The following is a 117,801-nucleotide window of genomic DNA, read 5'->3' as shown; positions in this document are numbered from 1 at the left end:
TTTTATTATTGCATTCTTCACATATTTCATTTTTTGAAGGACAATATATAATTCTGATTGTAACAGTTTATTTTTCGTCACGACAATAATTTTAAGGACTGAAGGAGAACACTCCCAAATAAAAAGACAATAATGAATATATATTTTAAAGACTTAACCCGATGTCACATGAAGTCATCGCTTGGAACCGATTTTATATAATAATAATAAAAACAGATATAGTATCCCTGAGTCAAGGTGAAAAGATTACTGACCTAATCCGCGTATTTAGCCAATCGGAACAGGATAAGTTATCATGTGGTATAATAAAACATGTGCTACTAATGAAGAATTGCGAATAGGTCTGGAATATTTACAGTCACCGGGACGATATGCATCTTCAGAATAGTATTAAACGTCGTAATTACAGCTCATATTTCTTCATGTCAAGACATGGTTTTTATCAAGCCCGTCTTGGTGGAACATTGCAATTGCATTGACGTTAGCGTGCTATACGTATATATCCGACAGTCTGAAGCCTATGGGATTGGTTTCACAGGTGCAGGTGGCCATGGAATCATGTTGCTGTATGTGTGATTTGAATTTTTAACGTAGCTTTAACAAGTCATATCGCTACGATATCTGCAGTGTGGCAGTTTAGAGTGATGTATAGCACTGGGGCATCGTGCCGCAGACATGTAGCGTGATGCCCATGCCCCCAACCAGTCACATTATCCTGACACTAGACCGACCAGTCCTAACACTAATCTCCCTTAATGCTGAGCACCTAGCGAGGCATCTGTTAGTACCATTTTCATAGGTCTTTGGTATGACTCGGCCGGGGTTTGAACCCAGGAACTCCCGCATCCGAGACGGACGTTCTAACCATTAGGCCACCGGAGCGGTCTAATGTTGCTTGGTACGTGGACAGATACTGATGTGTACCAAACTGATTAATGAAAAGCTCGTGGGCATTGCTAGTGTCTTGCAGCATGTTGGTTTAGCAAAGAAACCTGAGTCAAATATCATCTCTGCTCAGTAATTACATGCCTTAAAAAGTTTTGCCGAGTTCCGTAAAACCAAATTTTGCTAGAAATTAATCTCTGATAAAAAAAAATAACCATCTGCATTAAGAGTTGTCCACTTCATAGAAGTTACTGCTTCACAGAAATTTGTGTGTGTGTGTGTTTTTATACATATTTATAGCTATCACATACACATATATCAAACAAGTGAACATGTCCATACGCCAGTTCATATATATATATGTATATATATATATATATATATATATATATATATATATATATATATATATATATATATATATATATATATATATAGAGAGAGAGAGAGAGAGAGAGAGAGAGAGAGAGAGAGAGAGAGAGAGAAATTTGTCTGTTTTGAGATTGTTAGTGCCGGAGAATTATCAATAAGATGGCAAATGTATAAACAAGGCTTCACGCAATAAGATTGAACAGAATTACCAATCGCACTGTATTGAAACAATATTGCAGGTGCTGGCTGAAGAAAGAGAAACGTTCGTCTTGAAACCTTTCAGTGGCAACCATGGCAGTGAACTATCTGGTGGATAGCGAACACGATTTATGGGATATTAAAGATCTCACACAATGTCTTCTTACACCTTTGCTTAGAAAGTGCTGCTCCAATGCAAACCAGATACATATACTCAACTTCCGGATTTTGATAACATTTGTGGTCATATCGGTGGAGATTCTCTTGGCCTCGACTTTCATCAAGGGCACCATCTGGGGATGGGGTCCACAGCTAGAGTTTTTGTTTGGCGTGTTGGGAGGTTCGGTCGGTATACTTCTTGGTACTGTGGATTTGTTGTCTTGCTGCGAATCACTGGCCCAAACAGCCCTTGTCATCACAAAGCTGCTATACAAGATAGCGGACGGAGCTTTCGCCGCCTTTCTGATTTGGACATTGAAGCCTCAGAAACTTAGGAGACCTACAGAACATACAGGGGAAAGTATTGGTGTTTTTGTGTTGATGGTTATTGCAGCTGGAGATGTACTGTTGGACTTAATATATCTCATTATTTATTTATGTTTGGCCCGCTCTTGTCGAGACTGAGTTCATGCTATTTGATTTATTCGCACGTTCAGAGTAAGCAGAGACCAGCATGGCGATTTCATAGCATTTACAAGAAAGGAAATCTTTCGTGTGCATTGATGCGGATATATATGTAATCTTGTGTTTTATTCCTGTCATCACTTTCCTCTGATCAACACTTGCAAAGACAACTTCAACGGGTCGGACGAATTAACCAATTGGACCAAATGAGACCGAATCAGAGGCATGGAAATAAGTTTTTATGGAAAATCAAAAACGACAGAAATATTTTATTTTATGCTTTACTTCTTTTGAGCCGATATGTCTACAAAGCTTTGGATGAACTAGAACCCGAATGGGATTGTTCAGTAAACGAAAGGTTTAGGTAATTCGTGGCTGTATACAGTAAAATCGTTATATATATATATATATATATATATATATATATATATATATATATATATATATATATATATATATATATATATATATACACACACGTATATACTCGCTTATAAGACGAGTGGAAATGCAAAGTGCACAGACCCAGATCTATTGTCGCATAATGTACCAGCATATCTGGATAGGTACAGTTTGTTAGGAGTAATCTCAAGAACAAACATCCTAGACCCTGATCTGCAGGTGCATTATGCTACGGCGGATCAGGATCTATGTTACTTGCATTTGTACTCGACTTATAAGTGAATATGGACGGTACATGCATTGAAATTATAAACTGAGTTAATCATGGACTTTGTAGTTATATCTCCCCTCACAATACCCCCCCCCCACCCTTCAGTTCTACCGTCCTTTTGAATGTTCATGCAAGTCTCTTCTAATACTTTTTGTATATGAATGTGTATTTATATATTTATGTAAAACGATTTAGCAACAACAAACTTATAGGAAAAGATTTTGAAGAGAAAACTGTATGTATGTATGTATGTATGTATGTATGTATGTATGTATGTATGTATGTCCATTTTATTATCTTCAACCTGTTCATTTATTCGGCCGTCTTGGCATCTATCTAGCTGGCAAGCCCATATGTGAATCAAAAGTATTTTGAATACTAAATATGTGTATGTCATGTAAATGCGGAAATCTCACAATGCATATCTTTGAGATGCTCAAAAAGCATCTGAATTATTGTCTCTGTACAAAACGTAACGTTTGACTTGCTGATTACCATCGTTTAGTAATTTTTAATTAAACATGTACAAGTACAGAGTTTAAACTATTTAAGTAGCATTTTCAATGACATTATTTCTAGAGACGAGTGCCTCCTCTTTGCTTATCTTTAATATGTGATGTAAATTGATATCCTATTAAATTATTGGAATATTTCAATGTTGAAATGTAATAAATTATATATATGAGCAGCAAATAGTTATCTTCGAACATTTCTTACAGTATCTGAGTATTTATTATCACACGTTATTTTAATGCACAACAATAATAATCGGGTGCCAGAGAATAATATATGTTACAGATGTCAACCACGCAAACAATTATGAACTGGCCTATATAACTGTTTATATTGATTTGATAGAACTTCCACGATGGTCGATACAAAAAGTATGGCAAGTTTCACCTTTGTGTTGATGGTAGTGGACACTCTCTGGTAGAAACCACAGAAATGAGTCTTGAAATGTGAATCCTCACAAACTGAGTTGTTTGTCAATTTTCTACGGTTTGAACAAAACTTGTAAGAGATGATTTCACGATATCAAACGATAGTTTCAAACGATTGAAACTACACAGTTTTAGTTGACATTAAAAGGAAAATGAACATTGATTTTCATTCAAATCTCTCTAATGACTACTTGAATCTGAAAACATGTTTATGCGAGAGTAGGAGTGCCACATTAAACCCAGTGGAAGCCCTTAGGCAGTCGAAATCTTACCCCCCCCCCGCAAATTATCTCCTAATATATTTTATCAATATTATTTTGATCCATTATTGTAGGGCCCCTCGGCCGGTGCCTACTCTGCCTATCTGGTAATCCGGCACTGGAGAGTAGAGATTAGAAACACGTTATTTTTACTTTATACGGTCTTCTTCTGTAGAAATATATTTATGAAATGTCATATTTCTAATCATTACACGTGTAAATGACTCAGCTTCCCTGGAATAAAGTTCCACAGATATAATCACCATGAGAGAGTATATCCAGGTCAAATCAATTATCGTTCTTTGATATTCAAGACTATCCATACCAAAGGTAGATTTGGTCATACACATCCTGCTGTGTTGCAGTTCGAAGTTCATTCTACCTGAGCTAGAACGACACTTCTGTATAATATGGCAGAAGAAACTAAAGCAGGTTTCTTGATCTAATCTGGGCGCTCGAACCCCAAAGACTGGGAGGACTAATCACATAAACGCACAGAAGAGAATAAAAATTGCCTCCTGTTGAATGGTGCTGAAGCTTTTTAAGATATGCTTATCATTTAACGGTGTATCCCGTTATTTCGTTACGATTTGCACGTGCAAAATCTAAATATCCCAAATGTAAGACAGATTCTTCTGCTTGCGACTCACTCAAGGTCATATATGACACACTGATTCCATTTTTGAAAAGATGAACACATGTATATAGAAGAAAATGAAAATACAATATTCTATATTTTACTACTCTCGTTAAAAATATACAAAAATATACATTCATTTTCAGACCTCCTATCAATACATTTGTATATTAATTTTTCATAAAAGCGCTGCAGATGATTATATAGCAATAGATGCAAATGACGGCGCTTTTTCGGGTATTACGAAACTTTATTTGGTCGATACAAGAAATCACAATTGACACCGATTCTGGGGTTTCGTTTTACATTTGTGCTTCTCTACTTGCTCTTAAAGTAAAAGAACAAGTTCATGAACACATAAATATGTCATTCTGATTGCATAGCTGTTGTGCTGAAAACTCTTTGGTCAAATTATTCAGCCACTAAATGTCTTTACAAAATGGTGGATTGCTGATCTTGACATCGAAACTTCGTTGATATTACATGCTCGCTTCGCATTTCTCAGTATTTATAGTCGCGCGGACGACGTGTGCAGAGAATAAGGTATAAAGATCAGTTAATAGTTTCCATAAATAAAGAATGCTCATAAATGTCAAATAAACACTATCAGTTGTACAAAGATAAGAGGGATCATACAATACGTGCAGAACTATGGTAACACAAGACAAGATTATTAAATTGAAGAAGAAACTTGAGGTTTTAAATTCTGGACAGTTCTGGCGAACTTCTGAACTGAATGCAAAATAAAAAAGAAGCCCCACAAAAATAATAAAGAAGCCCCACAAAAAAAGCAAGCAAGAAATTGAAAAACTTGTAGCGATCATAAATTAGCCTGTTGCTACGGCAACTCTATTTCGATGGTACATGATTATGCATTAAAAAAACCCAACCAAAAAACAATTATATCTAGTTTGATCGGTTTGCCTTGGTGTTTTACGAAAAAGCAAACCAAATAGATTATTCAGTGCCCAATGACACCCCACGGTGACCAACCCGGGCAGAGAAAATGGTAAGATTTGAACCATCACCCTTTTAGCTGCAAAGTCGGCACACTAACCCACCACGGTTCCTCGTTTGATTTACTCTGTGTAACGTTGTCCTCTTAGTAAGATGGGTGTTTAATTGGAATTCGCTGGCGTTATCTAGAGGATGACCTCCCTCGATATTACAGTCTGGTGAGAGTGGAAGGATAGAATTTCAACAGAGAACTGAGCAAGAATATTGGAAAGAAATAATATAATACGAGCCCCCTTAGGCAAGATTAAAACAAAATCAAAACAAATTAATAGCGGCAATTCCAATTCAATCTAAATTTTGTCAACATAATTTAATAGCAGTGTCTATTTTGGATTTTTTCATTATAATAACGAGTGGTGAAAAGAGCGCAATGCCAATTGCATCACCTTCCTCCCTTGACCGTGTATCAACGTCTTCCTATTTCCTCGAGCCTTCCTATTCTCTATGCTTCACCCCTTCCTGGACTTCCTAGTCTTTTCTTCTGAACTCGTCACTTCTTTTTTCAGACTTCCGTCTTCGGACTACCCCGTCTCTCCCCAGAAAGCTGTTCTTTAAAGGACAAAAATACCCCATAATCTCTGTATGTGACACTTTCTACGTTTACATAAAATTCCCTCACTTACGTTACTCAGAAGCATGCTAGCTATCAACACTGCATAAATTCAGAACTAATCCGATAGGACATCACACTCCCTTCCCAGCAACAGGCCATAATTAACATATTGGCGGTATATCTAACGTTATCGTATCTCTTTACCTACGTTACCACATGCTCGGTTAATATTGCATAAGCACAGGTCTGGTAGTTTAGTGGTTAGAGCGTTCGCCTCGGATGCGGGAGGTCGCGGGTACGAACACCGGCCGAGTCATATCAAAGACTTATAAAGATGGTACTAACAGATGCCTCGCTAGGCGCTCATCATTAAGAGGTTAGTGTTAGGACTGGTCGGCCTGGCGTCAGGATAATGTGACTGGGTGAGACATCATGCTACATGTCTGTGGCATGATGACCCAGTGCTAGACATCACTATAAACTGTCACATTGCAGACATCTTTGCGATATGACTGAAAAATTGTTCAAGCTACGTTAAAAATCTAAATCACACACACGCTATTGCATAAAGTTCACAAAATTCTAGCTCACAGCAATCCCTAACTTACAAGATTATTTAAACATTACAAAATCTGGTACAAATATGCGATTATCGTTATTTCACGATAATCAAAATCGTCCTAATAGACCAAGAAAATTATTTAATATAACCCTATGAAATTCTACACATATGAAAACTTTGATAGCATGCGATCGTCAATTCTGTAAATGAACTAGTAACTGTAAAATTAAGGAAATAAAGTGCATAACGACTCCAGCATTAACAGATTTCCGTGAAATTGAATAAACGACACATAATATGAACCCTAATCATATCAATACACTTGCATAAAACAAACATCCACAAAATAGACAATTGCGATTTTTTTTTTAACCTTAATACTGTTCTCTTTCAGAAATTGTGCGTCCTAGCACTAAACCCTGTCATTTCTTACAAGACAGCCACCTGGTCTTATTTTCTTGTTCAACGAGGAAAGCACTATTCTTTGTATGCGCCCTTAGAGCCACTTGTTATCGACCAGCAGATACACGGCAACAAAATATCTACGTTGATATACAGGATCAGCAGAGAAACAAAATCTTGTATTAAATGATATTGTTTTAGTTCATGTCAGTGCAGTTGAGCATGCGCTATCTATTGACAAAACTTCATGGACGGTGTTATACACAATTAAGATTTATTCATCACAAGATTTAACCATATCTGAAACGCGAGTTTGGATCGTCGATGATCGTATCGAATGGTCAAGTTTAGTTTATCTCGCAGTATCTCGAGTCAGAAGAATATCTCAGCTGCGTAGAATTGTCACAGACTTCACAGAAAATAATAATCAAACTCAGTAAACTAACGATGATATAGTAAGAAAATAATTAGTTATAAACAGTGACAAAAACAAATAAATGCGACTTTGATCTTGACGCTGAATTTATCATGACACTGAAGCAAGGACGGAATAATCATTGTGCTAGCTCTAACACAGTAATGTTGTGGTAATATTCAAAAAATAATCCAAGAGAATTTACCGTAGACAGAATTAACAGTAGTCATGGTTATACACCGAAAAATGTTATGCTGACCGGTCTTGATTGTAATCGACGTAGGGCTTTCAGCACCCCTGATGCTTTACAAAAATGAATGCGGGGGTAATTGTGTGTCTTCAGGAATTACTTGTAATTCTTCACGTACAAATCCACGTTTAGGAGCAGTTGAATCTAATCTGTAGATTGCAGGTCTACCCGTGGATCTTGCCACGCTAGAAATTTTATGTGTCGTAATACTCCAAGTAGGATCAGTCACTCTTTTTTTTTACCAACTTCAAGTTCACCGGGTTCATATAAATATCTTACAGTCACATTACCTTGCACTGGTTGTTTTGAAAATTCATGTCGTGGTAATGGTATGTCTTTTTTGTGTGATCGCGCTGATGGGTTTCATAGAAGTTGTGCGAGATTTCAGTACTTAATGCAGCTATCACACTTGGTAATCTTGCAACCCATTCATGAAATCTTTTGTCTTTGTGAATTATTTTCTTTGCATATTGATATCCAAATAGCCGCTCAGCAAGTGTTCGATTAAATCGTTCAACAATTGCCTGCTCACGATGAATTATAGTATGCCCTCGTTGAATTTCGACGTTGTTTTTTCATTAACGACGATTCTGCAAAGAAGAAACTCTTTGTCAGGATCAACCTGTAATAGTTGTGGCCATTATAGACCACCTTGTGGTCCATATCCTCGCTGATAAATTCGTTCAAGCGCAGATGAAACTTCAGCTGCTGTTTTAATTGATAACGTCTCTGCCTCTTTATATCTGCTTGCAACATCAACGATAGTTAACGCATAGTTGTATGTTAACTGACTTCTACCAATTTTGATAGTATCATGTGGTAAAAATAAAATATCTGCTTGACGAACTTCATTAGGAACGTTGACATCAAAATGTGCATGCTGAATTTTTTTAGGTGGTGGTAGATAATTTCCCATACTGCATGTCATGCTAACCACTTTACAGCAAGAGAATGTGTAACATTTGCTGCATCAGCGAGTTCACTAGTCACTGCTCTACCTTTCCAATATCCTCTTGGGTTATAATAAATCGATTCCATTATTTCAATAATCGGTTGATTAATTACCAGCTCCGAATAATAATTTACTTTATCACAGATTTTATTAAAAATTTAGCTAATGATTCTTTGAAAGAAATTTTTTTTTATAGAACTTAACAAGTGAATCAATTTCACATCTGCAACATATCTTTGTTGCAGTTCATTACTTTTCTAAGCTACATCATGAATATGATATGCTTTATCAATAGCGTTTAGTGGATATTCACCAGGTTTTAGTTGATCTTGTTTATCAAGTCGAATATCAAGTGAAGTTCCAGGATGACAGTAATTATATCCAGGAAGGTGTTTTTCTCTTGTGTATTTGGCCCATGGAGTTCCTGGTAATTTTCCTAATGAAGCAGCGAAATCACCACCTGTCTTCATACAAGACAAAATAAATATATATTTTTTTGTACCACATTTTATACATTTACATGTAAGTGCATGTTTACTGTTTTTTGTTATTATCATTGTTAATCCACTTGTGAAAATGGATGTTCTGCATCGAACACAATATAGATTCATATTATAAGTATATGGATGTAATTGATTTCTCAGCGACATGAAAGCAAGAACCAGTCAAACATCATCCAGATCTACCAAATTCTATCAGCGCAATTATCATAGGTCCACCTGGGTCTGGTAAGATGCAATTATTACTTAATCTGATAATGAGATGGATCAAATGGAATAAGTTGTATCTAGGCATCTAGGAGATCCTTCAGTTGATGGTCAGCAAAGCTACTAAGTGCTTAAAGATTTTAATGAATATGCAAAATTGTTAGACAAGGATGGCATGATATTATTAATTTTATCACTGATATTGATTAAGCCCCATCTGTAGATGACCTCGATGGATTTATTCATAATTTAGTAGTTTATGATGATGTGATGCTGGACAATCAAGTCCAGCTAGAATATTTTCCAGAAGTAGGCATAAAAACACAGATGTGATTTATGTTACTCAGTGATATACACAAATACCTAAAGTGATTAGAGATAACTGTAATATTTTAGTTGTATTTAATGGAGCTGATACACATACCTTGCAAAATATTCATCTGACTAGGTGTAGTGGGGACATGGACATGATTGAGTTCAAAAACTTCTTTTTAAAAGCACTATTAACCCCACACAGATTTATAACATTAATTTGCATGATCCTCAATCATGATATTGTATAAGGCTTGATAAAATCTTTAGATGAGAGACTGATATAATTATAGCAGCAGAGGGGGTGCGACCTCAATGAAACATCACGGTGGGTAAACAAACGCGCATACTTTTTTAAAAAACACTAACAACAATGATAAAGTAACAAAATAAACTAACCCAATTAGAGAAACTTTTGATCAGTTAGTGGCTTCGGTTTGATGTTATTGACCTTATAGTTTTCATTTCCGTAGGAAGCTTTATTTTTCAAAAATGACGTTTCAGCAAAAGATCTATTCACCCCCTCTGCTGCTTTTGGCAGCCTATACATCAAAAGTATTGAAACATCACTCTTAATACTTATGAAGTGGATGCTTTAATATCAATTGGAGTAAAAAATAATCTGTAGGAAAGACCAATAGACTGACTGTAGAGGTAAAGTCATTGAAATGTCACTTATAATAAGTATGAAGTGGATGTAATGACAATTATGTATAGAAAACTGACCAGTATGCATCTGGCAGCAGCAGAAAATATACAGCAATTCGAGTTTTGTATTGCACACACAAAACCTCTACATAAATTAAAACAACAGCAATGTGGAGGATGCACTAGTGACTAGTGCCTGTAATTATAAAAGGTTCTCATTGTGAGTGCGATAGAACTGGAAAAGTATAGACTGAGTATACTTTCCTTTAAAGAGAAGACTTTTCCAACTTGCTGTAAGGTATTAGCAGAAGTAGTTAGGAAGTATTCACTTGATTTGGTTCCAAATATTTGATGAAATGGAGATTGCATTGTTCAACTGCTATCTATACAGGCAGGTAACATTTAGCACTGTATTCTTCAAACCAAGCCATACTCTGTATTCTTCAAACCAAGCCATACCCTGTATTCTTCAAACCAAGCCATACCCTGTATTCTTCAAATCAAGCCATACTCTGTATTCTTCAAACCAAGCCATACCCTGCATTCTTCAAACCAAGCCACACTCTGTATTCTTCAAAAAAAGCCATACCCTGCAATCTTCAAACCAACAATGCATGCGTTCTTCAAACCAAGTTATACTCTGTATTCTTCAAAACCAAATCATACTCTGCATTCTTTAAACCAAGCCATACCCTGCATTCTTCAAACCAAGCCATACTCTATTCTTCAAAAAAAGCCATACCCTGCATTCTTCAAACCAAGCTATACTCTGTATTCTTCAAACCAAGCCATACTCTATATTCAACATACCAAGCCATACTCTCTATCAAAAAACCAAGCCATACTCTATATTCTTCAAATCAGGGCATACCCTGTATTCTTCAAACCAAGCCATACCCTGGATTCTTCAAACCAAGCCATACCCTGTATTACTCAAACCAAGCCATACTCTGTATTCTTCAAATGAAGTAATTCCCTATAGTCCTCAAATCAAGCCATTCCCTATGTTTTTCAAATCACACCCTAATCTGTGATCTTCAAACCTAGCTCTATTCCATGTTGTTCAAGCCAAACAACATCTTGCATTTTTAAAAAGATCATGCCCTATATGTAGTTTTAATGTAGTAGTGTTTTAATGCACATCAGCACAAATTGGCTATGTAGTGCCTCCAAAAGATTCAGTTTTTGAAAAACTTAAAATTTAATTGCACAGAAATTGAGTAAGATAAAGCCTTCCAAATAAATGTAAAACTAAGTACAACCAGATTAAATATAAAATGTATAAAAGTTAAAGTTCTGTAAAATGTATATAAAGTCTTATGTATATTTATATTGTGTGCTTAACATTTGTCATTCTGTAAACAACATATTATACAGCAAACTTTTGCCCATGATTGTGGGTTATACTTCATGATAATAATCATTTGTAAACAACATATTTGGCCTCGAGTTAAGGATACTGGTTTTTTGCTTGGAAAAACCATAAACACCATGAATCTTGATAATGTATTTTGTTAAAATTTAAGGAAACAGACCTGGCCTTCTTTAGAAATCTGATGAGAAAATGACCCACATCCTGGTCCTCTTATTTTGTCTAAGGTTTTTATATAAAGGATGTGATAAACTGAATTATTCATATTTGAGCATGTCCAGAGGAATCAGTCTTTTAGTTGTGTTCAGTTATACTTATAAATATCTACATTATTCATTGGAATTAAAAAAATCTCATCAACTTTTGTACTAAAACATTATTTTGGGATTATTGTGAATTCACTCAAGGACATTCTAGAGTATATCATTGTGCTGCATCAAGACTGTCGGCACATCTGCTCATCCAAGACTACTGGCACATCAGCACAATCAATACTGGAATTCACTCTGAACACCCTACACTTTTGTAATTGTGATAGAACTTTTAGTACTATTTAGGATTTGGTTGGTTGGTTGTTGGTTGGTTGTTGTGGGGTTTAACGCCATTTTTTCAGCACACGATAGGCCATATATGGTGGCCAGTATTAATGGTGGAGGAAGAACCCGGGAAAACCCTGGAAAGAACCACCGACCCACGAGAAGCTACTGGCATGCTTTCTCACATATCTACATTGGCTGAATCTGAGACTCGAACCGGTGCAGACAGAGGTGAGATGGCAGTGATCCATAATGGCGAACGCTTTAGACCACTCGGCCACTCGGGGCCCCTAGGATTTGGTACAAAATAATTTAACTTCTTTTCTAATTTTCACTTTTGTATTTTAGAGAATAAAGTTTTTGTTGAAGTTTATTAAACTTATTGGTTTTGCTCTTTTCTGTTACTTAGTTTAAGACCATAAAGTCAAAACAAATGTAATATATAAAGGTGTCACTTATAAAATCCTTAAAACGTTATTAAACTTTGTTGCACAATAACTGCATTCCTTCATTTAAAACATGATTAAATTTTGTTGTATAAAAACTGCATTCCTTTAAAAAGTCAAAGATTTTCTCTGGTGGCACAGCTGATATAATAAATAACAGCAATTATAACAATCTGACAAAAACATTTCACTATGGAGAGTAATAGTAATGACTCCAGAGTGGCTGCATGTTCTTTCCTGATACCTGATTAGCCACAATTAAGAATGTGAAACTAATTGATATTGAAGCAGTGATACTAAGAAAACAAAGGAATTTCGTAAAAGTTTTATTAAAAAACTCTCTATTTCAGCCCTCCTCCTCCTGCTGTAACTGGGCTATTAATCGTTTCCTCTCCTCTGCTTGGCGCAGCCTCATCAGCACCATACTCTCATAGTCTCGAACTTCTGATGGCAGAGGTGGAACTGATGTAGCTGACACCTGCAAAATAAATCTTAATACAGTTAAACAAAAATATCAAACCTTTTTGTGAATGGTAACGCTTATAGTATGGCTAAAGGATGGAAAACATGAGTATGCAATGGACTATAAATACATCACAAACACACATTATCCAAATGTGCCCTCCTGACTTTCATTAAAGGTAATTAATGTAACAGGAGTGAAGTAGTTTGCATGCCAAACATGTGACTGAAAGTGTACAGGTTTGTTGTTGTTGTTGTAGGGTTTAACTCCATTTTTCACACAAGATAGGCTATACAAGGCAGCCAGTATAACTGGTGGAGGAAGAACCCTGGAAAACCCCAGGAAGAACCACTGACCTATGAGAAGCTACTGGTAGGCTTTCTCATGTACCCATGTTAGCCGAGTTTGAGACTCAAACCCATGCACAGAGAGGCGAGATGGCAGTGATCCGGAATGTTGAGCGCTTTATACCACTCATCCACTCGGGGCCCCTGTACAGGTTTGAACTGTACCACTGAATCTTCCAAGGACAGCTACCATAGTGTATCCTTGGGCAAGGCACTTTACTCCAATTATATTGGCAATTAAAAGCCTACTTGTGCCAAAAACCACCAAAACCAAAACTAAATACAAAATATAAAAAAACTAATATGCCTAACTGTATGAATTTAGCATAATATAATCAAAAGCAGTATTAAAAACAATTTCATGTGCATGTACCGACTTTTGTGTTATAGCGGGGTCACACTGTACCAACTTTTGTGTTATAGTGGGGTCACACTGCACCAACTCTTGTGTTATAGCGGGGTCACACTGTACCAACTTTTGTGTTATAGTGGGGTCACACTGTACCAACTTTTGTGTTATAGCGGGGTCACACTGTACCAACTTTTGTGTTATAGCGGGGTCACACTGTACCAACTTTTGTGTTCATCCACATTACAAATGTTACATACTATGTGCTTAAACAATGTAACTGGATGAAGTAAAATCCAACAAGCATTAAATTTTCCAAAAATATAAATTTATTTCCCTAAAATATAAAATTAAATAAACTCAAAGAAATAAAAATAACTTACAGTATGTATGAATTCATATATTTCCTAAATGTACTATCAATTTTACAGTATGCCAGTAATGATCAAAAGGTATTCCAAAATGAAGGTTCTAATGTGCTTATGTGCTGCGCTAGCACACTGAAGAAATACTGTTCTAATATCAAAAAGTTTTACTTCAAAGTAATCCATTGAAAGTTGAATGTCACTAGAGTCCTTGAATGTTTCATGTAATCCAACAAAATTAATTCAATATCCAAGTCCTTGAATAATTTTACAATAGTCCAGCAAAATGGTTTTCCACTTTGCAATTTCAACAAACAAATTATAAATAAATAAAATTTCCTTTCAAACTCTGACAAAACTGAATATAGCTGAAGAATAATAATTCAATACTTTAATTCTCCACCTAATGCATATCAAACAAGTCTGAATCACTAGAAAAGATTCCCAAACATTTAAATGAATTTAACTTGAAATATCTTAACAGTTTAGTCTAACTTTTTACGATTATTTTGCCAATCTAAACTACGACATGAATGACAGGACACGCCCTAGATCATGCTATGCTGATGTGACTTACTTTCAACTAATGCATGGTGTACTTTAACCGAATTAGTTGTTGACATGAACTTGGTAAATGACCTTGATTTATGAATGGGGAAAGATAATACACATAGTCTTCTTATAGCATAGCCCAGCCACATAATTAATTAAAAAATAAATGTCATTAACCCAAATGACTTAAATAAACTATATTATAAAATAATATATGATATAGATATCCATAACAAAAACTTCAGGACTTTCTTCATACTTAAAAAATATTTTTAAATCAGCCTTTTGGGGTATTATCAAATTTTGACAGAGAAGTATGTGTAATTACATATTGTTTTACTTTTACTATTACATCCTACATGTCTTAGGATTCTAGCAGTGTGCAACCTTCAAGAATTTGGTAAATGTGGAGTATTTGCATGACTTAATTTTCTCAAATGAATATCTTTTCTCCTTTGTAACAGTCTCTTTTTCAGTTTCATTTTTGGAAAACATCTTCTTTTCCCATTACATTTAAAACAATTATGCTAATAATATTTGTATGACCGACAGTAAGTTATAATAAGATAAGTGATGGTGATATAAAACTAGCAGTGACCAAAAATTCCTGTTGATACTTTTCTAATGTAATCATGACAAAGGGGCATGGCATCCATACATTTGAAAGAGAGCACCTACTCAGCAGTCATATATCTTAGTATTATCTGCTTATCATGAAATGAATAAGGGTAACTCGATTTAAGTCACAAATAAAGTACATACGACTGTCAATAAAGTATAACAAAAATAGTTTTAGCTTCAATGAGGGTCTTCTAGTGATACGAAGAAAGAAGCTAAAGAAGAGACAGATAGGAACTAGGTACAAGACAGCTGGGGATTTTGTTGTGGAGGGAGTAGTCTCTATTTCTCCTGCACTTGAATACTGACTAGGCTTCTAAAAAAGTTCATAACTTCTTGATTTGGTCATTCAAAAGTATAAATATACCTGAGGTACTCCCTCAGATTGGCTGCCCTGTGATGGGGCAGAGTAATCTTCCTTTTCCTGCATTCTATCATTGGGGTGTTGTCCCTGTAGCCAGGTTATTGTAAAGGGAATATCAGGGAGGCCTTTCTCATTCATGTAGGCTAGGTTCTGAATGTAAAAGAAATAAAACAAAATGTCAATAATGTAATGCAATAAATTCTATAAATATATGTTGGAAATATCTCACTTTTAACTTTTTATTGATAAACAACCAAGGCCACTGCATATTTTTGTTGAGTCTGCCTATTGTTTACCTATAACCTGTAATGCTGAGCTCTATCTGAAGAATTTAACACTGATCTTAATCCATGATGGATGGGCCCATGGACATCAAAAGTCATCATTACCTTCTGCAGGAAATTTGACAAAAAGACATAACTTCTGGAATATTTTCACAGAAAAATTGTCAGTAAGAATTTACTTTATTCGTACATTTACTTTTCCCATATTTTATGCATTAGAAACAAAACAATACCAACTTCATTAAATATGCTATTATCTTTTTACATGGCCCTGATGGCCACAAGTAGTGGTGTTTTAATTTTTGTATTTTTTGACTTTTTACCTATAACAAAGTGAGGTATATTTCAAGTACAAATGACCTTGACCTTCTGGCTATGACCAAAGCTCCTGTTATTTAATATTTTATGCAATTATGCTGTGAAACTTAAAGATATTTAAATAAACAGCATTTTTCCTTAAAAGGACATGGATACCTGTTAAAAGTTTATTTCAATGTGAACTGAAGTAGACGAAAATTTCCATGATGATAAACATGATGGTCATTGTATTGTCAGATACAGCAAGGAATTCAGTTGAGCAGGTAGTTAAAGCCAAACTCAAGGCCCATTTACAAAACTTCAATTTGAAACTAAGTTTTTTCTCAATACTGCCAGAAAAGACCATATTATATCGTAGTTTTTAAATCTTCTCCAAGTAGTTAAGACAAAATACTCGGAAACCTGTCTTGAAAGACCAGTGCTATGAGACCACCTCTCTTGAAAGACCAGATTCTCAGTGCAGATGTGCTTTTTAAAAATCAAATCTTGTAATAAATATAAATGTGAAAGGCGTTTTAAAAAATGATCTGAAACTAAAAGATTCTAAAAGAAGTATACAGCTCTTTATATTACTGTTTCCTTTTTCTTTTTTCTGATATGTACATTTTATCTTAGATACAATATTGCCCCTTTAATGGGAATGCAGATTCAATTATTTTACTTACATTTACTTATAACAGCTTCCAATTTCATTTGATTTTTTTCCATTTAATCAAATCAGGCCTCTGCTGTGGGCTCAAATCTCCTGGCCCAAAGTACTAAATGCACATAATGAGAATCTTGTAGTCCTTTTGACCAATGTCTAGCCAAATCCCTTTTGACCAATGTCTGGCCAAATCCCTTTTGACCAATGTCTGGCCAAATCCCTTTTGACCAATGTCTGGCCAAATCCCTTTTGACTAATGTCTGGTCAAATCCCTATCTATAACTATAGATTAGCTTTACTGTCTTCTGGAGGAGCCAGGCAGACTTTAAATGAGCCAAATTTTGGCTAAGTATTCTCAGTGTGGCTTGTTAACAAGTAATGTGTACTTAGCCAAATTTAACTATTTATTTCACAACTGCTCTTTGCAAACATTAGTTTTACCTCTTACGAGGAAACTGAATTTTTGCTATGCTTAGCCAAAATTGGGCTAGTGTCTGCAGTACCCTTTAGTGTATGCTGGTAGGTATGCACATCTATGCATTTGTATATATATATACATGAATGTGTATATGAGTATGTATCAATATGTGATTGAGTCTTCTTAGTACACAAGCATATACTGGTCCTCCTATTTAGTATTGCAGAAATGCTAATATTTTTTAATATATATCGATATGCTATCTCAAAATTATTAATGCAAACTATTTCTTTTTCTATTCTCTAGTTTTTTTAAACTTCTTTATTACCTTATTTCCTTCTATCTTCTTGTTTTATGGTTGAAATATTTACCAGGTTCTATTACATGCATGTAATATTTATCTTTAGGTCAGTAAAATTTATTTTAAAAAAACCACTGAAGCACAAACATAATTACAGTATCATACATATTTCCCTAATTGGCGGGGAAGGTAACATACAGATTGTGTTAACTATACAAGTTGTTGTTGTTGCTGTAGGGTTTAATGCCATTTTTTAGCACAAGATAGGCTATACATGGCGGCCAGTATCAATGATGGAGGAAAACCCTGGAAAGAACCACCGACCCACAAGAAGCTACTGGCAAGCTTTCTCACATATCCACATTAGCTGAACCTGAGACTCGATCCCACGCAGACTGAGGTGAGATGGCAATGATTTGTAACGATGAGCGCTTTAGACCACTCAGCCACTTGGGGCCCCAAACTATACAAGTTTATTATCAACCCAGCTGTTTTCAAGGCTGCAATTGCTGTACACTAGTCATGCTAAATTTCACTGGACCAAATATGGATGTATCAGCATTTTGCATTTCTTGTAGCTTAAGACAAATCCAGGTTACTTTATAGTTCTAATGAGTAATTTTGTATCATCTCAGTAGCAGATGTTAGATGTGGTGCACTTGCAGTTAACACAAAGCTCAAAACTGTAAATAATGGGCATAAAGTTCAGACCTTTATCAGACCCATTTTAAGTTTACATATGTTCCATTATTTCTATCTCAAAATTATTCAAATATATATTTCAAAAGTCCTTTTAAATATATACCTGTATACTGTTCAGTCAAGATAGAATTAATTTATTTAACTGAATATTCAGCTAATTTAAAAAGGTTAATTTGTAAATATTAATTAAATTTAATATCCACAAGCAAATGTGACAGCTTCATCTGTACAATTAATTTTTCCGTTCTTCTGATTATATGAAGATTAAATGAAGATTAGATCTGATGATTATATGAAGATTATATCTGATGATTATATGAAGATTATATCTGATGATTATATGAAGATTATATCTGATGATTATATGAAGATTATATCTGATGATTATATGAAGATTAGATCTGATGATTATATGAAGATTATATCTGATGATTATATGAAGATTAGATCTGATGATTATATGAAGATTAGATCTGATGATTATAAGAAGATTAGATCTGATGATTATATGAAGATTAGATCTGATGATTATATGAAGATTATATGTGATGATTATATGAAGATTAGATCTGATGATTAAATGAAGATTAGATCTGATGATTATATGAAGATTATATCTGATGATTATATGAAGATTAGATCTGATGCTTATATGAAGATTATGTTAGTGAAACTGCACATATATTTGTCTTATTCCATGGTCATATGAAATATAATCTTGCTCTAATATCTTTGTCATACACATAAAGTTGCAAAACATAACAAGAGATTCTCCAACGAACAAAATGCATTCTGAAATTGCTAAAATCATGCAGGAACACTAAGTTATTCTGGGTAATTTAGTCAGAGCTGAGTACAAATGGCCCGTAACACTGCATCAAAGCCATCATGTTACAGTGATGTGTGATTAATCAGACTCTCCCAAGTGGATTACACTGTGAAATTTTAATTAAAAACCTTATATTATCAAGGTGACCCTTGTCTGATGCCAGTCAAACTGTTTGCATCGGTACATGAAAGGAACATTGACATCAAAAAGGATACTTGAATTTATTTTAGCTGCAAAACTGAAGACTTGTACCATCTTCCCATATCAGTATATATCATCTCATTAGTCTTATCAATTTCTTTTGATCATAGTACTTATATATATGTATATTAATATTAAAACCAGCTAACGGTTTTAATAGTTTACACCTAAATAAATGTATTGAAACAACAACAGATCTATCCAGCTGATTTATTTAAAATTATGCTTTTGGCATTTAGGTAAATTGCATGAAGTTTTGAAATAGTAAAAGTTCTATTATTAGCTAGTCTTGGCAATTGAAAGATTTAAATGACTTGGTGTTTATTAATTATTCATCACTAATCAAGATATACAATTTTGTCCATTATATTTATGTGTTCATTCATATATATATATATATTGCCTGTTTGTGTGTTTGATTTTGTATTAGTTTGTTATGCCCGTAATATCCAGTTTCATGAAAATTGCAATATGAATGCATGCTTAAGTGACAGTTTTCTTTAGCTGTGGAGTTGTTACTAAAGTGAGCCTTATTTCATCTTTGTTCGTGAAAATTAGTGAGTAGTATATAGAGTAGTATTGGTAGGTGGATATATCTCAGTGAAAATAGTTCAGCCTCACCAAGAGCTAGTAGGTGCAACCAAGAGCTAGTCGGTGCCACCAAGAGCTAGTCGGTGCCACCAAGAGGTAGTCAGTGCCACCAAGAGCTAGTCGGTGCCACCAAGAGCTAGTCAGTGCCACCAAGAGCTAGTCAGTGCCACCAAGAGCTAGTCAGTGCCAAGAGCTAGTCAGTGCCACCAAGAGCTAGTCAGTGCCACCAAGAGCTAGTCGGTGCCTCCAAGAGCTAGTCAGTGCCACCAAGAGCTAGTCAGTGCCACCAAGAGCTAGTCAGTGCCACCAAGAGCTAGTGAGTGCCACCAAGAACTAGTCGGTGCCACCAAGAGCTAGTCAGTGCCAAGAGCTAGTCAGTGCCACCAAGAGCTAGTCGGTGCCACCAAGAGCTAGTCAGTGCCACCAAGAGCTAGTCAGTGCTACCAAGAGCTAGTCAGTGCCACCAAGAGCTAGTTGGTGCCACCAAGAGCTAGTCGATGCCTCTAAGTTTCATGCTTGAGAGATCTATATTTTCAGCTAACTGTTCATTACACCCTCAGCATCTCCGACCCTACTGCACTAACATGTGTATATCAAGGAGGAAAATTCTATCATGTGAAACCTATTTCCATGAAACACATTTTGCATTCGTTGGTAATGGTTGTGCTTTAGTTATCTGTTTTTGTTACACCTGTGCATATGTCTCAGAGTGAGTAACTCACTCAACAGCACCAAAATTATATCGTTGTGTCTCTTGTTGTTTGAACTCCCCATCTGTTATGCACAACATATCATGAGTCTATTCACTTACAGTACATGAAAATTAGAAAATGGACACATTTCAAAGTGAGTACTTTCTTACAGATCCAGATATAAGCTATCAGTTGAACAATAATGTCTTTGTGGTGATTAAACCTGTATAATGGTGATTAGCAAACTAAAGCAGTTTTAAAGTTTTGACATTTCATACATATACTTAAACAAGCCACTTTGTTTACGAAAAGATGTGGACTGACACACGTCCTGGAGAAATAATGAGACAGTTCATGATTATTGTATTGTTTGCTTCATTGTATAAACAGGCTGAATCTACCATTTCAAGGGTTAAAATTTGGCATGTTTCTAATCTTTGCTGAATTAAATATTTTTCACTTGCTCTTCAACACTAACATTTTCTCTTGTAATCTGAGCAAAAAATGACAATGACAATACTGATAGATTTGAGGTTCAAATTCAAAAAGCATTTCTTAAGGAAGATTTAGAAATTATCATATTAGGTGATTTTAACATTGACTATATGAAAACTCCACCATTAACATGGATAAGTAGCTTTGAAACTTACAACTTTACTCAATTAATTAACACTCCAACTAGAGTAACGGATAAAAGTGCTACTATCATTGATCATGTCTATACTAATAAACCTGAAAACGTAAGTGAAATTAAGGTACCAGTGTATGCACTGAGTGACCACTACCCAGTCTGTATAACTAGACATGTTCCGAAATCATCTAAAAATGGCCAACACATTGAAATTCAATACAGGGACTTCAAACAGTTTGATGAGGAAATGTTCTTAAATGATTTAGTTTGCAAACCTTTCCAATCAGTCTGCACTATAGCTGATGTCAACACTGCCTTGGACAAATGGTATCAGATGTTCAATGCAGCCTTAGACAAGCATGCCTCAATTAAAACAAAAAGGGTTAAACACCAAATTACACCCAAGTGGATTATCCCTGAGATCAATGAGGCTAGGCACCTAAGAGATAATTTCCACAAGAAAAAAGACATGAAAAGCTATAGAAAGTGGAGAAATAAAACTAAGCACCTGATAGATAAGGCAAAAGAGAACTACTATAAACAGGCTATTAATGAAAGCAAGAGTACCAAAACATTGTGGAAGCATCTAAAAGAGCTGAACCCACGCAAGAACAGTTGTCTTCCCCCTAGACTTAAGCAAAATGATGATATAGCAACATCTGTACAAGACATCGTGGAAATGTTCAACAATTTCTTCATAAGCATCTCCAGTAAGAGTATTCAGAACCAGACTAATATCCCAATTGAACTTGATGCTCTTCTATTATTTATAAGAGCTAAAATTCCTGATGATAATTATTTTTCAATAGCTAATGTTAGTGAAGCTGATGTTTTTGATATGCTAATTAAGGTTAATATTAATAAATCCTCTGGATTGGATGGTATTGGTCCACGAATTCTTAAAATTGCTGCACCAGTAATAACAAAGTCACTAACGCATATCATAAATTTAAGTATAATGAGTGGTAATTTTCCAGAAACATTGAAATGTGCAAAGGTTACACCTATCTTTAAGAAAGGAGAAAAGGAGGATCCAGGAAATTACAGACCAATATCAATTCTACCTGTATTGTCAAAACTATTTGAAAAGCATGTAGCCATTCAGGTCTATAAATTTTTCGAAACATACTCTCTATTTCATAAAGCTCAATCAGGATTTAGAAAGTACCACTCGTGCCAAACAGAACTTACCAAATTAATTGATCTTTGGCTGAAGGAAATGGATAATGGACATATGACTGGGATTGTTTTCCTTGACTTCAAGAAAGCCTTTGATCTTGTTGATCATGAAATTCTGCTGCAAAAGTTGAACTGTTACATGTTTGACAATCCTTCTTTAAACTGGTTTAGATCATACCTAAACCAAAGGTCTCAACAAGTAAGCATTGGCAATATTAGCTCTCAAACTCGCACTATTCATTCAGGAGTCCCTCAAGGCTCAGTTTTGGGCCCTCTCCTCTTCCTTATCTATATCAATGATCACCATTAAATAATGAATCCACAAACACAGATTTGTTTGCAGATGATGCAACCTTGTATACATCGAGTTCTGATACTGAAGTTATCTAAATGAAATTAAACTCAGACCTTATCAGAGTCCAAAACTGGGCACAACAAAATAGGATGGTAATTAATGAAGGTAAAACAAAATGTATGATTTTGGGGACATCACAAAAGCTACACAAGTCAGGGAACCCAAAACTGTCTCTTGCAATAAATAATCATCCATTAGAAAATGAAAAGCTTGTAGGTGTGTCTGTAGATAATAATTTATTATGGAATGACCATATTGATAAGCTTTGTAAAACACTGTCATCCAAAATTGCCCTTCTCAGCAGAATCAAGAAATATTTACCTATGGAAACTCGCAATCTATACTACAAGTCATATATTCTTCCAACAATGGATTATTGTTCTAATGTATGGGGAAACTGTGCCAAATCTGAGCTTGACAGGATTTATAAACTTCAGAAACGAGCAGCAATTGTAATTTTAGATGCATCTGTTGATCATCCCTCAAAAGCATTATTTACAGAACTCAAATGGTTCACAATATATGACAGGATAGATTTTCACAAGGCAGTTCTTTTATATAAATGTCTACATGGAACTGCACCAGAGTATCTTCAAGACTTATTCAGGCCTTTTTCAGCACAATACCAGTTGAGATCAATATCACATGGAAACCTTCTAATACCAAAACCAAGAACAGAGCAATTTAAAAAGAGTTTTCAATATTCTGGTACAGTTCTGTGGAATAAGCTTCCACTACATGTAAAATCTGCTGAAAATATTAGAGTATTTAAGAAAAGATATCATGAGCATGTATGTGTTTCTAACAGATAATGGAATTTAGTATTTTAATACTAAACATGTTAAAATAAACAGTAATTATTGCCATCTTCATATAATGTGCATTGTTATACTCTCCTTAAGAGGGCCTCAAGGGAGAATAGTCCTTGACTAATGAGTCACCCTCTATAAATAAAGCATTATTATTATTATTATTAATATTATTGAGAGATAACATGATTCAATGAAAATACGTTTTTCTCTTTATCTTGTTTGTTTTGACAAAGCAATTTCCTTTGCTGTTTCCCAGCAGCAATGGGTTGTTTGTCAAGAAAATGTGCTGCACAATTAAGACTGCAGATCTTTTTCAGTGTGACTCAGAGTCAAGATTTCATCCCATATATTGCTCCATATTTCCATAAACACATGCAACATTTAAAATTATTTTTCACATTCTGACTTCAAAAACTGAACTCTGATCATGTGAAAAGTGTGTGGTTTCTCTGCTTTATACAGATTTCATTATACCGCATGGAAATGTTTTATTGTCAAAATTGTGCTCACTTTTAATGCCATTATAGTTACACTGTAAATGCAAGGAAACCCATAAAATCTCTGTATATTTTAAAATTAATGGTACTGCATTCCGCACACCTTTAAAAATATTTTTCTTCACCAACATGTACTATGACAGTCCTTTCATGAGATTACTTGTGTAATTATCAATACTAGGTGTTTAGTGTTTACATCTGGATTCACAAACGTCTCATGAACGAAGATGCATTTTTCTTCATACTAAGTCAAACCCATATTCCTCTAATAAGTAATTAAAAGAAAAGACTATTTAGACTTTAAATGGTTAAAACTGTCCCTTGGCATGGGAGTGAGCAGTCAACAGGAATGACCAGTGGTTAAAACTGTCCCTTAGCATTAGAGTGAGCAGTCAACAGGAATGACCAGTGGTTAAAACTGTCCCTTGGCATCGGAGTAAGCAGTCAACAGGAATGACCAGTGGTTAAAACTGTCCCTTGGCATCAGAGTGAGCAGTCAACAGGAATGACCATTGGTTAAAACTGTCCCTTAGCATCAGAGTAAGCAGTCAACAGGAATGACCAGTGGTTAAAACTGTCCCTTGGCATTGGAGTGAGCAGTCAACAGGAATGACCAGTGGTTAAAACTGTCCCTTGGCATCGGAGTGAGCAGTCAACAGGAATGACCAGTGGTTAAAACTGTCCCTTGGCATCAGAGTGAGCAGTCAACAGGAATGACCAGAATATTTCAATCTTTTATAAGTACAAATATGGATTAAATACAGAACTGACCTTTGCATGTTTTCTTTCCAAAAGACCAATGAGAATGTATTGTTTTATATCAAACCAGACCACCAATCATAGCTTTGCTGAGCACATCTTTATCAGTGTCCATGTTGGCTACCACTACTAAAGAAATTCATCTCTCCAAAAATATTATAATATTAATCAAATTGACAAATCACACAAATATTTTAAACATTTTAGAATTTCAGAATTCAATCAATATAAGTTTTATTTTTTAAATTCAGTAGTTATTGATGGCTATACCATATAAGGGACCAATTATTTTAACTTAGCTATCATTCCAATCAAACACAGGTGACACAACTCTTCTAACACTTTTTTACTCATTTTGTCTAGTCCTAGGGAACCATTCATGTTTTACTAAGAAAATCAGACTCTCTGGCTCTTTTCTAATGTAAACTGCAGTATATAAAACTTCATACTCCAGCTAAAACATTGTTTAACTTATGGTAGTTTATAATGGTTACATAGAACAAATACCAGCATGTAATTAAAATCTTTTTCTTTAGTGAGTTCAGTAACAGGTACATTTTATTGTCCTGTGCCTCTGTATGAAATGAATGAAGGAATGGCCAGCATAGTATTTGGGGCTTTCAAAAAGCACAAGTACATTTACTGCCCCTTTCTTTTTGCACTCTATAACTTTAAAACTCTGAGAAAAGTTAATGAAGTCAAGTGCTTAAAGTCATCATTCAATATTTAAAAATTTCTGCAATGCTTTCCTTTCTGCCAAATTACTTTCAAGCAATCTAAGATAAATGAAAGTATCTTAATATAACTATATGCCTCCACATGCAGGCATGTTGCATACCATATTTTAGTATGCAGTCTCCAGGAGTAACATCAGTGGTCAAGATTTGAAGCTTTCTTTCATCTTTGTACTGGCATTGTAACTGACAAGCCATTTGAGAAAATTGGATGGAACTGAACATAAATTGTATAATTATCAGTGGGTATATCATATACCAAATGCAGGACTGAACATAAACTGTATAATTATCAGCAGGTATATCATATACCAAATGCAGGACTGAACATAAATTATATAATTATCAGTGGGTATATCATATACCAAATGCAGGACTGAACATAAATTATATAATTATCAGTGGGTATATCATATACCAAATGTATAATTATCAGAGGGTATATCATATACCAAATGTATACCAAATGTATAATTAGCAGAGGGTATATCATATACCAAATGTATAATTAGCAGAGGGTATATCATATACCAAATGTATAATTTGCAGAGGGTATATGATATACCAAATGCAGGACTGAATATAAATTGTATAATTATCAGAGGGTATCTCAAATACCAAATTCAGGACTGAACATAAATTATATAATTATCAGTGGGTATATCATATACCAAATGCAGGACTGAATATAAATTGTATAATTATCAGAGGGTATATCATATACCAAATGTATAATTTGCAGAGGGTATATCATATACCAAATATATAATTAGCAGAGGGTATATCATATACCAAATGCAGGACTGAATATAAATTGTATAATTATCAGAGGGTATCTCAAATACCAAATTCAGGACTGAACATAAATTATATAATTATCAGTGGGTATATCATATACCAAATGCAGGACTGAACATAAATTGTATAATTATCAGAGGGTATATCATATACCAAATTTATAATTATCAGAGGGTCTATCATACACCAAATGCAGGACTCAAATCTGGTGGCAAAGATAATATGTAAATGTGTATTAAATATAAATTAAAAGTTGTCTGAACAACAAAGGATGAACCTTGGAAGACTTATTTTGTATTAAATATACTTCTGTCTGCATACCACAGTCAAAACTGTATGAGGGTCACTTTGTCTTTAACTCATCCTTTTCCCCATTTTGTCCTATTACTTAATGCCTTTGAGATAAATCCATGAAACTGTTATCAAAATGTCATATCTATTACCTTGAAAATCATTTTACAAAGTTGGATCAAATGTCATCATTACTTTTATTCTATTTTCTAACTAGAGAGCTGTTTTTATGAGGGAAAAATCTAAGTCATAAAAAGATTGTCAAAGAAAATGCTATCACAATTAGAATCACATTTTTATGGTCAAGGTCTGTTGTCTTTTTCTGCAATACGATTTTAAAAATATCAATGCAAATATTGATTTCTTCTCTTGTAGCTATAAAACAATCAGCACCAAATATAGAGCATCATTCAAAAGATTTACTATACAATAAAACTGCATTAATACTATACATGATTTGTAAATATTTACCGATATGTTTCAGATGTACACAACAAGCAACAGGTGCATGTTTAAGAGAACACTCAGACAGAAGAAAATACACGGTCGTAATACTCAAGGATGAGAGAGTTGCTTAAATTGGTCAGGTTACAAAGTTGAGGTAGCATTTGAAGAATACAAAATGAAGGAATATAAGCCATCAAAAAGATCATTTTGACTCATGAGAATATCATTTCATACCTGTGGAAGCTTCATCAATAAAAAATACCGCTAACAGTAAAGAGACAGATAAAAGAAAGACCACTATTTTAAAAGTAAATATTGTAATATAAACAAGTAAATAATGTAATATAAACATGTAAATATTGTAATATAAACAAGGAAATGTTGTAATATAAACAAGGAAATGTTGTAATATAAACAAGGAAATGTTGTAAACAAGGAAATGTTGTAATATAAACAAGGAAATGTTGCATACTTATGTAATTATGGGCATTTTTCTTCATATGATGCACAATATTTTTAGTTTGTGTGTATAAATAGTATGCAAATATTATAAGAATCTTGATACTGCACAAACACGTATTAATTATAGTTTGTTTCGTCACCAAAATAACTGCTAGTTTTTGTGTAAATAAAATTTCCACCTCATCACATAATGTTTTTCATATACATGTTATGTTCATCATAGGGGTGAAACAATACACATGTGCCATGTATCAATATGATTCACGATCCACAGCCTGCAATACGATACATATCGATACACATATGAACTTGATGGTGTTTCCATCTTTGGAAGATAGGTGGTGCCCTTTCATGTATGGTGCCCTTTCATGTTGACAGTCTTGGTTGTATTTCCAGTATGCATACTACAGATCACCATATGTTATCATATATTTATGTTCAATTCTCACTGATGAGAAGATAACAACAATACTTTCAAACAGACTACCTGTTGGTTGCAGTGAGTTTTATCCAACGCTTTAGGCCATTTAATTGTGGATCCTTTTAACTCCCTTTGTTTGGTACAACATGAGTGATTTGAAAACATATTACCAATTTCGTGTCTCAGTTACACTTTGAAGACATTGCAATGTTATCTTCAAAACAGAAATAATGCAATTTCCTTGTGCACAGAAAATCTCATCTAGAACAAATCTAAGCATGAGAATAAGGTTGAATACCAACAAAATTTATCACATTTTATTTTCTGCAGATGCAAAAGAGTGCTGCAGCCACAGGTACTTGCATTTGTTAGTGAAGAAGGACAACTATTGACTACACCCAGTCCTATTCTACAATTTCTTTTAACTTACACAAGGTGATAAACTTGAGCAATTTGAAATCTGCCCCATCTCTCATACACTAGTAGCACAGATTTCAAATCGACCAAAGGAGTCAAGATACAATTCAAAGTAGAAATTTTGTGTGAAATTGGTGTAAAGTACTTCATTATGTAGTGAAACACGTTTGGATTGTATAGTATATACTGGGTTAAGATAATTAGCATGAAGTGGGGGAGGGCAGATTACAAACCATGTCACTCTGTGTTAACTTGTAGACGGCAAGTGGGTATTCTCAAATAATCTTTTTTGATTTTACTAATAAACATGAGTGCATGTGACTGCAAATGCTGTTTGAGATGGAGTATAATTTTACAGAATAACAAGGCAACTATTAATAATTATTCATGACAGCTGAAGACTAAAATAACATGCATACAGTAAGCATCATTTTGTATTGATTCTCTGTCTCTTATATTGATATGTGTATCATTTCAGCAAAAGTATTGATGCATCGATATTTCGATTATTTGTTTCACCCCTAGTTCATCAGTTTAATTTTTATATACAATCTTCACCCTTTCAGTTATGGGTTAGGTGTTAAATATTTAGTGAATTTAAACATTGTTTTTAAACTTTTGCTTTTGTATCCATCTTCCAGTTGGTCCAACTCTCTGTTGAACATTTTGTATGAAATTTTGGTTTCCGTAAGAGCTATAAGAAAAAGAACTTCAGTTTAAGAGATCATGTACAGATTGCAACCAATACCCAAAATTTACCCTTAGAGGCCACAGGTATTATGCAAATTTGTGACCAAGCATACAGTTAGCCAAAACTGATTTTACTGCCCATGAGACATACATGTATGATATAAAAATGGACATTAAAATGGCTACCCTTATTTGGTTCAAGATACATATAGCCAAGCTTAGGTTTCTAAGGGTCATACCTAATTTGGGTTTCTAAGGGTCATACCTGTAGGTTACAATAAAGGGCATTGCAGGCACAAGCCAAATCTTGGCTCAACATACATGTACATTGTAGAAAGAGACAGTGAGCTGGATGGCCAAATTTTGGCTAATCATGCAGTTTATTTGATTTGAGTGTCTAACAGACATACTAACAGACATACAAAATGTTAATGAGCCACACTGAGAATACTTAGCCAAAATAGGGCTTACTTAGAGTCTGCCTGGTTCCTCCAGCTGACAGCAAAACTATTCTATAGTTATAGATAAGGATTTGGCCAGACAATGGACAGTAGGACTACAGAGATTCTCATTATGTGCATTTAGTTGTTGTTGTTGTAGGGTTTAATGCCATTTTTCAGCACATGATAGGCTATACATGGCAGCCAGTATTAATGGTGGAGGAAGAACCCGGGTAAACCCCGGAAAGAACCACCGACCCACAAGAAGCTACTGGCAAGCTTTCTCATATACCCACATTAGCTGAATCCGAGACTTGAACCCACGAAGACAGAGGTGAGATGGCAGTGATCCGTAACAGAGAGTGCTTTAGACCACTCGGCCACTCGGGGCACACCCCTGCACTTAGTAATTTGCACCAGGAGATTTTATCCCACAGCAGAGGCCTGATTTGATTAAATGGAAAAGCTCAAATGAAATCGTAGGCTGTTGTATATTAAATGATATCTGACCAGGAAAGAGAAATAGATGAAGGGTGTTTTATTGATTTCACAATGTACTAATTAATCAGTCATCATTTTCCTCTAGATGCTGGAAGAGATCTTCAATATCATTTTCTTTTCCTTTCCTTATGTTCAAGTTGTAAAAGTAATACAAGTACTCAGCCTGGCAAAATAGTACTGATCCTTTCAATCACTGCCCCATATCACTAAGACGTTTTTATATGTAAAACCATGGAATTAATGATAAATGAAATTTCTCTGATATCTTGAGTCCTAAAACTACTATCAGAGCTACAACATACCATCTAGTCAGGCTTGAAGCATTCATAAAAGAAGCTTGTATAAATAAAAAACATATATCTGATATATAAATGCATAGAGGAAATTATTTCTAGAATCAAAGAATATCATTCTGTGGTTCAAACTTCTTTGACTTTTGAGGGAGAAGTGATTTCCCCCTAAACTTCTGACCAAACCTTAGTGCTGCATTTGTGACAAGCCGTTTCTTGCCACAGTAGACCTGGATAATGAGCCCATGAATGGTACCTGGCTCAAGATGCACCAGACAGCCAGTCAGCCTTAAGGCCCAGACCTGCAACCAACCTGCTACAAGTCAAACACTCTGCCAACTGAGCTATCCCACAAAGATATGTGCTTACTGCTGCAAAAGGTGATGAAAACTCCACAATGGCCGTACCAGTCTTCTTGACGGACATCAGGAGATTCAAGACTTTACCATACTGTAAAAAAAAAGTTTCTTTTCATTATATAACTCTAGCAACACTGATGGACAGCATTACAAATCACCATAGTTTTCCATCAGAAACCCAACTTGCTTCTTCCAGAAATTTGACCCATAGGTTGTAACCAGAAATCTATTACATGTATTATATTTATACAAGTTATGTTGAACTCTGTGAAATTAAATTCGGCTAAAAACTAGATGGGAGTTCATTGGACATAGATTACCTGCTACCTCAGTTGTATGACCCAGCAGTCAATCTGCATCCTAACACAACTAACACAAACATAACCCAATTTACTGACATAGTTCAAACTTAATTTTCAGAAACTGTTGGTCTTTGGGCCAGTAATAATGGAAATAAACTGCACATGTCTTCAAAAAGTTAATGTTGCCAGTTTCATATTGCAGGCAGGTTGCAATTTCAAACACGTCATTAAGACATATAATTAATGTCACAATGTTGCAATAGCTAAAGAAACACAATATAAAAATCAATAATGAATTTGTTCAATGATTGGTAATTTTCTGATATTGTTTTGTCTTATTGATAATGATATATCAACTGAAAAAGTAATTAACAAACAAATACTAAATTAAAAGTGCAAAAAAAAAGACAGGCCTCTCTTTTCTTTTTGGTAGAATTACTAATATAAACTTTATTGATCAGTATATTAAAAAAGACTGGGAAGACATTAATACAAAACTTTAACATTTTTCACTTCATTACAATAAGCTGATTAGACTGGGAAGGCATCAAGACTGGTAAGAAATGAATACCAAAAGCATTAAAATGATTCAGTTGAATGTGTAAAACTTCAACATTGTTGATGATGCCACCAATTCCATGATAAAAGTGACTACTGTGTCTCATTACGCTTTAAATGTTCTGAAAAAATTTGTTTTATTTTACGGCAAACTGAGGTCTTCACACTATTATTTAAATCAAAATTACAGACAGGATGAAAGGAGGGAAAGAGACAATGGATGAACAAACAAATGGACAAATGGAAAATAGATTATTCAATAATTAGTAACACAGAATGCACTTTCAATCAGAAATGAATACTCTGACTTCATATACTGGCAATAAGACATCAGACAAACTGTTGGAATCTTAAAGCACTCTAAAAAACAGACATATACTGGCAATAAGACATCAGACAAGCTGTTGGAATCTTAAAGCACTCTAAACTGACTTCATATACTGGCAATAAGACATCAGACAAGCGGTTGGAATCTTAAAGCACTCTAAACTGACTTCACATACTGGCAATAAGACATCAGACAAGCGGTTGGAATCTTAAAGCACTCTAAACTGACTTCACATACTGGCAATAAGACATCCGACAAGCTGTTGGAATCTTAAAGCACTCTAAACTGACTTCATATACTGGCAATAAGACATCCGACAAGCGGTTGGAATCTTAAAGCACTCTAAACTGACTTCATATACTGGCAATAAGACATCAGACAAGCTGTTGGAATCTTAAAGCACTCTAAGCTGACTTCATATACTGGCAATAAGACATCCGACAAGCGGTTGGAATCTTAAAGCACTCTAAACTGACTTCATATACTGGCAATAAGACATCAGACAAGCTGTTGGAATCTTAAAGCACTCTAAACTGACTTCATATACTGGCAATAAGACATCAGACAAGCGGTTGGAATCTTAAAGCACTCTAAACTGACTTCACATACTGGCAATAAGACATCCGACAAGCTGTTGGAATCTTAAAGCACTCTAAACTGACTTCATATACTGGCAATAAGACATCAGACAAACTGTTGGAATCTTAAAGCACTCTAAACTGACTTCATATACTGGCAATAAGACATCAGACAAGCTGTTGGAATCTTAAAGCACTCTAAACTGACTTCATATACTGGCAATAAGACATCCGACAAGCTGTTGGAATCTTAAAGCACTCTAAACTGACTTCATATACTGGCAATAAGACATCTGACAAGCTGTTGGAATCTTAAAGCACTCTAAACTGACTTCATATACTGGCAATAAGACATCCGACAAGCGGTTGGAATCTTAAAGCACTCTAAACTGACTTCATATACTGGCAATAAGACATCAGACAAACTGTTGGAATCTTAAAGCACTCTAAACTGACTTCATATACTGGCAAAAAGACATCAGACAAGCGGTTGGAATCTTAAAGCACTCTAAACTGACTTCATATACTGGCAATAAGACATCAGACAAGCTGTTGGAATCTTAAAGCACTCTAAACTGACTTCATATACTGGTAATAAGACATCCGACAAGCTGTTGGAATCTTAAAGCACTCTAAACTGACTTCATATACTGGCAATAAGACATCAGACAAGCGGTTGGAATCTTAAAGCACTCTAAACTGACTTCATATACTGGCAATAAGACATCAGACAAGCTGTTGGAATCTTAAAGCACTCTAAACTGACTTCATATACTGGTAATAAGACATCAGACAAGCTGTTGGAATCTTAAAGCACTCTAAACTGACTTCATATACTGGCAATAAGACATCCGACAAGCTGTTGGAATCTTAAAGCACTCTAAACTGACTTCATATACTGGTAATAAGACATCAGACAAGCTGTTGGAATCTTAAAGCACTCTAAACTGACTTCATATACTGGCAATAAGACATCCGACAAGCTGTTGGAATCTTAAAGCACTCTAAACTGACTTCATATACTGGCAATAAGACATCCGACAAGCTGTTGGAATCTTAAAGCACTCTAAACTGACTTCATATACTGGTAATAAGACATCAGACAAGCTGTTGGAATCTTAAAGCACTCTAAACTGACTTCATATACTGGCAATAAGACATCAGACAAGCTGTTGGAATCTTAAAGCACTCTAAACTGACTTCATATACTGGTAATAAGACATCAGACAAGCTGTTGGAATCTTAAAGCACTCTAAACTGACTTCACATACTGGCAATAAGACATCCGACAAGCTGTTGGAATCTTAAAGCACTCTAAACTGACTTCATATACTGGCAATAAGACATCAGACAAGCGGTTGGAATCTTAAAGCACTCTAAACTGACTTCATATACTGGCAATAAGACATCAGACAAGCTGTTGGAATCTTAAAGCACTCTAAACTGACTTCATATACTGGTAATAAGACATCAGACAAGCTGTTGGAATCTTAAAGCACTCTAAACTGACTTCATATACTGGCAATAAGACATCAGACAAACTGTTGGAATCTTAAAGCACTCTAAACTGACTTCATATACTGGCAATAAGACATCAGACAAACTGTTGGAATCTTAAAGCACTCTAAACTGACTTCACATACTGGCAATAAGACATCAGACAAGCTGTTGGAATCTTAAAGCACTCTAAACTGACTTCATATACTGGCAATAAGACATCAGACAAGCTGTTGGAATCTTAAAGCACTCTAAACTGACTTCATATACTGGCAATAAGACATCAGACAAACTGTTGGAATCTTAAAGCACTCTAAACTGACTTCATATACTGGCAATAAGACATCAGACAAGCTGTTGGAATCTTAAAGCACTCTAAACTGACTTCATATACTGGCAAAAAGACATCAGACAAGCGGTTGGAATCTTAAAGCACTCTAAACTGACTTCATATACTGGCAATAAGACATCCGACAAGCTGTTGGAATCTTAAAGCACTCTAAACTGACTTCATATACTGGCAATAAGACATTAGACAAGCTGTTGGAATCTTAAAGCACTCTAAACTGACTTCATATACTGGCAATAAGACATCAGACAAACTGTTGGAATCTTAAAGCACTCTAAACTGACTTCATATACTGGCAATAAGACATCCGACAAACTGTTGGAATCTTAAAGCACTCTAAACTGACTTCATATACTGGCAAAAAGACATCAGACAAGCTGTTGGAATCTTAAAGCACTCTAAACTGACTTCATATACTGGCAATAAGACATCAGACAAACTGTTGGAATCTTAAAGCACTCTAAACTGACTTTATATACTGGCAATAAGACATCAGACAAGCTGTTGGAATCTTAAAGCACTCTAAACTGACTTCATATACTGGCAATAAGACATTAGACAAGCTGTTGGAATCTTAAAGCATTCTAAAAAACAGAGACAGAATGTGATGGCTTAATCCATCAGAACATAGCAAACTTCAAAGTCATATAATAAAATGTTCAAGATGCTTATGAGGATTTAACAGCAAAATAAGAACTCATAATAACAAAGACTAAGAAAGTGACTTAAAAGCAAAACTTAACCAGCAACAGATAGAAAAAACAAACAAGGATAACGCCATATTCTCCTTTCACACGCGTGACAGGACATGAATATTTAATAAATGTTACTACAATCAAAATCATGATACCTCAGGTTTAGAAACCCTGCTGTTCATCTGTTGATATTCAAATACCAGATATCTAACCTATATAACCAAAAATCAACAATGTTTCGTCTCCTCAGATATCCAGATCCCACCCTCAGAGACACATTATGTTATGGTGACCTGCCTCTCATGTCACATTGTCCTCTCATTTCTGTTACATTATGTCCCACTCCAGAGATGTCCTTATCATGCTTTCAAAGTCACATCACATTATGGTTACCTGCCTGTCATGTCACATTGCCCTGCATTTCCATGAGTACTCAGACAGCATTTTCTTTGAAATATTACTTACTAGGTTTGTAATAGTTCATATGGGTAATTTCATTTTGTTCTGCATAATAAAACAATTGTTGTCCTTATTCTGATGTTAAATGGGAACTGTCCATGCACAGCACATATAGTATTACCCAAGGGTTGTATGATATATGCCTTAGAAAATGGTATACCAAAGATCTATTTGAATCCAGCAACTGATGTATGTAAGATAGACTACTTCAATTTTAAAATATAATCTTAACGGTGACACTGACCATGTTAGGGCTATTCCATTTAAACATACAAGGTACCCAGGGAAGGTACTTTTTAAAAAATATAAGGGTACTCAGATTACCCAGAGAGTTCATATGAAAACAAAACAAAATTCTGCATGCATCTTTGTGTTATTATTCTATATTAAAAGTGCCTTTTCTGGGTCCCATGTATATTTTACTGGAAAAGCCCTTCATACTACAGGTAAGAAATGGATCCTTAGGGCATATAGTTATTTTATAACAAAAATTTCAGTTGAATACAGGAAATAATATACAAGATATGACATTCAAAACAATCTTTCACAGGATCTTAATGCTAAAGTCTTAAGCCTTTTACATTATTCAGGCAAAACACATTTTTTTAAGAAACTTTAAAGCATGATTTTTTTTATAGTACCTTGTTGAAAATGTGCTTAAGCTGGTCTTCTGTATAGTCATCACACTCTTTCTTCCTTCTCCATTTTACCTAAATTATGAGGATATTATTGTCAATGTAAACATTATTCACATATGAACATAAAATTTGTTAACTGAATTAATCCTAGAAATGTTCAGAGCAAAGTTTACAAAATTGGGACTGTTCTTAAGTGTAGACAGATATTCATCAAATAATGAAGTTTTTAAATTCTAAATGCTGACTCATTATTTTTTGGGGAGCAAGGGTGGTCTAATAAATTTTATTTGATTCTAAAAACGTTTTCACAAACAAGTGTAATGTATAGAGCTATTTGGTAAAAACAAAAAAGACTCCCAAAATTATAGTTGTGTCTGATGAGAGACATTCACATTGAAGCAGACCTTTATACAGACCTGCCAACCCTTATGATTTTATCACATGAGGTACCTAAATGAACCTTAAATTATGGACCTGTGGAACAATAAAAAAAAAAAGACTATGAAACAATGATTGTTGTGGCTGAATCCAGATACTGTCTGTCCAGGTTGATTTGGACCTGAGACTGCATATCAAGAGTCAGCAAAATGGGCCAGGGAACCATACTAACTTTACAAAGTCAGGGAACCATACTAACTTTACAAAGTCAGGGAACCATACTAACTTTACAAAATGGGTCAGGGAACCATACTAACTTTACAAAGTCAGGGAACCATACTAACTTTACAAAATGGGTCAGGGAACCATACTAACTTTACAGAGTCAGGGAATCATACTAACTTTACAGAGTACTTCAGATGCTTTAATCTATGTATGTTGTTCATGTTCAAATGCTTGTGTGATCAAGCTTTTGCATTTAGGTTGTACAGCCATACAGAAATGCTATGCAACAAACACAAATATCCTCAAATTAAAGGGAGGATCAGCCTCATGTATAAACAATCAGAGCAGAAGTATAAAGCAGGATATTTAGATAACTCACAATGCTTGCTAAAAATAGCAGGAAGGCAACAATTATATTTATTGGACATTGTGTTGTGTCAATGTGGGTGTTGCCCATGGTGGTAAAGAGATTGCCATCAGGTAAATTTGAAAAATCACAGACACCCCTTCCAAACCAATAAAGACTACACATAGTTGAGATCTAGCATGAATTCACTGACCGTCACAGGTTTGGAACTGCAGTACTGTTTCTGACTGGAATCATTATGACTAATGCATGCTTTGAGCCCTGTAGTGATTATATCAATGCCTTTGCAACATCAGACCACAACTATTCAAATGCATGTCAACAACAGCAGTACATGATATTTCATTACACGTTACTGATAATTTGTCTAGCTCATGGAAAAACATAAATTGCCTTCCTCAGTCCTTAATTTTGGGTTGGCAAGGCTATGTATATGTTGTTATAATTAGCACAGCAACAGTTGGCACGTCTATGTATATATGACTATAATTAGCATGATAAAGGTAGCATGGTAAGGGTTGGCTAGTCTTCTATATAAAACTGCAATTGGCATGGTAAGGGTTGGCCAGTCTTTCTATATAAAACTGCAATTGGCATGGTAAGGGTTGGCCAGTCTTTCTATGTAACACTGCAATTGGAATGGTAAGGGTTGGCCAGTCTTTCTATATAAAACTGCAATTGGTATGGTAAGGGTTGACCAGTTTTTCTATATAAAACTGCAATTGGCATGGTAAGGGTTGACCAGTCTTTCTATATAAAACTGCAATTGGCCTGATAAGGGTTGGCCAGTCTTTTTATATAAAACTGGAATTGGCATGATAACGGATGATCATTCTTTCTATATAAAACTGCAATTGGCATGAAAAGGGTTGGCATTAAACCACTGTTATTTATTTCTCAGGATAATCATTCTTGCATTTTAAAAATCCCTTTCAGAAACAAATTTACAAGTTACAAAATGTCTGAATAAAAAAAATACAGAGACAAACTGTATCACAAAATCTGGAATCTAATAACAACAGCATTACCACTGGAAATGAAAAACTCTGTTCCCTTATCTGCTAAAAGTTTCACTGCTACTGGAACGTAATCACTACATGGCTACTGGAAAGTAATCACTACATGGCTACTGGAAAGTAATAACTATTTTCCTCTATCTACTAACAATGACATTGCTACTGGAAAGTATTAGTTAATTTTCTCGTTCTGCCAACAGTGGTACTGTTACTGAAAAGTAATCAATATTTCTATTTATCTGTTAAGATACTTGAACTATAGCAAAACCCCTTCATAATTACCTTTAACTTTGGTGTAACATCTTCTGTGTCATCATTCTGAACTCTGTGTGTATCTACTATGTTTTCCTGCTTCAGCTGCTCTTTTAAAAGCTGTTGTTCCTGTTCCAACAATTTGGACCCTTCCTTCCTCAACCTCTCTATCTATTAACATTTATTAAAACAAAAATTATTGAATTCTTGAATTATTGGTGTCTTTCAAGGCAAAATCTTAACATCACTTACATTAAAGACCCTGGTTTTACCAGTATATTGACAGTCTATTTTACACATGATCCCCTGGAGGTTTTTGTTGTTTTCGCCTGAAAATCAAGTAGGAAACACATTTTGAAAGCTATTTCTGAATACATCCAAAAACAACTACTTCCAGGTGATCTTCCAATAACATACTGCATAGTTGTGTTAGAAACATCATTTTTCATTGGCTTTTTGGCTCGTGCATATGAGCAGATGGGTACAAGTTGGAGTTCTTTTTTTTCTTTTCTTTTTTTGCTTAACTGATGCATTATTTTCGTATCGAGACCACTCTTTATTCCAAATGCCCATCTTAGTCTACTTTTTGCAAAGGTTCATCTGTCTGTTTGCAGTTCATACCAGTCTGCCTTAGATCTGAGACCAAAAAGTCTACAATCCGGACACAAAATCGGATTCAATCTCGCATAATGACTTTACATAAATGCAGTGTCTGTCACAACACTATCAACTTCTGATAATATCGAGCAGTCTTGTTGGTCTAAATGCCAAAAGACAACGTTGTAATACACCATATTATGGTGAAATTAATTATGTTATTAAATTCCTGTGTATATTAACAGCTAAATTTATTAGATTGACTGTAACACATTCTGTCACAGTAGTGTGATCTCAGCTTGAGGAGTGTGGTGGGAGATAGCAGCTGCTTTATAAAGAATAGCAATATAATAATTATAAGGCATTTAAATTCAAAAGCAATCATGTAATAATTTACTAAAATTTCCTCATAATAATTTGATTCAGTTTAGGGACTTTGAAGTGCCAAAGTTAATATCGGTTATGTAAAAATGTATAATTGATGGTTTTAGAATACATGGCAGAAATTCTTTTCTACTTAGATGTTCATACTTTGCCACTCTGACAGCTATCTGCCAGTGCACTATCTGCACTCACATTTACAGACTCCTATTCATGTCCTATTCATGTCACATGACCTTAGTTAGCCAATCAATGTCTGTCTTACTCAGGACTAGCCATGGCGGTAACCAAGTCAACTGTTCAAATGGCATGGGAAAATCCCTCTAAACACAAAATTTAGACAGATTTAAGTTGTCCTCTCAATGTCTGTGGTGTGTGTTTTTAATTTAATCTTATTTGTTTATTCATACCTATGATTATGTAGAACTGAACAAAATGGACAAGTGAATTTTGATTTGAATCAAGCAAGAGAGCAAAGTACTGATGATGCAATGAGTCATAATACAATTAGATATAGTCCCTATCAAATGCATAATGTTTTGCACACAAAAGTAAAACAAGTTCTACATTGCCAAGAACTTACAACAATGAACAGTAACATTAGTTCTAACTAACTGTTCAACAAAAGTTGGGCGAGAAAAATGTGATTCTTCGGATGGGCATATTGATTCAATCACTATCCTGTATCTCCGCTGTTTTGATAACAAACTCCACCAGATGGTTCAAATCACTAATTTATGGACTATCATAACATTTCTGGCTTTGATATTACAAATTTCAGAAAGGTAAGATAATTCATTACCTAAACTATTCATGAGAAATTCTAGCATGCCACATACATGGAATGAATGGGGCAAAATAACCGCTAATATGTGAACTTCTTTTCACTTGATGTTGATGTCCCAGGGGTTGTAGAACTGTTGATGTCTTAAGATGAATTCCTTGACAAATTCATTAATACTCATGACAACAGCGTGACATCACAAAGACCAGAGCAAGGTTTTATATTCGCATTTAGTATGAAACACAGAGTACACATTTATAAGAGATGCAGACGTTGATCTAAACAATGGTGGGTGGGTGGTATACATTCAGGAATGGAAGAAGTAATCCACATGTGGTAGATGTTTTCAGCAATAGATAAAAATGGCATGATTAAATATGCCAGTCTTGCAGGTCAAATTTCATCTCACATCTCAACATTTAACATCAAATACTCTTGACACATTAAATGGACATTGTTTGTGCATGCCAAACTCCATTCACAATAGGTGGCGCTCTACAGTTTCGTATTTTGCATAGGGTTAGGATTTTAAAGAAAAATAATTTCCCTGGCTTTCCTCACTGGTTATACTGGCTATTTAAAAAAGACCTTGTATATCTTAGGTATAATTCAAAGAACCCTTAATTCCTTTTATTTTGGTGTATGTTCATTGGTGTACTATGGGTTATAGAGTATACAGCTTCGTCTTACTTCAGATGTGCACCTTTCAAAAAAGTGCTAGCTTTACTTGGTCATTTTCACTTCCTGAACTTCAGAAGTAAATTGTATAAAAAAGAGCCAATTACTTTTTTTACATTTTATGTATTTGATAATTCATTCATTGCACTTTCAGAAGCTGGTATTGTCTAGTCTGGCAAAATTCATTTTCCCTATTTTAATAGCTGCTATGTATAGTGTACTTTAGACTAATTCAGGCTGACTTTTTAACACAAGGGAGCAGTCATTTTAGTTAGCAGCGTGCTTAAATCATGTAAAATTTCCAAAAGTACAATATCCAAAGAAATATCATCCACATTATATTAATGTAGCATAGAGGTATGCCAACATTCTCTCCATTGTGCATGTTTTAAATGTGAACTACTTCACGATACATACGTCACTCTCTCAAAAGTACATATTAACTGGTGAGCGCCCCCATACCATTAAGGTATTACAACATAGTTTCTCTGACATTATCATTATTATTATAGGAAAATAATGTAGTTTTTAACAGTGCCTAGTATTCTGGTTTGCTGAGTTAGATATTACAACATATATATATATATATATATATATATATATATATATATATATATATATATATATATATATATATATATATATATATATATATATATATATATATATATATATATATATATATATATTATCTCTCATCCTGCTCATCTGACTCTGTCTTAGGTTTTTATATTAGGCTTGTTTAACACTGGAATATTCAGTCCTATCTTTAACTTCAGTGGTGTTCAGATTTAATTTGAAAGAATTCTTTCATATAAATTATACATTTGAATTACAAAGAGCTCACTGACTTCTTGACTAAATTACTAACTTGGAATTGTTGTGAATTCATTTAGAGACATTTTGGATTATATTACTGTGATACATCAAGACTGTTAGCACATCAACACTATTCCAGTCTATTGGCAAATCAGTATATTCATGATTGGAATAATTCAGAATGCTCTATATTTCTAGACTTGTGATAAAACTTTAAGACTATTTGTGATTTATTTCATAATACTTGAAGTTCTTTTTAAATTTTCACTTTGTATTCAAGGAGTAAAAAAATGTTGAATTTTACTATACCTCTTGGTTTTTACTCATTTGTGTTATTTAGTTGAAGAGCACAGAGTCATAACATTAGTACCAGCTACTTTAAAGCATGTAAGTGTGCGCTATGCATTGTTAGGACCAGTCTTAGACCTATAACTGTGTGCTTTGCATTGTTAGGACCAGTCTTAGACCTGTAACTGTGCGCTATGCATTGTTAGGACCAGTCTTAGACCTGTAACTGTGTGCTATGCATTGCCTGTACCAGCTCATGTAAGGCCTGTCATTGTGTACTGTACATTGGTAGTACCAGTTTGAGGCCTGTAATTGTGTGATATGCATTGCTATCAAAAACTTCAATGCACTTGAAAACAGTGCAATCAGTCTGTAAAGGACATTAAAAGGGCAACAAAATGTGTCCTGGATATAACAGTAAGAATGATCATAAATGTTGAGATAACAGACACTGTGTTGTTGGGCAGGAATGTCATATATAGATAAATATGATCATCAATGTTAGAGAAGGGACACTAGATGTTGTCTTGTTAGGCAGGTTCTGTAATTAAAGATAAAATGATAATACATTTAAGGGAATGGACAGTATATATTGTCTTGCTGAACAGGTTTCCTGTATAAAGAGGCACAATTTATCATAAATGCAAGAGATGTGACTACAGATGTTGTCAAGCTGAGCAGATTAACTTAATATGGAATATCTGTCTGGTTTAATAAGTACCATATTTTGTTTGTGGTTATGCTACACAAACAGCTGATAATTCAAGGTAAATATGGACACAAGATAATGTCAAGTCATAGCCCAGAAACCATGTACATGTGAAGTGTTTAAGATCGATTCAAGGCACAATGTGAAGAGACTATGTATCTAAAGAATTCTGACGTAAGGACATATGAGAAACCATGTTAACTTAAAGAGATCGATTACATTAGAAACTTTCTGTTAATTATACAAGTGTAAAATGCATCTCAGCAAAGATTCAGCATTGAGAGGATAAAAACATCTACATATTCAGTCCAACAAAGTAACCTATATTTGTCATGTCTGATGGCAAACATAAATCTTGATGCCTTCCTTGTAGCTCTGGAGGTATTAATGACAAAATGAACAGGAACGATATGCAACATTGAGAAAATTGTTTTAGTATTTACATATAAGAAACACGTGATCTGTATGTTATACATATATCTGTTACCTATATGATGCATGTTATCTGTATGTTATACATGTATCTGTTACCTATATAATGCATGTGATCTGTATGTTATACATGCATCTGTTACCTATATAATGCAGGTGATCTGTATGTTATACATGTATCTGTTACCTATATGATGCATGTGATCTGTATGTTACCTTCGCATCATGGTTCAATATCCATCAAAATTACTCTTTTGCATGCAATAAAATTTGTATGCTTCTGATTACAGGTAAATTCAAACTGTGTGTTTATTTTCATGGATACAAGTACTGGAATTGTTGATGTTTGACTGTACCCATGGCAACAAATCACACACCAATATTTACATTTGATAAAAGTCAGGACAAAAGTTGGTTAAATTTTCCATATCATCTAGGACTAGAACTTTGCTACAGTGAAATTATCAAGTGTGTAAAGAAAACATTCTTCATAAATTTATACAATGCTTGAAAAGCTAAATCATTTTCTATTTTGTGTCCTATGTCGAAACTGAAAAATGATGCACAAAAAGTCTCTTTAAAAGAACTCACTTTCAAAATATTTCTTTCAAAATGTGATTGATTTAAAAATAAAAATAGTCATAAATTATTTTATGAAGTTCCAGTTTTTGCAGGCACATATAGCAATGAAATTTGACCATGAAACATAAACATTAGTCCCCATTCTCATATTCTCTAATATAATAACAAGGGAGGTAAATCATGACAATTCTTCCATGAAGCTGTAAATTTAGTAAGTTATTTGACTTGACACTAACTGACCAGAATTGTCGATATTAAGTTATTTGACTTGACACTAACTGACCAGAATTGTTGATATTAAGTTATTTGACTTGACACTAACTGACCAGAATTGTTGATATTAAGTTATTTGACTTGACACTGACTGACCAGAATTGTCGATATTAAGTTATTTGACTTGACACTAACTGACCAGAATTGTCGATATAAAATAAAATGTTCATTTCTTTCTTCATTTAACCAACAATTATTCACTATTCAGACTAAGCAACAAATGTAATCTGAATAAATTTTATGCTTTTTGATCTTCGAAGTATGAATTTTCCATGAAGTTAAGGTATCTTACAATCAGGCTATTATAAAATATTATTACTCGAAGCTGGTTTAATAAAGTTATTATTATCCTGATTTATATGTCTAACTCACCAGAAAAAAATGTTGGTTTAGTACTCATTAGTAGCCATTGTATACAGTTCATCCATAAATACAGCCAGCCAAAGGCAGTAAGTACTTTTTTGTAACTGTTATTTATGATTATTAATTTACACATCTGCCTAATACTACTCCATTTTATTTATCTGTCGAAGCTGCCCATACCTCAGCTTCAAGATTCTTGGCTGCAGCAAACTCCCTTGAGATCTTGTCCTGTGCATTCCTCTCTCTTGCTTCTAGGTCTGTGACAATACAAACAATTAGATTATATCACTTAAGGCAATTATACATGTTGCAGTTACTTAATAGCCATCATTACTATCATTATCATATTATTATTATTATTATTATCATTATTATTATCACCAGTAATAATAATAATAATAATAATGAGGACTTTGTATAGCGCCTAATCTTAAGAAGCTCTAAGTGCTTTACAACTTTAGACAACACCTATAAGATAAGAAACATAATAATATTATTACAAAAACAAACAACATGAAATTAGAAAAACATTAAAAAAATAAAATAAAAAACATGCTGAGAATATTTCAGGTAGGAAACATTATTAGGTATTTAAGTTTGTTCTTGCTGTTGAAATAAGTGAGTTTTGAGAGCCCTCTTGAATGTGATCACTGTGTCTTTGTGTCTAAGTTCAGTGGGCAATTCATTCCACATTGCTGGGCCCTGGTATGCAAAAGAACGCTGTCCATATGACTTTGTTTTCATACTTGGAATAATGAGTATACGATTGTCAGAAGAGGAGCGTAAGTATCTTGCTGGTGTGTACACATGGGTGAGGTCAGATAGGTATGTTGGACTAGAGTCCGACAGTGAAACGTAGCACAGAGAACAAATTTTGTGTTTGATTCTGGATCGAATGGATAGCCAGTGTAGGGTACAGAGCAGCAGGGAGGTGGGCTCAGGCAACTACTGACATGATTTCCTATTCAAAGAATTCAATGTATAAATTTATCATTCTGGTAGACATTACATGTATCACACAGAGCAATACAAACATTTGCAGATACAGTAAAAGACATTACCGTTATCATCACCATATTCTTCTACTTCTTCTCTCAGGCAACTGACATGATTTCCTATTCACATCATAGATTTTAAACCCATGTTCACACTATGGACCTTAAATCCATGCTCACACTATGGACCTTAAATCCATGTTCACACAATGGACCTTTAATCCATGTTCACACAATGGACCTTAAATCCATGTTCACACAATGGACCTTAAATCCATGTTCACACAATGGACCTTAAATCCATGTTCACACAATGGACCTTAAATCCATGTTCACACAATGGACCTTAAATCCATGTTCACACAATGGACCTTAAATCTATGTTCACATCATGGACCTTAAATCCATGTTCACACAATGGACCTTAAATCTATGTTCACACAATGGATCTTAAATCCATGTTCACACAATGGACCTTAAATCCATATTCACAGTATGGATCTTAAATCCATGTTCACACAATGGACCTTAAATCCATGCTCACATGGCATATCTTAATCATTTCTGTCTAGGCCCAGATGTAGTTGTCACTGCGACTCTATGATATGGCTCACAGCGGACAGATTAAATTTTATTGCCAAATTAGAAAGCTGCAGCATTATAATTATGTAATAGTGGACGTCCACGACATAGTATGGAACTTACCAGTCAATTCAGCTACAGTACATAGTGCAAACTGATCTTTTAAAGTTGTATACAATTCCATTTAGTATTCAAAAACTCGACAACTAAAATGCAATTACACCCATGTATAGACAGAGATTAAACATAATTTTCCAAGCATTTAGGTGCTTCACAAAATGTACAAAGTTGAATGTAAATAAGTTTAATGAGAGAGAGAGAGAGAGAGAGAGAGAGAGAGTATGCTTTTAAACAAAAGGAAAAAGAAATTGCATGTAAGTATCTGCAGGTTTCATTTCTTTATTCAAATATAAAATTTGGACTAGTTGAATTAAAAGCAATAATAATCAAAGGGTAACTGATGAATACATACATTTATACAGCAATAAAATGGTGGGGATGGATAATAATATGTGTGGATGAGGGAAATATTTGTTTCTTTCGTATTGCCATAGCAGTTCATTTCTCTTGTATGTTCATTATATCATTATTTTTTTGCAATTTAACCTTTATGACTACCGTTTACTGTATAATAAATAGCCTCCAGTTTTGTACATTACAGTGCTCAGGTTTCCCACAATTTTTGTCCTATGTCTCCAAAATCTTGATACAGCATGCCCTCCCCCCGGGGTGGATTCTGTAAGGAAAAATGAAAAATACACCTACAGCATGCCCTCCCCCTGGGGGTGGATTTTGCAAGGAAAAATGAAAAATACACCTACAGCATGCCCTCCCCCCGGGGTGGATTTTGTAAGGAAAAATGAAAAATACACCTACAGCATGCCCCCCCCCCCCGGGGGTGGATTTTGCAAGGAAAAATGAAAAATACACCTACAGCATGCCCTCCCCCCCAGGGGTGGATTTTGTAAGGAAAAATGAAAAATACACCTACAGCATGCCCTCACCCCGGGGGTGGATTTTGCAAGGAAAAATGAAAAATACACCTACAGCATGCCCTCCCCCGGGGTGGATTTTGTAAGGAAAAATGAAAAATACACCTACAGCATGCCCTCCCCCCCGGGGGTGGATTTTGTAAGGAAAAATGAAAAATACACCTACAGCATGCCCTCCCCCCCAGGGGTGGATTTTGTAAGGAAAAATGAAAAATACACCTAAAGCATGCCCTCCCCCTCGGGGGTGGATTTTGTAAGGAAAAATGAAAAATACATCTACAGCATGCCCTCCCCCCGGGGGTGAATTTTGTAAGGAAAAATAAAAAATACACCTACAGCATGCCCTCCCCTCGGGGGTGGATTTTGCAAGGAAAAATGAAAAATACACCTACAGCATGCCCTCCCCCCCCGGGGGTGGATTTTGAAGGAAAAATGAAAAATACACCTACAGCATGCCCTCCCCCGGGGGTGGATTTTGTAAGGAAAAATGAAAAATACACCCACAGCATTTCTTTAGTTGATGCCCATACACCTCTATGTTGGTACTAGTAATGAATGAAGCCACTAAAGGCGATAGAAATTGTATGATGGCAACAAATACTCATTTTAAAACACTGTATCTTGTAACAAAAACATTCATCACTTAAGTGGCCGAACTGCCAAGTAAAGTCTTTGATGTCTGCCAGGATAATGTTCTTCTGAGGTTAAAGTCACACCTACAAGGAAGATTTAATCTAGTTTGAAACAGAATAAGTGCCAAAAGAGACTAAATTAATACAAATACACAATCTGCCATTTAATTTATTTGTTAATTTCAAAAGAAAAGTAATTTATAAAAAAATGGCTGTTTATTATGAGAAATGTTGCCAGATTGTGAGTGAACACTAAAGTCAAAGGAAAGCAAGATCTGTAACAGAAAATTTAGATTAACGAGATATTGAAACATGCAAATATTTTCGGAGTTACATGAGCAGATGATAAAACATTCATTGCAATAATGTAAGTTAGCATGGAAAATACTGTAGTACAGTGTGGATGACAAAATTAGGGTGCCCAAACTGTTGAAGCAAATAAGATTATGTTTTGTATAGTACTACTAGTACGTTATCTACCAGTACTACACTTTTTTCTTTGTCAGTTTAAAATGTGTCTCCCAAATCTGAAGGGTGGGGGGCAAAGTGTCCCTTACCCTTGGGATTCTAGAAGCAACACTGCATTGTGACTAGCTATTCATTTTCTTTGGACAACAATGCGTTTTGTGCATCTTGATTTATGCTGACTTATCACGCTAGTATCACACGTAAAATTAGCTGTACTTTATTATCTTTTTATGGACAATAATTACAATCTACTCACCTGACAGAAATAAGCAGTACTTGGAATGAATACGATTTTTGCATTTTTAGTGTAGGAAGAACTCCTGAACCGAACTATTATCATGCAATAGATACTGTAATAAACTGTTTAACATATTAAAATTGATCAATTAAAGTAAATCAGGTGTAAAGTTATTTATCTACTGATCTCTTCCAATAAATACTTTTTGTATTGTCCTCAGTGCACACAACCCACAGTAAAAGAATAACAGGGGAGGGGCTATAAGAATGGCAATTTACCTCTAGCATTTTTCCCAAAAATGAATTTTTAAGCAACAATGTGGCTATTTACAAATTCTCAAAATAAAAATAGAGAGGTTAGCCAATTTAAAATGACACTGATGGACTTATGCAATGTAAGATGTTTATAAATCAATTCACATAACCTGTTGTTACCTAAACAATGCCTTTCTTTGGAGAAAAACCCCCACTTCGTCTGCCAGCTGACATGTTCAATTGATTGCTTCAAGCGGTAAGAAACAACTGTTTGGTTAGAAAACACCTGGCCACTGACTGTAGAAAGCAGGTGACTGTTTGGTTAGAAAACACATGGCCACTGACTGCAGAAAGCAGGTGACTGTTTGGTTAGAAAACACATGGCCACTGACTGCAGAAAGCAGGTGACTGTTTGGTTAGAAAACACATGGCCACTGACTGCAGAAAGCAGGTGACTATTTGGTTAGAAAACACATGGCCACTGACTGCAGAAAGCCGGTGACTGTAAAGGCAGGTCTGACTGTACTGTTATAATAAATAGGTGTAATATCAGGCAGTAATCATGAAAATGGTATAAAAAAATATAAAACTCATTTATGTTTTTAATCCTTCATATGTCAAGGCAAGTAACACATGGATATTATCATTATTATTATTATTTCTTTTCCAACAATGGCCAATAGTTTTTTGCAACAAATCAGAGGAATAAAGGCATATGACATGTTACATTTTCATACCCCAAAGAACTTACCCTCTTTGAATTTCTTCTGTTTGACATTAAGATGTCTGTTTCTTTCTGCAACAGCTTTCTTTGCCTTAAATATCTTATCATAGGCAGCCTGTAATGAAGAGAAAAATCTTATGACATGCAGCCTGTAATGAAGAGAAAAATCTTATCATAGGCAGCCTGTAATGAAGAGAAAAATCATAGGCTGCCTGTAATGAAGAGACAAATCTTATCAAAGGCAGCCTGTAATGAAGAGAAAAATCTTATCATAGGCAGCCTGTAATGAAGAGAAAAATCATAGGCTGCCTGTAATGAAAAGAAAAATCTTATCATAGGCAACATGAAATGAACAGAAAAATCATAGGCTGCCTGTAGTGCATAGAAAAATCTCATCACAGGCAGCCTGCAATGAAAGAGAAAAATCTTATCAGCCTATAATGCTGAGAAAAAGAATAGTGTGCTTGTAATATACACATTCCACACACTTAAAGAATTTTTAAGTGTGCTTGTAATATACACATTCCATATACTTAAAGAATTTTTAAGTGTGCTTGTAATATACACATTCCATATACTTAAAGAATTTTTAAGTGTGCTTGTAATATACACATTCCATATACTTAAAGAATTTTTAAGTGTGCTTGTAATATACACATTCCATATACTTAAAGAATATTTAAGTGTGCTTGTAATATACACATTCCATATACTTAAAGAATTTTTAAGTGTGCTTGTAATATACACATTCCATATACTTTTTAAGGGAATTTCCCATGTGCTGAATGTTTAGACCATTTCTTAAAATAGCTTCATTGGTACAAGGTGCACACCTGATGTTCCAAACCAGTTTTAGTCAACCAACTTCACATATTAATTTCAATGATTTATTTTCTTTCAATTATAATTTTATATAACATCTCCCTTGATCAGATCTCTTTTTTCCTGACACCAAAATTAAACATTGCCCCCATTTTGTCCAACCCATTTTTATAAGGTTACCTTTCCACTGCAGAAGGTGTGTCCTATTAAGACCATTGTAACTATTTAGGAATCCACACATATACATCTATAGTCCATTTGATGTCCCTGGACTGGACAAGCAACTCCATTTTCTTCAAACGTTTACTTTCCACATTATTGTGAGCCAAATGAGTTGTAAAGTTATTCTTAGATGAACTAATAAATAATTTTGTTCTTCAGAAATGATTAATGTACGGTTATTTCTCTGCATTAGTTCAAAGTCGAGTACTCTGGAGGGATATGCAAATGTGCTGCTGAGTAGTTTTAACAGATTAATGGCAAGATGTGCTTGGCTGTTTCCCAGGGTTAACCTGTCACAATATGACTGTCGTATTGGCCACAGGCATTGCAATGATTCACCTGCAATGACCACACAGTATGCTTAGATGTTGAAAGCAACTTTGAAAGCTATCAAAGGCTCTGACTTTGAAAGCAACTCAAAACTCAGACTTTGAAAGCCACTAAAGTAATACTCTGAAAGCCACTAAAGTAAGACTCTGAAAGGCACTAAAGTAAGACTCTGAAAGCCACTAAAGGCTAACTCTGAAAGCCATTAAGGTTCAGACTCTGAAAGGCACTAAAGTAAGACTCTGAAGGCCACTAAAGGCTGACTCTGAAAGGCACTAAAGTAAGACTCTGAAAGCCACTAAAGTAAGACTTGGAAAGCCACTAAAGGTTCGGACTCTGAAAGCCACTTAGGCTGACTCTGAAAGCCACTAAAGTAAGACTCTGAAAGCCACTAAAGTAAGACTCGGAAAGCCACTAAAGTAAAACTCTGAAAGGCACTAAACTAAGACGATGAAAGCCACTAAAGTAAGACTCTGAAAGGCACTAAAGGCTGACTCTGAAAGCCACTAAAGGCTGACTCTGAAAGCCACTAAAGGCTGACTCTGAAAGCCACTAAAGGCTGACTCTGAAAGCCATTAAGGTTCAGACTCTGAAAGCCACTAAAGTAAGACTCTGAAAGCCACTAAAGGCTGACTCTGAAAGGCACTAAAGTAAGACTCTGAAAGCCACTAAAGGCTAACTCTGAAAGCCATTAAGGTTCAGACTCTGAAAGGCACTAAAGTAAGACTCTGAAACCCACTAAAGGCTGTCTGTGAAAGGCACTAAAGGCAGACTCTGAAAGCCACTAAAGTAAGACTATGAAATCCACTAAAGACTGACTCTGAAGGCACTAAAGTAAGACTCAGAAAGCCACTAAAGGCTGACTCTGAAAGCCACTAAAGTAAGACTCTGAAAGCCACTAAAGTAAGACTCTGAAAGCCACTAAAGGCTAACTCTGAAAGCCATTAAGGTTCAGACTCTGAAAGCCACTAAAGTAAGACTCTGAAAGCCACTAAAGTAAGACTCTGAAAGCCACTAAAGGCTAACTCTGAAAGCCATTAAGGTTCAGACTCTGAAAGGCACTAAAGTAAGACTCTGAAACCCACTAAAGGCTGACTGTGAAAGCCAATAAAGGCAGACTCTGAAAGCCACTAAAGTAAGACTATGAAATCCACTAAAGACTGACTCTGAAGGCACTAAAGTAAGACTCAGAAAGCCACTAAAGGCTGACTCTGAAAGCCACTAAAGGCTGACTCTAAAAGCTACTAAAGTAAGACTCTGAAAGACACTAAACTAAGACTATGAAAGCCACTAAAGTAAGACTCTGAAAGGCATTAAAGGCTGACTCTGAAAGCCACTAAAGTGAGACTCTGAAAGCCAATAAAGGCTGACTCAGAAAGGCACTAAAGTAAGACTCAGAAAGCCACTAAAGGCTGACTCTGAAAGCCACTAAAGTAAGACTTTGAAAGACACTGAAGGCTGACTCTGAAAGCCACTAAAGGCTGACTCTGAAAGGCACTAAAGTAAGACTCTGAAAGCCACTAAAGGCTGACTCTGAAAGCCACTAAAGGCTGACTCTGAAAGGCACTAAAGTAAGACTCTGAAAGCCACTAAAGTAAGACTCGGAAAGCCACTAAAGGTTTGGACTCTGAAAGCCACTAAAGTAAGACTCTGAAAGCCACTAAAGTAAGACTCAGAAAGCCACTAAAGTAAGACTCTGAAAACCACTAAAGTAAAACTCTGAAAGCCACTAAAGGCTGACTCTGAAAGCCACAAAAGGTTCAGACTCTGAAAGCCACTAAAGTAAGACTCTGAAAGCCACTAAAGGTTCAGACTCAGAAAGCCACTAAAGTAAGACTCTGAAAGCCACTAAAAGTTCAGACTCTGAAAGCCACTAAAGGTTCAGACTCTGAAAGCCACTAAAGGTTCAGACTCTGAAAGCCACTAAAGTAAGACTATGAAAGCCACTAAAGGCTGACTCTGAAAGCCACTAAAGGCTAAGACTTTGAAAGCCACTAAAAGTTTAGACTTTGGAAGCAACTAAAGACTGACTCTGAAAACCACACAAGGCTCAGAATTTGAAAGCCACAAAAGGCTGACTCTTAAAGCCAGTAAATGCTCATATTTTGAAAGCCGCCTAAAGGTTCAGACTTTGAATCCCACTAAAGGCTGATTCTAAAGGCTGCTAAAGTCTCAGACTTTGAAAACCATCAAAAGCTGAGACTTTGAAAGCCAGCTGACTATGAAAGCCAAGAAAAACTCTGAAAAAGTTGAAATAATTAAATATGTATGTTTCTTAAAAACCAGGACAAGAACTGGTTGCTGATGTGAACTACTTGGACACATGCAGTATGCCACAATGTTTCTTGTTTTTCACTTTAGGTGAACACTTCAAAAAGGAACAGCTCAGTAAAGTTAGTGATCCTGTAAACACTATTTTAGTGTCATAAAAAATTTTAGAATAAAAATTTATAGCATTTAAACAAACAATTATTTAAACAAAGTGATGAATTAAATAAAAATAGCACTTTGTATCACAGTCCATAGGTAAATGAGGTTTTCACAGATTGAGTTTTCTGTTCATATTCTTACAAATTTGATGCACTTTAAAATGTTAAAAGTTTTCATTATTCAAAAAATTTCATGTTCACTGGATGCCATCAGTAACAAATTAATGTGACACTGACATACCACTGCATGAACACTCATTTTTTGAGGATCTGAGTTAAATCACCAGAACTATCAAATGTTTATTCCAGGTGAGAATATTTTCAGCGTATAAACTTTACTTTCCTTATTATTTATTTGTTTCCAGACACTAAGACAAAATAAAAATGTATTTATGGTTACATTCCTAATATGATGGTGAATTCCAACTGTTATGCTGTACAGTGTCCTGTCTAAGACTGGAAAATAATGTTATTTCTTTGAAAAAGAAGTGGCTTATGAATCAGATTTACAATTCTGAGTAATACAGATTTAATCACCTTAACATATTTCTGTAAAAGCTGTGATCTTTACTGGAATTCCAAATTCAAAAATTTGCTGCTTAATCTTCTTTCAAATTGGAAACAATAATTGTTGTTGTTGTTGTTGTTTTGGGGCTTAACGCCATTTGTCAGCACACGATAGGCTATACATGGCGGCCAGTATTAATGGTGGAGGAAGAACCCGGGAAAACCCCGGAAAGAACCACCGACCCACGAGAAGCTACTGGCAAGCTTTCTCACATACCCACATTGGCTGAATCCTAGACTCGAACCGCCGCAGACAGAGGTGAGATGGCAGTGATCCGTAACGGAGAGCACTTTAGACCACTCGGCCACTTGGGGCCCCGAAACAATAATTGTAATATATCTACTAGTCATGTTTAGACAAATTTATATTTCATTAAAAATAGACAAATCTATATTTCATTAAAAATAGACAAATCTATATTTCATTAAAAATCTGTGTTATGAAAGCAAATTACCCTGGCTGCAGCATCAGTCAAGACTTCTAGAGCCTTGGATAGCTTGTGAAACAGTTCCACTGAAATAAAAAATATAAATATATTGATAAAAAATGTCTAGGATTGCCCTATAATTACTTTGTTATATTCTTAATTAATAATTTCTGTATTATTACATAACATCTTAATATATAATCAAACTCCTTTCATACATACTTTAACTTTGCTGTATGTGTGTTCATACTGCGTATTTTAAAAGGAATGTAGGTGATGTAATAAAAAAAATATCAGTCAGATAGTAGAATGTGAAAGAAGCTTATAAAACTGAGATGTAGGTGATGTAGTCAAAAACTAACTAACAGACAGAAGGATGGGGAAGTAACTTGCAAAACTGGGACATCGGTGATGTAATCAAAAACCTACCCAACAGACAGGAGAATGGGGTAAATGCTTACAAAATTTAAAGCTTTATGTGTAACAAAGAACTTTAATACTCCAACAAAATTTGGACCCTTTCAGTTCGCACTGAATTTTAAAAAATGAATGAATTGATTTCAGGTTTCAATTTCTCATTAATAGCACACACCCATCATAATCTGCTGTTTTTTATCAGGTGAACATTTTTCAAAATCCATTTCAAAGATTAATTGGCCTGTTCAAGAGCCGATTCCAAATGTGCACACTGGTAGTAAAAAGAAAACGTTCCACTCCTATTAAAACAAATAAACTTAACATTTATTGGCTATCTGGCAGACATAAATTAAAGAGAAGTTAGACATTTATCTGGCAGACATAAATTAAAGAAAAGTTAGACAGCAGCAGCTGGATATCCTTTCTTCAAGTTAAGAAGAATAAAATACTTTAATAAGACTTAAAGTTTTAGGAAATACAATGATATAATATGAAAAAATACTTTAATAAGACTTAAAGTTTTAGGAAATACAGTGATATAATATGATAAAATACTTTAATAAGACTTAAAGTTTTAGGAAATACAATGATATAATATGAAAAAATACTTTAATAAGACTTAAAGTTTTAGGAAATACAATGATATAATATGAAAAAATACTTTAATAAGACTTAAAGTTTTAGGAAATACAGTGATATAATATGATAAAATACTTTAATAAGACTTAAAGTTTTAGGAAATACAATGATATAATATGAAAAAAATACTTTAATAAGACTTAAAGTTTTAGGAAATGCAATGATATAATATGAAAAAGAATGGCAACCCAGTAGCTACTACAGCCGGGTCTGTTCTAAAATAGGTGATAACTGGATTAACTCTGCTTTCATTCATGTGCCAGGCCAGGCCAGGCATTGCCTGCTACTGTCAGTAACAGCAGACGATGTGGCTGTTGATCCAAAGTAGAGACAAATACCTGGCTCCATCTGGTAAGTCCTTTCTGGCAGTGCAGGCAGCCAAGGAGATATGCTCATCCCATGGCAGTGCATGCAGCCAAGGAGATATGCTCATCCCATGGCAGTGCAGGCAGCCAAGGAGATATGCTCATCCCACGGCTGTGCAGGCAGCCAAGGAGATATGCTCATCCCACGGCTGTACAGGCAGCCAAGGAGATATGCTCATCCCATGGCAGTGCAGGCAGCCAAGGAGATATGCTCATCCCATGGCAGTGCATGCAGCCAAGGAGATATGCTCATCCCATGGCTGTGCAGGCAGCCAAGGAGATATGCTCATCCCATGGCAGTGCAGGCAGCCAAGGGGATATGCTCATCCCATGGCTGTGCAGGCAGCCAAGAAGATATGCTCATCCCATGGCAGTGCAGGCAGCCAAGGAGATATGCTAATCCCATGGCAGTGCAGGCAGCCAAGGAGATATGCTCATGCCATGGCTGTGCAGGCAGCCAAGAAGATATGCTCATCCCATGGCAGTGCAGGCAGCCAAGAAGATATGCTAATCCCATGGCTGTGAAGGCAGATGGCAAGAGCTGTATTTTTCCCATCTATATACCACAAAGACAAAGGGAAGAAACTTTCACCAATTACCTCCTCTTCCCACAGCTACAATGCTACACACAGACACAGATGTTTACCAGTTTAAGCAGAGTGATACATAAAGATGCTCACAGTTGCAGGAAGCTGTGGGAGGGCTTTAGAGTAAAGTGACTGAGTATATATTCTCAGAGAAACATAATTTACTAAAGAATTTACTTCTCCATTGAGAAATTGTCTGATATGATTATGTGAATAAATGACAGGAGGAAGGTTCAAGAGCGTTCAACCCCTATAATGTGTACCTTTTGAAGGAGATATCACTTGAGTTGAATAAACCACCTCCATAATAGGAAGCCAGCAACACTGTTGATCACATGATATGTCACATGACATATAATATCACTATACAGGTAATCATCAATATACAGGCAATAAGAAATGATTTATGTTTGTTTTACAAAGCCATGATGTTCAGGCTTGAGGGGTTATGTCATGTTACTCAGCCTTTACAAGAAGAGAGTGGCCATGAAGCATCAGGACCAAGGAATTGTTGTACATGAACTGGAGATAATTCTGGTTCATGCAACTTGCTCACATGGCATACTGAAGCTATCACTATAAAAAGTGTTTCATAAAATAGCAGCCTCAGTGTTTTCTGGCTAGGGGCTCAAAACTTGTTGGAGTTGAACAAAAGATTCTACTTAGGGAGCAGGGTGAGTGACTGGTATGCAAATATGATAGGTCCTTGTTGTGATATCCTCTTCCAGGGTATCTGATTCTGTTGGACAGCAAGAAGCTGAAGGTTAATATTTTAATAGGAGCTAGCTTTTACTCCTCAAAAATTTAGAGAAAACAGCAAGAATCTGAGATCGAGGCCTGCAAAAAGATTCTGTTGATGCCCTCACACCAGTCCCTACAGACATGCCATTTCCCTCATATACCTTAAAAATGGAGCAATTTTTTGCTCATGAGATCCTCTCTATAACTGCCTGTTGGTGCACGAATGGAAAACCTGTGACTGAGGTTGCGTAAGCAGGTTAGGAGACACATGGATTTTCCTGGGAATGTGTATCTCTAAACCAAGCAGATCGTTGATCTTAAAAAAATTCCCACCTGTCTGGCCCCTCATTTTCTGTATTATTCTCTGTATCAGAACAATTGGAGGGAACATACAACTCCAAAGCCAGTTCTCATTGATTAACATAGCTTTCATGGATAAGGATTCTGGGTCCATGAATAGAGAGAAGGTGTGCAGTCAATAGTTCAACCTTAACACAATGGGGTCTATCACTGGATGCCCCCAAAGTGCAAAATTAATCTGCTGAAGGACAAAGGGACCAGTTTGTGTGGAGTCTTACCCCTTTTTGTCAGTAAACTGCCTTGGACATGAGCTTGCCAGAAATGTGCCTGATCTGGAATGTGGTACTGAGCTGGAATGTGGCACTGATCTGGAATGTGTTACTGAGCTGGGAGCATCAGCAGAGAAAATCCCAAACCAGAATGCATAGGTCAGGTAACATGCTCCCCCCCCCCACCTTTATGGTGGTAGGTCACCAGAGCAAGTTGTTAGACATTATGAGAACTACCCATGCACAGTGCAGATCCTTCCCAAAATTAAAGTCATTTACTATAGTTTCATCTATTCAAGGTTAATGTAAAGGGTTTTCTTCTCAAGTCCCCAGTTGCCATTGACCATGGTGAAGTAGAGCAACAGGTGGGCTCCCCAACCATATCAGCCAGTGTCTGTGCAGACCATAATCTCCAGCTGGTACATTTCCTGAGGAATTCTTGCTGTAAGCCAATGTTCATCTGATACAAGAACTGTCTTATGAAGGCTGCGATCATAAATGGATCATCAAGAATACCGGGGAAAAAAGGTGCAACTAGGTCATTAGACAATCCACAAAAGGCACATAAAATGGTGGACCAGAAGGATTAAGCCAGTCATGAAATAGTGCAAGAAAATAACTTGATGTGGCATTGGAATGATTGTATGTAGTGCATTTAGTGGATTCATACCAAGTGGTTTTATTTCTAACCTGACAAATCAAACTACTGAGTAATAGTTACAGATCATTCACAGCAAGATATCCATATTCCATTCACAGCAAGATATCCATATTCCATTCACAGCAAGATATCCATATTCCATTCACAGCAAGATATCCATATTCCATTCACAGCAAGATTTCCATATTCCATTCACTGCAAGATATCCATATTCCATTCACAGCAAGATTTCCATATTCCATTCACTGCAAGATATCCATATTCCATTCACAGCAAGATATCCATATTCCATTCACAGCAAGATATCCATATTCCATTCACAGCAAGATATCCATATTCCATTCACAGCAAGATTTCCATATTCCATTCACTGCAAGATATCCATATTCCATTCACAGCAAGATTTCCATATTCCATTCACAGCAAGATATCCATATTCCATTCACAGCAAGATATCCATATTCCATTCACTGCAAGATATCCATATTCCATTCACAGCAAGATATCCATATTCCATTCACAGCAAGATATCCATATTCCATTCACAGCAAGATATCCATATTCTATTCACAGCAAGATATCCATATTCCATTCACAGCAAGATATCCATATTCTATTCACAGCAAGATATCCATATTCTATTCACAGCAAGATATCCATATTCCAAGATATGCACATATACTGTAACCTTGGGTCTTGCCCTTGTTTATAGGATGTATATTCTACATGCTGGCACAATGATTCCGAGATCTTGTCATCTATTTTACACACAGTTTACTACAGCCATAGAGGTAAGCAAGGTTTACTTTATATTACTAAATTATTCTGAGATATGGAGTATAGTCAGTTTACTATTTAATATATATATATATATATATATATATATATATATATATTAAAGCAGAGAGTTAAATGTAATATGTATTTAATGGGCAGCATAGCTGGCAACAGAGCGATGTAGTCAATAGCAGAGCAGCACAGCTGGCAACAGACCAATGCAGTCAATAGCAGAGCAGCATAGCTGGCAACAGAGCAATATGGTTGGCAACACAGCAGCATGATATGTGGCTATTTCAATGTTTGGTGGTGCGACATTGAGAAATCAGTTGTTGCACTGGTTAATCATTACCACAGAATGTGTACCTTGATGTTCATAAGATATTGGCATTCCATACAGAAGTTGCTGAAATTCCAAAGAAGAAGGTGATGCAGACCTTGGATAAACTCATTTAAAGAATGTATATTATTAACTGTGAATTTGAATTTTGAACAATACATCTGATGATATGAACCACACACATTTTTATTACAAGTATTTTCACCATCTGGTAAATTCAAAACTACATGAGATGTACATGACAATGACAGTATCATTTAGCATATCTTAATATCTATCCAGTGAACGTATGTATAGGAGTGTCTAGCTCCAGCTTTGTCTTGTAGATAGCACGTTTATGCAAGCCAATCCTGTTTTGTTGCACTGCTGAAAGATCACTAACCTTTTTGTGTAAAGCAATGAGCATTGTGCCTTTATTTTAAACTATAACATAGTAATCTTGTTTCCACTTTTATTTCATTGTTTTTTTCCCCATTGTTTGTTGCATTAGTATTTATGTGGGGGTTTATAAAGATTTTCATACTTCATTATTATAAACATTTCGCTCATGTACAAGGTGTCTGGTGATTTTACTTAATCCAAATCCATTTGGTTTCATTCTTGTTATAAATTTAGCAAGGGCAAGGAACATGCTAAATTGCCAAAATACTCAAACAGAAATCCACTCCCTTCTGGAAATCAACTCTGCAAGCTCAATAATCCAAGAGATGTGCATATAAGGAGATGCAAGAGCTTTAGAATGGTGAAGAATTCCATCTGATGGATGGAAAGCTGGGAAGCAATGATGTCTGGAATAGAACTCTGGAGAATTTTGTTTGCAAATTCTCTTTACTGCCTGCTTGGTGAGCAAAGAAGAGATCTCCTTATGTAAAACTTCTGCCATCTTTGTATCAGCCACACAAATGAGGAGGAAGCTGACAACAAATCCAAACCCCATCTGAAATGGATTGCCTATCACTGCAGAAAAATTTTAAATATGGGGAAAATCTGGGAATCTGATGCCCACAGTCATGTTGTCAGTTAAGGGTTTCAAATCACTGGTGATTGTTGAGAGACTTGAGGAAACAAATTTATCTTCCTACCATCTTTATTATACTGCCTCCAAACTAAGGGGCTGGCTTTGACTTGAAGTTAGACTGTACTGAAACTACTGTTGTTTAGCTGGGTTTAGCCATGTCACATTTGGCACAATCATCTCTCCATTATAGCTGAGACTGATGTGACTGAAACAAACCCAGATGAAATGGTGAGGAAAGCTTGAGAGGCAGCTTTTGTACTGCCATCATCTGCACATCTTCAATAAAGCCACAGAACAGCAATGACTTTTCAAAGATTGTGAGTGTAAAGCAATGAAAGATGAGATTCAAGCAAAGATGAGTAAATAAAGTCATCTTGTCTCACCAAATCTAAATTGCAAGACATCCGAGCACTGGCAATATGTGGTCCTGCCAATCACCTTTGCATCGTGGTGAGTAGACTACAACACATGCCAACTGTCGGAATTTCAGTAAGAAGAAAATGGTGATTGATCAAGCACAGACAAATTCTCCACTAATCTGGAAGTCTCATAATAAAACATGACCCATCTTAAAGAACTAAGGGTTGATGCAGAGCTAGGCAGCTTGAGGGAGACATGATTTCATAAATATCAGCGGCTATTTTGAAATTAAACTTTGCATGTTCCATTATGTCACCAGAGTTTATCAACTGATTATATCACACCAAAAGCATAAACTGGTAAACACTCAATATATGGGTAATATATCTTGAAATGTATACAGGTGTAAATTGGAGAGAGTTTCTTCCCTTTGTTTTTATCTTATATAGCCAGGATAGACGAAATTTCATCAATCCTGTGCAGTGGGGTAGGGTGATGTTCCACAGTTTACTTTCTTAATATTAATGTGAACAGGGAATATACTGGAGAGAGAAATTAATATTCCATGCAAAAAAAAAACAACAAACTTCTTTTACATATGTGTACCCATATGAAAAGGATTTTCATGACATCACAATACAGTACAAAAATTACAAAAGCAGTGGTTGCTGACCTATTACATATAATAATTGACACACATACAGGCCAATACAATATTGTAATAACTGACACACATACAGGCCAATACAATATTATAATAATTGACACATACAGGCCAATATATGATATTGGTCAGCAGTCCACTGGAACTATGAATATGAATGACAGGATGACAGCTGGAGGGCAGACAGATTGAAATTTGTTATTTCCTCATTTAAACCTACCTGCTTCTGGGTTGTCTGGATTTTTGTCAGGATGGCATTTCAAGGCTTGTTTTCTGTAGGCTTTTATGATCTGAAGATAACAAAAAAACTTGTAGTAGGAACAAAAGTGAAATGCTTTCTTAAGCTATGTCCACATTTCATTTCATGAAATGCTTTGCTAAGTTGTACCCACATTTCATGAAATCTTTTCTGAAATTGTACCCACATTTCATGAAATGTTTGCTAAGTTGTACCCACATTTCATGAAATGTTTTGTCAAGTTGTACCCACATTTCATGAAATGCTTTGTCAAATTGTACCCACATTTCATGAAATGCTTTGTTAAATTGTACCCACATTTCATGAAATGTTTTGTCAAGCTGTACCCACATTTCAAAAAACATTCTGCCAAGTTGTACCCACATTTCATGAAATGTTTTGTCAAGTTATACCCTCATGTCATGAAATGTTTTGTCATTTTGTACCAACATTTCATGAAATGTTTTGTCAAGTTGTACCCACATTTCACAAAACGTTTTGTCAAGTTGTACCCAGATTTCATGAAATGTTTTGTCAAGTTGTACCCACATTTCATGAAATGTTTTGTCATTTTGTACCAACATTTCATGAAATGTTTTGTCAAGTTGTACCCACATTTCATGAAATGTTTTAAACTGCACCCGCATTTCATGAAATGCTTTTTGAAGTTGTACCCAAATTTCATGAAATGTTTTGTCAAGTTGTACCCACATTTCAAGAAATGTTTATTAAGTCTTGCCAATGTTTCACTTCTTAAAATATAAAGTATACATTTTATATTTTATTTAGGTACCATGCAGTTAAAATATTTCAGATTTTTCTGGCCCTGATATTTGACTGAAAGATACAATTTCATGACACCTAAGTGTCATTTACCTGTTTTATGAAAATTTCTCCAATCAGTAGCTACATATTTCTGATGATCAAACTATACCATATTAATGTATACGTATAAAAATGACAAAATTACCAATCAGTCTGTGACTGATTTTCTGAAAATTAACTGTAAATAAATGATGAGTAAAGCATTTTAACAGCCTTATCATCTAGAAAAAACCCAAATAACTTTACATGCAGCATGATGCCCCAGTGCTAGACATCACTATAAACTGCCACACTGCAGGCAGATCATAGTGATGTGACTAAAAAATTGTTGAAGCTATGTTAAAAATCCAAATCACACACACACACACACACACACACACAAAACTTCATGAAAGAAAAATCTCATTCACTCTGGTCATTACATATTGTACATCAACAGACAGATGACAAAAAACAGTATCTGTTGTGGTACAGTGAATGCTGGAGGAGAAGATCTCTCATTACGACAGTATCAATACTGAGTGCATTCTATGCACAAATAATATGAACCTCCGAATGGAATATTTGCCTCCATGACGATAATCCATTAAAAACTGAATGGTGATATATCTTTGAAATATCAAATATTGAAACTATCTGAAAAACAAATGAAAAGCAGCCTTCACAGCAGTTTCTTGAACAAATGTGTTGAGGAGGGGATCGTTCCATCAGGTTTACGACTGAAACTGAAGATATACATAGGAAGCGGAAATGAAGATTTCCAAGATTCTATCAACAGTCTGTTACATAAAGTCTTGCTAAACAGATGTGAGAGATTAGCAGAAGAACAACAAAAAATATCACAAAACGTCGGAAAACAGATGGAAAATGTTAGAGATGAACTGAGGAAGAAACTAGATGGGCAAAAGCCTTTTCAGTTTCGACCAAGAAGTATATCAAAAAACAGAATCAACGAAAAATGATATACTTCTGATGCAAAATGAAAAACTGAACAATTTACGAAAGAGTAAAGAAGAGAAAAATAAACAAATAAAAAAAACTGGAGAACAGCAAATAATCCATCAACAACCAAAAAAGCAGCAGCAGAAAAGCAGCAAAACATCACAACAACAGAATAATGAAGAGCAAGAAAGGAAGTATTCAAAACCCATAGAAACTACAGCAAGGAAGAGTATAACACATATAGCACCTCCCAAAACTTCAGTAAACCAAAGAGTCAACATAAATAGGAATTTTGTAAATTCAAACAAGAATCAACAGGATGAACAACAGCGAAAATACTTGACTCCCCAGGGCATAACAAAGAAGACATATACAGAAGCCGTACAATGGGGGGAATCAGAAACAGTGACCACGAGAAAGACACTGACAAACCTGGTAAAGATTTTACAAGGGCTAATAGAGACGACATCACAAGACAAAATAATAGGAGGTTCCACAGATTCAAAAGTAGAAGAGAGTGGAAAAAAGAAACAAAACGAAGAAAACAAATTAAGAGAGGTAAAGAAACAGTCTTAAACCTCTCACATAGAATATTAACTGATAATGGCTATATACTGTTCGGCAAAGGGCTAAAATTTTGTCCCAAACCAAAATGTCACAATAAAATTAAATTAGCTGAAGAAATTTTTAATTTTTCTAGACGCTTAAAATTAAAAGAATTTTTTTATGATAAAGCATACAACAATTCAGAGAGTAAATTGATTTCTTTTCATTCTAAAAAAAATGCGTTATTTTAACACAACTAAATCATCTTTAGATTTTTATATTGACGCGATCACAAAAGAGATATTAACTGATGATCATAAAAAGCAATATCATAGTAATATTTCTAAGGACGAAATTAAGTCTTTATATAATCTAATGAATAATGACAGTATAGTTATTAAAAAGGCTGATAAATCAAACACTATTATTATTATGAATCAAGATGATTATGTTAAAGAAGTTGAATGTCAATTAAATGATGAAAAATACTACAAACATATTAACAAAAACCTGTCAATAGAATTAAATAAAAAATTTCAACATGCATTAATGAGATTACTAAAAATAATAATTCCGTATATGAGGAATTTGATACTTTCCCTCTTAACATACGTACACCTCAATTCTACATATTACCCAAAACTCATAAAAATCCTGACCATAATTTACCTTTAAATTATCCAGGACGACCCATTATATCAGTTTGTAATTCATATACTGAAAACATATCCAAATTTATTGATAGTGTTTTACAACCTTTAATGAAATCACTTCCATCATACATTAAAGATACCACTGATTTCATTAAAAAGTTGAAGTCTATTCCACAGCTGTCTGATAACTCAATCCTTGTATCATTAGATGCAACATCACTATATACCAACATTCCGCATGCAGATGGTATTGAAGCGTTTAAATATTTTATTGATAACAATCCTAATAACAGCACACTATCTAGTGAAGATATCTGTAAAATAATAAAACTTATCTTGGAAAACAATTATTTTCAATTTAATAATATGAATTACATACAAATAATGGGTACAGCAATGGGTAGTCCTATGGCTCCTTCATACGCTTCCCTTTTCATGGTAAATTAGAAAAAGATTTTCTTCAAAACGAAAAGTTTAATCCATCTGTTTGGTTCAGATTAGTAGATGACATATTTATGATCTGGAACCACTGAAATTAAGAACTGAAAAAATGTATTGATCGCCTAAATCATTTTCATCCGACGATTAAATTTACTCGTACTGCATCAAGTACGCAGGTTTCATTTTTAGATGTAAATGTAATAAAAAATATTGATAACACTATCTCTACAAATATTCATATCAAGGAAACTAATATCCACCAATATGTAGAATATTCTTCATGTCATCCCATGTCATGTAAAAACGGTATACCATATAGCTAGGCCAAAAGATACTAACACATTATTTCAGATGATTGTCAATTACAAAATTCTTTGAATAAATTACAAACTTATTTCCAAAATAGAAATTATTCTATATATATAATTGATTCTGCACTGAACAAAGCCCGTAATCTTATTCAACATGAGGCTTTAAACACAGCAGAATGTAAAATAGAGAGAGATGTAATTCCTTTCACAATACAATATAATCCTTCATTACCTAATAAAGGTCGCATAATTAATAAATATTATAGTCTCCTAAATTTATCCAATAAAACCAGCGTCAAATCACTTTTCAAAATTAAACCAATTCTTGCTTATAGAAGACCCAAGAATTTGCAAGATTTTTTAATTAGAACTAAACAGACAGAAAATAAAAAAATACACATTTTGTCATCTAAATGTAACAGATACCAGTGCTCTCAATGTGCAAACATAAGAGAAAGTACTTCTTTCAGTAGTGCCAATACAAAAGAGGTATTTCCTCTATGTGATAACACTTACTGCATATCAACAGATGTGATTTATTTAATAACCTGTAAAAAATGTAGCATGCAATATGTTGGACAAACACTACAACAAGTTTCTAAGAGAATGAATAATCATTGCTTTCATAAAAAAAATTATAGAGATCCTCAGTTTTCCTCTAATATATCAACACACTTTAACACCAATAATCACTCTCTACTTGATTTTTCTTTCACGCCAATAGATATTGTGCATGGTGACATGAATAGACTCATAAAAGAAACTTACTGGATTCATAAGTTAGAACTTAATGCCAATGCACAATATAAAATTGTATAATTTAAATTAATATATTGTATATCCTTTATAACAATATAATTATATGTATGATTGTTTGTCTCTATTTTATATTATTATTTTATTAAAAACTGAATGGAATATTTGTCTCCATGATGATAGTCTTTAAAAACTGAATGGAATATTTGTCTCCATGATGATAATCATTTAAAAACTGAATGGAATATTTGTCTCCATGATGATAATCATTTAAAAACTGAATGGCTGATCACAATAGGGATATATTTGTTCTGTTTTGAAGACAACACAGTAATGACTGCCGAGTTTAGTGAAGATATGAAATTGGTAATAAGATCTTTTTAAAGCATTTGTGCAGTGTGAAACAATGGTTGTTGTAGCCAAGATGAGTGATGTATCTAATCAAATGGGGCAGCTTAAAATGTCAAGTCAAACAATGGGTGTTGTAGCCAGGATGAGCGATGCATCTAATCAAATGGGGCAGCCTAAAATGTCAAGTCGAACAATGGGTGTTGTAGCCAGGATGAGTGATGCATCTAATCAAATGGGGCAGCCTAAAATGTCAAGTCAAACAATGGGTGTTGTAGCCAGGATGAGTGATGCATCTAATCAAATGGGGCAGCCTAAAATGTCAAGTCAAACACTAGGTGTTGTAGCCAGGATGAGTGATGTATCTAATGAAACGAGGCAGCCTTATAATGTCAAGTCAAACAATGGGTGTTGTAGCCAGGATGAGTGATGCATCTAATCAAATGGGGCAGCCTAAAATGTCAAGTCAAACAATGGTTGTTGTAGCCAAGATGAGTGATGTATCTAATAAAATGTGGCAACTTAAAATGTCAAGTCAAACAATGGTTGTTGTAGCCATGATGAGTGATGCATCTAATCAAATGGGCAGCCTAAAATGGCTCAAAAGGCTGAATTAAAATCACTGAGAACTAACAGGTCTGAAAGCAATTTGTTAATCTTGTCGGGGTGGCACAATTTACCCAAATACTGTCCAAATACTACCCAAAATTTCTTAAATACTATCTAGAAACAAGCATGTAATAAATTTACTACAAAATAATTTTTTTAATTCATTGTAAAGTTATGATCTGGGTCAAAATTAAATATGTTAAATTACTAAAGCAATTAGAAATTCTTTGTATGAAATGTAACAAACGTCTCCAATTACTATTTGCTTGGAAATTATTGACTGAGTCCGGGATGCCATATATGTCCCTAATTTGCATACTTAATTGCAGATATCTATATTCTAGATATGTGGGCACACATTCGACATTTAGATATAATTAGCTATTGGCCACAAGTGTGTCTTCCAACGCATGGCTCTTTGTTCGAAACATTCGAAGACTTTTATGTGCTCATGTTCCCACCCTCTGATATTTATATGTTACTTGTTAATTTGCTACTTTCTTGGATGAGTCATTCTCTGAGGTTCCTGCATATACAGGCCCCTTATTAATATGTTACGTTTTGTACTATCACCCACTGACATATTTGTCTGTGGATAATTACATAAGATAGTCCCTTTTTCCAGTGATTGTGGCCAACGATTTTTGCTATGCATATCTCATGTTTTGTCTGCTATATAGTTTCTGTGTCTGGCCTGACCTTTGTGCGGTCCAATTTTTTTCTTTTAGTTATTTGATGTTTATTTCTCTTAAAACAAATATAGACGCAGATGATCCACACACACACACGTACATATATATACCCACCATGTTGACCAATTCTGCACATAAGGTAATTCTGCGCAACGATAGAACATTCCTGTAAACATTGGATCATGTGTTGGTTCTGGTCAAAAATCCAATTTGTATCAAGAAAGATCAATCATCCTTTAATAAAGGAAAGTGTGTTACGTGTTTAGGCTTGTATAAACAAACACAAGAAAGAGTGAAAACAACAAGCTTTGAAAAATTTAACAAATAATTTGTTTCCCAGGAAAAATACTGTGAAAATGAGGAACAAAATAAGAACTTACAGTTTTAAGAATCAAATCCAAAAATAATCCAAGAATAATTCAAAACTTAAAATTTAGAAGTTCTAATAATGAAATGTTCTAATGAATTCAAGTTCGAGTCCCGACAAAATCCAAATAATATGAAGAAAAATTAACATATAACTAAAAAACTGGCTACAACAGAAGAAAACAACTTGACATCAAGCGTTTTAAGCCCAGATCAAATAAATTCTTTATAGATATTGGTATGAAACCTGAATACTGCGCAAAACAGATGCCTGGATGAGGGTAAAATGATTATATTTACATCATATACTCTCAACGTGACCCTGACAAAAACCAATCATTTTACTCTAAGAATAAAAAAAAGCTGTTTACTTCACTAAAAACTATATACAAATGGTCATGGTCATGTATCCAATACAACCTCGGTCTCACCCTTATTATTCCAACAATAAAAATAAATCAAAAAAAGAACTTGTTCATGTGGCTGTTACTAATTTTGAATTAAAGTCAGGAATTAGGTCAGCTTTAAGTGTTTACAAATGAACAGTCAAGGTCAAACTATTTTCTGGAAACAATTTCCAAATCACGTAAACAAGATTATATTATAATAGCATGTAATAGAATTAAAAAAATGTAATGCTGACAAAAACACAATAAAATTAAAATAAATATTAATCAAATCAGATATAAATTAAATCAAATATACATAACAAGTGATATTCATAAAGTGTACAAAAATATCCCACATTTCTACCCTAAATGCATATGAAAATGTGATTTCTAAATGTCAACATGAAGACCTACTCCATGACGTTTTTGAACTTTTAACCCAGAAAATCCTATTTATGATATATCTTTTAGAATCATACAAATAAATACATTATATAAATGATGGAAATATATACCTTAAAATGAAATTGCATTTTAATCCAAGTTTCCAAATTTGCAAGAAGTTGTCCCACACATACAAAATTGTCTGCTATCCAAAATGTCAACCTGCTGCTAGAATGGGATTCTCAGGAAATTGCCCGGCGTAAAGTCTGTTTCTAAATTCTTTGGTATTTTTTCACCATAAATGGGACTTTGTAAACTTATTATATCCTATTCATTGTTGTTTCTCTTCAACATAATAACTTATTTATATTTTTAAAATGTTGAACTTTACTAATTTTTTTACAAGATCTTCAGTTTGCTTAATATCTCTTGATATTTATTGGCAAAGTTACATTGAATGTTGTAAAACCAACTATAAACCTGAAATAATTATTCAACTGACATGCTGACAGAAATAGTCCAAAGTAATGTATTTCATTTCCATAGCCCGATGGATAAATATTACATCTTTTCAAAGCTATGCACAGAATAGGCCAATATATTGCGAGTCATGAAAACATAGAAATGTTATCCAGTCTATCAAAATGAATATTATTTTGAACAGAATATTCTGGTGACAATTGCCTCTTTTCAAATGGTAAGCGCTGCAGCATTTTATTCTTGTCAATTGGTTGAATTCGGTATGCAATTTGCTTCAATATTGGTGATGGAAACCATGATAAGTGTGCAGAAATGCCCAACAGCATTGTTTATATAATGTTAAATGATAAAATAAACAAAACCAAAACATAGAATTTGTGACCAGTTTCACTTTATTGCTTCAGCAAACTATATATATATATATATATATATATATATATATATATATATATATATATATATTGATCATTAGAGTATATATCTTTCCTAGGAGAAATAAACAACAAATTACTAAAAGAAAAAAAGTAACCACACAACAGCCAGTCCAGACACAGAAACTATATTATATAGCTGACAAAACATTATAGCATATACATAGCAAACACGGATGGTAGGAAGATCGTTGGCCACGATCACTGGAAATAGGGATCATCTAATGCAATTATCCACAGACAAATATGTCAATGGGTAATAGTATTATGACAGCAATTATCCACAGACAAATATGTCACTGGGTGATAGTATTATGACAGCAATTATCCACAGACAAATATGTCAATGGGTGATAGTATTATGACAGCAATTATCCACAAATATGTCAATGGGTGATAGTATTATGACAGCAATTATCCAAAAGACAAATATGTCAATGGGTGATAGTATTATGACAGCAATTATCCACAGACTAATATGTCAATGGCTGATAGTATTATGACAGCAGTTATCTAGACAAATATGTCAATGGGTGATAGTATTATGACAGAATTTTTGAGTAAAAGAATTAAGATTTAAATTTTCTCTAAATTGTATTAAAAGTAATTTTTCATTAAATTATATTGAAAGTAATTTCCCACTAAAATATATTGAGATTAATTTTAACTATTTCTGTACTACAACTGTATACTATTTTAATAAAGATCGCACTTTATGAGCAAATGCAAAAACCCATAAAATACATTTCTCTTGTATCCAAAAGGTCAGCAATTTAGATTTGGTGCAAAGCTGCTAAACAGGGAAATTACAAAATACGTAATGGATAATTAAGTTAGATGATTCATGTGTTTCTTGTGGGAAAGGACAAGAGTCTTGTTCTGTTTCGAAATGAGCAAACATAAGCACTGTGTATAAATAGAGAGCAGACTTACGCAGAAATAATTTGTTCATAGTCAGAACAGCTCTGTCTTTCTTTACAGGTAAGACTCATCTGTAATCGTAAACTTCTTTAAAAAATAGACACTTTTTAGTATTTGAGATTTTAATGGTAAAGTTCATATTTTTTGCAACAGATTTGTGACTTTTTTCTATTTTATATTGTATTATGTAATGGAATGTTTAATTGTATTATTGGAAAAGACAAATTTTCTACAAACTTCAGGTTTAGATTTAATTTGGAAATAAAAGTTTCTTTAAGTAATAAAGAATAATGTCTCAGTAACCTATTCCAATTTAGTATTCTACTTTAAATTTAGTAAAATATGTTTCTTTAAAATGATTGTTGCAGCATGTTGCAACTAATGAATTTTATACTCTTTGGCTATCATGAATTTAGTCGAGATTTAGTTATTAAAAGACAGAAATTATACAAATGTAAGAAGTTGGCAAACTCAAAGGAAAAGTATAATCTTATATGTATTTCATGTATTTAAATATAAAGGCTTTATAGATGTATCTCTAGAATATTGTATTAGATATATCAATTATTTAAATAAAATTCGTTCATTGAGAGTTAGAACAGCTGTGTTTCTTTACAGCGATTCCGTACCTCATTCCCAAATATTTAGCTGTATATACACCATTATGAATGACTCTTTCTTCTCTCTCTTGCTCTATCTCTCACCATGGGCAAATTCCTTCTCATAGCAAGAAATGAGAAGGTTATGATACACAAAATCTCTTTCATAACAATAGTATAAAACATAACAAGATTAAGCTATCAAGTATTGGGAGAGGAGGAAATAAGAGGCCTGTATATGCAGGAACCTCAGAGAATGACTCATCCAAGAAAGTAGCAAATTAAGAGCAACCACCGCAACAAAAACGATCATATAAATACATTTTCTTTTCAAAATTCTATTTGATTTCATATGGAAAAAACAACATATAAATATCAGAGGGTGGGAACATGAGTACATAAAAATCTTTGAATGTTTCGAACAAAGATCTATGGGGTGGAAGACACACTTGTGGCCAATAGCTAATCCTATTTAAATGTCGAAAAAGTGCCCACAAATCTAGAATATAGATATCTGCTATTAAGTATGAATTTAGGGACATTTATGTCGTCCCGGACTCTGTCAATAATTTCTGAGCAAATGGAAATTGGAGATGTTCATTATGTTTCGTACAAAGAATTTCCAATTATTTTTGTAATTTAACATATTTCATTTTGACCCAGAACATAACTTTGCAATGAATTAAAAATTTTATTTTGTAGTAAATTTAGCACATGCTTGTTTCTAGATAGTATTTGGGAGTATCTGGATAGTATTTGGGTGTATATGGTTATATTTGGGTGTATTTGGGTAAATCATGCTGCCAATCTTGTTGTGGGTGAGAATTAGTCCTACATGTAAGACCTCAACGCTGATATTTATGTTTTGGGCATCAGGGTCTTACAGCCTAACTAACAGCGCTGCGTAGCGTGTTTTATTGTCGACTGACATCGTAAAGAAAGTAAAATTTTCAGGAATATCTCACACAACAGGCAACCAATAACAATGCTTTTCTACAAAGTAAAATCATAATGTTTTAGTCAGATGTCTTTTCTCTAATAAATTTAAATTCTCATGAAAGAAATGAACCAGTTTTCAAGTTTTGATGGCCTACATTTCAGTTGGCTGGAAAGTGATAAAAGCAGGGAATGCCAAAATTGATTTAAGTTGAACTATTATTTTTTAACAAAATGAATAAAAATATATTATGTCTATTGGAATTGTAAGTAATGTTTCATTTTGTTCAGTGTCAGATTTTTATTCAACCAGGATAAAAACAGCACAGTAAGTATATTAATTACATACCAATTTGTGGAAGAGTGTCCATACGGGCTGCCAAGTGTGTGAGATATTCCTGAAACTGTGACTACTCATTCCAATGTCAATCGATATCAGAACATGCTATACATTCAGGACTTCGATGAGAATAGACGCTATGTCTGTCTATAATCTGCATACTGGAAATACAACCAGTATGTCAACACACATTAAAGAGCATCACCTACCATTGACAGACATTCTAAAGATGGAAAGACCATCAAGCTGATACGTGTATCGATAATGTATCGTATCGTAGACAGTGAATCGTGAATCGTATCAATATGCGGTTAAGTAGTCCTACCTGTAAGACCCGACGCTGATATTTATGTTGTTGGAGACCTCAACAAAATCAAAATGTGCTATGTCCTACATGTAGGACTAGCGGTTAAGTAGTCCTACCTGTAAGACCCGACGCTGATATTTATGTTGTTGGAGACCTCAACAAAATCAAAATGTGCTATGTCTTACATGTAGGACTAGCGGTTAAGTAGTCCTACCTGTAAGACCCGACGCTGATATTTATGTTGTTGGAGACCCCAACAAAATCAAAATGTGCTATGTCTTACATGTAGGACTAGCGGTTAAGTAGTCCTACCTGTAAGACCCGACGCTGATATTTATGTTGTTGGAGACCCCAACAAAATCAAAATGTGCTATGTCTTACATGTAGGACTAGCGGTTAAAGTGTATCGTTTCATCACTACCTGTAACTATGCTTAATATCTGCATGGTTTTAATCTAGACAGTCTGCAATATCCGCTGGAGTATACTCTCTCTCTCATCATGCTCATTAATAAATTCTGTTTTCTATGGGAAGAAGTGTTTTGAAAAAAGATCAATGGGTAACCACGGAAATAGGTTACTAAACAAGTCTATCGCAAAATTTTAAAATCCTCGTTCTTTACTCACCTCTTTTTCACTCGCATCTTCTGAAACTCCGAGAATATCATACAGATAAAGTTTGGTGATATCTATTTTTAACGACATTATCTTATGTTATCTTAGTTTCTTAAACCCAACTGTGAATGAAGTGTATAGTGCTGCACATCATCTCATAGAAACGATTATAATTTCAATAGGTGTTCTGTTGATATAAGCATTTTAAAACCATGATTTGGGTGCACCTTTTGTAGTTTAAACGGTTGAAGAGCTACGTCACTAATGACGCTTTCTACAGTATCTCTTTAATGAAAATAGCATTGTTAATGATAAAAAAAATACTCTATCTTTCTTGTTACTATGGTAGTTTGTCAACTAAAATGGTTAATTTCTGTAATAATTTTAGGTATGCACAATAACAAAATCAAAGTATTTTAGCTCCATTTTTTGTGTAGCCCGGAACGCTGTAATTATCGCGGTAATTCAATGTTCTATAACGTGGGTGCAAGTCAGACGGGTCATGTAGGCATTCAGCACCGACTATTTCACTAATGGGTGTCATGATTCTGCATACCATTAAGTGGCAAGTATTCACTTCATCTGGATTCTTATCCATCCATATTCCTTTGAAACGTCATTGTTTAGACGCCCGGAGGTGCATACAGCAAACTCAGTGTTAAAGTACGTAGACACTTTTGGACAAAATGAACCTAAAGATGTGATCCAGTACAATCAGGATTGAATGTCGCGTGCTGGGATGTCACAATGAAAGCTATGCATATTGATAAATAAAGTCGTACGTCCTTCGATTGTGACGATTCCACTCGACGCGCTCTTATTTTGATCCAAGTTTAATACAAGGCCACTGTTGTAAAGTCCATACTGATAAATAATCAGGATTAAATTTACCTTGGTTAAAGAAAATTAGTCTTACCAAATTTTACAAGAACAGTTTATATTTAATTTAAAAGGAGTAGTTGTTGTTGTTGTGGGGTTTAGTGCCATTTTTGAGCATATGATAGGCTATATATGGCGGCCAGTATTAATGGTGGAGGAAGAACCTGGGAAAACTCCTGAAAGAACCACTGACCCATGAGAAGCTGCTAGCAAGCTTTCTTACATACCCACATTGGCTGAATCCGAGACTCGAACCTGTGCAGACAGAGGAGAGATGGCAGTGATCTGTAACGGAGAGCGCTTTAGACCACTTGGCCACTCGAGGCCCCTTAAAAGGAGTAAATGCGCACACCTGACCTTTGTGACTTGTACTATAATCAGTACATATGAAAACTGTTTTGGTATTGCTGCTTACTTCTAATTTGTAAAGTTTCAATGACTTTCCCTCTGTCTATTCCAGTAAAAAATCTTTGTCAATTGAAGTATATAAATGTAAATGAAACATCATATGGTAGCTGACCCAGATTAGCGTACCATGGGGGAATAACTCTATATTATCATGGTAATATTTTCACATAAAATAGGTTCCAATGATCAAATCAAACATAAAATTGTAATTAAAGTGGAAATCCATGAATAACAACATTACCAATTAAAAGGTTTTTATTTAACTTTATATGAATTTTAAATGCAATATGAGCAAAGAAATATGAATATATAAGAAATTATTATTAATATCAATATAATATCATTATTATTGTTATTATTATTGAAACATTACTGATTTCAAGAATGTTTAACTGTTATTGTATTCTTATATATGTAACAGAAGTTTGATCATAAACAACATTTTGTCAATTTTGGTCTATATTAGCTACCATGGAATGATATTCCAAGCTTATCCTAGTAAGGAAATGTATGTCACCATCAGTATATGACCTGTAATCATCAAACATCAGACAATACACTGAATATGTTTTGTAATCAAAGCAGATGCAGGTATAGCAATTTTGACTGCAATTGTTTATATGATGATCAATGGAATTGTATGCACTTTACAAAAAGTGATGTCCATTCTTTTTCAATTTAAACTTATAAAATTTTTTTGGCATTTTAGAGTAAATTGTGCTGTAAGATACTTGCATCCTTACTGGGTACAGCTTTACATCTGTAAACAACCACTAGACATCACATGTCCAAAATTAATTGGAAAATCCTGTTTGCCATGATAATATAGAGCCCACAATAATACAGCGTTGGAGTATAAGGAATTTTCGAGAATGCAGAGCCAGCATAATGTATGATGGGTTTATATGATTTTGTGGGTTCTATGGTATCATGGTATTCTGAATTTCAGCATTTTTTCAGCATAACGCCACCTATCATGTACTTATATACACTATGTGACCATAAGTTATTAGTTCTTCATCATTAGTTGATTTTGGGAAAATGCCGATATTGCTGATGAGTACACTAAATTAAACATACACTTTTTCTTCTTCCCATGATGTGCTGCATTCCTCAGTAACATACTTACTCATTATGTGAACTTTGTACGTGTGGTGAGACTGATCCAAATGCATTTAGAAACAGGATAAAAACATCTCTGGTTGGGACCAAAGCAATCTCCACAACAACCCCTAATCTGAAAGTATTGATTGATTTTGGGTTGACTAGGTTGGATGATAGGAATTTAGTTCTACAGGCAGATTCTTAATGGGAGGAAGGAATACTTGTATGCATTGACTCTTTTGAAGGGGATGAGTAATCTGCATGAATATTCTCTAGTGTAAGCTCCTGTCTTGTGGTGCTGTTGGGATGTCATCTAGCTGGTGTTCATTTCAGTACAACTTTCACTTGTTGTCATCAGACTTGAACTCTTCCCATCCCAAATGTTGGAACAAAGTTGTGTCACTGCTGATAATTGCCAGTAGTAAATGGTGCCGCCCAAACTTATACTGCTTCAAGTTTAGCAATGTTTGATTTGGTAGATGGATCCCAAACAGTTGATGCATACTGCAACTGTGGACATATTAAGGACTTGTATCATGTTGATTTTACTTGTTCGGGGCATGTGGACAGGTTTCTATAAAGGAAAGCTATGGTGTTGTTAGCCTTCTTTGTAATTGAGCCAGTCTGGCTGTTCCATAATAAGACACTATCTATGGTGAGTTCCAAATATTTGGCCTAGGATGTTGTGGTCAGTTCTTGACCATGGATTAAATACATGGCTGGGATGATACGTCTCTTGTTGGTAATTCAGATTACATCACACTTGTCAGGATTGAACTTCATTAGCCAGTCCCTTTCCCATTGTTGTAAGTGGTCTATGCCTATTTGTAATAGTTCTGCATCCTGGTCCGTGTTGATTACTCTGTACAGCAAGCTCTCATTGGCATAAAGGCTAACTTGGGAGTTGACCATGGTTGGCGCTGGCTTTAAAAAATGTTGTTGCCCAAAATATCTCCAACCTCAATATTTTGTCACCAATTTTTAAAAAAATATTATCATTTTCATAATACAGTACTACCTGTTTATCTAGACATCATCGGGATCAAGGTAAGATTGTTGCCATAGTTGTTTGTTTAGATAAATGATTGGGAGCCGAAAATGAATTGAAATTTAGCTTACAAGTGAAATGTTTAAGCGGTGACCTGTTGTTAGTGACTAGGATTTACACAGAGAAAAAACAACAAAATAATGGAAATTTTGGTTAAATGAAGACAGCTGGTCTGAAATACACTTGTATATTGACAACTTAATTTGTGTATTACACTCCACAATGTGTTAAATAATTTACATGTATATGAAAAATCTATGAATTCATGTATATGATCATGTTAGAAAATTCATGTATCAGTCAAATCCTATTAGAAAACACAAATAACACATATATAAAATATGGTAGTCCTTGTTTGATCTATATCCAATTGTCAAAAACACGTTTCACTAAAAAATTCACTCTGATATTCATTCTTGCGAGATGTCCCACCTTCAGTTAACATGATGACCAGATATTTAAACTTTCACAACACAATAAATATGTTCCAGTCACTATGGAAGGTGAAACAATTGATCAGTTTCCAATGATCTTATTTAAGTTTGGTTCTGACTTCCTTTGATCAAAGGTCCTTTGTATTTGTTGAAGATTTTAGTCTGCTTGCTTTGATGAAGGTACATGTGTTATTGAAGGTGCCGCTAAAGGCCCTCTTTAAAGGACCAAACAAATGCCCTTTTGTTATTGTTAGGATAATCAAATAATTGTAGAACATTGATTGAGACACAAAAAAATTCATTTGCTTAGTGATTGGCTTAGCATGTATACAGAATGATCGGTACTTCTAAGCTAATAAGTTGTTTTTTTTTATCTTGTTTTTTTTTTAAAGTTTGGCTGCAAGGTACTTATGAGGAACTTTGTCAAAGGCTTTGATGAAATCAAGCAGGATTACATCTATTTGTTGTTTGATGTTTAGATTGGCTGCTAGATCCTGAATTATAATTTGGTTGTCACAGGATATCTTCTTTTTGAAGCAATATTGTCTTTCAGAAGAACGATTTTGCTTTCAAAGAACTTCATCAGGTGGCTATGGGTGATGTGCTCCATGACTTTGAAGCAAATTGATCTCAGGGAAACTGGCCTGTAGCTGGAGGCTTTGTTTGTGTTGCCTTTCTTGAACAAAGGAATGACAAATGCTCCTTTCCAGTCAGCTGGTGTCTGACCCTGCTCTAAATGAGACATGGAATATTCCCTGAATATCTCTGTTTCCAAATAATGGCAATACTTCATGTTCTCAAATAGAGTCTATATCTTCTTACAGTTGCTATCACTGTAACATTGGGTTAACCAGTTTGTCATTTGATAATGGCCAAGGATGTTATGCAAGAGCCTGGTCACATGATTATCGCATTTGTCATGAACCAAGAGATCAAATCTATGGTAGCCAATAAGAGTCACACTGTGAAGTATAGACAGTTGTTGTTTTCTGGTGGCATTTGCAATTTACAGGTGTTGACTTTAAAACTTTATTTACTACTTTGTACTGAAACACTGGGAGTTGTTTAAACAGTTGGAGGTCAGCGTATACATGTACTTTCAAGCTCATGTTGGTATTCCATTTTCAGTGACAATCCCAACACTATTCTCCCCATCACATATGGTTACAGTTGTATTTCTTTAATTGTTTCTGTTGGAATCTCACAGGTGACAGAATGAATGCCATGGAAGAATCATCTGTTTTTCAATTTGATTTACACTTTATGCAACATATACATCAAATTCCAAACTTTAGGACAAGCAGCATTGTGAAAATATTTTTGTGGTATTACCATGATTTTGAGTAACTCCCTTGCATAACCTTGAATCAACGTGGCATCTGTTTATTGATCATTTCCCACAGTCATCTGATTTAAACCAGAAATGAAATGCATTTTAATATGGAGCAAAGAACAACAAATAGACAAATATAAATATCTTGAAGGTAAATAATTTTATTTATGTATTCACCGGTCACAAACTTTAAGCCTCATGATAACATACCCCTTTGGTATATTGCTAATTTCAAATTTGCTTTTTCATTTATATTTGAAAGTAGAATTTTCTAAGAGAAAATGTGAATGTGCTTTTGTTTTCATTTGCTTGTATCAATTCCAGTGTAGTATTTTTTTTTTAGTATTGTTAATATACAAGTCCTATGAACTTGCTTTAAGAAGGTTTTGTTGTAAGTTTAGTTTAGGTCTGATGTGAGTGTCTGTTAAACATGCTTTGTAAACTATTGTCTTATGATTGCATGTTGTACTTACCGGTATTTAATATTATGCACATTAATTAAAGTTGGTACATTAGCTTTGTAGAACATATATATTAGAAAAACAGCTCATCCAGTGATATTGTTTATGTACTTTACTGACACCACTGACATTAAATAAAATTTCTTGTATCTTGTTTATCAAAATGTACTTGACTTGTTTCTTATTGATAATAAATATGTCAGGGCTTGTAATAACCTTTATTGAAATTGAGATGCTTTTTTTATGCAAGAAGGAAAATGAACCCCTCATCAAAGCATTTGTGAAGGATGAGGGGTATTAGTAAAGCTTGAGGCTGAGCATTTATATGTGTTAGACTGAATGCTTTATGGAAAATAATAATACTTTAAGACTATATATGTCTAAATTTTAACCAAGATGTTATGTCCAGATTTAGATTAAAATGCATTACTATCCGATGTCTGTATATTGGTCTGATTAAAAGTTGCTAAAATGACTCTTTCAGATTTTCCAGTTCCATAAAGTCTGCACTGCTGACACCTTGACAGTGTAAAATTATGTAAGAGTTTAATCCTAAACAAAATTGGTTGGACAAAAATGTATGGATTTGTTCAGAGAGACAAAAAAAGCAGTGTATATCATGCAGTTGCAGAGTATCTTCTGTCTGAGAGAAGCAGAGATTGGAGAAAACTTCCATCAAATGTGGCTGGTTTCCACCTGATGTTTGGAGAAAGAAATAAGCTTCCTTTTGGAAGATTAGGTAAATGGCATATCACAGAATGTAGTATTTAAATAATCATAAAACTTTTTGAATTGGTTGCATTGAAAATACCTGTAAAAATGTCATTATGCACCTTGAGCAACAGTAAATTGATTATTTTCTTATTGTTTTCTTGACAGTTGTTTTTAGATATGCTTAAATTGACAGTCAGCTTATTGTTTGGGAACTAGATTTTAATTTGAAAATGTCACATTCATTGGAGTGTTTGTGTTTCAAGTGTTGACAGTTATGACTGCATGGTGCAATAGTGTCATTATTTTTGTTTTATGGCCTTGTTATCCAATGTATGATTCCAGGTGTTGACATATTAAGTAAATTAGTGACACATTCTGTATGATAACGTCTTCCAGGTACCCCATTTACCTCACCTCTGCCCTGAAGACAACATATGGTACTGTTTGAGCCCATTTTTAATATAAGTTTTGAACTAAACTCACATGTATGCAAATTCAGGGAACAACCAGTCATTTTAAATACTCCTTTGATCATCCTGACTCTTTGCATTGGAAATGACTAAGGTAAGAAGGCTGATATATATGACTAAGGTAACAAGGCTGATATCCAGTGCTAAGATAAGAAGGCTGATATCTAGAACTAAGGTAAGAAGTCTGATATCTTGTACTAGGGTAACAAGGCTGATATCTAGTACTAAGGTAAGAAGGCTGATATCTATGACTAAGGTAACAAGGCTGATATACAGTGCTAAGATAAGAAGGCTGATATCTAGAACTAAGGTAAGAAGTCTGATATCTTGTACTAGGGTAACAAGGCTGATATCTAGTACTAAGGTAAGAAGGCTGATATCTATGACTAAGGTAACAAGGCTGATATACAGTGCTAAGATAAGAAGGCAGATATCTAATATTAAGGTAAAAAGGCTGATATCTAGTACTAAATTAAGAAGGCTGATATCTAGTAATAAGGTAGGAAGGCTGATATCTAGTACTAAGGTAAAAAGGCTGATATCTAGTACTAACATAAGAAGATTGATATCTACTACTAAGGTAAGAAGGCTGATATTGAGTATTAAGATAAGAAGTCAGATATCTAGTATTAAGGAAAGAAGGCTCATAGCTAGTACTAAGGTAAGAAGTCTGATATCTAGTACTAAGGTAAGAAGGTTGATATATATGATAAGGTAAAAAGGCTGATATATAGTACTAAGTTAAGGCTGATATCCAGTACTAAGTTTAGAAGGCTGATTATTGTATAAAATTGCTTCATTTATTCTTTGATGCCCTAAAAATGTATTTAAAGATCAACAGCTTTGGTTTAATAACATTCATAAGATAAACTTGGGAGCATGAGTAAATTTTCTTATGGTTTTCTATCATGTAACCACTCTAGGTCTTTGTTTTGTAGAGGTTGTTCAGGTGAGGACATTGTATGTGGTTTTAGTTGAGGATTTTGAATGACTATGGATTTGGGCCATTGCAGAAAACAACATAACCTTGTAATAAACCTGACCCTAATTTCTTGTCGAAAATATTGATATCATTTAGTAACTGGACCATGATTTCAAATTAAACGAATGATAGAAAAGATGAAAGAGTTTTCTCTCAGCCATGGAGCTGCACTGTCACTTCTGACACAAGCATTTTGCAAATTAATTGTAAGATAATTTACATGGGATTTGTGATCCAGTCATGATGCGGAAAGGAAAGATAAAATTCCACACTTATAGAGAGATCGCTTTGAGGAATTTTGTCACATTTCTGTAAGATATCACCTAAATGATAGCCTAAATTTATCTACAACTTGCCATTTGAATTTTAAAAAATGGCCTAGTTGCAGACCCTTTGTAATTTTAGGTCACATTAAATAGTGGAAACAAAAGTGTGATGGTAAGGTATACTGAGATATGAAATACCATTGCATTTTAAAGGTTTACAAACGTGGGATAGAAAGGCACACTGAATTATGAAATACCATTGCATTTTAAAGGTTTACAAAAGTGTCTGGAAGGGGGCTTGAAATATGAATCTATGTGTGCATGCGTGTGTTAGTGTGTATGAGTGTACAGGAACGAGAAAGAGATACACATGCAAATGTTTTATCTAGGAACAACCAACGATAAGGGTTTTTCAAAACACATATTATTTTTATAAATTTAAATGATTCTGTATCAAGAATTGAGGCAGAGTTTAAGGAAAAAGTAGTCAGATAGGAAACACCATGTAAAATTGGCAAGATTTTAAAAACATTCCAAGATTATTTATTTATATGTCTATCTGTCTGCTTATCAACCTATATATCTATCTGTCTATCTGTCTGTCTGTTTGTCTATCTATTGGGGCCCCAAGTGGCCAAGTGGTGTAAAGCACTCTCTTTTGCTGATCACTGTCATCTCACCTTGGTCTGCGCAGGTTCGAATCTCAGATTCTGCCAATGTGGGTATGTAAGAAAACCTGCCAGTAACTTCTCGTGGGTCAGTGGTTCTTTCCAGTTTTTTTTTTCCGGGTTCTTCCTCCACCATTAATTTTGGCCACCATGTAAAGCCATGTAAAGCCTATCGTGTGCAGAAAAATGGCATTAAACCCAACAACAACAACAACAATTACCCATCTGTCTATCTATCTGTCTGTCTGTCTGTCTGTCTATCTATCTATCTACCTACCTACCTATCTACCTACATATCTGTATGTCTATCTATCTATCTATCTTTCTATCTATCTATCTATCTATCTATCTATCTATCTATCTATCTACCTACCTACCTACCTACCTATCTACCTACATATCTACATATCTGTATGTCTATCTATCTATCTATCTATCTTTCTATCTATCTTTCTATCTATCTATCTATCTATCTATCTATCTATCTATCTATCTATCTATCTATCTATCTATCTACCTACCTACCTACCTACCTATCTACCTACATATCTACATATCTGTATGTCTATCTATCTATCTATCTATCTATCTATCTATCTATCTTTCTTTCTTTCTATCTATCTATCTATCTATCTAGCTACCTACCTAGCTACCTACCTAGCTACCTACCTAGCTACCTACCTACCTACCTACCTACCTACCTACCTACCTACTTTCGTGTGACTTGCTGTATACTTATAATGTAAAAGTTGAATCAGTCAACTTTAATGTGTGATGCTTTGAAGGTGGCAGAGACAGAGGGTTGTTGCCAAATCAATCACCCAGTGTAACTGTCCTGAGATATATTTAGTATGTTGTAAACCTTCAGTTGGTCAACATTTCTATATTTGAGCTCACTGAGAGAGAGAGAGAGAGAGAGAGAGAGAGAGAGAGAGAGAGAGAGAGAGAGAGAGAGAGAGAAAGAAAAAGAGAATGTAAATATATGGAAATCATTTAACTATGGATAATTTGATAACCAAGCATTTGCAAAGCAGTTAAAACTTTAAGAATAAGGGTGTGTGAAAATCAATAATAACAACAACAACAACAAAAACAGTAACAACAACACCAACAATAATAATAATAATAGTAATTATTATTATTATTATTATTAGTAGTAGTAGTAGTAGTAGTATTAGTATTATTATTATCTTTATTATTATTTTATTATTATTATTATTATTATTATTATACAGATCTCTAGCTAATCATGAATTTATGTCTCAACACATTATTTTTGGGGAGGGGGGCAAACATGTAGTGGTCAACAAGTGCCCCTCGTCGCTCCTATAGATGGCACTGACTACCTTTCTTTCATTTTTTTTCAACCTTTTTCTTGGCACCACTTGATGGAGGGTGCAGTTACCTATGTTTACCTGTACACCTTGACCTAATGCATGTCATAGTTTTGAGAGTACATGGTACATGATAATATGCTGATAATATACAATGCTGTCAGGCATTTCTGTGCACCTAATGTTTCTGTCTCCAATATTGAAGCAAAACGCTTACCGAATTTGACCGTTTAACAAAAATAAAATACTGCAATGCTTATCATTTGAAAAGAGGCAATGGTCACCAGAATATTCTGTTCAAAATAATATTAATTTTGGGCATAAGGGATACCACCCCCATGTTTTCATGACTTGTGATATGTTGGCCTATTCTGCACACAACTTTGAAAAGATGTAATATTTGTCCATCAGGCTATAGAAATGAAATACATTACTTTCAACTGTTTCTGTCAGCATTTCAGTCAAGTAATTAGGTCAGGTTTATAGCTAGTTTTACAAAATTCAAAGTAACTGTGCTAATAAATGGCAAGATATATTAAGCAAACTAAACTGATCTTGTAAAAAATTAGTAAAGTTCAACATTTTATACAAAAAATAAGTTATTATGTGGAAGAGAAACAGCAATGAATAGGATGTAATGTGTTTACAATTTCTTGTTCATGGGGAAGAATTACTAAAGAATTTAGAAACAGACTGTACGCCCAGGAATTTCTTGAGAATGCCATTCTAGTGGCAAGTTGAAACATTGGGTAGCAGGCAATATTGTACATGTGGGACAACTTCTTGCAAAGTTGGAAAGCTGGATTAAGATGCAGAATGTTTTAAGGTATACATTTCCATCTTTTATATAATGCATTTATTTGTATGATTCTAAAAGATACTTAGTAAATAGGATTTTCTGGGTTACAGGTTTAAGAAGATCATGGAGTATGGGTCTTCATGTTGACATTTAGAAATCATATTTTCATATGCCTTTCAAGTTGAAATGTAGGATATTTTTGTACACTTTATATCACTTTTCTTAATTAAAGTAAGATTGTTCTTTCTTGATACAAAATGGATTTTTTTACCTGAAATAGCATGCAGTCCAATGTTTACACAAAGGATATATCTTTGCACAGAATGAGCAGACATTATGGTATATATATATATATATATATATATATATATATATATATATATATATATATATATATATATTCTTTATACATGACAATTTCTTTACTGATATGTATATATGAAAATTTCTGTAATGATTCAAGAACAAAATAATATTTTTATAAAAATCTCTGAAACAGTTGAATAGAGAATGCTTTATTCTATCACATTGACCTTCTACAAAACAGGAAGAAACTACTTTCAAATAAATAGACATAAAAATTCAAAGTCCTAAATTTAAGGCTGCATTTCTTCCCAAAATTTATAAAGTATCAATGTATGCATCTTTGTAATGCCTAACAATGTAAACAAATTTTGTCACCACCAAAATCCACTCAGATTTTCCAGTATGGTTTGCATAAAAATGTATTATTTTACACTCTTTGGTTTGGTGGTTTTGAAAACAAAACTTGATTTTCCAAAACTGTTAATATGTTGGATGTTTGTCTTTATGTTTGTATTGGGACAACCATATTTTTATAGGCAGACCAGGTTTTTAAGTTCAGCACAAATTAATTTATAACAACACCTGGACAGTGATAGCACATCTCCACTTCAATATACTTTGCCAGTTCCAGAGATTAAATAGCTGTGTCTGGTTGATGCCATGCTGTTATCAACAATTTTATTTGGAAAAGCAACAAAAGCATGCCATGCCATTATCTCATTTCACAGCAAGGATTCCCCATTATATTTAATGGTTTATCTATGTACAAAATATTTTCACCACTATTAATTAGACGAGCCACAGGGTCACTTGATTGATTACTTGGATTTATGTTGTCATGTTGTGTCATTATCAATTTATGATTTCTTTGCAAAGGAATGCAGTTTTGAAAGGCTTGTATGCTGAAAGAAATTAATAAAGTAAACTTAACTTAAAAAGTTTGACTGTCATAATTCATTGAATCTAAGGAAAGGGATGTTAGCCATCCTTCAAATTTTAAATGTTTGTTTTACCAAAATTTCAGGTCATGATCCAGGCATTGTCCAATTGGTCAACTACTATCGAGGGTCTGATATCATCTGCAGGAAAACTGCCATGATCAAGTGAGTCACTATATATGTACTTGTGAGTCATTATATATCTGTAAGTGTCACTATACATGTACAAGTGAGTTATTATATCTATATAAGTGAGTCACTACACATGAATACATAAAAATAATATTTGTTATGTATTAGGTACTTCATAAAAGGGTTGAGGTACAGTAGAGGATTGATTTTCACAACTTTACAAGTCAGAATATTCTTTTCAAGCATACTGGCATCACACCCCACAAATAGTTCTACAGTAACTACATATTAAAAAGGCTTTATATCTTATCCAAAGTAGTGGTTTCCTCAACCATTCTGATTCCCTATAAATGCTATAAGTTGTAAAACAGGTTTTACTTTCTGCAGCACTTTGTGTTTACTACTTAGAAATACATGTACATTACGGATCTCAAGCCTCCCTTTTATCATAGATGTTTTAGTAACAGTGTATTGTACTTGTTTATAAAGAAAACAAAGGTAAGTTTAATATCCTCACTTTTACACACCGCTCCAGTGGGTCTAGTGGTTAGAGCATCTGCCTCGGATGTGGGAGGTCATGCGTTTGATCCATGGCCGAGGCATACCAAAGACTTATAAAAATGGTACTAACAGCTGCCTCGCTTGGCACTCAGCATTAAGAGGTTAGTGTTAGGACTTTTTGACCTGGTGTCAGGATAATGTAACTGGATGGGATATCATGCTACATGTCTGTGGCATGATGCCCCAGTGCTAGACATCACCATAAACTGCCACACTGCAGACGTAATAGCAATATGACTGAAAAATTGTTAAAGCTACGTTAAAAATCCAAATCACACACACACTCTCTTTTACACACAAATATCCATCCACTACAGGAATGCCTACAATGTCATGGTTTTTCACACAAAATATATTGTAGACTCCCAAATCTCTTCATATGATTGACATTTCCCTATACACAATTTCTCCAGAAATGTATCTCTGAAATAATTGTAGAATTACCATCTTTACTCAATTATATGTCAAATCCACCTGCAACCTACACAGACCCAAATCTGCCAGTTCTTAATGTGCCAGCAGATCTGGGTCTGTGCAGTTTGTTGGAATAATTAGTTGAACAAAACAAAATAGACCCTGATCTGCAGGTACATTATGATATGGCAGAGCAAGATCATTGTTGTTTGCAGTTCGATTTGACCTATAAGCAAGTACATACAGTATATTCCAGCTCCACTCCAGAAGACTTCCTTGAAAGACTTGTATCTGTCGTTAACTTTGAAGAGAATTTGGGGATTACTCATACCTTCAGCAATGTATTACCATGTACAGGTCAGGTTTTTATTGCAAAGCGTTCATTGTAGAATGCAGAGCAACTACTGATGATGTTACATTGGATCAGTGTTAATGAAGCTTGGTAACATACTGGACTTTATATTTCTAGTCATAAACATGTTTTGAAACACAGTCCCAGATAATAGAGCATGACAGAGTAATGCAGAAATATTCTAAAACTGAACTTGTCTTTCTACAACATATGATAAAATAGAATAGAAATGACAACAATTTAAATATAAAATGATAACAAATAGAAAGACAGAGTGTAACTAAAAGATGATATTTGCTTGAACTAGTAAATAATGGATATATTTCATCAAGAGGATGAAAATACTTCAATTTTGTACACACAAAATGAAATATATCCTTTATTCTCCCTGAGCAAGCAAATTTTCTTTTGATTTTACACTCAGTAAAATGGCTAGCAATATTTATAACCGACAGATTTCTTTCCGTATCCCACTCTGTACCTTTTAATTTCTGTATTTGTGTAAATTTGCACAGAAAATATAAGTGCATCTAGTAACATTTAAATTCATGTTAAGGAGAACATTACAAATAATTGAAGGAAACACAAGTATTATAGGATTTGAACCTTGGTCATCTGTATACATATTAGGTGGCCATATTTGCCACTAGACCATAAAGTATCTTTCAATATTTTCCAGATTTCTTGATAATAATGTTATCATTATCTATTGGTGTGCCGTGAAAAATTATTTATTGTATTTCACTCAAGAGAATTATTAGGATTATTTCTCTCAGAAAATCCAGTAAATCTGGCCCTGCCAAATATACGACTTAAAATGCTTGTGTTTTAAATCAATACACTATTTTTTGTTGTTGTGTGGATATGGTTTTCATGAATTTAATGAGTGCGATAAAGTAGGCCACTATTTTTTGTTGTTGTGGTGATCAGTTATTATGAATTTAATGGATGTTATAAACCAGGCCACTGTCTTTTGTTGTTTTAGGGAATCAGTTTTCATGAATTTAGTGACATGGTTTGTAGCATCCATTAAATTAATGAAAACTGTTAACCAACAACAACAAATATAGCGGTCTGGTTTCATGGCAACCATTATATTGATAAAAACACATCCACTACAACAATAAAAACTAGTAATCTGATTTTGTAACATACATTAAATTCATGGAAATTATTCCCCAAAACAAAAAAAATAGTTTGTACAGTGGCATCCATTAAACTGCTGAAAACTGATTCCCAGTAAGAAAAAATAGTGCAGGCCTCATTTTGTAGCATCAATTAAAGTCATGAAAACTCAGATTCCCTAGATGCAAGAAAAAATAGTGGCCTGGTTTGTAGCAATTATATTAAATTCATGAAAACTGATTTCCTACAACAACAAAAGACAGTGGCCTGGTTTTTAGCATCAACTAAATTCATTAAAACTGATTCCCCTTCAAAAGCTAAAAAAAAATGATGGTTGGGTTTGTAGTTTTCATGAATTTAATGGATGCTACAGACCACTCTACTCTATTTTGTTATTATAGTGGTCAGTTTTCATGGATTTAATGAATCCTAAAAAACCAGGCCACTATTTTTTGTTGTTGTAGGGGATCAGATTTCATGGATTTAATGAATACTACCAACCAGGCCACTATTTTTTGTTGTTGTAGGGGACCAGATTTCATGGATTTAATGAATACTACCAACCAGGCCACTATTTTTTGTTGTTGTAAGGGATCAGTTTTCATGGATTTAATGAATACTACCAACCAGGCCACTATTTTTTGTTGTTGTAAGGGATCAGTTTTCATGGATTTAATGAATAATGCCAACCAGGCCACTATTTTTTGTTGTTGTAGGGGATCAGATTTCATTTATATAATGAATACTGCCAAACTGAACATTTCAAGGCATAAAGAACAGTGAATCTTCTTTGGAAACTCTTTCCCAAATCGCAAACCTATGTAACAATAAAAGTGTACTTTTTTTTAAAAACCAGATAAATTGGAATTATACTACATCTGGTCTCTTTCAGATTGTTCAAAGGTTATGCAGTTAGTATGAAACATTCAACAGTGGAAGAATCGTTCAAATGGCTTCCATTGACATTCTTCATCTGCCCACAGACAGTTTCTCGAATGAATGTCCGTAGCTGTAATCTGATGCATCCAACCCCAAAACCTGATGAGAGGGCTGAACTTCGGAAAATGGTGGAAGAGCTGACTCAAATTGAGGGCAAACCAGCGGCTTGGATTGCAAAATCTTCAGCTGGGGCGAAAGGTCAGCATATGTTGTGTACCTAGAGTCATTTTAATATGAAAGTAAATGTCCTTTCTGACCAAATGTGGGAGTTTTCGAGACATGAGAACATGACAAAATATCAAATAATCTTATAATTTTTATTTTCATACATACATATTTTGCAGTTTACCTTCATTTCACCAACAATCTCAAAGAGGTTTCTAAATATTCTGATACAAAATATAAAATGGTACTTTTTTGCTTAGTATATTTTCAGAATTTAAAAATATTTTTTAATTTGCCATAATATTATTTTAGAATGCTTGAATTTGCTTGGATGAAATTAATGTTATTTTTGCTCAATAATATCTTGAAGATCAGGAATTCACAGTAGCTGAGTTGGCAGAGCATTGCAGTCCAGTTGATGTGATTTTAAAACCTAATCTCAGAGCCCAGGTTTGCTGTCTTGATATCTCCTTTAGACCAGCTTCCACTTACTCAGCAAGATATGGCAAATAATATACCAAAAATAATGAGAGCAACTCAGACCAAGATCATTTGGATGCAATTAATCACCCAAATCTTATCAATCTTTTATCTTCTTTGGGTATAATCCTCGTCAAAGTAATGATCATCTTCTCTTTTTTTCCATGTAGGAGATGGGATCAAGATATCTACTGATGTGAATGACCTTATTGCATATGTTGACAATAATCCTTATGCCTTTGTGATACAACGGTACATTGAACGGCCTTTCCTGCTCCAAGGAAACAGGAAATTTGATATAAGGTTTGAATATTTAAATACATGTTTTTTCTTTTGTTTACATAAATCTTATCAGACACATGAGGCATGCCCAGATAAAATTATCACCTTTATGCATAACAAATGCAGGTTTTTCTTGTGACTGTAGAACTGTGGAAAAGATATTTATTCATCTCTAGCCAATTAAATATTTTAACCATTTCAAAAGAATATTGATTTATGATAGCAATAATTGTCTCATATTGAGAAATATAAGTTAAGTGTCTATGCATTTGCAGTTATTGCAAAAATAGAGCTGTAAAAGAAAAAACTCAATAGAAAAAAGGTGAAACCCTGGGAAAATTATTAGAATCTTTGACCTGCTTTAAATTGGCATTGAAGGCCAGACTTTTATGTAAACTCGATTGTTTTTGTGAAATAACCATAGACTTTTCTTAATGTGTCAGGATAGATGAATTCTTGTTCTTTATTCTGTACAATTTTTAATATTTTTTTATTGCTTCTCTGGATCAAGCTGTAACTGTTTTTTGAAATAGTGAGAGGGCAGTTTCCACTACTCGTCTATGATATAATCTTTACATGGCAACATACACTGTATGTTGAAATAGAGGCAGGACAGGTTCTAATACTTTTCTCTGTCGTGACACTTACATGGGGATGTACATTGCATGTTTTAAGCTGGTGACAGGACAGTTTCTGATACTTTGTTGTATCATTACCTTTACTTGGGGACATATGTTGTGTGTTGACTGGTGATGTGGCACAATTTCTGATACCTTTCTGTGTCATGACCCTTACATGCAGACATTCACTGTGTTTTGTACTGGTGACAGGACACAGTTTCCAATACTTTTCAGGGTCATGACCCTTACCTGGAGGCATTCACTGTGTGTTGTACTGGTGACAGGACACAGTTTCCAATACTTTTCAGGGTCATGACCCTTACATGGAGGCATTCACTGTGTGTTGTACTGGTGACAGGACACAGTTTCCAATACTTTTCAGGGTCATGACCCTTACATGGAGGCATTCACTGTGTGTTGTACTGGTGACAGGACAGAGTTTCCAATACTTTTCAGGGTCATGACCCTTACATAGAGGCATTCACTGTGTGTTGTACTGGCAACAGGACAGTTTCCAATACTTTTCAGGGTCATGACCCTTACTGGAGGCATTCACTGTTTGTTGTACTGGTGACAGGACAGTTTCCAATACCTTTCAGGGTCATGACCCTTACATGGAGGCATTCACTGTTTGTTGTACTGGTGACAGGACACAGTTTCCAATACTTTTCAGGATCATGACCCTTACATGGAGGCATTCACTGTGTGTTGTACTGGTGACAGGACAGAGTTTCCAATACTTTTCAGGGTCATGACCCTTACATGGAGGCATTCACTGTGTGTTGTACTGGTGACAGGACACAGTTTCCAATACTTTTCAGGGTCATGACAATTACATGGAGGCATACATTTAAATCAGATGTTGCATAGGACAATGCAAATCAGACTATAAATTTATGCATGGTTATGAATTGCATGTACCCATAACTCTCTAAAATTTTCCATTTAAATTTTTAAAAAATACTCCAACATTTCAGCAGCTATCACCTTTGACCTTATATATTATAATTATTTCAGATGTTGGGTATTACTGGATTACAAGTATGATATCTACCTGTTAAAGGAGGGGGTCCTTAGAACTGCCTCAGATGAATACAAGCCAGATAACTACAATGCTGTAACCAGTCACCTCACCAATCATGCCCTCCAAAAGGACCTCTCAAAACATTTTGGTTTATATGAGGAGGGGAATGAAATGTTCTATGAGGAGTTCAACAGGTAGTATAATTATAATTAATACCTGATCTAGTGACAACCTGTACAAAACAACCAACTGTCCATAATGACCTGCAGTGTTATGTCCCTTAAAACACATTTATAGAATTTGCCTGTTCATAGCAACTACCTGCATAACACAAATAGTGATCACTATTGTGTAGTCCCCTGGACCTTTATATACTATGTTTATTTAATGGCAGTTATTTATTTATGGGGGTCTTGCTCAGATCCATCTCATTTCTATAAGATAATGTACTTTTATTATCTCTTTAAGTGTGTGTGTGTCCAGTTTTTGTGTTATCTATCTACCTTGTACATATCAATGCAGATGATCTGTCTTGCTTTCTTCTTTTTCAGTATATGTGCCTTATTGGCTTGAAGTATGAATGCTTTCTGCTTTAAAGATGCAGTGTTTAATGTAGTGGATAAAGAACATGCTGTTAAATTCCCATGTTTAGATTTGTTTTCTTTTTTTTTCTCGTACTTTTAGATGTACTTTTAAAAAGTATCTGTGAAAGCAAGGAAAGTAAAAATTTGTCTTTTATTATTTTAGGTACTTGCAAGATACAGTTGGTGTCACAATGGAAACAGCAATATTGCCACAAGTTCGAAATATAATCAAAAAGTGTTTTCATGTGGTGAAAGAGGTATTTGACATTTGACACGGTTTTTAAAGTTGATAATTTACTCATTTTTACTTACAGTATGATCTGCATCTGTCATACAGCATGCATCATCTGTCAAACAGCATGCATCATCTGTCATTCATGCCTGTCAACTTGTATGGGTTACCAGTAATTTGTTCTTTTTTTTTTGTCAGTTTATGGATGTACAATCATTGTGTATGTTTTTTTCTTGTAAAACTTTACATTTTTAAAAAAAAAATTGTAGAAACATTTTTGTGTGTAAATCTCAGGAGTGTTGACATAATTTTTCTATTTAAAATCGAGCATGATCCAGAATCCTTTTTAGCTATGCACATGCATGGTGGGAATAACTCCAATATGCTGGGGAAAATTAACATTTGGCTTGGTGATCAAAACAGGTCATTTGTAGCACCACACCCTGTGTTAAATTGATAACCTCTAACACAGATTTATTGGTTTTTATGTCAAGTAAACCAAATCTTGCATATCTGGCATTGTTTTAATCATAGCATGCTTTTTAGGGTAGAGTAAAGGCATGATGAAATATTTAAATTTCATTTTGTCCTTTTATTCTGCCAAATATGTGCTCTACACATATTTTTTAGAAAGAGCAATGATTTAACCATATTATAAGATATTGTGGAAAATTTTATCTGATGTGCATTGAATTAAGTGGGTCAGATTTGTAATCCAAACAGGAAGATGCCTTGCCAGCATGACAGAGGTAGTACAGATACTTAGTGATGTCATTCTCATGGCTCAAAGATATGTTACACTGCCAATTTACATAAACATCTTGACCAAACTTGGCACACCATATAGCAAATTCATAACTTTTCAAACACACGATATGCAATTTTAATAGAACTGATCACCAGCCTACGAGGTATAAACTTCTAGACTGCTACTTTGGCGATTTTTTTATTTTTAGATTTTAATTTTTGGATATCTTCTGGCGTAATATGTTAGGGTTTATGGGGGAAAAATATGAGCCCATGATAAATCCTAAGAAGTTAATACTACACCTTGAAGTACATTTTACAAAATACCTTGAACATAGCTTTTTTTAAAATACTAGTCATGACACTTTTGTTTTTGAGTTGCTCCATACATGGATCATGAATCACTTAAAGATGAGTCTGAGGATTATTGCATGCTGTCTATGAGTGTTGTCCTGTATTAACAGATGATGGCCAGAAAAGGAGCTTTAATTGTAGCTACTGGTGGATATTTAGTACAGGTGGCATCCGCTTCCAAATCTGAAAGTTGTTATTCAGCGACTACTTGCCTAGTCTCACAGCAATGCAGACTGTGAGAGATCATTTTCTATGATGAAAAAAGTATGTTCAGATTGTAGGAAGTCCCTGAATGCAGACACACTAACATCATTTTTACAGTGTAAAATAAACATATTTCTTACCTGATTTTATTCATTCTTTGTAAAATAGGCTAACCTCATCAAGATGTTGGATGATTTTTGTTTTGAGTTAGATCTGACATATTTATGAGGTGATCTTTCATCTGGTTGACAAAAGGTTATTTTACCATTCTAGAGTCTATTTGTTTTGGTAGGATTTTGCTCAAACTTGGCAGTTAGGCCTATCTACTCAGGATCAAGGTTGAGTATTACTATGAATGAAATTCATGTGACCTTGCATCTGATTAAATGAGCTTATCAAGACTCTAGTAACTTTATTTCTGATCAGATTTTGATCAGACTTGTTTAGGAGTCATATATTTACTAAGATGTTGAATTTGTGTGATTAAGATCTACACATATTGGTGACATAATTTTGTATCTGTTTAGCCATGCATACCACTCTGGAAACCATGTTCCAGCTTCATCTTTGCTCCATCTTATTTTATCATTTTCATAGACAGGTTTATTAATAAGTGAGATCTCAACATATTAATGAAACATGAATCTGATTGACAGAGCTTCAAAGTGTCTCTCTAAATCCAGAGATTATATTTCTCATCCTGTTTAAAAAATCTTGGTAAATGTATTTATATCATCAAGCTCTTGGATGACTTTGATTATGAGCAGAAGACTGTGTATAATAGTTATGTCTTTATCTTTAGAAAGAATTTTTTCACGATTAAATAGATAGGGTAAAATAAATTATTTAAAGTTTAGGAGATGCTTTACATAACTTGTACTCTTACTAAACTACATAAGCCTGCTTACTGAAATGGTCATCTGTTAAGTTATGTAAGATGGGTGAGCAATATGTAGCTCAGTTTGGCCTCTTGCTTATTACATGGTGCCAAAATGGCTTGTGACTTTGGAATTCTTGAAGTTAATATTAAGTCTTGTTCTACAAGCTAATATCAAACCATTGCTGTTGCCACAAAGTCAGTAATTTCCAATTATAAATTATTTCAAATCAACTTGGAATTAAAAGAATACAAAAGTGAAGAAGAGGAGGAGGATTGTCTTTTGTAAAATCAGGGTCACAAATGCATAATTTACACTCGCCTTGATGCTATGCATATTTCCCTTCATTCAAGTTAAATGCCTGCTTTTTGTTGACTCACGATACACTGATGGTTACTATAATATCATTACAATATTAATCTTCTAATGAATTATGAATTAAAATGATGCACTTCTGTACTTTTAGTTTGCAAATATCATATTCTCTTGTCATAAAAGTTGATGTTCAGTATGGCTTATTCAACCGAGTATTAGTTTAAACAAAGTCAATTTTTTGCAGAGAATCAAGACCAATGGCATTGGGTACATTAGTTTCCAGTTGTTTGGCTTTGATTTTTTGCTTGATGAGGACCTAAAAGTTTGGCTTATGGAAGTCAATGGGGCACCTGCTTGTGCACAGTGAGTCTAAGTCTATGTCCAGTTTTATGTTTCTTTGTATTAGCAGATAGCAGGACATATGTAACAACTAGCCTAAACATTAATATTGTAAATATGAATGTATCGAATATCAATACTCTTAAAAATATCCTTGGTTACAGAATGTCATAATGTTTCCTAAGCTATGTAACTCAATCCCATAGTGTACAGTGTAATAAACTAAGGGCATGTAACTCCATCAGATACTGTACAATATAGTAAACTAAGGACATGGAACTCCATCCAATACTGTACAGCATAATAAACTAAGGACATGGAACTCCATCCAATACTGTACAGTGTAATAAACTAAGGACATAAAACTCCATCCAATACTGTACAGTGTAATAAACTAAGGACATGAAACTCCATCCAATACTGTACAGTGTAATAAACTAAGGACATGGAACTCCATCCAATACTGTACAGTGTAATAAACTAAGGACATGGAACTCCATCCAATACTGTACAGTGTAATAAACTAAGGACATGGAACTCCATCCAATACTGTACAGTGTAATAAACTAAGGAAACATGGTATCTTGAAAAATGATATTAAATTTGCAAACTAAGCACATGTTGTAAAAAACTGAAATGACAAAAAAACACAATGTTGTCTTAGCCTTAGCTGTCATACTCTAGAAATTGATACAGGTCAATATAGTAATTGGAACCTAGTCCACATTTTTTGCCATTTCTGTCCAGACTTGATAGGTGATGAATAAATACATCCTATTGACATGTTGTGTAATAAACATCAGAGAAAAATGCTTTCGATAATGCTTCTATCTGATTATTTGAATATTTAATCATATAACGATGTCCAAACCAGTCCTAAGTAGTTATTTTCCTAACTATTACAAATATTATGGCTAAATTGGCTTATGAAAAGTTCCAAATATCACAAAACCAGACTGCCCTATTCAGCTAGATAGTTGCTGTATATATACTTGGCACAATATATCACCATCATTCATTTGTTTCTTCTTTTCCCATTACATTGTACACTGTCTGTTAAACAGGTTTAGTTACATTGTACACTGGCTAGTACATATGTTTTGTTACATTGTACACTGTTATAGAAGTTTTATTACACTGTACAATGTTATAGAGTTTTTATAGATATGTTAAATTAATTACTATAATTAATTGTTGTAAAGACAGTGTCAGCAGTGGTATAAAAAGCAATTTGAATGATGTTATAGCATTGTGTAAAAGTGTTTAGAAAGTCATGTAACACATCACTTAGTGACATTAGCAATTGAGACATAGAAGTGTTCTACTGAACCATTTGGTATTGAAAATCAGTTTCGTTATAACACCAAATGTATGATTGTATTTAATGCTTGCATTAAATGAATTATGTTGTATGAGGCAAATTGTACAATAATATGTAATATTACTTTGATATTAGTGATGGTTTTAATAAAGCCTAGAAACTTCATATTTACTCTGATGAAGAAATTATCAGCAACAAAGAAGCCTTAGAACAGTTCATAAGAATCATAATTAATGAAATTGTTTTCTTGAGATTGACATGTATTATGATTTTATTCGACAAATTCATTTTGTTATTAAATTATTTCATTTCTTATTAAGTTGAATGTTTATAAAATGAATACTGTTTTGTAATAACTTTACAAGAAGTTTGACAACTTATATTAAATACTCAAAACAATCTGCAAGTGTTTTGACCTGATCATTGTAATATCAGAAACATAAAAAGCATCAAATCAATTTCTGTATGGATATGTCAAGGAATTTATGACATGGTCTACTCATCTCCACATGTAGATCTTAAAGTTGTGTTGTTACAAGTCCTCCTTAATGGAAGGTGAGTGTGGGGCTTTCACTGAAACTTTTCCTCTTATCTTCTTGGTTCTGAATGAAATTGTCAAACACCCAGTATGGCTACCATGGTAGTCGTCTTGAAAGTTTCATTATTACTAGTACACCTGAACAGGTGGTCATATCAACATAGTGATTTCACTTAAAGACTTGGTATGGTGTCTACTTGCTTCTAAATGAAAATAGTGCCACCCACCTTCCAACATGGCTGTCTTAGTAGTTCTTACGAATAATGTTATCCATAATCTGCATTATTGAAAGATTAATATATATGGCCATTATGGTAGACATCATGACAGTCTCATTTATAGCTGCTTCTCCTGCATGGATAGAAGTAGTGACAGAACATTTTTCTAGAAGACTTCTTATGATATTACTTACAAAATATCTCCATTAAGACACTTCTTGCAACATTTAACTGGTTCTAAATTGAAATGGCACATATCTACCAGCATATGTACTCTTTCGTGAAGGAGGTTTGAAAATCAGACCTAATTGAAATAATGGTCAAAAAAACTAAATGGCATTGCTTACATTTTTTTACTTCACTGAGCATATGAACAATGAGACTTGTACATATACTGTGCAACTGAATTTTGTCCATACTTTGTATTTAGTTACATTCTAATCAACAGAACTCTGATATTGACTTTACAGTCAGCAGTTGTGACTTAGGATTTTAGTTCTATAGGCTTGTATGAATGATTACACAAACAAGAGACTCAATAGATTTGTATCATAAGCCAAGGTCACTTTACCAGAAATAAGCGAAATGGTTTCCACTCAGCAGCATTAGTTCTATGTCAGTTTGTTAGATCAAATGTTGTGGATGCTATATGCTTGTGGTAAGGAAGACAACTATTAATGTTGGGATCAAAAAGTTAAAGGCAAGATCACTGTTATTGAAAAAAGAAAAAATTCTTTTTACAAAGTTTTTGGTTATCTACATAGAGGACTATTATATACAGGACAGGCATATAATGTGCTTTCATATCAAAGTATGGGTAAATCATGTACAGGTTCAGGTCAGTATTGTACAGGTAAAGGTAAATCCTGTTAAGGTACAGGTAAATCATGTAAAGGTACAGGTAAATCATGTAAAGATACAGGTAAATCCTTTAAAAGTACAGGTAAATCCTGTAAAAGTACAGGTAAATCCTGTAAAAGTACAGATAAATCATGTAAAGGTACAGGTAAATCATGTAAAGGTACAGGTAAATCATGTAAAGGTACAGGTAAATCATGTAAAAGTACAGGTCAATCATGTACAGGTACAGTTAAGTCATGTACAGGTATGAGTAAATCATGTACTGGTGTATGGTGCTAACCTGCAAAATCTTCAAATTATTAAACGTTTTAAATGTTGATATAACTTGGATTTTGTTGGCCATGGCAAAGTTCATAACTGAAAACAAAATATAAAATTTCTTTTTTTTCCACAGAAAACTTCTGCCTGACTTAGCCCGTAGCATTGTTGTGAGCGCAATAGATCCAGTGTTTCCTCCAAGTGTGCCCAACTCAGCTGGAAACACATGGTTTTACAAAATCTAAGTCAATTCAAATCTGTCAAACCTGTCAAGATTTTTATATAACCCCGCTTTGAGAAGCAGACTCTGTATATGTTAAATCAGCTATTATTCAAAGGGTTACAAAATTTGTTGATTTTTTGACCACTAAACCCAAAGAAAGATATCCTTGTTATTAACTGTATTTATGTCAGAAGTGTAAAATTTCAGGAATTCAAGTATCGATGAAAAAAAAACCTTGTAAGACTAATGAGAATAATGCTTATGTAAAAAGTGATTTTGCTCACGCATTCATCCTTCGATCTAACCTTGGTCACAGTTACATGATATTTACCATAGTTAAATCAGCATTTCTTTAAAAAGACTCAGTCCTTTACATTTGTGACCTATAGTCAACAAAAGTTGCCATGTTAATCCATCTTTGAATGAATGTGTTTAAAACACCAATGATGGAGATTAATTAGACATGGTTCCAAGGTTTTATTTAATATTGCCTAAAATGGCTGTGATATGTGACTAAGTGGACTGTTCACTTATTTCACTAATGACTCTGGTGTTATTTTCAACTCTTCAGTTGCTGTGTCCATTTGTTTTTACTTCCTTATTATAATGTGGTTCATGGCAGCCATAACAATGGACATTCTTTTAAGTCTTATAAGTGAGGAGGTCACCTTATAGTGAGGTACTTTATATGTGAATTACTAAAAAAAAGTAATGGGATCTGTGTCCATATCTGTCTTATAATACAGGTTACCATATCCTGAGATGCCTTCTTTATTTAATCATCAAGATCACTGAGGGCTGACCTTTGCTCCACACATTGTAAGTATTAATATTACATAGCAGTGCAAAGTATCACTCCTAGCTGAGCAATGCTTTATGCATAGTAAGTATTAATATTTCACAGCAATGCAAGGTATCACTATAGGCTGACCTATGCTCTCTGTATAGTAATTATTAATATTTCACAGCAATGCATAGTATCACCAAAGGCTGACATATGCTCTCTGTATAGTAATTATTCATATCACATTGCTGTGCAAGTTATCACTATAGGCTGACCTATGCTGTATGCATAGTAATTATTAATATTTCAAAGCAGTGTGAAGTATCACTGTAGGCTGACCTATGCTCTATGAGGGTGCAGTGCCTCAGGACATGAGAGATGTCAACATCGTAACCCTGTACAAGAACAAGGGCAACAGGAGCGACTGCAACAACTACAGGGGCATGTCCCTTCTCAGCAACATGCGTAAAGTCTTCGCATGCGTCATCCTGAACAGACTGCAGATGCTGACAGAGTTGCAGTGCAGGTTCCGCACAGAGTGGTCCATAATTGACATGATCTTCTCCATCAGGCAACTGCAGGAGAAATGCAGAGAACAACACAGACCCCTCTTTCTGGCCTTTATAGACCTCACCAAGGCATTCGATCTGATCAACAGAGATGGACTGTTCACGATCCTGGTGAAGATTTGATGCCCCCCAAAGTTGCTAAGCATGATCCAGTCCTTCCACGATGACATGAAAGGCACAGTGCAGTACGATGGCTCAAAGTCTGACCCCTTTGACATCCACAGCGGAGTGAAACAGGGCAGCGTCCTTGCCCCCACACTATTCGGCATCTTCTTCGCTGTCCTGCTCAAGCACGCCTTTGGGGCATCCACAGAAGGGATCTACCCGCACACAATTAGAATGCAGACTGTTCAGCCTGGCATGACTAAAGGCAAAGAGCAAAGTGTGTGAAGCAACCATCAGGGACATGCTCTTCTCAGATGATGATGCTCTAGCCACTCACACAGAAGCTGAGCTACAGCGCCTGATGGACTGCTTTGCTAAAGCATGTAGTGAGTTTGAGCTGACTGTCAGCCTCAAGAAAACCAATGCAATGGCTCAGGACGTGGACCCCCCAAGCATCATCATCAACAACTACGAACTTGAGGTAGTAAGTCAGTTCACATACCTCAGCTCTACCATCACCAACAACCTCTTGCTCAATGCTGAGCTCAACAAGCAGATTGGAAAAGCATCAACAACTCTCTACAGGTTGTCACAGTGAGTGTGGAACAACAGCATGCTGACCCTGAACACTAAGATCTCCATGTACCATGCCTGCATGATAAGCACTCTCCTGTATGCCAGTGAAACCTGGACTCTGTACGCCTCACAAAAGAAAACACTGAGCACCTTTCATATGTGATGCCTTTGATGCATACTTGGGATCACATGGAGCAATCGAGTAACAATTAACGAGGTGCTTGAACATGCCAAAATTCCCATCATGGTCACACTCCTCTGCCAACATCGCATCAGATGGCTGGGCCATGTATGTCAGGTGGATGATGGACAGATCCCCAAAGACATTCTTTATTCGAAACTTGCCTCTGGCAAAAGGTCAGTCGGATGGCCACATGTCCGCTTCAAGGATGTCTGCAAGCGCGACATGAAAGCCCTTGACATCGATGTCAACACCTGGGAAAAGCTTGCTCTAGACAGGTCCAGCCAGTGACATGCTCTGATCACTGGTCTGAAATCCAGCGAAGACAAGCTACGCTTTTGCTAGCTGATGAAAATCGATCGCAGAGGAAGAAGAAGCAGCTCCAACCCCCACCAGACTCAACCTTCTAGTGCAGCAAGGACTGCCACTCCCATGTTGGGCTACATAGCCACAGCGGATGCTGCACAATGACCAACCGGGACATCTCTCATGGGCACACTTCCATCGTCTCTCGAGACTAATGGATGCCAACCATGCTCTATGCAATAGTAATTATTAATATTTCATAGCAGTGCAATGTATCACTATAGGCTGACCTATGCTCTACACATTGTAATTAATATTTCATAGTAGTGCAAAGTATCACTATAGAATGACCTATGATGTACACATAGTAATTATTAATATACAGTACAAAGTATCACTATAGACTGACCTATGCTGTACACATAGTAATTATTAATATGCAGTGCAAGGTATCACTATAGACTGACCTATGCTCTATACATAGTAATTATTAATATGCAGTGCAAGGTATCACTATAGACTGACCTATGCTCTATACATAGTAATTATTGATATGCAGTGCAAGGTATCACTTTAAACTGACCTATGCTCTATACATAGTAATTATTAATATGCAGTGCAAGGTATCACTATAGACTGACCTATGCTCTATACATAGTAATTATTAATATGCAATGCAAGGTATCACTATAGACTGACCTATGCTCTATACATAGTAATTATTGATATGCAGTGCAAGGTATCACTTTAAACTGACCTATGCTCTATACATAGTAATTATTAATATGCAGTGCAAGGTATCACTTTAAACTGACCTATGCTCTATACATAGTAATTATTAATATGCAATGCAAGGTATCACTATAGACTGACCTATGCTCTATACATAGTAATTACTGATATGCAGTGCAAGGAATCACTTTAGACTGACCTATGCTCTATACATAGTAATTATTGATATGCAATGCAAGGTATCACTTTAGACTGACCTATGCTCTACACATAGTAATTATTAATATGCAGTGCAAGGTATCACTATAGACTGACCTATGCTCTACACATAGTAATTATAGATATGCAATGCAAGGTATCACTACAGACTGACCTATGCTCTACACATAGTAATTATTGATATGCAGTGCAAGGTATCACTCTAGACTGACTTATGCTCTGCACATAGTATTTATTGATATGCAATGTAAGGTATCACTATAGACTGACCTATGCTCTAAACATAGTAATTATTGATATGCAATGCAAGGTATCACTATAGACTACCCTATGCTTTAGACATAGTAATTATCAATACTTCACATTACTGCAAAGCAGAGCAAGTCAGAATATAGTGTAATATTGAATAGAATAACAGTGTGCACTTTTTGACCTCGATACTATTGAACTATTTTATTTTATACAGATATGTATATGTTGAAGAAGGTTCTCCTGTTATATTTTCACAGACATGCTTTTGATTTTCTTTAATAATTTTAGCAAATAGAATTTCCATTGTCTTTATTTGCATCACAAAGTACTTATGGAAAGGTTTTATCAGTATCACATGACAGTCATTGCATATTCAATCATGAGGTAAAAAGTTATTTCAATGTACTCATTCTTTGCACTTTGTTATGTCTTCATACAAATGGCAGTAAGGATATATGTTCATTTTTTTCAGTTTTCATTTTTAGCTATTTTGAATTAAATTTTGTATGAGTAACTTTTTATATCAACCATAATTCTGTAATTGCAAATTATCATTTTAACCATTGTTACTCTTTCCCATTTATTAAATAAAGCTCAACATAACTCATTTTACATTTTTCATAATACTATCTGTGTTAGAACTAAGCACATTTAATTGATACAATTCTGACAGATAGGTAAATTTTGTATGTTATCATATTTTCCTATTAAATGTTGTGTTTTTAAAATTGATGACAGTGATAACCATCTGTTCTCAAACATATCAAATGGATGCTTGGTGGATGGTTAAATGATTTTTATATGTAGTTTTATATATATGCTGAATTTTTGCTTGAGACCATGCCTATTACAATTTTATAATTTTGTTTCTTGGGTTTTCTAGGTAACACACCACTTTGAAGTAACTTACTAAATCAGCTGGTCATTTACTTTTGGTTTCTTGAGGAAAGTTACCATGTGATTTGTCTCATTGTTTTTCTTTGTTGGGGATTTTTCTACTGTTAACTTTTCTCAGGTAATTAACATTCACTACCAGTGATACGATTCAGTACCAGTGATACCATTCACTACTAGTGATACCATTCACTACCAGTGATACCATTCACTACCAGTGATACCATTCAGTACCAGTGATACCATTCACTACCAGTGATACCATTCACTACCAGTGATACCATTTAGTACCAGTGATACCATTTAGTACCAGTGATACCATTCAGTACCAGTGATACCATTCACTACTAGTGATACCATTCAGTACCAGTGATACCATTCAGTACCAGTGATACCATTCAGTACCAGTGATACCATTCACTACCAGTGATACATTCAGTACCAGTGATACCATTCAGTACCAGTGATACCATTTACTACCAGTGATACCATTCCAGGTCTCTATATTCAGAATATCAGCCTATTAGTCATATCTGTCTACCCCTCTAGAAGGATTTTTTTTTCTCACCCCACAAAATACAATATCTTCACATTACCACATTTAATCATATTTAACACTCACATACAACTATTGACATGATAAACCCATATATGCCAGTACACAGTCTACCATCAGTTGGGGATATGCCAGCACACATTCTACCATCAGCTGGGGCTTATGCTTGAGCCTAAGATTTAGTTTTCACTGTCAACCAATAAGAAACAGGCTTTCAAAAGCAACATCATCAGTAATTGGATAAAAGAAAATCAGAATCTCAAACTCAGTCTATAATGTTTCTATGATCTTATTACAACTCTATATTCTTAAACTAGGTAATAGAAAAGAGCAAAACCATCAAGTTTTGTAAAATTAAAAAAATAATTTTTTTCACTAGAATGTAAAGCGAAAATATTAAAAAGAACTTACAGTAATGTGAATTAAATCCTAAAATAAACCCAAAGTTCTGTCACCAGTATTAATGAATAAGGTTCTAATTAAATTGCAGTGGTTTATATGAAATTTGATCCAGTGCTGAAGGCATTGATGTGCCTGTAGTCTTGACTGTACTTATGTACCAGTAGACTGAAGTGTGATGATGTACTAACAGTTTTTCAGTTAATCACAGTAATATAGTCCAAGATATCATTGTCTTAATTCACTCAGATGGAATATTTCCCCATCAGCTTCAGGGATGATATGTCATCCCTGTTGATCAATTATCTTAGCAACCACTTCCTTTTTATTCCCTTTAACTTCTAATCTGATATTATGATTATTGTGATGTTCATCCATCTATCAATCCATCAGTCCATCTATCTATAGGCTGGTTTTCAGTCCATCTATCTGTAGGCTGGTTATCAGTCCATCTATCTATAGGCTGGTTATCAGTTCATCTATCTATCGGCTAGTTCAAGGTCCCCACAGCATGAAATAAATGTGCTATTTCCTTTTCCTTCCAAACCTTGTATGTTCCATTCCCATGGTTAGAAGAAGGAACCTATTTTCAGATCCAATTTTAATCAAACTGTATATATAGTCTACATCTGGATAGTGGCACCTGCCTGTTGATTCTCAGGAACAGAGTTCAAGGTCAAGATAACTGGAGCTAAATATTTCCATTAAGGGATCCACTTTCTTCAAATTTACCACAGCCTTAGTTTATCAGCTTCACTGTTGCAACACATTTGAAGACTGACAGCTTCTTATTGTGTTGGCAATTGATAGACCAGAGGAAAAGATTATTTGAAACTGCATTCTTGGTTTCTGCATAATAAGTAACAGATCTTACCCAATTTTCAATACTATATTTATTAATGGCATTCAGCTAACAGTGATCAGAAACTGGCTAAGCCCTCAACGGATTATCATCTCTATGGAAACAATTTCAACTTATGCCTTCAGTAGCTTATCACCTCATATAAAAAATACCACCTTATGCCCTTGACAGCTTATCATCTCATTATGCAAACCTACAACTTATACCCTTAACAGCTTATTGTCTCATCATACAAACCTACAACTTATGCCCTCAACAGCTTATCATCTCATTATACAAACCTACAGCTTATGCCCTCAACAGCTTATCATCTCATTATACAAACCTACAGCTTATGCCCTCAACAGCTTATCATCTCATTATACAAACCTACAGCTTATGCCCTCAACAGCTTATCATCTCATTATACAAACCTACAACTTATACCCTCAGCAGCTTATCGTCTTGTTATACAAACCTACAGCTTATGCCCTCAACAGCTTATCATCTCATTATACAAACCTACAGCTTATGCCCTCAACAGCTTATCATCTCATTATACAAACCTACAGCTTATGCCCTCAACAGCTTATCATCTCATTATACAAACCTACAGCTTATGCCCTCAACAGCTTATCATCTCATTATACAAACCTACAACTTATACCCTCAGCAGCTTATCGTCTTGTTATACAAACCTACAGCTTATGCCCTCAACAGCTTATCATCTCATTATACAAACCTACAACTTATACCCTCAGCAGCTTATCATCTCATTATACAAACCTACAACTTATGCCCTTGACAGCTTATCATCTCATTATACAAACCTACAGCTCATGCCCTCGACAGCTTATCATCTCATTATAGAAACCTACAACTTATACCCTCAGCAGCTTATCGTCTCATTATACAAACCTACAACTTATGCCCTCAACAGCTTATCATCTCATTATACAAACCTACAACTTATGCCCTCAGCAGCCTATCATCTCATTATACAAACCTACAATTTATGCCCTCGACAGCTTATCATCTCATTATACAAACCTACAGCTTATGCCCTCGACAGCTTATCATCTCATTATACAAACCTACAACTTATGCCCTCGACAGCTTATCATCTCATTATACAAACCTACAACTTATGCCCTCATCAGCTTACTGTCTCATTATACAAACCTACAACTTATACCCTCAGCAGCTTATCGTCTCATTATACAAACCTACAACTTATGCCCTCAACAGCTTATCATCTCATTATACAAACCTACAACTTATACCCTCAGCAGCTTATCGTCTCTTTATACGAACCTACAACTTATACCCTCAGCAGCTTATCGTCTCATTATACAAACCTACAACTTATGCCCTCAGCAGCTTATCGTCTCATTATACAAACCTACAACTTATACCCTCAGCAGCTTATCGTCTCATTATACAAACCTACAACTTATGCCCTCAACAGCTTATCATCTCATTATACAAACCTACAACTTATGCCCTCAGCAGCTTATTGTCTCATTATACAAACCTACAACTTATGCCCTCAACAGCTTTTCATCTAATTATACAAACCTACAACTTATGCCCTCAGCAGCTTATTGTCTTATTATACAAACCTACAACTTATGCCCTCAACAGCTTTTCATCTAATTATACAAACCACAAACTTATGCCCTCAACAGTTTATCATCTCATTATACAAACCACCAACTGTTCCTGCAAAGAATATTCAACATGCTTTCAAACAACATGTCATTAGAACACACAGTGAAATCATTATCTTTGGATATAACAATATAAGTCTATAATGGCAAATACTGCATTGACTTCCTCCACCATTCCACCAGCTCCTTAAAGATCAAGCAACATAGTGGAATACTAGGATTGATGAAATGTTTACAAATATCTGTCAGTCAAGACAGTGTAGGAAGTCAATTGACATACAGGCTTAGCCATAACATTATATGTATTCTTTATGTAATTAAACTTCCCATTGTGATTTGACCCCACCCCCCGTGCCATTTTCTCCAGCAAAGTAAGAGGGTGTCTTCAATATTCCAGAACTATTCACTTTTAAGCTTCACTTATCATACAGAAACCAAATCACACTATCAGTTCTACAGACCTTTACCTTTGATGCTCACCCAGACAGGTCACCCAGACAGGGACTAGTGCTTCACATTGAATTTATTGTCAGCAGTTGAAAGGTCAGTATTGCTGGAGTTGGGATTTGGATTTCCCATAAAACATATGGCCAGTTTAATTCTTGATGTCATTGTAGCAATATGATTTTAATATTAAACATGTAGGTGGAGAACTAACAGGGATGAAACACTGATATAATTTCCTCTTGGCCAGTGGAACATTAGTCCCTTCAAGGGAATCTTGTTTCAGACTTAACATGTACACTATATTTGAACATGGAAAGTGTCCATTTAATACAGAGTTGAAAATTTAAACCACATTTCAATCCTTGGGTAAGATTTAAACTTGTTTTGTGCATAATGATATCAGTTCAGTTCATTACAGGTCAGTGTCATCTTAGTAGAATTATGTTACGTTTTACGTTTAGTAATTGTTACTGTCAATTAGGGGATCAGTCATTTTCTGAATGTGCATTCAGGGATCAGTCATTCTTCTGATATTCCATTGTATCATCAACCACTGTTGCCATAAAATTTTATCATGAAACATCTACACGTTTTTACACAAATTCAAAGAAGTATACTTTGTGATTGATTGATGAACAAATTTATAGGTTTTATAGATTTTTAAATTTGCTATATGTAGATACATAGTTTGTATTTGTTGTGAAATAACATTAAGAAAAATTAAAGTAAATCTTCATGTGATTACCAGTTTTCTTGTGTATTGAAATTGTTTTTTAATTTTTTATTTTGCATACAAATTTTGCATTATGTGTAACAATGATAAAACAACTTGTATATTCTCAGCTCTAATTTACTCTTTTAATTGATAGACTTATGTTCTCTCTCTCTCTCACACACACACACACAACACACACAGGAACATGCATGTGTGCACACTTATGTTTACATATATACATGACAAACACACAGTTGCACATGTAAACATACTTGCACATTCACACATTGAAGTTACAAGTATGATTTGAAAGATTACAAACCATGAAACAAAAGCAAATTCATTTATCTAGTTAGAAGCATTCAAGATATTTAGATCCATAATACTTCCTAAATAATGCAAGATTTTATAATATTGTGTACATGTATTTTAGTATGGTAGATTGGTATTGTACAGTGAAGCTCACTTTAGTATAATGTGAAATTCTCTCACTATACATATATATATAGAGAGAGAGAGAGAGAGAGAGAGAGGGGGGGAGAGGGGAGGGAGAGAAAGTACACTTATGTTCAGTTTACAGGCCACCTTAAGTTCCACAACTGATTGGATTGATAGATTTCAGGTGCAAATTCAAAATTTAAAGCATTACTAAAGGAAGATTTAGAAACTATCTTATTTGGTGATTTTAACATTGACTACATGAAAACTCCACCATTAACATGGATAAGTAACTTTGAAACTTACAACTTTACACAGTTAATTAACACCCCAACTAGAGTAACAGATAAAAGTGCTACTATCATTGATCATGTCTATACGAAGAAATCTGAAAAGATAAGTGAAATTAATGTGCCAGTGTATGCACTGAGTGACCACTACCCAGTCTGTTTAACTAGACATGTTCCAAAATCATTGAAAATTGGTCAACACATTGAAATACAATACAGGGACTTTAAACAGTTTGATGAGGAAATGTTCACAAATGATTTAGTTTGCAAACCCTTCCAATGAGTCTGCAGTATAGCTGATGTCAACAATGCCTTAGACAAATGGTATCGGATGTTCTATGCAGCCTTAGACAAGCATGCCCCAGTTAAAACAAAAAGGGTTAAACACCAAATTACACCCAAGTGGATTACCCCTGAGATCAATGAGGCTAGGTACCTAATAGATAATTTTCACAAGAATAAAGACATGAAAAGCTATAGAAAGTGGAGGAATAAAACTAAGCACCTGATAGATAAGGCAAAAGAGAACTACTATAAACAGGCTATTGATGAAAGTAAGAGTACCAAGACATTGTGGAAGCATCTAAAAGAGCTGAACCCATCCAGGAACAGTTGTCTTCCCCCTAGATGTAAGCAAAATGATGACATAGCACACTTTAAATGAATTTAAATTATTAAAATTACTTTCTGTGGTAAAGGTAAAGTCATAAAAACTCTGTAATGCTTCATATAAACTGGGTAACATTATATCCAGGTAGTTATTATGTATTCTAAAACACAATCAAAATCTTCATATAGTTTCTGAAAGCTTTGTAGTGATTGGAATAATGTATATCAATGACTCTTCATGCTATGAACATAATGATTTTCAACAAAGAAAAGCTTTTAAGAAAGAGGTGCCTTCTTTTGAAAGAAATATTTTGTATAAAATCAGTTGGTTTTTTTTCACAAAACTTTTTGCCCAGCTGATATCATTAGAATCTTCATGAAAAATGTGACCCTTTTTATTTGCAAATGGTGTTTAGCCTAAATGATAATTTACAAATGAATCAATTTTTATGAAAAATGAAACAACTTTTATGAAAAATGAAACAATTTTATGAAGAATGAAACAGTTTTTTTTAAAGAGACTTGTTTCTTGCATTGTAATGAGTAAAATCTTCATTTATCTTGCAAAAGGCTTGTAAAGAAATTTTTCTGTTGAAGAAATGCCATTCTTAATAAAGATTAAACTTTCTCACAAAATCAGTAACTTTTTTCAGAACAACTGCTGAGACACATGTCAATACTTTTTTTCATGAAAATGTTATATTCTTGATGAAGACTACTTTTCTCCACAAAGAAAGTATTGCTTTTCATGAAAAATGTGTATTGACATGTATTTGTTTTTTTTTTGGCTTGTATGAATGACATTGTTAGCAAAGATGATTCAAATAATACTCTTGTTATCTACTGTAAGCTGTTCAATAATACTCTTACTATCTACTGTAAGCTGTTCAATAATACTCTTAATATCTACTGTAAGCTGTTCAATAATACTCTTGTTATCTACTGTAAGCTGTTCAATAATACTCTTACTATCTACTGTAAGCTGTTCCATAATACTCTTGCTATCTACTGTAAGCTGTTCAATAATACTCTTGCTATCTACTGTAAGCTGTTCAAGAATACTCTTACTATCTACTGTAAGCTGTTCCATAATACTCTTGCTATCTACTGTAAGCTGTTCAAGAATACTCTTACTATCTACTGTAAGCTGTTCCATAATACTCTTGCTATCTACTGTAAGCTGTTCAATAATACTCTTGCTATCTACTGTAAGCTGTTCCATAATACTCTTACTATCTACTGTAAGCTGTTCAATAATACTCTTGCTATCTACTGTAAGCTGTTCAATAATACTCTTACTATCTACTGTAAGCTGTTCCATAATACTCTTACTATCTACTGTAAGCTGTTCAATAATACTCTTACTATCTACTGTAAGCTGTTCAATAATACTCTTACTATCTACTGTTAGCTGTTCAATAATACTCTTACTATCTACTGTAAGCTGTTCAATAATACTCTTGTTATCTACTGTAAGCTGTTCAATAATACTCTTACTATCTACTGTAAGCTGTTCAATAATACTCTTGCTATCTACTGTAAGCTGTTCAATAATACTCTTACTATCTACTGTAAGCTGTTCCATAATACTCTTGCTATCTACTGTAAGCTGTTCAAGAATACTCTTACTCTCTACTGTAAGCTGTTCCATAATACTCTTGCTATCTACTGTAAGCTGTTCAAGAATACTCTTACTATCTACTGTAAGCTGTTCCATAATACTCTTACTATCTACTGTAAGCTGTTCAATAATACTCTTACTATCTACTGTAAGCTGTTCAATAATACTCTTACTATATACTGTAAGCTGTTCCATAATACTCTTACTATCTACTGTAAGCTGTTCAATAATACTCTTGTTATCTACTGTAAGCTGTTCAATAGTACTCTTACTATCTACTGTAAGCTGTTCAATAATACTCTTACTATCTACTGTAAGCTGTTCAATAATACTCTTACTATCTACTGTAAGCTGTTCAATAATACTCTTACTATCTACTGTAAGCTGTTCAATAATACTCTTACTATCTACTGTAAGCTGTTCAATAATACTCTTACTATCTACTGTTAGCTGTTCAATAATACTCTTACTATCTACTGTAAGCTGTTCAATAATACTCTTGTTATCTACTGTAAGCTGTTCAATAATACTCTTACTATCTACTGTAAGCTGTTCAATAATACTCTTACTATCTACTGTAAGCTGTTCCATAATACTCTTGCTATCTACTGTAAGCTGTTCAAGAATACTCTTACTATCTACTGTAAGCTGTTCCATAATACTCTTGCTATCTACTGTAAGCTGTTCAATAATACTCTTGCTATCTACTGTAAGCTGTTCCATAATACTCTTACTATCTACTGTAAGCTGTTCAATAATACTCTTGCTATCTACTGTAAGCTGTTCCATAATACTCTTACTATCTACTGTAAGCTGTTCAATAATACTCTTGCTATCTACTGTAAGCTGTTCAATAATACTCTTACTATCTACTGTAAGCTGTTCCATAATACTCTTACTATCTACTGTAAGCTGTTCAATAATACTCTTACTATCTACTGTAAGCTGTTCAATAATACTCTTACTATCTACTGTTAGCTGTTCAATAATACTCTTACTATCTACTGTAAGCTGTTCAATAATACTCTTGTTATCTACTGTAAGCTGTTCAATAATACTCTTACTATCTACTGTAAGCTGTTCAATAATACTCTTGCTATCTACTGTAAGCTGTTCAAGAATACTCTTACTCTCTACTGTAAGCTGTTCCATAATACTCTTGCTATCTACTGTAAGCTGTTCAAGAATACTCTTACTCTCTACTGTAAGCTGTTCCATAATACTCTTGCTATCTACTGTAAGCTGTTCAATAATACTCTTACTATCTACTGTAAGCTGTTCCATAATACTCTTACTATCTACTGTAAGCTGTTCAATAATACTCTTACTATCTACTGTAAGCTGTTCAATAATACTCTTACTATATACTGTAAGCTGTTCCATAATACTCTTACTATCTACTGTAAGCTGTTCAATAATACTCTTGTTATCTACTGTAAGCTGTTCAATAGTACTCTTACTATCTACTGTAAGCTGTTCAATAATACTCTTACTATCTACTGTAAGCTGTTCAATAATACTCTTACTATCTACTGTAAGCTGTTCAATAATACTCTTACTATCTACTGTAAGCTGTTCAATAATACTCTTACTATCTACTGTAAGCTGTTCAATAATACTCTTACTATCTACTGTTAGCTGTTCAATAATACTCTTACTATCTACTGTAAGCTGTTCAATAATACTCTTGTTATCTACTGTAAGCTGTTCAATAATACTCTTACTATCTACTGTAAGCTGTTCAATAATACTCTTGCTATCTACTGTAAGCTGTTCCATAATACTCTTACTATCTACTGTAAGCTGTTCAATAATACTCTTGTTATCTACTGTAAGCTGTTCAAGAATACTCTTACTCTCTACTGTAAGCTGTTCCATAATACTCTTGCTATCTACTGTAAGCTGTTCAATAATACTCTTACTATCTACTGTAAGCTGTTCCATAATACTCTTACTATCTACTGTAAGCTGTTCAATAATACTCTTACTATCTACTGTAAGCTGTTCAATAATACTCTTACTATATACTGTAAGCTGTTCCATAATACTCTTACTATCTACTGTAAGCTGTTCAATAATACTCTTGTTATCTACTGTAAGCTGTTCAATAGTACTCTTACTATCTACTGTAAGCTGTTCAATAATACTCTTACTATCTACTGTAAGCTGTTCAATAATACTCTTACTATCTACTGTAAGCTGTTCAATAATACTCTTACTATCTACTGTAAGCTGTTCAATAATACTCTTACTATCTACTGTAAGCTGTTCAATAATACTCTTACTATCTACTGTAAGCTGTTCCATAATACTCTTGCTATCTACTGTAAGCTGTTCAATAATACTCTTACTATCTACTGTAAGCTGTTCAATAATACTCTTGCTATCTGCTGTAAGCTGTTCAATAATACTCTTGCTATCTACTGTAAGCTGTTCCATAATACTCTTACTATCTACTGTAAGCTGTTCAATAATACTCTTGCTATCTACTGTTAGCTGTTCAAGAATACTCTTACTATCTACTGTAAGCTGTTCAATAATACTCTTACTATCTACTGTAAGCTGTTCATTAATACTGTTACTATTACTGTAAGCTGTTCAATAATACTCTCGCTATCTACTGTAAGCTGTTCAATAATACTCTATCTACTGTAAGCTGTTCAATAATACTCTTGCTATCTACTGTAAGCTGTTCAATAATACTCTTACTATCTACTGTAAGCTGTTCAATATTAATCTTACTATCTACTGTAAGCTGTTCAGTAATACTCTTACTATCTACTGTAAGCTGTTCAATAATACTCTTGCTATCTACTGTAAGCTGTTCAATAATACTCTTGCTATCTACTGTAAGCTGTTCAATAATACTCTTACTATCTACTGTATGCTGTTCAATAATACTCTTGCTATCTACTGTAAGCTGTTCAATAATACTCTTACTATCTACTGTACTCTCTATTTAATGTAATGTAGATTTTACTTTCTTTCATGCACAAAGGATTTTTTCTCTCAAAACTTTACAATTCATGAGAAGAAAGCATTGTTCTCAAAAAGAAATCGTCTTCACAATGATAGCATCACCGATCACTAGTGTCATTAAACATGCCAACACTTTAAAGGAAACTCTGACTGGATGGAAAGATACAGTACCATGGATACACTTCACATGAAATAAGCTCAGCTCCAAGCTTGTTCAACATGTCACTAAGAGATTTGAATAGTTGTTGAAAAACATTCGGTCTTGCTAAAATTGTTTGAATTTTTCATAGAAAAAGTCTTTTTTCTTTTTAAATTAAAAACAGGATGAATGTTGTATACATTCCTTGTACTTGTGGTACTGAAATTGTGATATTATTTTAACAAGTGTGCAACAATTAAGATGATATTATCAAAATCAAATATTTCTGTACAGCATGTGGAAATGCCACTACCAATCACTCTTAGAGCTTTAAGTGTTTTATCATTTTCCAATTGCAATTAATACAATGATAATGTTGATGAATGCAATGTTGAGTGAAATCCACTTGAAAGTTGGAGTGGAATGTTGGGGAGGGAGAGATATGTTCTTGTTTTAAAGTCTTTGGCTATTGAATGATGAGCAATACACTGGCAAACAAAGCATGCTGCCATTGTGTTTTCAATTAGATGCCACCTATTCCCACCAAACAGGCACAACATCTGACACTGGCAAACAAAGCATGCTGCCAATTATGTTTTCAATTAGACACCACCTATCCCCACCAAACAGACACATCATCTGACACTGTTAACATTTCTAGCTACACAGACTCGTAATGTGAAAACCTATGCTTTATAACGTATTACATCATGTTCCTATACATTTCAAAATGGCAGCTTAATGTTAAATTCCCATTTTGCCTTATAATCTGTGTACTCTGTTTAGCATATGACATATCCATGAAGAATCTTTATGGAGTTATTACAGGATGGCAAAAATAAAATGAAAGCTAGAAACATTTCTGAGTTCTACTTTTGCCTCTTAAATGTTTTAATGTATTTTTCATTTTTTACTGGTATGTATTACATTTACATATGATTGTAGCTTTTCCATTTTCATTTACTTGTGTGCTGCTTTAAAGCAAACAATCATGAATTTGTTCAGAAACATTTATTTTTGTGGAATGTCATATTTAAGTTATCCAAAGATGAAATGCTACAATCCAGTGGTATTACTTCTACTTCTTCAACCATACATGTTGAATATAAGATAGAATCCAGTAAATCACAAACCGTGCCTGACTTCTGTGTCAAACTTGAAATATTGAGCAGACTGACTAAATGATACCTTAAGAAGCCAACAAGTTACTGTGGTACTTGAGTAGTGAGAACAAAAGAAAAAGATAACAGCAGCTTGACTGATATAACAAAGATCTTTTTCGCAAAAGGGAAATTATGTGACAGAGAGGGTGTAAGAAAGGCAATATAGTTAGTATCTATAGAGTGACTTAAAAACAAGGCAAATATCAACAATGATGATGTGAATACCAATGACAGCAGTAATGGAAAAAGATCTCATGTGTATTAAAACGTTATAATGATGACCAGCAGCTTTGGTGTTTTTGCGATGTTTCTGTTTCTGGCAGATCTGTTCAATCCATCAACGATTGTAGCTCTTGTTATAAATTGACACCTCAATGACTTTAGGATTAGGTATGTGAGGTTCATACCAATGCTGGAGTTACATTCAACATTTATAAGGAACTTAAGTTTTGTTCAAGGAAACAAGTGTGACGGCCTTCAAGAAAGGTCTATCATTTGTATCTTTACCTTAACTCTTAACACTCATCCTAAACGGGGTCCAGCAATGGACCTATCAGCATGGAAAGATATTCTCCTCATTGATCAAGCACTTTTTCTTTAGCAAACCATATCAATGATTTCTTTAGGTACTTTTTTATGATTTGTTTTCACAACAGAGCATTTGCTTTGGTAAGTACTGTCAAAACATCCTGATGTTTAGTAAAACAAGAAGGGATAACATAGGTGAAGAAGCTACATGCATAATATGATACTTATGCCATCGTGTCTTATGATGATAACGCTAGCTGTTTAGCCCATGGTGATTATGCATGTGGCTCCTGAGTCCAAAGCTTCAGGATACACATGTGATGTTACAGGTTGGGAAGTCTGTAGATGTGATGGTCTGGGATGCTGATGTGTGCCGCTTTTCTCTCATGGCTGTGAGTTATTGGTGGTGGTCATCTTCCACTAGTTCAACAGCCTTTTGATGAGTGTGTGCCAGGTAGACTGGTCCTTGACAGAATCTTCGAGATTGCTGGGTTGGATTCCACACCATTTCAGGTTACACTTAAGGTTGCTTATTAACCTTTTCCTGGGGCACCCTTGTTTCTGTTTTCCCAGCTTGAGCCCTAGAAGATCTGTCTTTGTATTCTGGTCTCCTCTATCCGAATGATGTGGCCAGACAATCTGAGCTGGGCTTTCAACAGCAGTGCCTTAATGACAGGAACTCCGGCCCTGTTGAGGACTCCTAAGATGAACACTCCGTCTTGCCATCGGATTTGTTATTGTCAAGTTTTCTCATGTACTAACATTGGCTGAGCCTGAGACTCGAACAGCACAGACAGATGTGAGATAGCAGTGATCCGTAACAGTGGGCGCTTTAGACCACTCGGGGCCCCAATCATCGCGTAGATGCTCGAGATAAAATCATGATATATTTCTTGATGGGAATATATATATATATATATATATATATATATATATATATATATATATATATATATATAGTTTTGAACCTAAACTCCACTGTCACTATATATGAGGCAATCAATATAATACAGCATGACGGTCAATATATTGTTCATAAATCCATACATTAATTATATTTGTTAATGGACATTGCACTGAACATACATTGATCATATACATGAACATAAAGGATTATTTGCCAATGTTTGTTGAAATCCCATGCTATGATTGTATCCATTTTGGATACCAATGCTTATAATTATATCTTTTTGTCATATCCGTTGTTGAACGGATGTGCACATGAGTAAGGTGTCTGATTCGGTCATTATTAATTTACATTATAAACAAACATCTCATTTACTTGATTGTTTTGAACATTTTTGCTAGATCCAATCTCACCTGTCTTCGTACTATTACAGTCATACCCTTGCCAAATGGAATCTGCTAGTAAATTAAATTGAAGAAATTCTGTCGTTACCCCATGTACCACATGTCACGAAGAATTATCATTTGAAGCAATACGTCTTTATAAAGGTTTTTATTGTTTGTAAGTATTGAACCTTTTCCTGGACATCCTCCAGTAGCATTATATGTAGCACTTTAACATGTGTAGGTAAAGGTCATGGCATCCAAGATCTTAGGTAGGTAGTGGATCAATGTTTGACCATTGGAATACTTTCAAATTAATCAGACTCATTATAGTATACATGTGCTTGCAATGTTCATATTATAGAGAATGCAATTATTCTTCAGCATTTAAATAATAGACGTTTTCGCCCATACGGGCATGTACGTCTGGTTAATGTCAATAAGCGGACTATTTAATTGAATTAGAACCTCATCCCAGAGACATTACTGTGCATCAATTGTTCTTTGCATTTCACTTGAATTTATACAAACTTTCTATGTTCTTGTAGCTTGCAAGATAAACAAAGAACCCCTCCTCATCTAACGTATCCATGAGAATCATAGTCAGGACTGAGCAATGTATGTAGCCACAACATGGGCACCATCTGCTGTGTTTAAGATATGGTGCATCATTATATACCCATGCAGTTTTACATCACAACTGAAACACTGTACCTGGTCCATGTCCCAAGAAAGCAAATCCTGTTCTGCTTAAAGATTTAGGACTAGGTCCTTTCAGATATTTAGGCGATTTCCCTTTAAACATCTGG

The 117,801-nt window shown here is 34.5% G+C and overlaps 2 protein-coding genes across 2 annotated transcripts; one reads left to right on the top strand and one right to left on the bottom strand.

Moving 5' to 3' along the window:
* Positions 1–13,073: 13,073 nt before the first annotated feature.
* LOC149771761 (dnaJ homolog subfamily C member 17-like) lies at positions 13,074–73,552 on the bottom strand. Its single transcript, XM_089948153.1, has 10 exons — positions 73,392–73,552; positions 61,472–61,541; positions 54,141–54,199; positions 49,346–49,433; positions 44,614–44,690; positions 38,558–38,698; positions 36,293–36,361; positions 30,896–30,976; positions 15,824–15,970; positions 13,074–13,240 (listed from the first exon to the last, which is right to left on the bottom strand). Exons 1-10 carry the CDS (start codon positions 73,467–73,469, stop codon positions 13,109–13,111), a joined length of 942 nt encoding a protein of 313 aa, XP_089804279.1. The 5' UTR covers positions 73,470–73,552; the 3' UTR covers positions 13,074–13,108.
* A 4,937-nt stretch (positions 73,553–78,489) lies between these two features.
* On the top strand, positions 78,490–99,471 carry LOC149771760 (tubulin--tyrosine ligase-like). Its single transcript, XM_089948155.1, has 9 exons — positions 78,490–78,736; positions 79,531–79,785; positions 85,610–85,688; positions 89,000–89,244; positions 89,862–89,994; positions 91,611–91,811; positions 92,365–92,458; positions 95,176–95,294; positions 98,603–99,471. The coding sequence occupies exons 2-9, from the start codon at positions 79,623–79,625 to the stop codon at positions 98,709–98,711; spliced, it is 1,143 nt and encodes a 380-aa protein (XP_089804281.1). The 5' UTR covers positions 78,490–78,736; positions 79,531–79,622; the 3' UTR covers positions 98,712–99,471.
* The last annotated feature ends 18,330 nt before the right edge of the window (positions 99,472–117,801 follow it).

Source organism: Sinohyriopsis cumingii, unplaced genomic scaffold (genome assembly GCF_028554795.1).
Source record: "Sinohyriopsis cumingii isolate HCF-2022 unplaced genomic scaffold, ASM2855479v2 utg001673l, whole genome shotgun sequence".
Classification (NCBI taxonomy): domain Eukaryota; kingdom Metazoa; phylum Mollusca; class Bivalvia; order Unionida; family Unionidae; genus Sinohyriopsis; species Sinohyriopsis cumingii.
The sequence above is the reverse complement of the archived record's forward strand: the minus strand, read 5'-3'. Positions and strand labels throughout refer to the sequence as shown.

Coding starts and splice junctions, on each gene's coding strand:
- LOC149771760 (XM_089948155.1), top strand. CDS start 79,623: ATGTATGGATTTGTTCAGAGAGACAAAAAAAGCAGTGTATATCATGCA. Junction 85,689..88,999: donor AGGAAAACTGCCATGATCAA/GTGAGTCACTAT, acceptor GGTCTCTTTCAG/ATTGTTCAAAGGTTATGCAG. Junction 89,245..89,861: donor ATCTTCAGCTGGGGCGAAAG/GTCAGCATATGT, acceptor TTTTCCATGTAG/GAGATGGGATCAAGATATCT.
- LOC149771761 (XM_089948153.1), bottom strand. CDS start 73,469: ATGTCGTTAAAAATAGATATCACCAAACTTTATCTGTATGATATTCTC. Junction 44,691..49,345: donor ACAGAAGAAATTCAAAGAGG/GTAAGTTCTTTG, acceptor GTATTGTCACAG/ACCTAGAAGCAAGAGAGAGG. Junction 30,977..36,292: donor TTAAGCACATTTTCAACAAG/GTACTATAAAAA, acceptor TTTTTTTTACAG/TATGGTAAAGTCTTGAATCT.